We start from the raw sequence: 144,179 nt of genomic DNA on the forward strand, positions 1-144,179 counted from the left end.
CACTTTAATCTTCACATGATTTGTCCATATATTATCCCCATTTTGCTGACAGGTAAATGGAGCTAAGATAATGGTTGTCTTAATATATGTTCCAATATTATACATCAGAAATCATACCATTAGTTGTATTCGCTGTGCTACTTTTGATGCTGTTTTATTTTCCCATAATCATACTTTTGCCAAACTTTTCCATTTCCATCTTTTCAATGTTTTTAAAGCTTTATTCCTTTTTTTAAAAAAAACATATTAAAATGCTTATACATTATCTTATTTCTCATCTTGATTATTGTGATGGTCTTTTCATCTTCCTTTACCCTATCCTTTATCCTCTTGATTCTGTTATGAGTGCTGCTACACATCTTATTTTCTGTTTGTGTTGCTTTGACCTTGTTACCCCTTTGGTTTGTGAACTTCACAGGCTTCCACTTATTTCCCATATTACATTTACATTTTTCCTTCTCATCTTTAAGTGACTTCATTCACCTGCGCTTCCTAATGATCTCAGGGATAAATTCTTTCCCATCCTCTTTGGTAATCTTTCTTGATTATCAAACAGCTTTGTGGCTTATTTTCTTAGCCTGTCTCTGATGGATTTTTTTTATTGCTAACCTCTTTTACTGAGCTTGTAAACTCCCCTATCCATTCCATTCCCTCTCCTATCTCTCCCTTACAGCCAAACAAATTTTACGGCAGCCATGGGTCCATTTTAGAAGCGACCTCAGGCCATTTAAAAATATTGTAAGGGCCTGATCCTGATTCGGCCTGCAGTGTAGCAGGACCAGGCAATCTTGTTTTCTGCTGTCTGTGTGCCTTTTAAAGTGCCAGAACACCCCCCACACAGCTGTTTCAGCACTTGAAAAGGCATGGGGGGAAGAGAGATGATCACCTGGTCCAGCTGCACAGCTCTCACGGCATTTTTCAATGGCCAAATTCTTTTCTAAAATGGCATTACGGCCAAGGGTCAGAGCTGTGGCAGCCATAACATCTGGTTTGTCCTTTAGAGTGTAAGCCTTCAAGTAGCACCCAAATTTGCCAAGCACAATAGTTAAGAACAACAATAGTGGTAATACTTCAATGGAAATATAATCAAGAAGAGAGGGCAAAGCAGTAAAACAAGCCTCAGGGCTCCAAGAGCAGCAAAGTCTTGGCTCCAAGAGCAGCAACCACCCATAATACTATCATCATTCCCACCATAGAAGATTAGGAGCAAGGTGGTACAACATATTTATTATATTTGCATTCCTCCCTGGATAAAACAGCTAAAGACACTTTCTGAGAAGTGGATGCTGCGTTAACTGCTGTCAAGTAGATCGGTCAATTGCATGAGAGATGCGGCAACTTTTCTCTTTACAGTGTCAAGGAAAAATTAAATTTCATTTCCCATTTTTTTTAAAAATGTGAAACGGTTGATGAATAGCCAATGGCTGTTAAATCTAGGGAAAGGAAAGATATTTGCATTCCACTTTCCTTCCATAGAACTTCAAGCGGCTCTATAAGGATTCCAGGTGGTCTCCTTCTGGGTAGTGTCCACATCCAGACTTGCTTAGTGCTAGCAAGCATGTTGCATCATGTACCTGAAGCCACAATTCTTAGTTCTCATGCCCCATCTCTCACAAAGGACCTCACAGAGGTTGTCTTGCCCAAGAGCCCAGAAAAACAAGCAAAAACTAGCACCCATAACAACTTTCATCCATGTTTCTTAAGCAGCGCTTCCCACGATTAGCCACCAATGAATGACACAAAATCACCTTTGTGCCGTTTGTACAACAACCACCCTAGGAATATTATTGCAAGTCAACTGTAATACAAAAGACAAATACCAAAGAACAGCAAATCCCAAATGGTCACTGGGGAACTTTACATACAGTCCCATTATATACTGACAAAAATATAGCCAGTTTAATGAGAGTAATCACTCTGTCAAATCTACCTAGAGCCAAATGAATGTGTGTGTTGCTAGCAATCTTTAATATGTTCTCCAGACAGCCCAACAGGGGTCTGATGGAGGACCTGGTAACAGGATAATACATTCTGCAATAGGAATGCACAAAGAAACACTAATTACTAAGCAGTATGTCCTCTGGAAAGAAAGAAAAAAACCCTCCTAATCATATGTCCCAGGTGAGGAACGATTGGGCTAAAATGACTGTTATTCTAGTTATTTAAACTACTATCCACTTCCTGTATTTAATGTATAAAACATCAATAAAGGTGGGGAGGAAGGAAGGAACATACAGGATGAAAAATATTTTTACTAGGATTCCTTGTGTTTCATGAACCGGTAAGTCTTAATTTTGTCACACAGCTCCTTTGTGAAATTGACCATATTTAAATATCACAATGTTGACAATATATTTGTGTGTTAAAACATGAAATATAACGAAGAGTTCATCTCTGAATCATCTAAAGAAACAAAAATGCATTTGGTCAATTTTTGACATCGCTACTGGAAGCAGAACCCTTATTTTTCCTGACTGTTCTTGCAATCTGTTTTGATTGCCGAATGTATTGCAAACAGAGCAAAATAAGGTGAAGAAAGAAATGTGCGTTCAAGTGCCCTTACATCCATGAGAAAAACTCAAGTCACTTTAATTTTATCTTTTCATTCAGCAAGGAAGCTACAGATCTATTACCCACCACAATCTATGACAAATGAACCCCAGGCCTTGTAAGCATGATAGTATAGAGATGCATATTGAACATCATTTTCTTACACAACCACAAAACTTATCCTAAAATATGGTTGTTAAAACGAACCTGTAATTTTAAGGCAATTCTGAGGTTCTTCTTAGGAAAAATTTTCTATTAAGTAGTAGACGTATGGGCCCATGTTGGGATACTTCTTTGACAATGCTGTTATGTTACCAGGCTCTGCTTTCTAATTGTATTAAAAAGTGTGGATTAAACAGCCACCTCTTGCCCTCACACATAAACCTCCCTTAAGACTAGAGTTACCAGGTCTGGCTTTAGAAATTCATGGAGATTAAAGGGAGTTTAAGATTAAGGGGACATTGAAGAATGCTGATAGGAAGAAAGTAGACTCCTTTGATATGTGGTGTTGGAGGAGAGTGTTACGGATACCGTGGACTGCCAAAAATAAAATCAATGGGTTATAGATCAAATCAAGCCTGAACTGACCCTAGAAGCTAAAATGACTAAACTGAGGCTATCGTATTCTGGTCTCATTATGAAAAGACAAGAGTCACTGGAAAAGTCAATCATGCTAGGAAAAGTTGAGGGCAGCAGGAAAAGAAGAAGACCCAACAAGAGATAGATTGACTCAATAAAAGAAGCCACAGCCCTAAATTTGCAAGATCTGAGCATGGCTGTCAAAGATAGGACATTTTAGAGGACATTGATTCATAGGGTCACCATGAGTCGGAATCGACTTGACAGCACTTAACACATACACAAGGGGAGCTTAGCAATGGTTGCCAACTCCAGCTTTGGAAATTCCTAGAGATTTAGGTGCAATGCTTGGGGAGGACAAGGTTTCGTGTGAAGAGGGGAGCTCTCCAAGGATGTGATGCCATAGAGCCTATACTAAAGCAATTACTGGTCATTAATCAAGTTACCATGTACATTCTGCCACATCCTGACATGACCTCATACCCATCATAACCTTTGTCCGGGCTATCTGAGAAGCAATTAGAATCTTTGTCCCTGGCAAGTCTTTTCTTTGTAGGGTTGCCAGCTTCGGGTTGGGAAATACCTGGACATTTTGGTGGCCGAGGCTGAGGAGGGCGGGGTTTGGAGAGGGGAGGGACTTCAATGCCATAGAGGCCCATTGCCAAAGCGGCCATTTTCTCCAGGTGAACTGATCTCTATCGACTGGAGATCAGTTGTAATAGCGGGAGATCTCCAGCCACCCCTTATTTGGCAACCCTATTTATCAGTTACCTCATGCAGCCCCGGGGCTCACTCTTACTATCCCACCCCTCCTCCCTTTTAATTTCCTGGTTCTTGTGTGAATCGGCCATGTGTTTTTGCTGTGTGTGCTTGAAACTATTTTGACAATAAAAACTCCATTTCATTCAAAAGCCGCTTCTTTACTAAGCATTTTCCAAAAGGGACTTATCATCGTAGATGCTGGCAAAAGATCCTGGTTACCCGACCTCTTGCAAGTTTCCATTGCTAATTCCCCCAACCAAAGCGCTCTAATTTGGGCAACAGGGCTGCCAGGTAGTGTCATGAAGCTGCTTGGCCTGTCAGGTTCTCAAGTTCAGTCGGTCCTGTATCAACTTAACAAGTTCCTAGGAGGCAAAGGGCTGGGGTTTTTTGTTTGTTTTTGTAAAGATAAGAGGGGGAGGAGGTCTTTGGTGAATAATAATACTGGCTGTGAAGAAACAAGAGAAACAGCGCGAGAGAGAACATGGAATAGGGAAAGGAAAGATCAATCCATCTAGCAATCAGAAGGCCTCAGTGTTTGGACTGTAGAATGTTATTTCCTGTAGTCTTCAACATAAAATTCTGATGTAAGTTCAGCTAGATTTGAGTCCAGTAGCACCTTAGAGACCAACAAGATTTTTGGGGTATAAACTTTCAAGAGCTCTTTTTGTTGGTATCTGATGAGGGAAGCTTTGACTCTTTAAATCTTATACCCCAAAAATCTTGTTGGTCTCTAAGGTGCTACTAAACTCGAAGCCAGCTGTCCTACTGCAGGCCAACATAACTACCCTCTGGAACTATCTAATGCAAATAATGGATTAAGACAGTGATGGCGAACCTTTTAGAGACCAAGTGCCCAAACTGCAACCAAAAACCCACTTATTTATCGCCGAGTGCCAATGCGGCAATTTAACCTGAATACCACCCCCAGAGGGGGCCCAGAGGGAGAGGCTAGGGTTGCCAAGTTCCTCTTCACCATGAGTGGGAGGTTTTTGGGGTGGCACCTGAGGAGGGCGGGGTTTGGGGAAGGACTTCAGTGCCATAGAGTCCAATTGCCAAAGTGGCAATTTTTTCCAGGGGAACTGATCTCTATTGGTTGGAGATCACTTGTAATAGCAGGAGATCTCCAGCTAGTACCTGGAGATTGGCAACCAGTTCCTTAGTGTTTTCTCTCTACATATCAAGACAAATGGAAAGGTGTTTGAAGGATGGCTTGTGGGCACTTCAAAGATGGAATAGGACTGCACACCCCTCCGCCCGCACAGACCCAGAGGGCGCTGGAGAAGCCGCTGGAGGGAAAGAAGGAAGGAAGGAAAGAAGGGAAGGGAGAAGGAAAGGGAAGGGAGGGAGAGAAAGAAAGAAAAAGAGAGAGAAAGGGAGAAGGAAATGGAGCAAGGGAGAGAAAGAAAAGTAGGGAAAGAAAAGGAGACAAAAAGAAAGAGGCCATTTATGCATGGGAGGTTTTGCCTTGGATTTGCCACTCAGTGGGGCGTGGCAGCGGCGGCAGGCTTGTGAGAGGCGAGCAGGGTAGGGCAGAGGACGCCTCCTTCGCACCCACCGGCCAGCCACGCCCCTCCACCCGCACAGAGGGCGCCGGAGAAGCTGCCGGCCATGCCGAGTGTGGGCGCTCGGCTTCTGTTCCCCGCTCTCCCACCCACCTGGCCGGCCACGCATGCACCAGTGGCAGCAATGGCGGCAGCTTCTGTGGGAGAGTCCGGGGGCCACCGCCAATGATGTCGGAGGTTCCCCACCCCTGGGCTACAGCCTCCCACATCCGGGGCAGGGCAGAGCCGGAAAGGCCAGCGGCTTGGAGGAACCACGCGTGCCGGCAGAGAGGGCTACGAGTGCCGGAAGTGGCACCCGTGCCATAGGTTCGCCAACACGGGATTAAGAGAATTATGGTTTGTCTTCATAGACAGGATACTAATAACTGCATTATTACTGTGTCCTGGTGGCCCTGCCTTAGAAAAAGAAATGGCCCCGTCTCCATTTCATCTTTAGCTATGGGAGTAGGTGTTACCAAGGACTCCCAACTTACCTAGATGTGTGCTGTCTGCCCTAATTCCATCTGGGATACATTTGCCTTGGCAGTAGGGTTTTCAAACTCCAGGTACTAGCTGGAGATCTCCTGCTATTACAACTGATCCCCAGCCAATAGAGATCAGTTCAACTGGAGAAAATGGCCGCTTTGGCAATTGGACCGTATGGCATTGAAGTCCCTCCCCTCCCCAAACCCCACCCTCCTCAGCCTCCGCCCCAAAAACCTCCCACTGGTGGCAAAAAGGGACCTGGCAACCCTACTTGGCAGCCATGTTAGTAGATAGCAAAGCCTTGCTTTGGTGAAGGAGAGGTCAACACTCTCCTCAGGATATGCTAATGAGTGGCCAAAACCTTGGGCAGGAGACTGATTCATGGATGGGACAACTGCAGGCCTACCCATTGCCCCAGGTATTTGCAAAGCCAGCCCTTGGTCTATCAAAGTAATCTCATCAGCAAATGCAAGTCTTCCTGAGAACAAAATACAATCACTACCAAGCCACCAGGTGAGCTGATTCCCTTTTGCTGACCTTCCCTGAATGCCTCCTAGCTTATCAGCCTGCACCAGGAATGGGGGAAGCCTCCACCCTGCCAGCCCTTTTGACCACGCTGCCTGAATGCAATCTGCTTTTGTCACCTTTCTGGGAAGCCTCTCCCCGCCCATAACTCAGTCAGAGCCAAGAAATCCATAGATTCTCGACCTGGACTCACCCTGAATTCCTGGACCTCATGTCTTTGAAAATCCTTTCCACAGCCTCCTAACATTACTGCTGCTCTGCCAGCCAAAACTGTGCAGTCTAATTCTCTTTACTTGCACAGAGGCTGCCAACTCCATGTTTCTTTCTCTGAGACACTGGGAGATTTACTTGCCACAAGGAGCACCCCAGAATATTTCTGCCTTTTGCCATGTGAGGGGCCATGGCTCAGTGGTAGAGCATCTGCTTGGCATGCAAAAGGTCCCAGGTTTGATCCCCAGTTAAAGGGACTAGGCAAGAAGGTGATGTGAAAGACCTCTACCTGAGACCCTGGAGAGCTGCTGCCAATCTGAGTAGACAATACTGACTTTGATTGACCAAGGGTCTGATTCAGTATAAGGCAGCTTCATGTGTTTGTGTGTGTTGTGCAGGGGAACAGAGTAGGGTTGCCGAGGCCCCCCTCACCACCAGCGGGAGCTTCATTGTGGTGGGGCTGGGAGGAGCTGATCAGCACAATAATGTCACTTCTGGGGAAAACCCGGAACTGACTTGCTGGCCAGCTGAGGGGTGGCAGGCAGCCCCCTTAATTGGCGGGCCATTGCCCGCCATTACCTGGTATCTGGTAGCCCTAGAGCAAAGGCCTGTGGCTTGCATGCTAGAAATTAAGGTGGTATCCTGGGATTTGCAGCTTTGAGAGGGGCGATGAAAGAGACAGGAATATTTATCTATTTAGCCATTTTTTCTTGGTGTGTCTGCATATTGGAGGGTAGATAAGGTTGGTTCCTCAAATATGGAAAGTGAAGTGATTCTGCTGTCCTCGACCCTCCTTCAACTAAACAACTGCTCCCATATTTTCAGGTCAGGATATCTGAGAAGCCAGTAAGTACTGTGGATTCTGAAATACACTAGGAGATTTGTAGAGTATCCAGTATGTGAGTGGTGTCATTGTTTCAGTGTTGGTCTAAGATTAGGGAGACCAGAGTTCAAATCCGCACTTTGCCACTAAGCACACTACTATGTGACCTTTGGTCAGTCACACACTCAGCCTAAGTTGTTATGAAAAAGGGGGGATGTATTTCCTTTCATGCACAAACAAAATATTTACTTAACTTGTCTTAGTGAGGGAGTTCATGACATCTTTCCTCTCTTAAAGAGTCTTCTTTCTTTGACTGAGATTCAGACTATTATGAGTGGGGAAAGTATACTTTTAAACCGCATGAGTAATTGTTGATGGCACATGGTTTTTGGAAATATAAATAATTTCATATTGAAATAATTTAATATAGAGTACTAATTATGGGTCTGGACAAGGTTCAGCCTCTCCACCCACCAAGAAATTGAGAAGTCTGAGCCCCTGTCCCTAACATATTATTTCCTTATCTCCACCTAGGGTTGCCAACCTCCAGGTACTAACAGATTAAACAAATACAGGCATCACTATGCTTGTACCTAATAGGTTTGGAAATCAGCACAGTCAAGGTTCAAAATTACAAAATTATTATTAGTGATTAGGACAAATTACAACAAGTGCTATACAACACAAGTACTATCCTTCTAATATAATACATATATATAAGATTCACTTAATGTCAACCATACAGGTGTACAAATATTCTTTGTGTTATAGATGCAAATATACAATTTCTCTTTATGGTATGGTTGAAAAGTCCAATTTAAGTAGGATATCCAATGAATGGTATAATCCAAAAAGAATGAGCTGGGGGACGGCCGTTTCAAGATGTTTTCTTCAGCCCCATGTTCAATCACATCCCATTATAAAATCCACGGTCTGGTAATTTGTCATTAATCATTGATCTAGTACTGCTTCAAGTCAGATTCATAGTTCCTCAAGGGAACTATCAGATCACACTAATTCCTTACCTGAAGCCAAGCACTACCTCCCAGTGCACACAATAGGACAAAACCCAGGCTTGTCAATGAAGAAAATGACAATCCACGGTCAGAGAGGGAGGCCAAGTGAGTTTTCCCAATTGTTCCTTGTTCCTTGTTCTTTCCAGGATAGCTGTCTCTTCGTTGAGCTGTACGAGACCATGCGCACTCCTGCCAAACAAAACACTAATGCATTTAGAATATGTGTGAATTACGTTTTTATCCCCCAAAGTACTCCGCGTTGAAAAACCATAAAGCCACTGTAGACGCGAGTTTTAAAAACCGCCTTCTAAACAATTGAAACAAGAATTCAAAACAAACAGCAAACGCAGAAAACCAGACCAGTTGCCAAACTAGCCTGTTTGTTAGCAGTCTTTGCCTGTGTAAATAAAGACATTCTGAGCTGGTAGCAGAAGAAACACAGAGCGAAGAGATAAACACTTTTCTGTGAGAGGGAAGCACAGTGACGGGAACACTGGCAAAGATGCTTACGTACCCTTTCTGCCACACGATTCCTTGCTATTTCAGAAAATGAGTGTGTTTGTTTTTCTTTAAAAGTGTGTGTGTGTGGGGGGGTGTCTCACCAAAAAAATCCTATGTAAGCAAGAACAAACTGTGGCATCCCTTTTATTAGGGCCGACCAAATTGACACAAAACATTGTGGAAGCTTTCGAGCTCACCAGAGTTCTTCGTCAGGCTGAAGGTTACAAGTTTTTTCAAAAGAGAAGGGTAGTAGGCAGATTTCTCAGGCCATGATCCTCTTAGAATCATAGAATCGTAGAGTTGGAAGGGACCACCAGGGTCATCTAGTCGAACCCCCTGCACAATGCAGGAAATTCACAACTACCTCCCAGACACACACCCCTAGTGACCAGAAGATGGCCAAGATGCCCTCCCTCTCATGAACTGCCTACAGTCATAGAATCAGCATTGCTATCAGGTGGCCATCTAGCCTCTGCTTAAAAACCTCCAGAGAAGGAGCACTTACCACCCTCTTGCTGGCACCCTCTATGAAATGCAGGCAGGCAATTCAGCTTCACTGAATTGCTGAGGTGGAGTTACAGCGTGGTCTCTGGGAAGCTGCTCTCGGTCAATGCTCCTTCTGTTCTCTTGGTCATCACGTGAACACATGAAGCTGCCTTATACTGAATCAGACCATCAAGGTCCATCCAAGTTAGTATTGTCCACTCAGACTGGCAGCGGCTCTCCGGGGTCTCAGGGTTTTTCACATCACCTACTTGCCTGGTCCCTTTAACTGGAGATGCCAGGGACTGAAGCGGGGACCTTCTGCATGCCAAGCAGAGGCTCTACCACTGAGCCACGGCCCCTCCCCGAATTTGCCTCTTCGGCTGCTTCTTTGCAGCCATTGCGGCTGCAGTGCTATGGGGGAAAAGCCACTTCCATTATTCCCTCCAATTGAGTGTTCGTACACAGCGGCTTAAGAGTTTCAATAATGCCCCGAAGGTGCAACGGGGTGGTGGGGGGACAACAATTGGGGACAGCTCTTATTTACTCTAACAGCTATTTATCTCAGCAGGAGAATCACACCATTGAACATTAGCACTGTATTTTTTTCAAGCCTGACTCTCTTCCCTTCTTTTTACCCTCCACTTCATTTTATGCATGCAGAAAGTCTCCATATGGTGAGGCAGATGAGAGTCCCTGCAAGCAATCCCATAAATACCAAATTAAATATTTTCAAAAAAACAATAAACACATTATTTGTCTGGTTCTTAATGCTTCGAGAGTCTCCCAATGTTTCTCGATTCACTCAGCTGTTTCTCAGCATATGTTGAGATTTGTTCTAGCTTTCCCTCTCCCCACTGTGCTTTATTAACATAAAAGCTTTTCTGTCTCCCCACCCCCACCCCCTTTCTCTCCCTCTCTAGATGACAAGGTGCAAACAACAGTTGCATTTAACACGGCTCTGAGTGTTTATAAGACAGGGGAAAGAACTTTAGAGGGAAGGCAATATGATGTGCAACATCAGAAGTGAAGAGACCAGACTAGGGATGCCTACCTCCAGGTACTAGCTGGAGATCTCCTGCTATTACAACTGTTATACAGCAGATAGGGATCAGTTCCCCTGGAGAAAATAGGTGCTTTGGCAGTTGGACTCTATGGCATTGAAGTCCCTCCCCTGCCCTCCTCAGGCTCTGCCCCAAAAACCTCCTGCCAGTGGCAAAAAGGGACCTGGCAACCCTACAAGCTGCTCATTGGGTGGCTGGAGTTTACAGAGGCAGGAGGGAGCTAAGAGCTCCAAAAGGGCACGATTGGGGGAAAGGAAAGGCCATTTAAGCATGGCTGTTTCCTCGCAGTCACACTGCCAAACACTTTTGCTTTGCTTTGATTATGCATGCCTTTTCCGACCATCAGAGGTCTCCTTGCTCTCCCCACACGTTTCCATGCATTTTGCCTGCGTTTTCTGGTTTCGTGTTTCGCCAGCATCCAGAAAACCCAAGCAAAATGCCCAGAAGTGAACGCAGAGAGCAAGGCAATCTCTGACTGTTGTAGGGTTACCAGCAGGGTCATGAAGAGAAAACAAGGAGACTTCTAAAGGTTTGAGAAAATGTGCCTAATGAAAACAAAGCCCCAAAGTAGTTTGGGGGGGGGGTGATGGTGACGTAAACAACCCATGCATAAAAGGCCAACGTTGAGGGGCCCTGAGTTAAATGGGTCAGGTAGTAAGTGATGAGAAAGATCTCGACCTGGAACAACTGAGAGCCAGTGCCAGCCAAAGCACGAAATACTAACCTCAACTGACCAATGGTCTGACTCACTTGTTCATTTATTTTCTCATGGGTATGAAGTCCATTAGCCCTAATCTGACATAGTGGCTTTCCAATTTTTCATCTTAATGGATATTATCCAAGCACTAACCAGGGAAACTCTGTGCCAGCAACAGGAGCTTGGAACATTACAGAGGGCAGAATACAACTAAGAGGGAGTGGACTTGTAGAAGTATGGGGAGGCCAGTATAAACACACAGACCCCTTTGCTAAGTGAGGGAGCGGAGGTTTGGAAGAATTATTGGTGCATAATTGTAACTGAGTGGCCAATGAGGAACCTGGGAGGCTTACTTGGCATAGCTCACAGGGGACCCTGGTCTGAGGCTACATCAGAAGTGACCCATGCAATGCGGCCAGTGGCAGTGCTGGGGAGTGGGCAGTGAGGCTGGAGGCACCCTAGGGTTGCCAGGTCCCTCTTCTCAGCTGGTGGAAGGTTTTTTGGGCAGAGCCAGAGAAGGGCGGAGTTTGGGGAGGGGAGGGACTTCAATGCCATACAGTCTAATTGCCAAAGCAGGCATTTTCTCCAGAGGAACTGATCTCTGTTGGCTGGAGATCAGTTGTAATAACAGGAGATCTCCTGCTAATACTTGGAGGTTGGCAACCCTAAGGTACCCATTGCAGTGTAATGGGAATGAAGGGACACTTGTGCCAGTCTAGGTGTCTCAGCAAAAGTCAGTTGTTCAAGTTAGGGAATACCCCTGAGGTTAGCTTGACCAGTCCAGGTAGTTGAAATATAGATAAAATGCCTTCACAAAATGGCAAGAGTGTCATTGTTTAAAAACTAATCTCATACATCTCAGTTTCTTACACTGCCCTTTAAAAACTCTTCCAGCTGCTCTGATTGGCTTTCCCAAATTTCAGCTAACTTTCACATAGTATTTCTGGGCTATTGAAGTATGCTTGGTTGGGTTGTCCGCCATGCCAAAGGTCACCATCTCAAATTACCAGTGTAGTCCTATCTGTTAGTCCACCTATATAACCATGTCCTTATCAGTGCTGCTACAAGTATTTATTCTCCCAAAATGCCCCTGCAAAGTAACTCCTTTCCTTTCCTTTATTTCAAGCTCATCTGACCAAAGATCTTGAGCCCCTGCAAAGCAGAGGAGTACCCATAATAACCCATAATTTACAGCTCAGGAAATGAAGCAACTGGAAGTCACAAATGAGATCTGCAGCGCAGACAGATAATGGAACCAAATCTCTTGAGGCACTGTCAGATTCCTTTACTACAAAACTATTCATCGTTTTGCCCTTTGAATACAATCTGAAAATTGTGAAATTATAGTTTTTACCTTGCTTTCCTCCTAGGAAGATACAGTCATCATTAAGGGCAAGTAAAGTCCAACCATAGTTGTTAAGTGCCCACTAAATCTAACACATTAGAAACCTTGAAAAGTTCAATTCAAATGTATGTTCAAAGACAGATCTCTATCTCAGAACCTAACAAGCGAAACACTGAATCAGTCTGGCCTTTTATGCAGGGCATTATGCATGCATTTTGCCCGTGTTTTCTCCAGAAAACACGGGCAAAATGCACAAAAATGCGCAGGGAGAGTGAGGTGACCTCTGACGGTCAAAAAAGGCATGCATAATCAAAGCAAAGCCCCCTAGCAGTCGGGGGTGACTGCTAGGGAAACAGCTTTGCATAAAAGGCCCAAATATTTAGCCCAGTTTTATTCACATCTGTGTTATGCAAGTAGGGTTGCCAGGTCCCTCTTCACCACCAGCGGGAGATTTTTGGGGCGGAGCCTGAGGAGGGCGGGGTTTGGGGAGGGGAGGGACTTCAATGCCATAGAGTTCAATTGCCAAAGCAGCCATTTTTCTCCAGGTGATCTGATCTCTATCGGCTGGAGATCAGTTGTATTAGCAGGAGATCTCCTGCTACTACCTGGCAGTTGGCAACCCTATATGCAAGGTAATTTTAGGTCATCCTTCTCTTTTCTGTCACACAAGAATACTCACACAGGCGAGTCATTAGAATTTGTAGGCTCCAAAAAGAAGAGGGGAAAGTCACATAGTACCTTTTAGTAGGACCAACCATGATAACAATACAGTATGCAAGCTTTTAGTTTGTAATATTGACTGAGTGCGCACTCTCTCTCTCTTTCAATTGCTTTGCATGCAATGCTCAAGCAGGGGGTGGGGAATACTGCACATCCCATCTAACGCCTTAAATGGGAACTCACGCATATCCTGATAGAGAGTAATACTGACACCTCTGGGGCCTCAAGTCTCAACTGTTTCTTCACTTCAAATTTCTTCATCCCATCACTTAGACAGCCTTGGGCCATTTTGACACAGGTTATTTGCCCTGGGTTTAGGGTTGCCAGCCTCCAGGTACTAAGGAAACAAGAAGCCTATGCTGAAATAGTATAGACTAATGAAAAAAGCAGCACGAGGCTCATATATACAAGTGAAAAAGCAAGACTAACTATTGGAGTAATGATTCTATTTTTTCAAGTAATTTGCAAACGCAACTCCATAGGGAAACAAAAGTCTGTGCTGTTATCTTTATGAGTGCTGCACTCATGTTATAAATTTAGCCGGGTGAGGCTACAGTCAGAGAAACTACATATTGAAGAGGCTTTTTAGCCTACTGAAAGCCCTGTGTGGTCCATCTCTAGCTTTTTTCATTGTGGAGCTATCAGGGGAAAGAAATATCTCTGCAACGAAAGGAGCTGGAGATTTTTTTTTAAATGAAAGCTACAACAATCTGCACAGATTGCAAAGAAACCATTTCCAACGATCTGCACAGATTGTTACAACATTTATCATGCTATTCAATTGCCAATTGCTTAAAAAAAACTGGAAAAGTCCTGTTGGCGGGGAAGGGGATGGCCATTGTGTGGAGACTGGGACAGTGAATCTGTGGGGAAACCTGCCATGTGGAAGACCCTTTGCTGTTGCAATATATCCACAGTCGCATCGGCAACAGGGAAACTACAGAATCCTGTCCCCATGGGGAAAATAACTGGGTGTTATCTTACCTGTGATTGTGTATTATGTGTGCCAAAAATTCTGCTGGTTGCTAATAATCTGTTTTGTTGTTGTTGTTGTTTGTTTGTTTAATTTAAAGGTTTTAAAGAAAAACAGTTTAGTTCTATGGAAAACGGCCTTGCTGGATTTTCTTCCCTCGTAGCATTTTTTTATTATCACTTGAAGTATATCTATCAACCGTGTGGGCTTAGTCCTCAGCTTCTGCCATCCCCTCCCCCCCCCGCCCCCTCTTTACTTTCTCATCCCATAAATGATCTGCCAAGAGAAATGATCAGAAAGTGATTGTTTGAAACATTGTGTCTGAACACTAGGAAAAACGTTTCACTTCACAGATGACAGAATGGTTGATGTGGAATAAAACAATGTTGTTATTTTGCAGGGCTTCGGCAATATCCCCATCATTGTCATTACTATTCTGGGAGATGGAAACCCAATAACTATCGGAGATGATCTGTCTCTGCCACTGATGCCCCCACTTCAACAATGCTGTAAAAGTTGCTTTATTTTACTCATGATACTTGAACTGGAGGGGGTGGGGAGAGAATTGATATGGAACAAAAATCATCTTCGCATACGATTGGTCATAAAGTGAGGTTCTCAACAAGGACCACTTCTCATATTTCTTTTCCGGGGCGGGGGGGAACACACCACTTTTCTTAACCAATGGCATCAAAGGCAACAATTTTTGACATGTGTCAATTGCTCCTAAGCAGCACACAGTGCCTATGCACATAATAACAATAAGGATTTATTCCCCGTGGGAAATCATAAAGGTTTGTCAGTTCTGCAGCAACTCTCAGCATGCAAGAGAATTCCAGATTCCAAAGTTTGATTTGGGGGCACCTAAAGAACAATTTACATACTTCTTCTAAACAAGAGACATTCTCATTTGCCTTATTCAGAACCACAGGCGCTTTCACACATGCCCAATAATGCACTTTCAATCCACTTTCAATGCACCTTAATGATTGTTTGCATGTGGATTTTGCCATTTCACACAGTAAAATCCAGCTTCAAAATGCATTGAAAGTGGACTGAAAGTGCATTTTTCAGCATGTGTGAAAGTGCCCATCAATACACAAGAATCCAGCATCAGTTGTACTGTTCCCAGTAGCAATTAGGGTTGCCAGGTCCCTCTTTGCCACTGCCGGAAGGTTTTTGGGGTGGAGCCTGAGGAGGGTAGGGTTTGGAGAGGGGAGGGACTTCAATGCCATAGAGTCCAATTGCCAAAGCGGCCATTTTCTCCAGGTGAACTGATCTCCGTCGGCTGGAGATCAGTTGGAATAGCAGGAGGTCTCTAGCTAGTACCTGGAGTTTGGCAACCCTAATAGCAAATTCAGACAGAACGAAAGCATTCAATTACTTCTCCTTAGGGGGGAAAAAACCATGCACAATCTTAAGGAGGACAAAAGAAATTCAAGGTAATAACATTTCATCCCCTCTTGGGGTGACAGTCATCACCTTAACAAGTCACATTATTTGGCCTTTTCGCTAGGTTAACTCATTATTTATTATGTGCCCACAAAACTAACTTCACAGCTTTCCAGACCTGCATATGAAGAGCATTTATATGGCCATCATTTTCTAGGACCTTTCTATCTTTTACCAATGGCAATTGCCAGAAATAAAAGCCATGTGCAAAATGAACCCTCAATTCCTACTCCGTGAAAATCTTTTTCTAGCTGGATGAAAAAACATCTCCCAGCAAAACAGCGGCTTCTGAGGGAATTGAGTCTGTTAAAGAAAAATAAAACCATGAGCACTGTCAGAGTGGTAAGAAGTTCTTCAGGATAATTTGATTATTAAATGTCACTTGAACACTCACAGACTTCCAATGTTACAAATGTGTTTTCTTCGCAGAAGTGACTCATGTGAGATTTTGAATATTAAAGCCCAAGTTCTCAGTTTTAGTGATGAGTATTCTACCTAAGGAGGTTAAATTCTTTTCAGAAATGTATAACATAGAACAGGAGAGCTGTGTAAACTCTGAGATTAAAAAGTCTGCAACATGTAAATCTGAGTGCATCTGCTTATTTGTATACCTGATGGAATAAAAAAAAATGTGTAGAGCACTGAAGCTAGACACTTTCATGCTTTAAGGGCTAGTAACTTGCCTTGATTAATAAAAATAAAATCAGAGATTGTACCCAAACCCCTAAATAAGGACACAAGAGACAAGTACGCAGTGAACTAGTTTATTTAATTATTAATGGCTGATCAGCAACAGAAAAAAACTTGCCTACAACAGTGTGAGATGCTGCAAACAAGCAGCCTACCATGGCTACCAAGTCAATTCAAGTCATGTTTACTGTATAAGGCCATAAGCCATTACAATCTAAAACAGTACAGCAACTGGTTAAAATATACAAAACCAGAATCATTAAAAGAATACAAAAAATTAAAGTTTAAAATATGCCCATTCGGCTCTAACCAGCTTTACCACCTTTCATGGTTTGCTTCACCCTAATTTTCTTGGCCACCAGGCCATACAGTGCCATTCTTTTGGAAATATATGGGTCCTTATCTGATAGAAAATAGATTAATCTGTCAACATCAGAAGATAATTGTGACGCTGAAAAAATGTTGGCCAGAAACGTGTTCCAGGGCTCAGTGTATAGAGGACAGGACAGGACATAATGGGGGAGATCTTCCACTGTACCATGGCTACCAGCATTTTAGGAATATCCACTCTGGTTCCAAACTTAGCCAGCGTTCCTTCTGGCCTCGTGTATCATGAGCTGCACATAAAACAGTGCCAAGAGGTGTCAAACCTCACCTCCTCCCCCCCCCCATTCCACTCCAGCAATTAAGGGCTTGGTTGAAGCTGCTCGACAACACAGAGTTTTTCCCCACCCCAACACACCCAGCTACTCAAGGCAATGATGGGTAGAGCCAGCATGGTGTAGTGGTTAAGAGCGATGGTTTGGAGCAGTGGACTCTGATCTGGAGAACCGGGTTTGATTCCCCACTCCCCGACATGAGCGGCGGAGGCTAATCTGGTGAACTGGGTTGGTTTCCCCACTCCTACACATGAAGCCAGCTGGGTGACCTTGGCCAGTCACAGTTCTCTGCCAACTCTCTCATCCCCACCTACCTCACAGGGTATCTGTTGTGGGGAGGGGAAGAGAAGGTGATTGTAAGCTGGTTTAATTCTCCCTTAAGTGGCAGAGAAAGTCGGCATATAAAAACCAACTCTTCTTCTTAGTAAGAGCCCTATTCTTAGATGGCTCAATGCGCTCAGCAATTAGCCTTACCTGCTCTAGCAACTCAACGCTGTTCCTGCCTAGCCAGTCAAATGACCAGCCATTGTAGACACACAAACACGCCCACCCCAGGATAATCCAAAGCAAGAACAAAAGGGACCCATGTATGCCAATTGGATGGGCCCCCCAAACATTCCTACATCGGCTCAAATGGTAGCCTGCTAATCACACCTTATCTTTAGGGAGGGAGGGCGGTCCAACTGGGAGCAAAAGCGTGCATCTAAGAGCAGATCCTAGCTCCTATTATGGCCACCAAACCTGTCACTTATTGCCTCTCATAGAATGCATCAAGGCTTCCGATCCAATCCCAGATTTATTCAAATCTGCACTGCAGCCTAATCAGCTGGAAACTACATTCTCTATATCCTGGATTCCAAGCCCTGTACAATTTTCTGCACGTGTGGTATGGTCATTGAATTACCGAATAAACAAAGCCCAGCTTGTAATATGGTTTGGGAGACACGCTGCTGAAGCACGTTTCCCATCAGCCCCTTGAACGTTTCAGTACAATAAAACAGGCATGTCGTTAGATTTTGAACGTATATATATATACGTATATTGAAAAAGCCATTTGAGAAGAAATTGGAGGGGAGGATCATGGAGATAAAAATAAGAATGACCCCCATATCAGCTGGATTGACTAACATATCCATGGTAAAATTAGCAAGAACTGATGCACTGTTGATCTAAGGAGGGTTGCACTGTTGATCTAAGCAACCAAGAACAGGGCTACTTTAGCAGTTGAGCTTCAGAAAGGGTAGTAAATGAAGAATTCCAGTAATTTAATCTGAAAGATCTAAATCATGAACGGCCAGCTCTCCACAGCCCTAATGGAGAGAAATGCCAACAATCTAGCTGGGTTTCAATGATAAAAGGCTATTTTCAGATAGGGCTGTCAAAAAAAAAAAATTCGGTACAGTTCGGATTCGGCCGAATTTGACCCTTGTGGGGTCGGTACGGTCCGAAGTCCGAACTCCCCCGCTTCGGATCCCCGGTAATTCGGGGGGATCCGGAGTTCGGGGGAAAATTCGGCCGAAGCGCGCCTTCAGGGATTCCCTGAAGGTGCGCGGGGGCCCTTTAAACTGATCTGAGCCTCCCAGCTGGGAGGCGCAGATGAGTTTAAAGGACAGCCCGCCTCCCTTCAGCGGGCTGCCGTGAAGGGGGGCGGGCTGTCCTTTAAACTCATCTGTGCCTCCCGGCCGGGAGGCACAGATGAGTTTAAAGGACAGCCCGCCTCCCTTCAGCGGGCTGCCGTGAAGGGGGGCGGGCTGTCCTTTAAACTCATCTGTGCCTCCCGGCCGGGAGGCACAGATGAGTTTAAAGGACAGCCCGCCTCCCTTCAGCGGGCTGCCGTGAAGGGGGGCGGGCTGTCCTTTAAACTCATCTGTGCCTCCCGGCCGGGAGGCACAGATGAGTTTAAAGGACAGCCCGCCTCCCTTCAGTGGGCTGCCGTGAAGGGGGGGGGTTGTCCTTTAAACTCATCTGTGCCTCCCGGCCGGGAGGCACAGATGAGTTTAAAGGACAGCCCGCCTCCCTTCAGTGGGCTGCCGTGAAGGGGGGGGGTTGTCCTTTAAACTCATCTGTGCCTCCCGGCCGGGAGGCACAGATGAGTTTAAAGGACAGCCCGCCTCCCTTCAGTGGGCTCCCGTGAAGGGGGGGGCTGTCATTTAAACTCATCTGTGCCTCCCGGCCGGGAGGCACAGATGAGTTTAAAGGATAGCCCGCCTCCCTTCAGTGGGCTGCCGTGAAGGGGGGGGGGTTGTCCTTTAAACTCATCTGTGTCTCCTGGCCGGGAGGCACAGATGAGTTTAAAGGACAGCCCGCCTCCCTTCAGTGGGCTCCCGTGAAGGGGGGGGGGGCTGTCCTTTAAACTCATCTGTGCCTCCCGGCCGGGAGGCACAGATGAGTTTAAAGGATAGCCCGCCTCCCTTCAGCGGGCTGCCGTGAAGGGGGGCGGGCTGTCATTTAAACTCATCTGTGCCTCCCGGCTGGGAGGCGCAGATCAGTTTAAAGGGCAGCCCGCGCCTTTCAGCGGGCTGCCCTGAAGGGGGGGCCAAATTGGCCGAATTTATTCGTGAACTCCCGAACTCGCTGAATTCGGCCCCCCCGGTTGCCCGCCAGATTTGAGTTCGGATCCGTCCGAACTGAAAATCACCGAATCAGTGGAAATTCGGTTGATTTTCAGTTCGGACCGAACCGAATTGACAGCCCTATTTTCAGACACAAAACTCTACAAGAAACAACCCACAATTAGAGAAAGATAGCTCCCCAGACGCCGTTTTCAAGTAGAATTGGAGGTCACTTAAGGCCAGAAATAGAACTGGCATTACTTGGAAAATTTAAGGAGCCAGTCAGCAAATCTTCATCTTACCAACATTCAGCTGTATGTGGGTTTCGAAACATTTGTGATTTAATGCTTGCCAGGTAAGAAAAGACCCAGCAATCTTGGATTTCAACAACAACAAAGCCTATATTGGCATAAGATAAAATGTACAAAAGCAAATACATAGAATAATCTTGGATTTCAAAGACAGCCATAACTGTATTGTTGGCATAAAAATAAAAGCCAAAGTCACAATGATGAAAAATTGTTTGTAGAGCCAGTTTGACAATTTAGAAAATGACAGTCATATAGGGATTCCTATGGCAATTCAAAGGACTATAAAGATTAAGAAATTCAGAAGATTATACAGACATATTTCTTATAATGCTTGGGGGTGGGGGAGGTTTATCACAGGGTCCAGAGTACTTCTTTCTTGAAAACTGGCTTTCACATTTTCAAATTTTAGGCAACACTTTCTCTGTCTATTTGCTATGGAAGCTGAGCATGTTGCATAGCATGTTCCTAGGGTGAGACAGTAGCCAAACCGATTTGGCCCTGTGTGAATAAAGAGTGCACCTGAGAAAACTCCTAACAATCTTCACTATCTGTCCATTTCTTGGGAAAGATCACTAGTATGTGTTTCAGAGAACTGCATCCTAAGGATGTGCGTTCAAATATATCTAGACTCTGGGTGTGCGTGCGTGTGTGTATACTCACACACACAAAATACCTTATAAGTATTTATCAGGTATAATTGGGTATCTGGAGTGCTATTCAGTATTATTATTCCCAACAGGAAAGTGGGGGTCAGGCGAGCAACAAACCTCAGGTCAAACTCTCATGCATAAATGACCAAAGACCCAGTAAAACACATCCGCCTACTTTCTAAGCTACTCCTAAGTGTAATTCAAAAGAAATTTGTCTTTCCCCAGAATTCTAACAGCTCCTCACAACTTGCCCTGATAACTATGCCACTGATAAGTGAGAGAAACTTGACTGGCACTGTTCACTTTGCGTTTTTTCACGGATATCTTCCCTGTTTGCTTAGGCTTCCTGCATTTTGCAGCAGATTCTCCTGTGATGGTGTACATCTGTTGCCACAGCATGCCAGCATCCCTCTCAAGATTCATAAGACCAGAGTCCCTAACATATCCCCAGCCTTCTGCTCATCAGACTGCTCTGATTAGAATCATCCCAGAAGGAATCAGATGATAACGGTTGTGGTCTGTTCCTGCTGAAACATACACCAGACAGCAGGAAGTAAGATGATGATCAGTGGTGTGGTTTAGCGCGCCTGCTGGTACACAATGGGAAGCCAAACAAATAGACACCTTGGCAAATGCCATCGAGGCAGCAGGAGGCATTCCTAAGGAGAAGTCATTTCCTTTCTAACAATTAGAAGCAACACCTACCTGCACAAGCCATCCTATTTTCTTTTGCCCCTAAAAAGGTAAAGGTAACGTTGACTCTGAGAAGGTCTACTTTGCTTTACAGGGAAATCATTGGATTGGCTTTGTAGCCTTCCGTTCTTGTTATAGCTGGCAATGTGGAACAGGTTTAAAGCAGATCTGTTTGTTTGTTTGTTTTTCATTACAACTGAACAAAACCTGTCTTACCTTGAATGCAAAGACTGCCCAGCAGAGTATCTCCCACTATCCATTGCAGTTTTACCATGTTAACAGAGCATGAGATCCAGACTAATCTGGCAGTTTCCAATTCCCCCTTCCTGCTGCACACCCCATTGTGTTGTTCTTCACTGTCCCCTATCCCCCTTGAACAGCATTCCATGAACATCATAAATAAATACAGCTCTGAACCCGGCTTCGGCTGGGATAGAGAGCCTGGATGGAGAGCAAGATAGAAGTCCAATAAATAAATAAATCAGTGGGCTGAAGTGGGAGGGCAATGCAGGTGGGCTTACCAGATCTCCTGCTGTCCCTTCTGCCACTCAACAAGGCAGCAAGAGGAAAATGGGCAGGGAAAATGGCCATTGCTTCCAGGACAAACCCAGAAGTGACATCACTGCATCATCAGTCTAACACTCTAAGATTCACTCAAAACTCTACGGTAAAACTATAGAGTTGGGGGGGGGGGGTCCCAGAGTGTCATGCCAACATGGTAATGTCACTCACAGGTTTGTGCTCACAAGTGACACTGTACAACTGGAGCAACATCAGGTCCCTGCCCCCTCACTCTCCTGCTGGCTGGCAACTCTAGAGGTGGGAAAGTGCCATTCTGCCATTGGAAAATTTAGCCTGGATCCAGCCAATGTGATCCTAAACATGCCTATTCAGAAGCAGGTTGCACTAAACTCAGGCTATGCATCACATGGGAACCCTACCTTTCCTCCAGAAAAGGTTTTCCTTTCTCCATCTCGTTCTCATGACAGGTTTTCCTTGCTCCACCTTGTTCTCATGACAACTTCTGAAGTAGGCTGTAAGAAAGAGTGCATGGTGTCACAGTCTGTCCTTTTGTGGAGACACGGCAGTTCAGGGGCAAGAGCTTCCAATTAGTGGCTGTTCCCACTTACCTTAAACAAGCCAGTCTTTTTTCCGCCAGAAAAAGGGGAGAATTCCCACACGAATGAACCAACAGAAAATATAAAATATGTTTATTGGATTTAGAAGGTTTTGATAATAGATTTGGGTGGCATGGTTACTTATGGTATGATAAACTTAAAAATCATACGGCTTTTCAACATCATATTGTGAAATCCTCTTTAATAAAAACTTGGTTAAGATATAAACATCTCTTAGAAATCAGAACGCCTTTATGGATCTCTACACAAGAAATGTTAACATTACGACCATTGAGACCATCTCAATTTGTAACTTACCAGGATCTTCTGTTATGGGAAGATAATAAATGTGCCCTAAAAGATCAGGAAGATTTAAAAGAACATTTGACCTGGTTCCAATATCATCAGATAAAATCTGTATATAAACACGATATGAAAATAGGTTTCACCAAAGACAAATCAATTCTACAACGAACGTTATTGGAGAATAATGACCATCTAATCTCAAAGATGTACAAGATGTTGTCGATATTATATACAGAACAAGATCAAGTTAAACCTACGATGATAACTTGGGCACAGACATTGGGTTACAATATTCCTTTGAATAGATGGGAAAGACTTTGGTCAAGAGACATGAAATATATACTTTCAATCGTTAAGAGAGAATATTTACAAGATGATCTATAGGTGGTATTTAACACCAAAAAAGTTGGCTAAAATGTATAAAACAATGACACCAAACTGCTGGAAATGTCAAGATGAAGTTGGTTCCTTTCATCATGTTTGGTGGCTATGTGAAAAAGCTAAGAACTTTTGGGATATGATCTACAATGAACTAAGACTGATCTTACAAAAAAAATCCCTAAAACTCCGGAAATGATGTTGTTAAGTATTATACCGGAATCAATTTTGACTCAGAGATCCTTTTTAATATATGCCACCATCGCCGCAAGATTGGTATATGCAGCAAAATGGAAATTGACAGAGGTGCCGGATAAGACTGACTGGATAAATAAAATGTTGCAACTAGCAGAAATGGCTAAACTTACAGCATTAGTAAATCAGAAGCAAAATATGGAATTTGTGGGAGAATGGGAGGCTTGGACAACAAATTGTATAAATTAATTTGGGAAGTATCAAAGGTTATGTTTTGAGCTAATTCAAGTGATTAAAGTACGGTAGAAATAATGATAAACTTAGTTTTTAAGACCATGAGATATGTAATTAAATATATAAATGACATACCGTATAATGAATTAGAATTGAATGCAAAGGGGAGAATAGAGATACTAAAGAGATAGAGGAGGGAGAGGGGAAGTCAATAAGTAAGAACTATAATGATTAGAGAAAAATGGTTTATGTTGTATGATTCTGTTGATGGCAGGATTGACGTTAATGTGATCTAATTAGAAAACAATAAAAAAAAATTAAAAAAAGACAAGAAAATATAAGTGGACTTGAAGCCACACATCCTTTATGTAAATTTATTAAAGATGAAAGCAGGTGAGAAAGCAAAGCAGTCTCTCATGGCATCATTATTAGCCTCTACCCTTCACACCCCTTATTATTAGGCCGTCTGCCCTTCACATCCTTGTCTGCCCTGTTCGTCCCTTTTGCAAGCAAAACTCAGTGAGTGTTCTCAAATCCCAATGATGTTTAGACTTGCAGCCCGGCAGGATTCGTATAAACAGTTCCAATTGGGCAAGGTTAGCCAGGTTGACTGGCAAGGGAACATCCTGACCTGAAGCGCAGTACCGATATCCGGCTTCAAGAATGCAAGCAGAGTTCACCTGCAGAGTAACCCTGTCACAGTTCACAATGGAAGTGTCTTCAGACCTGGAACAGGAATGCCTAGGATAGCGTGGCTGCCACCCTGGGCCAAGGACATCCAGCGCGTCTCCACGAATGCGCATCATTAACTAAATCCTGCTCACACACGTCAGCTTTCGCTGGCAGTCACTTTACTCTGTGACGGGTACCAAAGGAATCAAGGCACTGCCACAGAGTGAGATATTATTTAATCTGAGTCGTCCCACATTGGTTGTCAGAGCTGAACAGGAACCAATTTTGATACTTTCTGTCTTCGGTACAAGGAGACAGTTGCTGTCAGGGAAAGAATGTCCTCATTACATGACATTGTTCATCCTCGGACACCTCCCTGTAATAGCTCTGGTCTGTTCCCGCTTCTCTTCAGTATCAGGAATACAGTCAATCACTGGCTGAAGCTGGTTTAATGAGAGGCACTCCGCTCGTCTGTCCTGCTCAGGTGTCTGCCTGCCATACTGTGGAGGAGATGTGGCAGTTTTCAGTTCATCGCCCAAACAGAGAATCCCTTCTTTTCTTTTAACTGCCAACTGAAATTTTGTTAATGCAACCTGCTGTGCAAAAGCAATACCTATCTAGGTTTAATATCAACGTAGTCGTATTCGTCTCTGAGTTAAAAATGTTTATTAATATGCACATTTTCTTCTTCCCAGGCAAATAAGGGGGAAAGGCAGGCTTGATATACAATAAGAAAACAGGGAAGCAGCCAGAATGGAATAAAATCTAATATATGAAGCGGCCTTATTTTGAGTCGGCCCGCTGGCCCAATGCTATGTGCTCTAACAGCATCTCTCTACACAGCCTCAGGTAGAGATCTTTGCCGTCCCAGATGCTGGAAGCCTTTTGAATGGGAGGTGCCTGCAATTGAATTTTTTGCACAGTCTTCCCGTGACCTATGGTCCCTCCTCCCCAACCACTAATGGACAGCCAGCGTGGTGTAGTGGTTAAGAGCGGTGGTTTGGAGCGGTGGACTCTGATCTGGAAAACCGGGTTTGATTCCCCACTCCTCCACATGAGCGGCAGAGGCTAATCTGGTGAACTGGGTTGGTTTCCCTGCTCCTCCACATGAAGCCTTGGGCTGGGTGGCCTTGGGCTAGTCACAGCTCTCTCAGCCCCACCTACCTCACAGAGTGTCTGTCGTGGGGAAGGGAAGGTGATTGTAAGCCGGTTTGATTCTTACTTAAGTGGTAGAGAAAGTCAGCATATAAAAACCAACTCTTCTTCTAATGCAGTGGTTCCCAACCTTTTTTTGACCAGGGACCACTAGGACTTTTTTGTTCGGTGCAGGGACCCCAAGGTTCAAAATAAAAATTCCGAGAATTTGAAAATAAACTTTAATCATAACTGTTAGTTAAACATTAAACTTAGAATAATATTTGAATATATATTTTTATAACAGAGAACTTTTAATTGAAAATATTAATTTATTATGGGTTTATAACTTTGTTTCGTGGACCTTAATTTAGTTCTTGCAGACCCCTGGGGGTCCACGGCCCCCCGGTTGGGAACCAGTGTTCTAATAGCTCACTTACACTGAACATGTATTATGAACCATGTATTAGGAACACTGCCTGGAGCTCATCAGAGGAAGGGCCAGATAAAAATGTGACTAGACAGACAGACAGACACACACACAGAGAGAGAGAGAGAGAGAGAGAGATATGACATTGTCATTTGTATTTCCCATTCATGATTCTGCTATGCCACTCCATGTTTCCTACATATTCACGTAAAACTGGGAATCAAATGTACATATCATAAATGTCTAGAATGGGTAACAGACCAAGCTACTTTGAAATAAGTGGAACTGTTTTCATTCAAGCTTACTTCTGCAAAAGGGTGCATAAGACCGGAGCCTTAGGTTTAGTTGGTTCCATTGCATCAAAGTTAAACAATATTTAATCTTCGTGTTTATTAGTGATGATATCATTGGTCCCCATGGAATGTGAAACTTTCTTGCCGCAGTCAATAGCCATAAAACCCAAAAATACCACTCCCACACTGACAATGTTTATAGGCATTGTTCAAGTTAGTAACATTGCTCTGTCTATCCAAGATACAAAAGTAATTTTTAAATGGTAATTAAGCCTTTGAAAAGTATCCAATTAGTGTGGGGAAAAGCACTCTGAATACGCAGTTCACTGTCTAAATTGAATTGATAGAACAATATTAAAGACTTTAATTTCTTAAGCTTTGCTGCCTGAATGAACACCATTGCCTTTTCTGTTTATACTGTCGGCACAAGCATTTACCAATATCAGAAGCTGAGCATATGGGCCACCTCGACTGGAGGATAATAATGTGGTTAATGGCACTGTCTGCCCAAAGTCATGGCATCCAACAGTAGCATACAACTGAGATTTGGAAGGACCATTGGCGCTAGCCTTTGGAAGGCTGTTCAGAGTACTGCCAGCTCTTCTGTTACACAGCTACACATACAGAAGAAGCTGCCTTATAGTGAGTCAAACAATCAGAACTTGAATGGTCCAGGGTACAAGGCATATATCTTCATGGCACCTGCTACTGTTTTGTTTTTTACCCTTCAGCTCTACATCTGAAAGACACATCCATGGCCTCACATAGCGATCTAAACTTCCAAACAGGGCACTGGGAGATGCTGATAAACGAGAGGGAGGTACCGATGACCTGAAATGACGATTGACTTGCAAAAGAGGAGAGGATGCATTCTGCAATGAAGCTCGCTGGATAATTGCCCAGTCGCATTGACTCAGTCGGACCTACCTCATAGGGTTGTTGTGAGGATAAAATGGGGAAGGGAGAACCATGCAGGCTGACCAAAGCTCCTTAAAGAAAGGATGGGATAAAAATGTACCAGACAGACAGAAATATACCTTTGTTCCAGTCCAGCAGAGATCTTGTTAGGCTTAATGCATCTCAGGACTTGGTATCATTTATACACACACACACACACACACACACACACACACACACACACACATATATATATATATATAATCCCTAAACAGGCCCAAATAATTGTGGTAACTGATCCTGGATCAAGAATTTATAATATAACTTTAAATATACCTATTACTGGTATTACTTGTGTTTCACCTGTAACAAAGGGCTGTACTTCAGCTGATGTGCCATACGTCTTCCTATATTTATCAATGTCATATCACTGTAGGCTATGCTGATTAGCAGATGACAGGACTTCAAGAGCACAGTAGATATTATGGCTGGGAAGAAGATTTCAGCATGTTGGACAGACTGCCTAAAGGCAGGTAAGCCCGGCTGACTGCAAGACCTTCTTGCCTGAGATTTTATTGTATGGTACCTAACAGAGACAAGTCTGGAAAGAAACAGCTGGGAGAGCAGACATTAGCTGCTTGAAATGTTGTGTGTTGAGCTGTGTAGATGCTAATCCAAAGTCATTTATAAACTTGTCTCTCCCCTCGCTCGCTTAAATATTTTACCACGCAACAATTGTTATTAATGTGATCGTATCTGACAACTCAGTCATTATCCGCACTGAACAACTGATTAGGTAGCTAATGTCTGGAGGCAAAAGGATGGTCCATTAAAGTTGTGATGGAAAACATTAACACAACTTGCGATCCACACTTTGGAGTCTATTATTGTCACTGCTGCATCTGTTAAGAGGGGAGTGGCCGGGGTGAACATTAATGTAAGCATAATCGCTTTCTGATGGATGGCATTCTTAATATGCTACCATCTGTCGGTAAGGTACCTGACCAAAATATAGGCCTCAAAATAAAGGTTGGACTGGCTCTTTAACTTACTGAGAAAGTCCCCAGTGGGCTACAGAATGGCTGCTGGGGGCCAGAAACAAGCAGAGCCAAACCACAGCAGCTCCACTGTTGCTGCAGGAATTGTTTGGCTCAGATCGTTCAACAGTAACAATGATCAATGTCAACTGACCAGTTGTCTGCGTTGACGCCAGAAGCAATAGGTAGGTCAGCTGACACTGCTGGACGGGTCTAAGCTGAGCGGTATGCTCACGTTGGCTTGTTCCTGGACCATTCAAACTTCTCAGCCCTGCCAAGGCGTAGCAAATAAAGTCGTTAAAGAATCCAAATGAAAGCATACAATTCTACTCCGGCGGCACTCGCCACAATCCCAAAACCTGGGCACCAGCACATTAAAGAAAGGGGACCACATGAGCTGGCAGCAAGATGATGAGGAACTTTAAAAATAGAGACATTTCCCATTTGGTCTCCTACCCTGCCAAGAACAAACAGCGCTCACAGTCCTCCTTTACTGGCAAGGCACACATATCCTCTCCCCCTTTTCCTACTTTTTTCCCACTTACCAACCACTTACCAACTTATTTATCTGCGCCCCCCCCCATCTCAGCTTTATTCACTTCGTTTACATCCCACCTCTCTCCCCAGTGGGGACCCAAAGCAACTTACATCATTCTCCTCTCCTGTATTTTATCATCAAAACGACTCTGTGAGGTAAATTCGTCTGACAGAGAGAGAGAAGAGTAATGGGAACAAGGTCACCCAGAAGCTTCCTTGGCAGAGTAGGGATTTGAATCTGGGTCTCCCAGATCTTGATCAGACACTCTAACCACGACACAACTCTGACTCTCATTACTATCATTTATTATCATTGTCAACATTAAGATGTCACCTGTCCTTAGTTCCCCACCCTTTCTCAACCCCAAAAGTGCAGAAGACCCTGTGGCTTATACACCCTCCTCTATCAAATTCTGAGCTGTTGACTTCCTTGACTGATGCTATATGTAAAGGAACTCTGGTAGCCAGGAGGCTAAGGAAGCTCCTTTGGGGGAGAGAATAGGAATCCTGCTCAGTCTGTCAACATGTATATTCCCTTTGAGCTTTTGGCCCTTTAGTCTCCATAGCCCTTCTCTATTGGTTTCTGTTTAACTTCTTCTTCCAGTCTGCACTCATACGTGTGTAACAGCACAATATTGCCCTTTGCTTCCAGGACTCGTTTTATTCCTTGCCTGCCTCTGCCAAATATTCTGCATCTGTTAGGACTCCTCACTTCTTCTGTGATTTGCATCTCCTATGCCTCCCAAAATGCTACCCATTGGGACTGACCTCTGGGAATCACCTCTTAGCTGGCATTTGGATTACAAGGGTATCCAGTTCCTATTGCGAGTCCTCCTAGCTTCCTAGATCTGACTGCTAGCTCTTTGTTGACTCTCTCACCTTCACGTCAACAAATCTGCCACAGCAAACACTTTAAACAACTTGCTAACATTGGGGGGGGGGGGGGAAACACTCAGAACACCACTGGTTGTTGTTTTTTAAAAAAAATTAATGACCCCTTGTGTTTTTTTTAAAACGTCAATCAAATGATAGGGTGTCCCCCCTGAATGGATCGATGCAGTCACTTCAAGCTACAGAACAATGTTTCATTTAAAGCCCATAGTGCTTGAGTTTGGTTTCCCAAGCCCTTGGAGGGGATTCTCTTGACCCTGCTCCACAACATGCATTGGAAAGCCAGTGTGGTGTAGTGGTTAAGAGTGGTGGTTTGGAGTGGTGGACTCGAATCTGGAGAACCGGGTTTGATTCCCCACTTCTACACATGAGCGGCAGATGCTAATCTGGTGAACCGGGTTGGTTTCTCCACTCCTACACATGAAGCCAGCTGGGTGACTTTGGGCTAGTCCCAGCTCTCTTAGAGCTCTCTCAGCCCCACCTACCTCACAGGGTGTCTGTTGTGGAGAGGGAAAGGGAAGGTGATTGTAAGCCAGTTTGATTCTTCCTTAAATGGTGGGGAATGTTGGCATATTAAAACCACGGCTCACCGTCCCTTCCCACATGTTCGAAAGAGAGATGCAGGAATAGTAGCTTCCTACATGTTCAAAAGAGAGATGCAGGAATAGTAGCTCAGACATATAGCACATGATTTGCACGCTGAAACCTGGGCTAGTACTCCTGAAGTTTAGGTTTGCTGGTTTGCTTTTTTGCAGAATGTTCTTTTGACAGTGTTCTTTTGACAACCCTCATACTCGGGGTGGGGGGCAGGCATACTTAAGAGAAGAGAAATAAAACTATGCTTCAGAAAGCAAACGAAACACATAAAATATTGATCAAACTATCTGCAGGAGAGTGTGCAAGTTTGCAGGTGAACAGATGAGAACTGATGCAAGCAAAATCTGGTCCAATAAAAGAGTGTTATTTCCTTCCCATAAGTAGCATAATGCCACTCTACATCACACATCCATCATTCAAATATCCCAGGTTTACACTCGTTCAGGCATTACTCAAAGACTGACATCTTCACAAGCCAGTCAATTCCACAGATTTCATTTTCCTCATATATGATCTGCTTCCTACCTCTATATTTCAAGGCAAAACTATTGAGCAATGACTTTCTCCCATGATAGAACTAATATTTATGCAAGCCAGGCACAGTCTACTTTTCGCCTTTAAAAAAAGACCATGCTGCAATCTGAATACTTATTGAAAGGATTGCTCCAAAGGAGTATTGGAAGTGCAACGCAACAAATTTCCAAATGAAACGAATTACCAAAATCCTTATGTTTGTTTGGCTTCAGGTAGACTTTGGAAAAGAAACTGCTTTGGTCATCCTGGTAGATAATCTACACTAGGAGATAGACTGGAGGGACATTCTTAGAGGTGTTCCTTATACCAGTAGTCTGCAACCTATGGCTCTAGAGCCAAATGTGGCTCTTTTAAAAAGAGGTCCAGTTGACCAGGGCAACCAGGTAGAAGAAGACCAGGGAGTTCTTCTGTTCTATAAATGAAAGAGTCTCCCTTGAGTTGTGACTTGCTTGGACCTTTGTCAACCCCACAACACGGAGACTTGCATTTTCCTCCTTTTAGAATTCTTTGCTGTTCAGTCAATTAGACTCCTGCACTGGAATCTTAGTTTGATACTAGGACTGGTAGCTACAGATATCTCTCCCCCCCCCTTCTCCACTTCCTAGTATTCCCTCTAAGTAGGGTTGCCAGGTCCCTCTTTGCCACTGGCGGGAGGTTTTTGGGGCAGAGCCTGAGGAGGGGTGGGGTTTGGGGAGGGGAGGGACTTCAATGCCATAGAGTCCGATGGCCAAAGTGGCCATTTTCTCCAGGTTAATTGATCTCTATCAGCTGAAGATCAGTTGTAATAGCAGGAGATCTCCAGCTAGTTCCTGGAGGTTGGCAGCCCTACCTCTAAGTGGGATAACTTGCTCAGATTCTTGGTGCTTGGAATAACTATTTTATTTGCTAATTCCCCTGCCTTGCTGCTTTGCGTGATTCCCCTTTCATTAACTTTATTATTATTCTATTTGAGCTCTCTGTAGAATTTTTTTTTTACACCTTCCAGACTTGTGGTAATGATTCTTCACCACAAGACCCTTATTGCTGACACATGGGTCATTGTTGTAATTTGTGTTTTTCGGGGCATTGGTTCTTGCGGGGGGGTCACAAAGCTCCAGGGACACTGTACTTCATCCAGTGCTAAGATCAAACAGCCGACCACATGGAGACATAGTTTGTCTACACTGGATCCTGAGGTCAACTTCTGTGAACAAGTGCTCCACCCAAGGGCAGAACCATGATCATACATACCCTGTGTCCAGGTCACACATATATATTTGATCATGCGCAACATTAATTTTGTGTAGGTGCATGCTCAGAATTTTTTTTTATATTCCAAGCAGGTGAAGAACTCCTTGGGGAAACGATACTCAGCTGTATAGACTGGAGAATGACAAACTGGACAAGTCCAGTTCCAAACCAGTTCTTCACAAGTTTTGGTGATTTTACTAGCTGCCAAATATAATAGCTTTTCCCAAACTATGACCTGCACCATACAGTAATTGGCATTACACTGTCTCTGTGGTTCTTCATTTCCAGGAAGGACCTGCCTGGTTAGACCTCATCTTCTGGAAAGATGTTAGCCCCCTTTTCTTTCAGCACACATTCAGAAGGTGAATCAGACTAATGGCCCAGCCTTTAGACATAATTAGACGAGGAATAGAGAATAAAATTGCTGCTATCATACTGCCCTTGTACAAATCTATAATGAGACCACACTTGGAATACTGTGGACAGTTCTGGTCACCACACCTAAAAAAGGATATTTCAGAGCTTGAGAAAGTGCAGAAAAGAGCAACCAAAATGATCAGGGAACTAGAGTAACTGCCCGATGAGGAGTGGTTAAAGCGCTTAGAGCTATTTACCTTGGAAAGAATGCAGTTAAGGGGAGACATGATAGAGGTCTATAAGATTATGCATGGTTTGGAGAGAGTGGACAGGGAGAAGCTTGTCTCCCTCTCTCATAATACTAGAACACGGGGTCATCTGCTGAAGCTGGAGGGTGAGAGATTCAAAACAGATAAAAGGAAGCATTTCTTCACACAACACATAGTTAAATTGTGGAAATCCCTGCCCCGGGATGTGGTGATGGCCGCCAACTTGGAAAGCTTTAAGAGGGGAGTGGGCATGTTCATGGAGGAGAGGGCTATTCATGGCTTCTAGTAAAAATGGATACTAGACATGATGCATGCCTTTTATCTCCATGATTAGAGGAGCATGCTTATTATATTAGGTGCTTTGAAATACAGGCAGGACAATGCTGCTGCAGTTGTCTTGTTTGTGGGCTTCCTAGAGGCACCTGGTTGGCCACTGAGTTAACAGACTGCTGGACATGATGGACCTTGGTCTGATCCAGCATGGCCTTTCTTCTGTTCTTATGTTTGTTTGTTTGTTTTTGTTGCTGCCTCCTATAGCTGTGCTGTGCATATGATTGCAGCAGCCAGATGGGATGGTCTTATAGGTTCAGCAACACAGAACACTAAAAAAATGCTTCCTCCCTGAAACAATCTTAAAGGAATATGCTACAACTATACCAGGCTTCCTCTGCCCATATCTCTCCTTCGTCTGGCATCAGCAGTTTCTCTCTTTGCCAAGCTTATTTTCTCCGTGACCCCCCACCACCAAATGTCCAAAAACACCTTTTGTGCACTTCCTTTCATTTACAGCTTTTGGGTTAGGAAGTACCTCTCTAATTAATTAAACGGACATCATCTATCATGCTTAATTTCTCAACTTAATGTCATTAATTAGCTGCTTTCACAGAAGTTGTCTCAGCAGGATGGGGATATACAAAGTAACCAGCCTTTCAGAACCGTTCAAAATCCAACTCTATCATGCTCTGCAAGCGGATTGCAAAGTGCAATTTCGACCTTTTGTTCCTGATCTATCATGTGATTTCCCTGCTGTACAAAAAGACAGAAGACGTCTAGGAAAGGTGATTATTAATGTGCCAAAAATCTGGACACTAATACTACCTTTACAAACAGACTGCCTCAAGGGTCTTGCACTAATTACAAACACTCACTCTTTTTAGATCTGATTGGACTATTAATGTTTCCATAGGTCACTCTGCAGGCCAGAAAGAATCTGAGTTAGCTCTGCAGAGTGCACACATAGAAATGGAAAATCAAAGAAAGGCAGAAGCTCGAGTGAATGTGAAAGTCAAGGTTTTAAATGCCTTTTAAGAAAAAAAACAGCAGGCTGTGTCGTTCAACCAGAGTGGTGTGTGCCCCACCCTTCAACGGACACGTAGGTTTGCCAGGTCCCTCTTCACCACCAGCAGGAGGTTTTTGGGGCAGAGCCTGAAGAGGGCAGGGTTTGGGGAGGGGAGGGGCTTCAATGCCATGGAATCCAGTTGCCAAAGCAGCCATTTTCTCCAGGTGAACTGATCCCTATTGGCTAGAGATCAGGTGTAATCGCAGGACATCTCCAGCTAGTACCTGGAGGTCCTGATGGTATTTCTCCTTTAAGACAATGCATTGGTAGTCTGAGCAGCTGGGCTGCATTTAGGAAGGAGTGGTGATTTTTGTGTTTATAATCTCTAATTTAGCTCTCTTGAGCATAAGCCTTGGAAAACTAACTTACCTCTCTTGAGCATAAGCCTTGGGAAACTAACTTACCTCTCTTGAGCATAAGCCTTGGAAAACTCGCTGAAGTATACTGGGCGACTAGAGAAACTGTTTGAGGTATGTTTATATCGATATATATTGTTGTAATTAAAATAATGGTTTAGCTTGGGTTAGATTAAATTATAGTAAATTATATAATTTATAGAAATGTTGAAAGTATTATATAGGACTGTATTTGCGTTATTTTTATATACTTCAGCCTTAGGTGAAACACAATGAATACCATGGATCTGCGTTCCTCCTCCTGATCCGGTTCTGAACACTTTTGATTCAGTTGTGGTCCCCACCGGACATTTGGCATTACCCTTTTAAGGGAATTTCAAGAAACAGAAGCCGGGTGCTCAACTTTGAGTCTACGGACAATACAAGTAACTATAAGCTGGATAGCTTGATGGACTTATCTGGTGGTGACTATTCTTTGTATATATTGTACATAGTACACATTTTTTGTTCAGCACCGTTGTTTGTTTGCATAGTCCTTGTCTGTAGCTTGTTATTTGTTTTGAATACACTTGATATTGTTTGATATAAATTGAGCCTATTGTTGTATATTGTATTGAAGTACCTGGAAGTCGGCAACCCTACTGACATGCCAAACCCAATCAGCCTTCTAAATGCAGTTATTCCGTATCAGTAGGGCTACCAGGTCCCTTTTTACAACCAACGGGAGGTTTTTGGGGCGGAGCCTGAGGAGGGCAGGGTTTGAGGAAGGGAGGGACTTCAATGCCACAGAGTCCAATGGCCAAAGGGGCCATTTTCTCCAGGTGAACTGATCTCTATCAGCTGGAGATCAGTTGTAATAGCAGGAGATCTCCAGCTATTACCTGGTAGTGGGCAACCCTACATATCAGACATTGGGGGAAATGGGATTTTTAAAAAAGTAATCATCCCCAAAAGTCCCACCTCTTCCCCAGGACTCTGAACCAATTCTTGAGATTTTGGCTTCATGCAAATCCAAGGGATTGTCAACTAATCTGAGCCCATGGAACTGCATGGCCTGGGAGACGGTGAGCCAGCCACAGTTTAAGAAGGGTGAAGGAAAACTTTTTTTTTCCAGACAGGGCATTGGGCACCGGATAAGAGCATCAACTTAGCCAGGCTTTTACTGGGGGAGGGGGGGAGAGGAAGAGGAGGAGAGGAAGCAGAAGGTTTTTATATGTCACCTTTCTCTACCTTTAAGGAGACTCAAACCAGCTTACACTTGCCTTGCCTTCCTCTCCCCACAACAGACACTTTGTGAGGAAGGTGGGGCTGAGAGAGTTCAGAGAGAACTGTAACGAACCCAAGGTCACCCGGCAGGTGTCATGTGGAGAAGTGGGGAATCAAACCCGGTTCTCCAGATTAGAGGCCACCACTCTTAACCACTGCACCACCCTGGCTCATAGTTAGGGTTTGGGGTCAGCTTAGGGAAGAAAGCTTGTTTCAGTGAGACAAATAAGCATCCTGTTAAGGGCCCTACATTTCTAGCTTACACATACAGGTTCTGTGAACAGGAGCTCTATGTGATAAAAGAGCAGCCTTGAACCTATTGAGGTAACCTGTCAGGAGGAAGCAGAATCAAATCTTCCCTCAAGGTTTAATAATTGAGGCTCAGTTACAAAGTGGTTACTCTCATTGGAGAAAACTTGTAGCCTTTGGGGCAAAGGTGAGAAGCAGTTCACTTTAAATACGGAAACGTTTCCATGTAAGAAATACTGAAACGCTCCCACCCTGTTAAATACTTTATTTATCTTTGTTGTTCTTCTCCGTCTGTGTCTTGTCTGTCCAGTCAAATATCTATGGAAAAGAGATTTCTACTTTACTCATAATTAGTCTTGATCTAGCAGGTTCTCAAATAAGATACCTCCAGGGAGCACGTAGCTGACACACTGTGTGTGTGTGTAAAGTGCCATCAAGTCGCAGCCGACTTATGGTGACCCCTTTTGGGGGGTTTTCATGGCAGAGGTGGTTTGCCAGTGCCTTCCTCTGCACAGCAACCCTGGTCTTCCTTGGCGGTCTCCCATCCAAATACTAACCAGGGCTGACCCTACTTAGCTTCTGAGACCTGACGAAATCAGGCTAGCCTGGGCCATCCAGGTCAGGGCAGCTTACACACTACCAACCCTTTAATCAAAGCTTGTGTCCCCCTTTTGATTTGATTGCGGGCAGTTAGGATTTAAAGAATCTTTAGGAAATTCAGAGTGGGGGACTGGACATTCTTCAGTCCAAAATGCGGTTGCCTCAGGGCGAAAATGCATGGGAGGTTTCGCCTTGGATTCGCCGCTCTCTAGATGCACCTTTTCCCCATCTGAATTCTCAAAACTCTGCATGGGGGCTTATTTTTGAATTTTGAGAATTTGGCTGGGGAAAATGTACATTTAGAGAGCGGCAAATCCAAGGCAAAACCTCCCATGCGTTTTTGCGCTCAGAGTTCCCCGCCCCACAGCAGTCACATTTCTACTCCAACCTTCCACTGACAGACTGATCCCAATTGGCCTTCTGAATGTAGTTACTTCATAGAAGACATTGGGGAAATAGGATTAAAAAGTAACTTTTATTCACTACCAGGGATAGGAAAAATAAGGAAGATCAGTAATTAGCCTTAAAACTATCTTATAGATAACACAAAGTTTTGGCTTGGTACATTAAGTCATAATGTTTCAGATGTTAACCCTTGGTGCACAGAACAGTTAACAGCCAAGTTTTTATTCCTGAGGTAAAGGTTGGCTTTCCCTCATTTTCAGGTTTCTCTCGGTGTGAATGTAAGCTCCTTTCAGAACTCTGCTAGCCTGCTTTATCACAAAAGACAAACTCCAAGACATCCAAAGTCTCCTGGAAAAAGGATTATCAGCCTGTTAAATTGTTGTTGACTGATCTCTTGAGTGTAATAAATGTTGGTTGGTTAGTTGGATTATTAGCCTATCCCTCTGCAAGCACAAACATTCTCTCCAAATATTCACTGGTTTAGCCTGCTTACAGACAAAGCAGACTCTGAGATCTAAATAGTCTCCTAAGACACATCCTCTCCCAACTAACACTCTGGAGAGACAAACCATATCTGATCTAAGCTGACTGTAGCCCCGTGAACACATCTACATCCTGTTTGTGTGGGTGTTCATCTCTTAGCATCTCTTAGTCAGAAACAGCCTCAATGCATTCAGTTTTAGTCAGATAAACCCAGGGACCAGTACCTAGGTAAATCTGGGGTTTGAATCATGTGTTGAGCTTCACTCATGATCCCTAAAAAGGTGGATCACTGTGTGAAGTAATCTAGTGTTATAGCCTTTTCTTTCTCATTCCCCTCTCCTATGTGGCTTCCCCTTACCTTCCCCACAATGAGACCAGTAACTCCCCTGCCTGCTTGCAGCTTTACCGTTTCTGTGCAGGCACAGAAGAAGCTTGTGTTGAGGGGGGGGGGGTTAAAACCCCCAATGTACTGTTTTAATGTTTTCCAGTTTTTCTGCAAATCTCTGTGGTCCCCCAAAATTGCAGAAATATCTGTTTTATGTCAGTGTGGCCCCAGTCCACAGATTTAAGTATCGGCAGATTAGGCCACATGCAACTATTAGATAGAAAATTTATGGCAAATGCTTTGACCCAACTATTAGATAGAAGATGTATGTCAGATGCTTTAAAAACTCAGAAAGTGCGACATAAATGCTAAAACCACCCCAAGAGAAAACCTCTTTAAACATTTGCAAGAGGGGTACATGGCAGCTATAGACTTGCCATAGTTATCCATGATCTTGTTACAGTAGGGCTCTGAAAAGATAACACAAATTTCCTAAATAAACAAATAACATCCAAACTAGATTAATGTAATATAATGAGGCAGCCCACTGTCTGAAAACTTCAGTTGGTTCAGACTATGGCAGCTAAGATAACCAGCTGGCACATTCTGATCTGAGCATGCGTCTGGAGCTAAAAGATCTGAATTGGCTGCCAGTGTATTTTCAGCCACAAGTGGAGATACTGGGTTTGAGCCCTAAACAGAGAAAACAGTTTGGAGAAGAGGAACCCCTTTCCCTATATGAACCTGCCCAGCTGGTAGAGGTCCTTCTACAGGTGCCCTAGCTTCAAACAACAGGCTGGTACTGACCACCGAGGGAGCCTTTTCAGTGGTGACCCAGTTATGGAGTGCCTTCTTCAGAAAGAGTCACAGGACACCTATATTATTTATGCACCCCGGTGTAAGACTTCTTTTATTTTTTCAAGGGATTATGTTTCTGATGCTTTATGAGATTTTATCTGATTTCGGTTGCTGTGGAGCTTGTTGTATTTCTTGTTTGTCTTTATTTAGTTGTGTGTTTGCTTTAGTCTAATTTTAATGTTTGGAAATTATGAAAGACACTTATAAATTCATACATAAATGCATACATAAATACATAAGATATAAGAGAGAAACATAAGGGCTAGAATTTGAAATGAGGAGGTTAAGGTAAAGCTTAGCTGCACTGATTTATTTACTTGATTTATACCCTGCCTTTCTCCCTAATGGGGACCAAAAAGGTGATCTCCTCTCCTCCATTTTATCCTCACAACAACCCTCTGAGGTTGGTTAGGCTGAAGATGAATGACAGGCCCAAGCTCACCCATCAAGCTTCTATGGCAGATTTTGGGATTTGAACCTGGGTCTCCCAGATCCTAATCTAAAACTTCCTTTATTTTTCCAAACCATGTAGTATCATGTTTCTGTTGCTTTATGAGATTTTATCTGATTTTTTACTAAGCCAAATGTGCCATCCAGTACATGGAACCAGGAGCTGCTGTTTTTCTTCGCATGGGGTAACTGGAGGAAAGGACACCTGGACCTTTTACAACTGTACAAAAAGAGATTTTTCACCATTTTGAGCTTTCGTCATTCCCACATGAAAAACTACACAGCCCAAATTCTCATTTATGTATAACTATGAAAGATAAAGAAACCCTGTGCTCATTTCAGCCTGGGTGTTCTGTTTTTGCACACACAGAATGTAAGAGATCCATATTGTATTTGACAATGGCAAAATATCTTTGCTCCCCAGAGAAATAGATTTTTGTCCCCTTTGCATGTAGGTCTTTTCTGAATCCATAAGCTATTTTCTCTATAGCCACACGAGCATTATGGATTATTATGTCAGGACTTCCTTGCTGACAGGCTGGGAATTTGGGTTGCAATTAATATATTTTTTGTAAAGAGCTTGTAAAATGCTGATCTCACATATTAGCCAAAGAAATTAAAGCGATCAGAGAGCTGAAATGGGCATCCTCTTTTGCTGGGAGCGAAACGTGGCAGAGTATATCTTTCAAACACAAGGGACAGAAATTAACACAGAAGCACTCCACAAATCAACTAGGCATGAATTCCAAAGAGAACTGGATTAACAGAATATAATAAAACTGTCCAGAGAGAAGATCAAAGCATAACTGCAACAATTGGGGGAGGGGGGAAGCATTGCATGCAAGTTTCCAAAGTCTATATTTGAAGTTAAGCTGAAACTAAAGCATGGGTTGCTACTGAACCTAGCAGTTTGGAAGGGTTTCATTTGTTTAGGATAGCACTATAAAACATTTTGTTAACACAATAGTGCATATTTTGAATCATTCAGGGTAAAGCGGAAGTCAATAGCAGCATGACCTAACATGAGTCTTGTTGATTAAAGTGGATGACAGCTCAGCTAAACAGACAGCTCAGTTATTTAACTATATCGCTAACATTATGTCCCTGTATGAGCTGCTGTACAAAATAAAACCCCAAAAATTTTTTGTACAAAAAAATTGTACAATAAAATTTATTGAGCAGCCCACCCCAGCCTAGTCCCAGGTCACATTATGATCTTACTTTATTTCAAATAATCGCATGACCCAACAGTCTTGGTTAATTACAATCTTGTTTACTATGCTCACATGATTCTGTTCCTCTGCCCTAAGAATCACTTCATTTGTTACTACAGCAGTACACAACCACATTGGTAGGGTTGTACTAGCTGGACATCTCCTGCTATTACAACTGATCTCCAGCCAATAAAGTTCAGTTTCCCTGGAGAAAATGGCCAATCTGGCAATTGGACTCTATGGCATTAAAGTCCATCCCCTCCCCACACCTCGCCCTCCTCAGGATCCGCCCCAAAAACCTCCTGCCGGTGGCAAAGAGGGACCTGGCAACCCTACACATTGGGGCTCTAATGTATAGCACTGGGAATGTTATTGTGCAGTGCTCACAGTTAGGCTTAAACCAAACTGGTAACAAAAGATGCTTCCTAAAATAGTGTTGATGATTTTTGAAAGCTGGTGACCAGGAATGGAGCAGGAAGTGCAAATGGCTCTGGAGCAAGTTACTTTGTTAGCAGCCACAGAAACTAGCATAGGGCTGCAAGGCCTCCTGCTCTGGTAGAAGGTCTCTCACTGGCAGACTGCTTTGTCCATTGCCAGTGGTAGCAGGAGAAAAACAAACATAAATGTTGGCTGTGTTACTATATCACTTCCAGGAAAAACCCGAAAGTGGTAGGGCAGCTGCCAGGGCCCAGAGCTTCTGGCAGGGCCCGCTGTCACAGACCTCACCCACACCTGTTTACCTCTCCTGCCACATATCCATGTGCCTTTCCCTGCCCATTTGCTTGCAGGTACTCCACCTTCCATGCTCTCAGCATCGATGGGGGAGTGCATGCAGGTGATGCACAGTAGCAGCTCTCCTTGATGGCCACAGCATCTGCACACATCAGCCAATGCTGTTGGAGGAAGGGCATGAATGTGGTCCAAGTGGCTGTAACTGCAGTTGGTTGTCAGACATGCAAGTTACAAGTAGGTACAGTGATTTAAACTTTTGTGCATATAACCTTTGAGAGGACTAATTGTACAGTTGGTTGTCTCCCTTTAAGGTAAATAAAATAGTGATATCCCATTGCTTGGGCAGCTTTAGAAAGGGATTAAACAAATTCATGGAGGAAAGGTTAGTCAACAAACGGCTATTAGCCACGATGGCTAATGAGAACCTCCATGTTCAGAGGCAGTATACACTGACTGCTTATCACAACAGGTTAAGGCTGTGGCATATGTATCTCCACTTGTAGGACTTCTGAGGCATCTAGCTGGCTTTGGGGGAAAAAGATACTGAACAAGATGGACCACTGGTCTAATCCTACAGGGCTCTCCTTATTTTCTTATACAGGGGGAGATCCTAGGGTTGCCAGCTCCATGTTGGGAAATACCTGGAGATTTTTGGGCCTGAGGAGGGTGGGGTTTGGGGAAGGGAGGGACTTCAATGCCATTGAGTCCAATGGCCTAAGCGGCCATTTTCTCCAGGTGAACTGATCTCTATCAGCTGGAGATCAGTTGTAATAGCAGGAGATCTCCAGCTAATACCTGGAGTTCGGCAACCCTAGGAGATCCTTATATCAACTGCGTGGAGCTCATTCTTCTCAACAACCACTCCACTGCCATTACAACTGAAGTAGCACTTAGCTGTATTGTGTAGTGCTTTTCCCACTTTATTTAATTCTGGTATGAGACAAAGCATATTCCTACAAGCATCCAGCAACAGTTTATGTATAACAGCACATTTCTTGACATATTTAATGACCACAACAAGATGTTCTTCAGAAGATAAGAAAGCTTATAGCACAGCAGAAATCAAGAACTCCATGTAAGCAGAAGCAGGTTGGCTGGTAATTATATACATTGCACACCATTCATCACTCACAATGCCTTTGCTTTTGAATTATTCCTAAATGAAGCTTCTGGGGGAGGCACACTCTGAAATGTTTTAACAAAATGCACAGGGTATGCATAATGGAACTGAACCTCACAACAGACTCTGCTGTCATTAACTGTAATTTGGATGAGTGGCTTTTTAATATTTAGTTTAAGAGAAGAATGGTTTTATAGCTGAAGGTGTTAGAAAATAATCGTTTTGGCATCCCGTTGAATAGGCAATCTTCTTTAATAAACAATCAACACTGACGTTAACTTATAGAGGTGTAAAATCCACTTATGAAGCTATTCAATCCTACACAGGAATTCTACCAACAGCTGTAGAAACAGCTTTGCTACTCTCCCTCTCTTAAACAAAAAATTAATTGAGGTGAATTGAAGGCAGGGCAGAGAAGAACTGCCTTGTGGCGTTCAAGAATAATTTATTATATTGCTATACTATACATGTTCAGTTTGTACTTTTGTGCGTGTTTCCAAACAGTAACTGACCAATGACATATTTCCATCGGAAACTGCCATATCTTGAGTAATGTGTTCTTACAACGCATTAAAGTATAAAATAAAATTAAAATGTAAAGAATGCCAAGAATCTAATATCGCCAAAGCTTGACCCTCCAAAAGGTTTTTGGTTCCTTTAAAAGCTATAGATATGCAGCAAGACTTGTCAAGGAACACAAGGAACAGCCATGCCAAATGTTTATCTGGCCCAAATCAGAGAGAATTGTCCCTTGACGTGTTTCCACCAGGAACAGCCCAGGTAAGAAGCACTGCAAATTTGTCCTCCATGCTCTTTCAACTCCCAAATTCCCTGTGTCTGATTTCATTTCTCACTTATGCAAACCAAACTAAAGGTAACCCAGGGTCGCTACTTAGAAGCAGGCAACGGAACTCCACCCATTTGTAGATATGGCCAGTGGAATCTTTTCACAGCACAGAGATAAACAATATCACCTCGTAAATAACATCCCGTTAAAAGGGGCAGGGCATTTTTGCTCCAAGCAGTTGGCGACCCTATTGCTTCTGTTCACACAACAAAATAGCTGGCATATCTGGGGGACTGCAAGTAGGGCATGCTTGTCCTAGACATGATTAGTGGTCTCCCAGTACATATGAGTGTAATGTCTGAAGAGGCCTTCTAAAATCTGCTTTTACACCTTAACAAGAGCAAGCACCAAAGTTGCTGCTTTTCGGTGCCAGAGAACTCAACACAGTTAGAGGTAGAATGTCTTCGCGCCCCTCCCCCTCAATGCTTCCATTGTGTTTCCAGGCATTTGGTGCAGTGGTTAGAGAAAGATGCCCATTAAAACACCACTGCTGTTGCCAACTGCTCCTGGATTCTGCTTTGAATGGCAGAGGGTTGAATGAATCTGACAGCTGTTTGACCTGATAAATAGATGGTAGGAGAGATTAAAAATCTCCAACCATTGATGTGAAAACGCAAACTAAAAGTTAGCTCATTACTTGCCTTATATTTGTGTCCTGTTTCAGTTCAGAGGATCAATTCTATTTCACCTACAATGGAATTATAAAGACTTCTTAAGCATATTAAGTATCTTCAGGCCATTTTGAAGTTCTCATTATTTCTTATGTGTCACCCTCAGTTGCCTTGAAAGTGCTGGTTTCTTTGCTTCTGTTTTGCTTACTTCTGAAAGATTGCCAGCTTCAGAAGTAAACTAATTAGCATGCAGAAATAGGCTACAATGATTGTATATGGCAATTATACCCTATTACCCTGCTAAACTCAAAGGTAAAACCAATTAAATTAAAGGTGACTGTTAATTCCTCTTTATTGCTGTATCCTGTGCACATTTTGCATCATTTTAATTAATGGTAACAAACTTTCCAAAGGATGAAAGGGAGTTAACAAAAATGCATTTACAACATTCAATATACAATCCAGAGTTTGATATGCTAATTGTGTACAGCTGTTTGCAAACCTTTCAGACTTATAATTAATTACTTATATTTAAAAGTGAGTGAGTGAGAGAGAATGTGTGTGTGTTTAAGGCTGGCTGTAGGAAAGGAAAAGCTTCACAGCCTCATTAAAGCTAAGTATTCCAAAGTCGCTGGCACAGCCACTTGATTCATGGCAATTTCCAAATTACATTTGGTAATATCAAGGCCTGATGAGAACAAGAGATAGCAGTAATCCAGCATTACAGATAGAGGCACTGTCAGATGCAAGCCAAGAAACAAAGCTAGAATTGTCAAGATAGAGGAGGCAAAGCTAAATATTGAGCAGGCTTGGAAAAGGGAGACAAAGCTAGAAGCAAGAAAGAGCTGCCTTATTCTGAGGCAGACTATTCGAGGTGCTAAGCAGCCTGACAAAAAATATCCTCCTGTTCCTCTAATGGTGCTTTTATGGGATGTCGTTTACCAGGTGTTTCATTTACTCGCATGCCATGAAAATCTTCAACTGCCCATTTCCATACATTAAGCCTCTGTTGACAGGACAGAACTTTTTTTCTCAATGTCTGCTGGCAACTCTTCAGACAACTGATTTATCAAGGTCACTGTAGTCAGATTTGACTGGGGTTGGGTGTCCTGGGTACCAGGTGGTTCACATCACTTACTACCTGTTCCTTGTAACCGAAGATACTGTGGATATCCTCTTTTTGAAATATTGCATGTGAACCTGCTTATACTAAGTTTGTCAAGGTTGGTATTGTCTACTCTGTCAGCAGATCTCTAGAGTGTGATATACAGGTCTTCCACATCGTCTACTACTTTTTATGGGTGATACCACGGATCTTTTGCAGGCAAAGCAGATACTCTAACACTAAGTCACAGCTTATATTTGAAGGGGAAGGGGCCAAACGAATCAAGATATAGCTGCAAGGGCCCCAATTGTCATTAGCATAATCATCCGTCTTTTGAAATGATCTAACATTGCTTGATTGGCATGTGGTGGTACAATGACAATGGTACAATGGTGGTACAATTACTTTTAATGAAAAGTGACAGTTGTCTGCAATGGGGATGGGCAGACTTCAGACTTGTGTGATTTACTTTTTTCTGGAGCAACATGATCCACCAACCAGAGCCTGTTAAAAATGGTTTCTCTGGGTAGCAGGAGGCAGTCACAAAATGTAATCCTCTAGAAGGGAGAAGCCAGTCACAAAATGGCAGCCCAGTCAACTCCAATTACTAGCTGCATATGGAAAGCTCTCTCACCACTTAAGTATTATTGTAGTATAGGGTGAAATTTACTAAAATCTTTATTGTAAACATATTGAAACCACGTTCACGGGTAAGTATTTTAGCAGCAAACAAGAAGAATGAAAGGCATTTTCCTCAAAAAAACATGAGGCAGAGGAGAACCCCAGATCTCTATGAGTTCCTTTCCCCACCATTACCCACAGATGTGTGCAGATGAGTAGGAGGTAGCAAATGCTCAGTGGAGGACAGTGGCTTCTCAGGATGAGGTGCTGTAAAGTAGCACACCTGATCTCTACCAAAAAAATGTACCCCATCCTTCTGTACCCTGCCCTTGTTCCAAGCAACAGAATATCCACCTACTTTCATATAATGCAGCTAGTCCTTTAAAAGTCTCTAATGCATTCATTAGGAGCCCCATGGTGCAGAATGGTAAGCTGCAGTACTGCAGTCAAAAGCTCTGCTCATGACTTGAGTTCGATCCCGGCGGAAGTCGGTTTCAGTTGCCAGCTCAAGGTTGACTCAGCTTGCCATCCTTCCGAGGTCGGTAAAATGAGTACCAGGCTTGTTGGGGGTAAAGTGTAGATGACTGGGGAAGGCAGTGGCAAATCACCCTGTAAACATAGTCGGCCTAGTAACCGATTGGATGTGACATCACCCCATGGGTCAGGAATGACCCGGTGCTTGCACAGAAGACTATTTTTACCTTTTAAATGCATCCATTAACAACATGTTATTGAGCCATATTGAGCCATTATAAGGTCTAGGAGGATTACAGAAAGATTAAGGTGTTTTATCCCAAAGTGTTGGTCTTTAGCCACTAGAGATGGGGAAAAATCTGACATAGCGTACTCACAATCTACTGCTTCTCAGAAGAAGGAATAAGCAAGCTTCGCATAATACTGCGGGAAGGATAATTACTCTTCTCCTTCTTTTCTACACTAAAAAGATTCCCTAAATAAGTTATTGTTGCATCTTCAATATTTCTTTATTAACTTGGATCCAAACCACTTACACCACAAGAGTGCTATTTTTTAAAAAAAGGCCAAGGTTAACATCAGATCATGAAACACTTTGGAAGAGGGACTCTTATCGGAGAGAGAATGAATGCTTAATTTCTAATGAAAGGAGTCATTTATTCTCCCAGAAGGGCTAATGAACAGAGCAATGCTGGCAGCAAACCGGGAGCCAGATTTGCAGTTGGGCAAGGGCAGTGCCAAAGACAAAGACTGAGTGGCGCCAATTCGGAGCCACGTCCCTTTTCTAAGCAGCCAAAACGAAATGTTAAGATGAGCTTCCAATTTGTGCTGCAGTACACATGGGCAAATTTTCAGTGTAAACAAGAAATGTAATAACCTCACCATGGGGAGAGGGACGTGTTATGATGAGGTCAACCTGAGAATTGGAAAACAGCAATGCCACCTTGGCAAGGAGGTTTCTCAAGAGCTCACAGAGGAATGATTGCCCAGTAGAAATGCACATCCAAAAGTCTAGCACAGTTTTGCAGAGCCAGCTTAGTGAACAGAACATAAGATCATAAGAAAGGCCCTGCTGGATCAGACCAAGGTCCATCAAGTCCAGCAGTCTGTTCACACAGTAGCCAAACAGGTGCCTCTAGGAAGCCCACAAACAAGATGACTGCAGCAGCATCCTGCCTGTGTTCCAAAGCACATAATATAATAGGCATGCTCCTCTGATCCTGGAAAGAATAGGTATGCATCATGACTAGTATCCATTTTGACTAGTAGCCATGAATAGCCCTTTCCTCCATGAACATTTCCATTCCCCTCTTAAAGCCTTCCAAGTTGACAGCCATCACATCCTGGGGCTGGGAGTTCTACCATTTAACTGTGTGTTGAGTGTAGAAATACTTCCTTTTATCTGTGTTGAATCTCTTACCCTCCAGCTTCAGCAGATGATCCCGTGTTCTAGTATTATGAGGGAGAAAAGCTTCTCCTTGTCCACTCTCTCCATACCATGCATAAATACCTCTACCATGTCTCCCCTTGTGCCTCTCCCTTTCTCAGATTACTCAGAGGCATGGGGGCTGAGGGCAACAGGAAGATGAAATAGAGTTTGTGGCATACCCAAAATATTGTCCACATGTTTGCGCATATACAGAGCCAGTGCCTACTGATGCCCAGCCATTTCAGTGCAGGTCAACTTACAGTGCATTCCTGAGCCACACCGGCGGCCAGGACAAAAGGCCTTTGGAGGTCGGCAAAGTCCTGCACCAGTGCAAGGGACACAGCGTCAGCGTCCGGGCGGCGTACACCGGCATTTGTGGCCCCAGCGCCAGCATGCAGGCCAGGACACCAGTCGCTGGCTGCCAGCTGCTGCCATGGCAGCTCCGGGCCCAGACACCGACAGAATCTTCCACCAGCATCCGGACGCTGGCAAAGGCCACGGTGGGGTCCCAGCAGGCATTCCCGAGGCGTCCTGGCATACAAGGAGGCATTCCCAGGGCATCACGGCGCCAGCCTGAGGGAGGGGCCGCCGTTAGGCGGACTCCTAGGCTGTAACAGCTTGGGAACACCTCCTTTTTCTAGCCGAGATATGCCACCTTTTAGGTGCAGCAGCACTGTCCTGCCTGTGTTCCAAAGTACCTAATATAATAGGCATGCTCCTCTGATCCTGGAGAGAATAGGTATGCATCACCTTTTAGGTGGCGTATCTCCTTTTAGGAGGCGTATCTCCCGTGCAACCCTATGAGTGTTGCACTGATTTTTGGCACCACAAGGAGGTTTTGGTGGGGCCGAAACCTCCTTTGGAGGCTGCACCGTTGCGTTGCCTACAAACAGCGGTGCAGGCATTCCATTCAGAAATGCACGGTTACATTACCTTTTCAGTGGAAAAGTCCTCCCTGCATACAAGTGGATCAGAAAAGCAAAGTTAACTAAGATATTATTCAGACTTCCCATCAATATCTGAGGTCAGAATGTTGCAGAAATAAAGAAGCAGATTTTCTAAATTCCCATTTTTAACTAGCGCAAATGAACTAAAGGATATGTGTTTCAAACATGTAAGTGCCACTATTTCAGAGATCAATTCAAGGTCTCCAAAAAAATTAAAGAGAAAATAATAAAACCACTAAAATTAACAACCATATAAAACCAGCCAGGAGAACCAAAAAGCATAAAAGCACATAAGATACAGAGAGATACATCACATGATGGCCATGCATTTATGGTAATGTGCAGTTTGCACGTTATGAGGCATGTTTGCACCGGCATTGTTCTCATTCCATTTCTCTTTTCAGTTCATTTTTTTCCATCACATTTTAATCTGAAATAATCTTTTAGCATTCCGATTTAGATTAACATCTCCCTTCTGAAATTATAAATACAGGTTTTTTTAAAATGTAAAACATTTCCATGATTTGCATGTTACAATGGTGCAAATTTTACCAAATTAAAAAAAAGACATTCTAGCTGTGAAGAAAGAACAGGTGATATGGCAGCCAGGAAAGAAAGAAAAAAACCATGAGAATGCCTCTGCATTAATTGTGCAAATCATTTGTATCTCTCTACACAGTGGAGTGCAAAATATGATGGGTTATAAGAATATTGTGTAAGAGACGTCCCTTCCTTAAATGCAAGCAGCAGATTGTATAAAACCTGCTGGTATCAACATATTTTCAGTATGTCAACATATTTTGAAAAAGCTCTCTTGAAAAAAAGTACTCTCGCTGAAGACCGCAATGCAAGTCAGTAGGAACCACCATCAAGTTTAGTATGGTGCTGTTACTGAAATGTAGGATTTGAATGGATTTGGACATGAAAGTGCTAGGTTCCAGTTGCTGCTCAGTCATGAAGCCTGCATGAGAAGCCAAGCTGGTCCAAGAAAACCAACAGAAGGCTGTTCTTTTATTTCTGTCCCAGTAACAGGTGAACCCTCCCAATGTTTTGTGGATTTCCACAGAGTAACTTCCCAATGTTACCTCAGAAAAGGGGGAAACGCTTGCAAATCAGCAACAAACGCATTGGGAATAGCTTTGCCCTGAATAACTGCTAATTCTCATCTCTTCATTCTAAATTGTATTATTTTGCATCATTTTAACTAAGGTTGCTTTGAGTATTGTTGCTTCATTTCATTTCATTGTGCTTGATCCCTAAATATCATCTTAATGGGCATGGGAATACTATAAACATAAAATTGTTAATGAAAGTGTGTAACTAAAAAGATTTTCAAAAAGAAAAACCAAATGCAAAGTACTCTTTCCCATGAAAAGAAGCAGCGACAGAAAGCCAATCTGACTCAGATAACATTTGGAGAATGGGGAAAACAGCTTGGTAATATACTCATGAATGGTTTAATATACCCATTGCCTGCTAATATACTCCATGAGTGTACAGACAGTTCAATCAACATTTGAATAGCTGGAATGATGCAGCTATGCAGAAAAATAATTTGTATGACAAAGTGCCCTCCAAGAATTTGTCTAATTTTGATTATGCTCTGCCTCCAAGATGTTTACGGTTCTCCCATCATCTGTCTTACGCTCACAGCATCCTTGTGAAGTAGGGCTGTTGAAAAAAAATAAATTCGGTAAAATTCAGATTCAGCAAAATTTAGACTATTTTGATTTGGGAAATGCTGAAGTCCAAACTCCCCCGATTCGGATCCGTGGAATTCGGCACGAGATTCAGAGTTTGCGAATAAATTTGGCCGTTAAAAGCCGTTAAAAACACATTTGCAGCTTTTCGCTGCTTCGGGGGGGGGCATGTTTGGAGGTAGAGGTCCTAAACTTTCAGTGTAGCTTGAAGGGACCCTTCTTGCAAGAACCCCCAAGTTTTGTGAAGATTGGGTCAGGGGGTCCCGAGATATAGGGCCTGGAAGGGGTCCCCCCTCTTCCCATTGGAATGAATAGAAATAGAATAGACCGTTTGGACCCAGAGTTTGCAAAACCATGCAAAGCAACACGTGACATGACTTGGGAGTTTGCAAACCATGGAAAGGGACAGAGGCATGCTAGCTATGCATAAGGAGCAGGTGAGGGTGGAATTTCCCCTTTTGCATCGGACTCGGGAGTCGGGACCGGGCAAATCACAATTTAAGTCACAATTTGAAAACCAGTTTTCTCTTTTGTATGTTTCTATTCTTTGACTTTCCAAGGTGGGGTTACCTATTCGGCATTCCCCGGGAAAAATTGGGAAGCGGGATTTAGAAACGTTAGCTGGCGAGCTCAACTCCGGGCGAGGGTGGCAATGGGCAAAAAACCAAAAGCAGAATGCTCACTCCCACAGAGGCGAGCGGGCACCTCCCCCTCTCACACCAGCACAGCTCCACTCAACACGGCCCAAACAGAAATGAACCAAGGAGGAGGAGGCGCGCGGGTGCCGAGTGGAGGAAGGCTCACGCCGCACCGCCGCACTCAACTCCGGGTGAGGGTGGCAACGGCCAAAAAACCAAAAGCAGAACGCACACTCCCGCAGAGGCGAGCGGGCACCCACACACACCAGCACGGCTCAGCTCAACCCGGCCCAAACAGAAATGAACCAAGGAGGAGGAGGCACGCAGGTGCCGAGCGGAGGGAGGCTCATGCCACACCACAGCACTCAACTCCGGGCGAGGGTGGCAATGGGCAAAAAACCAAAAGCAGAACACACACTCTCGCAGGGGCAAACGGGCACCCCCCTGGCAGAATAGGCAAAAGCCCCCCTTTGGCTTCCCCCACATCCACAGAATCTGCCCCACACACACGCACACACAGAATCTGCTTTTCCCCCCCCACACACACACAGAAGTAGAGGTATGGAGAAAAAACCCCAAAATCAAACTGTGTGGATGTCTTCCAGCAGGACAGGAGCATGGAGAAGTAAATCCAATCCTATTCCGGTAAGCAGCAGCAGCTCGGCCCAGTCAGGAATCAGATCTCTCAGCAGCACCACCACCACCAAAATGGAAGGGAATGAAAACAGTCGGGACGGGAGTCTTCTCCCAGCCATTTCAAAGGGGAGAATCCCTGCTCTGATTGGCTAGGAGAAGATCCAGCTTGGGCCACCATTGGCCACGGGAGAATGCTGCTACTAACTGACGGTTACGCTGCTGCTTCGGGGCCGCCGAATTTGCCCGAATTTATTCGGCATCCGCCTGAACTCACTGAATTCGGCTCCTCGTTTTCCCACCTTTTTTGAATTTGGCTCTATCCAAACTGGAAATTGCCGAATCGGGGAAAATTCGGCTGTTTTTTGGTTCAGAATGAACCGAATTGACAGCCCTATTGTGAAGTACGTGAGGATGTGTGCAAATATAAATCCTGGTCTCCACAGTACTAGAGCTGGATCCAGACTAAAGTGGCAATTTTCTTCAGATTTCTGCGGATTCCCCCTTCCTGCTGCAGATCCCCCTCATGTCATTCCTCAGGATTCCCTAACCTCCATGAGCGGCATTTCATGGAGATCGGTGGGCTGCAGCGGGAGAGGAAGGAAAGTTTGATTTTGCTATTAGAAAATTTAGTCTGGATTCAAATCCTAGCCCCAAATTCTAACCACTACACTATGCTGACTGTCAAGAATTAAAAGATACATCACGATGGGTAGCCATGTTCGTCTGTCAATAGCAGAAGAAAAGACCAAGAGTCCAGTAGCACCTTAAAGACTAACAACATTTCTGGCAGGATGTGAGCTTTAAAAGGACACATTTCATGTACAGTGGTCAATCTAGGCAGCAAGAAGCTGATATTACGTTGACATGAGGCCAAGTGTGTGTCCACCCATCCTAAGAAGGAGAAACACAACAAAGACTGTTCCCTGAAGTACCCATTACAGTTGACATGCAAAACAGTCTCTAGTTTATTACTGTATTAATGTAGACGTACCTCTTTGCTGCTCCTACTGGATTGGTCAGCAGCCTTTGATACAGTAGATCACACCACCTTATTGAGGCAAAAGTAGGCATGTGCTTTGGACTGGTTTAAATTGTTCTTCCTAAGGCTATCCCCATGCTCTTCAAACTTTATGTAAAGCCTTGGGATACATCTTTTGTAGTTTTGAGATTGGCTAGCATCAATTTGCTGATGACACCAGCTCTATAGCCAAATCTCTTGGTGAAGTTGTAGATGTCCTGAGCCACCACCTACCTGTAGTGGTTGAATGGCTAAGAGTGAACAGACTGTAACCGAATCCTGACAAAACAGAGGTAATGCTGCTTGGGAAGGTGGAGGTTTTGGTCACTGTGCTTCCCACCTCTAGTGGGGTTCTGCTGATCCTTGCTGACTTGATTAAGAGCCTCCAGGTTATACTGGATCCACCAAAGAAACAAGTGTGGGGGGGGGGAGGTAGTTGTGAATTCCCTACATTGTACAGGGGGTTGGACTAGATGACCCTGGTGGTACCTTCCAATATGATTCTATGATTCTAAGTTAATGCAGCTAAAATTGCTTTCTTCTAACTAGGGGTGTACATTCAGATTTGCCAAACTGAAAAAAAGCCCAAAAAAAACTGTCTGGCATTTTTCGGCTTTTTTTCAGCCAAAAAAATGGCTCCTTTAAACAGAAGCTGCAAAAAACTGAATCCAGAAAAGCCAAAGGAAAATCAGCTTTTTTTGGAGTTTTGGGGTTCCCCATAGCCGCCAATGGGCTCTAGGGAAGCTGTTTTTTAAGATAGACACCAAATTTTTAGCATAGCTGCTGGTGATTCTCCTTACTTGAATCCCCAAGTTTGGCATAGATTGGGTCAGGGGTCCAATTTTATGCCCTCCCCTTTGTGGAATGGCCTGCCTGAGGAAGTCAGGAAGGCCCCCACTCTACTGTCCTTAGGCAAACTATGTAAAATAGAATTGGCATTTCCATAAAGGCAATAGGAATATATTACAATGGAATGGCTCAGGCAGGGTCTTTTTATGAAGAATTAGACTGTGGATTAGGCCACTGTGTATAGTATGCATTATCTGTTTGCTGGAATTACTATCCTGCTCCCACTGCATTTGTCTGCTACCTACATAATACCATTTTCGGCATCGTTTCACATATCAGGTCTAATACTTTTGCTTTGTTTCAAATGTCTGAAATCCTAGTCTGATTACATTGCTTATTAGATGTCACATCCTATTGACTGCACTGATTTGCACAGTATAACCCCCTTGAACTTTAGTAGGAAAGGCAGACCATGAAACAAACAAACAAAGCTGTACGTGTGTCAGTGTGAGTGTGAGTGTCACTTTCTAGTTTGGCACAAATTCATGCTAGAGTAAGCCTGAGCATAGGGAATACCTCTGGGGCTTCTGGTTTAAATTCCAAAACCGGCTCAGGGATATCCTACTAAACCCAAACAGCCACAGTGGGCCCTCTGACAAAGTGACACAGCTGTTTCACAAGCCTTGAAAGGAATACTGAGAATGTGGTCAGAAATAATGGTTATTAAGAGGAATAATACAACAAGTTGAGATTGAGTCAATTCAAGCAGTCATAATATCAAGCATACTGCAAAATATCCAACAACAGAAATCCCATATGAAGACTCAGTCTTCCAAGCATCCACATGCACACTATTCAAAGTACTCCACTCAAGAATCCAGAATTCCCCCACCAGCCATTCAGATTTTTTCATCTTCTAGCAACGCCTGACATCTGATCACTTCTGTGAAAGTGCCACCATAGATTTCAGAGTCCATGAGGAATGTGGGGCAAACTCAACACTTTAAGAGGTGCTTTGATTAAGTTGGGTTCTCCCCTTCACTGGCAGTCTTTAAGCAGAGGCTGGAGAAGCACTTGTCAGGGATGCTCTAGGCTGATCCTGCATTAAGCAGGGGGTTGGACTAGATGGCCTGTATGGCCCCTTCCAACTCTATGATTCTCCCATTCTCTTCATTCCACTTAGAACTGCCTGTCCTCACAGTCAACCACGTGTTAAGGGGGGAAATTATTCATGGGCTTTAGTATATCCCAGCCCATACCACTCCACTTCATTGCATAGGTCAATACATTTCCACTTAGCCTGTAAGCTGTAAGTACATTTTGTGATATCGTTTTGTAATGAAAATGGCTGTAGACCATTTAATTCAATACACTGCTTATTATGTTAAATATGTTGGGGTTTTAATTGATTTTTGTTCCGATTCTCATTAAAATGTAATTTGGGGTCCTTTAATTCTAATTTCAATCAATTACCACTTTTGATTCATCCTTGGGCTTTCAATAGGTCAATTACTTTAAAGTAAAGATTTTGTTCCTCACTACTTTACATTAATTCCCACTAAAATTAACCCTGCTTCATTGACTGTATCTGGTAGATATAGTTTTCAAGACTTCAGTGGTTTTTCTCCTCATCTGGGATTTCTCAGGCCTATAAGAAAGGCAAGCACTATTGGTTGGGGTTGAGTTGTAATTCCCTTCATGGCCCTGATCCAGCTACATGAGTGTCAAGCTGCTGAAAGAGCTGTCTGTACATAGAAGAGATAAACTAAAACAACAGAAACAAACTGCTGTTTGGCAGAGTGAGAAGGGACTAAATGTGTCCTCCTACTTTCCCTCAGAAACAGCAGATCAGTGCTTCTACACATTTGACCAGGGCTATGTATACATGACCCTGACCTGGATGGCCCAAAACAGGGAGGTTTTGGGGGTGGAGCCTGAGGAGGGCGGGGTTTGGAGAGAAGAGGGACTTCAATGCCATAGAGTCCAATTGCCAAAGCGGCCATTTTTTCCAGGTGAACTGATCTCTATCGGCTGGAGATCAGTTGTAATAGCAGGAGATCTCCAGCTAGCACCTGGAGGTTGGCAACCCAAGTTCAGCTGGTATACATATACTTGCCACTCCCAAGTTAGAATGAATGCATGGAGTGGGTGGCAAAGCCAGAAGGCACAATGACATTTCCCCCCCTCATGAAATTCCCCACAGATTGTATGAATTTTTTAAATTCACAAATTTTTTAAAGCACAAAGGTTTGACTGTATCCTATATTCTTTTCTTTTTCAAATTTAGCTGATAGGTATATAAAAGGGAATCATACGCTGGATGAAAAAAAGGAAATTAGCCAAATAGTATCTTAACACAATAAATATTTTCTCTCTGTATTCTAAATCCTTTCAACGAACAAATACAAATGCCAATAATTTTCACCAAGAAGACAACAAAGACATGTTTGGCTTATCCCCTGCGGTTTATCCTGACCAATGGAGAAACTCTACATCTCTCTACATTCCAGACTTCAATTTTATCGTTGCGGTTCAGGATTTAAAGCTTTACATTGATCTTTCAAATGATCTGTGTGTAAGATTCCCATCTGGAACTTCACTTGAAATCAATAGCTTTGCTAGATGTGCATTTCTCGTCCTGCTCCCAATTGTTATACTTTTTAAAAGCTGACATTCCTGAGATCATGCGAAACAGAAGTGAGTGCCACGTTTAGTTTTTAAAGATAGAATATCTGCTTCCAGAAGATCTTGACTCATAATCGGAAAAGCAAATAAAAGAAGCCAAAGGCAATATCATCCAATTAATACCATGAGCGCGAGGCAATGCGCCGGGCACATTATGCACAAACTGCTGAAATCTTCCCCCATCTCCCCCTCTGTGGGTATATTATTTATTTTATTTATTTAGAGTACTTTTGTCCCTTTTTTTTCCTGGACAAAGACTTCCTCAAATCAGCTTACAATTTTCTCTTACAATTACAGTACGCTACCAATTGCACATTAAATGTCTTACAGAGGAGGTTGGCACGGTTGGAACAGCTGGGACTTTTATTTATTTGTTTGTTTGTTTTAAAATACCAAATTGGGTGACGTCATGAATATAAATCAGCTTTACCTGGAAATTCAATCTACAGTGGTCTATCCATTGTTGACCAAAACATACATATTTCGCCTGTGCTGCTGCATCAGATACTAGGATCAGTCTTCCTAGATGCAAGGAAAATGATCAACAGAGAGAAAACGGATCACCTTTTTCAGACTGATCATCTGTGCATGGTAATAGTGCTGATCTACAAAGAACTGTGTGGTAGGAAGGGACTCAGCTCTATTTCTGAAACACAAATAACGATCTGTTGAACAATGCAGATAAGTCTTAACATTCAGTGGAGAATATTGGGATGTTTGGGACAAATATACGGTAGCACAAGTTTTACTGGCAAGATGAGAAGAAGAGGTCAAGCAAAGGTTATGGTGTATAAACTGTAGCCCTTCCCTCTCCCCTCCCCCCCTCCCCAACCATTACAGCCAATTCTAATGCCAAAGGGCTTATGGAAAACCCACAGTCAGGACTATTTTCATCACAAGAGTCATTTTGAAAGACAGGATCTTTAAACGTGGGATTATAAATTATGGATCCAGTAGACTTGTACATTTCTTTCATTATGAATTACAATAATTATAAAAATGGGGTGTTTTGTAATTACTGTAATTAAAATGAAACGAATTCCCCATTAAACAGTCTATAATTTTTTTAAAAATTAAAAGCCCTGTGGTAGTAAGCTGCAGTACTGCAATCAAAGCTTTGCTCACAACCTGAGTTCGATCCTGACGGAAGTCGGGTTCAAGGTGAGTTCAAGGCACAGCCAAGTTTTGGACTGAGATGTCCTGCTTGCCAAGTCATGACTAAGGGCCAAAAGGGCAGCATCAAGTTCATGCAGGAACACCTAAAGCGTGGTGTCTCCACCAGCAAAACCCTGTTCACATGTTCCATGTGTTGTGACTAGCCCAAGGTCACACAGCTGGCTTCATATGTAGGAGTGGCGAAACCAACCCGGTTCACCAGATTAGCATCCACCGCTCATGTGGAGGAGTGGGGAATCAAACCCGGTTCTCCAGATTAGAACCACCGCTTTTAACCATTCCAGATTAGAACCACCGCTCTTAACCACTGCTCCAAACCACCGCTCTTAACCACTACACCACGCTGGCTCTCCAGGAGAGGCCAGCATTTATAGAAAAAGGAACAGTGGTTGGCCTCAACAATAAGCTGGTGGAATAGCTCTGTCTTGCAGGCCCTGCAGATCTCTCCAAGGTCCTGCAGGGCACTGGTCTCATTGGAGGGATCATTCCACCAGGCAGGAGCAAGGGCAGAAAAAGCCCTGGCCCTAGTCGAGGCCAGCCGGACACTCTTCGGGCCGGCGATCACCGGAAGGCTGGTATTTGACGTTCGTAAAGTTCTCTGGGGAACATACCAGGAGAGGCAGCCCCACAGATTCAAAAGTCCCAGACCGTGTAAAGCATTAATGGCCATAACCAGCACCTTGAATCTGATCCGATACTCCAGCTGGAGCCAGTGCAGCTGGTAGAGCACTGGCGTAATATGTGCCCCCCGATGAGGTCCCCTTAAGAAGCCTCGCCGCGGCATTCTGTACCAGCTGGAGCTTCCAGGTCAGCCTCATGCCTTCACTGTAACGTGTAAACTGGGCTTGACCAGGGGAAACTGCAGGACCTTGGAGAGCTCCGAAGCGGACCACTACTAGAGTCAGGCTTAGGGCCAAACTAGACGTGCTGTTTTTTAAAGAGCTGGGTCAGGATTTCCCAGACCCAGTTCTGTTCCCCTGTAGCCACACAGTAGCGGGGTAAATCTGTTAAAATAATTAAGGAGAGCCTGTTTGGATCTACAATGCTGCTTGGGGAGAAAAGTCTTCTGTCTCCCCCCTCCCTATCCCCGCCAAGCTGCTTTCCCATCCCAAAACGGCACTGGTTTTTTTGCTGCTCCATGTGGAGTACTCTGTGCACGTGGAGCAGCAAAAAGCAGAAATAAGCTCCCCCCACACAAGTGCTATTTTGGCACAGGATAATGGCTGGGGAGGAAGGCAGAAGCCTTTTATATCCCCACAGCAGTGTGTTACCCCTACCCAGATATGAACTTATGGGATATCCGCATGCCCACTTGTTGCCATGGGGGATTGCAAAGCCAGGCACCCGCCCAGATCTATCAATGTAATATTATCAGCAAGGGCAAGTCTTCCTGAGTACAAAATCTAAATATTATCAAGCAACCAGGTGGCCTTTTTGCTTTTACTGACTTTGCCTGAACGTCTCCTTCCAATCTGACTCAGATTCTCCTCCTGGACTCACTCTGAATTCCTGGATTTTACAATTACTTCTTTGATATTCTATTGTGCTGGCCACTATAACTATCACTGTTCTGCCAGCCAAAAAGTGTGTAGTCTCACCCTTCTGCTGGCTCAGAGGCTGCCCATTCCACTCTTCTAGAACCAGCAAACCTCCCTACTATTTCCTCTGTACCTTTGGAAGCTCTTTCTAAAGGCTGAAATCTCTGGATCATCTAAACAGACAACGTACTCTCCCCAGCTCAGCAGACTGAGAATAGGTAAACTCCTCTGTTCACTCCTTTTTTTCTTTAAAGCTCTCCTTTCCCCTTCTTTAAATCCCTCCCTTCTCTCTCTCTCTCTCTCTCTCTCTCTCACTTCTCCTTGTGGCCATTCTCTGGCACAGAATTCTCCCTCAGCCACAGGCTTGGCTCTCTTTTACCTTCTTTTTCTCTTCTCTCAAATTGCACATTTTAAATTGCTTGGGGGTGGTAAATCTGGTTGTTTCGTTGTTAGTGGTAGCCTGTTGGGGCACTTTCCTTTCCTTTCCCTAGATTTAACAGCCACTGGCGATTCATCAACCACTTGACACTTTAAAAAGGGGAGATTAAATTTAATTTTTCCTTGACACTATAAAGAGAAAAGTTGCCACATCTCTCACGCAATTGACTGATCTATTTGACAGCAGATAGCACAGTATCTGCTTCTCAGAAAGCGTATTTAGCTGTTATGTCCAGGGAGTGATATATTTATTTGGTGCAATATTATTGAGGGGCACTTTGAGCTTGCTCGCTCACTATCCAAGTAAAGATCCCTAAGTCACAGGTTCTAGTCCCCCTTAATTGGTGAGTGTGTCAGTTTTCCAAGCTAGCCGGGCTGTGGAAGTGGAAAGAGGTTTCCCGCTGACACTGAGCTTAATTTCTCCAAACTGGTTCTGGGTGACTGTCCCAAACCCAAGTTAGAGAGTCTACACGTGTCAATAAATGTGAAAGGGGGCACCTGTGATAACAAGTGTGCTCTCCTTTATTATTTGACAGACATTCTCTGCAGCTGCTGTGTGGCTGTGGGGAAACAGAATTGGGTGTGGTGGACCCAGACTCAACTCTTCAAAAACAGCACATCTGGTTTGGCCCTCAGCTCTTAAATATAGAACCAGGCTTAGATGCATCCAGCCTCTCAAAGGGCCCATGCTCACATTTGGACTGCAAAACTCCTATGGTGCTCTGTAATCTCCTGATAAGTCCACCAGTGTGTCTAGGAAAGAGGATGTGCTGGCCCACTAGGCTGGGGATGCTGCAGCAGCAGCGCAGTGCTATGAAGAGGCCTGCAGCGGACGGGGCAGCAGGCTGGGGTCTCTGAAGCCGAGGCTTCTACAGCTGGCAGCTGTACTAATTGGGAATGGGTGTAGTAGACACAGTCCAGTAACAGTCCAAAGTTCAGTCAGGGTGAAAGGCAATCCGTCAGAGCAAGAGGGAGTCCAAGGTCCAAGGTCAAGCAGGGAGTCCAGAAGCATTCAAGGTAGAGGAGCAGTCTGAGTCAGCACACCTTCAGCCAGAGTGGAGCGTAGCAGGTTCGCAATGCGTTGCTTCCACAGCTTCTGCTGACTCAGCCCTCCTAAATACTTGCAGCTGTCTGGGGGAGGCAGCTTCTGTAAAGGCTCAATCACTATCTCCATTGCTGTCCCGGTTCCTTCTTTGTTGCTCCAGCCTGGCCAAACGCAGGCGTTGTTCTGCCAGGACCCGGCCCATTTTCCTCCGACTAGTCCCAGGAGACATCTGTTCCTCACTGTCTCCCGGCTCCCTTGGCAGCTTCCTCAATGTTCCTGGGTCGGCCGGCGTGTGGTCTTCCTCAGGCTGCTCTTTAGCCGGTGGCTTTAAGGTTTGTCTTGGCAATACATCACCATCAGCTGTTTTCTCTGTCAGTGTGGGTGGGAAAGGAGGACTCTGCCCCTGGATCTGGTCTTCGTCAGATTCTGATTCTGTTGTCAGGCAGCCTCTGACAGAGGACTTGGTGATAATGAATTTAGGAGGCTGTTGGGAGATCAGGTTTTCTGGAGACTCTGGCTGTGTACATGGAGTGGGGCTGGAGATCCAGTGTGGTATAGTGGTTAGGAGCAGTGAACTCTAAACTGGAGAACTGGGTTTGATTCCCCACTCCTCCACATGAGCGGCAGACTCTGATCTGGTAAACCAGGTTTGTTTCCCCACTCCTACACATGAAGCCAGCTGGGTGACTTTGGGCTAGTCTCTTAGAGCTCTTTCAGCCTCGCCTACCTCACAAGGTGTCTGTTGTGTGTTGTGGGGAGAGGAAGGGAAGGCAATTGTAAGCCAACTGATTCTTCTTAAAAGGCAGAGAAAAATGGCATATAAACACCAACTACTACTACTACTACTACTGTCTCTGGGGTTCAGGTCCAGAGGCGCAGCTTCCCCACACACATGCATACATTCCTATTCTCCTCTGGACAGCATTGAGGACTTGTCCAGGCTATATGGGATTATATCAAGGCCTGAACAAGACAATTCCTTATCGGAGTCAGTATCCTAGACACGACTCTGGTCCACAGCTCAGCCATTTTTCTACACTACAACTGTAATTCTTTCTCGACCAACATCATCTTGAATTTGCTTGCGGAAAACAAGAAAACATCCCTTTTGCCTCCAACAGGCATTTGATGGGGACTAAATGTTAGATAATAGACATGATAAAGTGTACATTTAACCATGGATTGGAACCTCCTCAGAGCCACCTGCTCTGTATCCATCTCCATACAATGGGAGAGGATGGCGATGATGCCTCTAATTAATCTTCCTTGACCCAATAACTGAAAGCGAGGGCACTGCCTGAGACTGCCTTAGACAGATGATTGGATGAATTGGCATTTCACTAAACCTGGCAAAGGGCAAGCCAGCAGAAGAGGAAAACTTGATTTAGAAAACAGGGATGAAATGAGCACATTATATCAGGGCATTTGCCTATATGGCACACAGCTGCTAGAATTGCTGTCTGCCTTCTGTAACTTGAGTTGCCCGGTAGAAGAGTTCTTTTGTATTCCAAAGAACCGCAATTATCATTTGTGTCTATTTTCTAGCTCCTATTCCCTTTTGCTTAATTAGAACTACAGGCGCATACATTGAATCGCCAAGTCCGGAACGAGGCCAGCAAACAGGGTAGATGCTTCCCGTGACATTTATTCCTGGAAAAACAAAATCTATCAATCCAGTGCAGGGAGTTAGAATACAAAGCCACCGCTAGGTAATTCCAGCAGTTTATAGGGGCTGCACATGCAGGTGTTAGAACTGTACCACTCTCGGTTTATATTGGCAAGCTAGGAAGTTGACAGCACCGCCCATCACAGTATCTGCTGCCATTATTGTCTCACACGGCAGTTGAAATAAATCCCAAATGGCCAGATTCCTGAAGCTGTTGTGAGTTATGACTTGCAATGAACATGAAATGGTTCTCCCAGGAGTCACCAGATGCTGCTATAGAGATCTTGACGTTTGACGGATGTGTGTCATCTCAGCAAAGCAGTCAGATAACAATGTATTACAAAGGGGAGGGAGGGGGGGAAATATACCACATCTGAAAATCAGAATCCATTTTACAAATGCTTCAGATGGCACCCAGGTGACTCATTAGTGAGACACTAAGCAAATAATACACACAACTGCAATCCAGAAATAGCTTCACCTGAGCAAAAGTATCGAGCTTTCCAGACGGATTAGGCCCTCTCATACTATATTTCTCTTTACTGCTATGGTATCCAAAGCAAGAAAAATCAATGCAGATATGCCAGTCAATCATTTTAAAAGGGCTGAAATAAAACATATAAAACGCATGAGCATTGTCAAGTTCACTTGAAAAAAATTCTAATGTGAGAATGTGTGTCGTGATTTCAAATTCCTTTGACAGAACTTAAGCACTGAAAATTGATGTGCTGGATTGTTTGCCTCGTGAAACTGTGGGGGGAACTGGAGAATTAATGTTCGCCTTTCTCAGAGTTGTGTGGAAACTCATCAAACACAGAGAAAAGAACCTCCACGCTCTCCCAAGTACACTTCTGCATATCAGATGTTGGTAACTAACAGGGAAAGGTTGTTATCTTCATCCACTGTTTATAAGCATCCTAGAGGCACTTAACTGACCGCTGATGGAAACAGAATGCCGGACTAGATTGAGCCAAATGATGTCTTCAAGATCACAAACTGTGTACAACACAGGAGGCATCTGAATTCCAAACACACTCTCACTTTGACCCCACATTTGGTGCTATGTCATACTCTGAATCACTCCCCTCTTCCTCTCTGCCCTCCCAAGCTTTTCAGGTTTGTAAAGAAAAGAGGAAAAATTCTGGCAATCTCAGTTAGCAATGAGTTGCATCTATTGGGTTGGATCCAGCTGGCATTTCCACTGATGAAAACTGGGGAGGGGGTTCATCCTTGAACACCAAAAAGGCCATGCTGGGGGATCATAGGACCTGAATGGACAAAAGCCACATGGAACAGGGGCCGCAGTAAGAAGAATTGGATGAGACTGACTGGAAAAGATGGGTATGTCAACCCATTCCTTCTTCATGCAATACATAACTGACTCGTGGAATTCAGCGCCGCAATATGTAGTGACAGTCACTATTGAGTTGTTTTTTATAAAAAGCATCAGGCAAATTTGTGCTCTATCAACAGCCTTTATCTCTGCTTGCTGAATGGTACTTCCACATTCTGAGGCATTACAGTTTTGAACAGCAGAGACAAGGATAAGCAGGGAAGTCCTATTCAAGCTCAGCATGTGGAATATATTTATTTATCTAAAATATTTATATGCCTGTCTTTCTCCAGACAGCTCAGGACCCAGAGGCACCTGTCTGGCCACAGTAGGGGAAATTCCTATGCAAAATACATTTCCCTCCCCATCATTTTCCCCTTCATTTAACACCCCCCCCATGTATTTCCCTTCACATCATTCATTTCCTTCTTAACTCATACCCAGTAATTTCCCCTTCAGTTAATTCCCAGTTCATTTCCCATGAGAATCCCTCTGTCACTTCCGCAAATTCATTGTCTCCAGATAATCACTCCGCTATTAATTTTTCCTTCTGCTTCTCCCAAACTGCCCCCAAACAAAAAAAGAAAAATCCCGAATTTGCCAGAGTGGCATAGTGGCTGAGTGACTAAGATTCCCAAGACTGATTTACCAAGAAGCTTTAGGCAACTCACACTCAGAAATTTAGCCTCTCAATCTGTAATATTGGAATAACAACACTGATCTACCTTACAGGATTGTTGGATTATAAGATATATGACACACGTCAGACAGTGAACACATGAACATATGAAGCTGCCTTATACTGAATCAGATCCTTGGTCCATCAGAGTCAGTATTGTCTACTCAGACTGGCAGCGGCTCTCCAGGGTCTCAGGCAGAGGCCTTTCACATCACCTACTTCCCTTTAACTGGAAATGCTGGGGATTGAACCTGGGACCATCTGCACGCCAAGCAGACGCTCTACCACTGAGCCACAGCCCCTCCTCTTCAAAAAAAAATTCAAAAGAACTGTATATTCTCATCACCATCATCTTTTTCATTCATCAGCCAGAGTAGCCCTTTCTCTACACCAACTCTGCTGAATCTGATACACTTTCCACTTCTTAAAGAGGTAGAACAAAAGGGCTAAAGCTTAAAAAATGGACAGCTAATCATTCAACAGCCAGAAACCCACTCAGTTATCCCAACCTCCCTTACTGACTCATCCCTCCACCATGTCACCAAGATAACATAGCTGGCCCTGACACACCCAAATGTTAGCTGCAAGGCCCCATGGGGGGCAAATCCTGCAAAACATTTTTTGTACCTAAGCATGCGAGTGCCCACTCCAGCCTTAAAAAAATCTTTAAAGAAAAGTCGTTCCATGCATGTTTGGGGGGGAAAACAATTCCAGTTTATTTATGACACATAATTTTAAACTTGTGATCCCTTTCCCAAAGCAGCAATTTCAACACATAGTAAAAGGGAGACTTCTTTCTTTGTTTAAAATATTTATAACCCACCTTTCTCCTAAGACTGCCGGCAGCTCACACAGTTGATAAGTCACAATTTAGATCAGCAACACAGCAGAGCTGAAACAACAGACAAAATGAGAACATAAGAACATAAGAAAAACTCTGCTGGGTCAGACCAATGCCCATCGAGTCCAGTAGTCCTTTCACACAGTGGCCTCTAGGAAGCCCACAAACAAGATGACTGCAACAGCATCCTGCCTGTGTTCCCTGGCACCTAATATAATAGGCATGCTCCTCTGATACTGGAGATAATAGGTATGCATCATGTCTAGTATTCATTTTGACTAGTAGCCTTAACTATTTTAATAGCAAATCTATTTTGTATTTGTTTTTATCCTGTACTATTTAACTATGCAACTTTGCTTTATTTGATGTTGACTAGTAGCCACGGATAGCCCTCTCTTCCATGAACAAGGCAAACTTTCCCAACAATACCTTTCCCAACAAAACCTTCTCAACATTTACTTCACCCTCCAAAAAGCTCTCCAAAATACAATGCTCTTGTATACTTTCCAAAAGGCAGGGAGCAAAGGTGACCTCGCTCATTCCAACAAGCCATTTCAAAGTGCTGGCCCCATGGCAGAGAATGGCCTCGTTCTCACTGTCACTGAACAAACTTACCTAAGGAAGGGCACCAATGAAAACAGGTCACCTGAAGAGCACAACTGGCACATTAAAGCTTATGTTTCAGTTACTCCATCAGCCTTCAAGGTGCCACTACACTCCTTTTTGTTGGTTTATTTTTCTTCAACAGAATAACACAGAGTTACCAACCTCCATGTGGGGCACTGAGTTCTCCCACAATTACAACTTATCTCCAGACTACAGAGATCACTTTCCCTGGAGGAAATGGCAGCTTCATACTTCATGGCATCACAGATCTCCCTACCCCATACTCTGTCCTCACCAGGTAACACCCCAAAAAACCTTCAGAAATTTCCCAACCCTAAATTAATACAGCTACTCAACAGCACTAGGTTGTGCATATCAATAAATCTGAACTGAAAATAACTGAAAATAATTTGCATGGACATCATGCTATGCACCTGATATGAAGACATCCCCTAGACTTTGAGGTGCCAGCCTGGCAATCAGCCAGTCCTCGGCAATGCTGAACTTCTGAACCTGTAAGGGATGGACAGCTCGGCTCACAAATGCCTGGAGGATGGGGATGACCCCTTTTCAGGCCCATAAAATTGGATCCCCTATCCCAAAGTTCACCAAACTTTGGTGACTATCTGAGGAGAGTCCCTTGCAGCCATGCTGCAAATTTGGGGGCTCTACCTCCAAAAATGCCCCCAAGGAGCATTGAAAAAATCCCCATAGACTATAACAGGCCTGAATTTTTCAGTAAACTCGGTAATAAGCCGAATGATGATATTTACCAGCATGGGTATTCAGCTTATTCTTGGTTTACCGGGGGGAGGGGGGGAGGGGTCCCAATAAACCCAAACGCAAAATTTACCGGGGTTTTTTTGTTTGTTTGTTTGTTTTTTTGCACAACCCTAAACAGCACACACTGTTTTTTAAACGTCAGGATGTGATGTCACCCCATGGGTCAGGAATAACCCGGTGCTTGCACAGGGGACCTTTACCTTTTTTAAACTGCACACACTGCTTGAAAGCACCACCAGCCACACTGGAGAACATATATATGGGCCACTGGATAGAGCTATTCACTTCAGAACACAAATCTCTTTACCGTATTCATACTCAAAACATTTCTGCTATAATTCTGCCCTTGTACAGTTCTTTAAACAATAATATGTGCATCACGAATAGGCATAGGTACAGCTGAATGAAGCGGTAGCATCTGGTCCAAAATGAGGCTACTCCATCACTTCATTTGTAAATTAAGCAGAGTGTTATTTTTGTCTAAGATTTCTTGAAGCACGTTTGCAGAGTAACATTTGGGAAGCACTCCTTAGACATACACCAATTGCTGAACTAGTTATTCATCAATACCTTTCCCTTTGCTTCCTTAAAGAGCCCAATGCCAATATTCATCAAAAAACATATTTAATGTTATAAGTAAAATAAATAAAAAATTTTGTGGCTAGTATGCCAGATAAAAAAAACCAACTGGCCATGCAAAGTATATGTTTTCAACCAAGGCCAACAAAAATTTGAAATCACCCCATTTTACATTTCCACAGATCAAGGGAGCCCATTGAGGCGATGTACCTTTATTGCTACTGTGCAGTATTTTGCGACCTGGGTGGTAATTGGTGAGTTATCTCCCAGCAAAAACCTTTTGGTCCATTCACCCTCATCACCAGCACCCATTTCCCTAATGAAAGGGTCAATAATATCGGATTGGGCTGATTTATACAGGGGACATCTAAAAAATAAATGCTCAATGGTTTCGAGCTCCCCTGCATTACAGGGGCAAAGTCAGCATGGTGTAGTGGTTAAGAGCAGTGGTTTGGAGCAGTGGACTCAGATCTGGAGAACTGGGTTTGATTCCCCACTCCTCCACATGAGCGGCGAAGGCTAATCTGGTGAATTGGATTTGTTTACCCTCTGCTACACACGAACCTTGGGCTAGTCACAGTTCTGATAGAGCTCTCTCAGCCCCACCTATCTCACAGGGTGTCAGTTGTGGGGAGGGGGAGGGAAGGTGATTGTGAGCCAGTTTGAGTCTGCCTTAAGTGGTAGAGAAAGTCGGCATATAAAAAACAACTCTTCTTCTTCTCCACCCTGGGGATCTTCTTAAATCTTCCTTCTAATATGGCAGATGGTAGGGCTGCACATCTGGCCAGTGTATAGGCCCTCCTATGTGTGTTCCTTTCCAGGGAGTATAAACATGCAGCTGGTGCTAGAATATACCTAGAATGTTGAGGAGCTATAAATGCAAGGGATCTGAAGAGGTTCATTTGGCGTTCGATTATTTAATGTTATTTTTTTTAATGAATCAATAGCTGAAGAAAAATCATGTTTTTTCTCATTGCTTGGCTATTTCCCGAGATTTTAATCTTCCCGAGATTAAAAGAACTAGGTGAGCTAAAGCCATTGCTAACATTTTAGGTACTATAGGCATGGCAGAGTTATTTTATTTGGCATTCTTTAGCACCTGATAGGTCAAGGTGATACTGCATGATATTTCATTACCTGCAGTTCCAGCACATTGATATGAAATGTGCCATCAGGGCGCACTAGACGACTGAGCTGTCACACAGCAGAAACAGATGCAACCTTGCACAATTGTTTTATTATTGACAAAGAAATTGCTCATTTGTCAAAAAATCATGTCAAGTAACAATTAAGCCCAGCTGCTTTGGTGATGGATGAAATTATATTTTAGCTATGCCAGAATGCCTTTGCAGGATGGTTCCAAGAAACACTGTGGGATGCAATGGAGAGTGTTGAACCCAGACCAAGGAAATTTGGATTTAAATACCAACTCCATGATGAACTTCACTGGGTACCTGGAGCCAGTCGTTTTCTCTCCATTAACCTTGTTAAACAGATAAAATGGGATATCTCCCATGTACACGACCCTGACTTTTTAAATTAAAAGGTAATAAATTATGTATGCACTTAGGATGGTAATATATCCCCTTTAAAACATGTAACAAAGCGCAATTTAAAGATACAATAAGATCCAAATAGCACAAAGCTTTCATAAAACCACCAAATCAGGGACCATGACACATCATACACCGACCAATTAACCTGAAGTCAATGGGTTTAGGAAGGTGTAACACTGTTTAGGACTTCATTGTCTATCTTGCTCAAAGGGCTTTTCAGGTAGCCGGCTCAAGGTTGACTCAGCCTTCCATCCTTCCGAGGTCGGTAAAATGAGTACCCAGCTTGCTGGGGGTAAAGGGAAGATGACTGGGGAAGGCACTGGCAAACCACCCCGCAAACAAAGTCTGCCTTGGAAACGTAGGGATGTGACGTCACCCCATGGGTCAGGAATGACCCAGTGCTTGCACAGGGGACCTTTACCTTTTTAATGTTAGCGAGATTGTCTGAATTTTAGAGACTGTTGACATTCTCCACTTTTATTCAAGAAAGACTGAATTTTCAAATATTCACAACATTTGCCTAGATAACTTTTCTCATCTTCTATCTTTGCTTTGAAGAGGTTCCAAAAATGGGTCTGAATGACTTCATCATCTACCCCCGCCCCTTTCACTTTTCCTCGCTTCCTTGTCCTTTTTAATATATGAGGAAGAGAACGATAGGGAGAGAAGGAAGGAAGTATAAGTTGATTCATATCATGCAGGGGAGAAGGAAGGACCAGATCAAAGGAAAGGTACAGGGACCTACCAATTCCGACGTCCCTGGCATCGCGCTTCACTTCCAGAGCAAACCGGAAGTGATGTCAATGCATTGGAGCAACAGAAGTGACATCAATGCATTGGGGCAATGCTGGAATTGGTAGCCCTTGGGGTGTCATCTCTACCTGGCTGTCACATTCTTAAGGTATAAGTGCTTCGATCATGTGAGCACAGGGTTATGTGAGACTGGTCCAAGAGTTTTATGTTGTTGCCAGAAAGAAGGCTCAGAGGCAAGGGACCAGAGGAGACTTTGGGGCCTAGAGAGCCCAAAGGAAGCTTAATGAAGTGGGAGAAGCTAAATTTGAAATAATCAAAGCCTCTGAAATAGCGAGTCTCAGTAACATATGGTTCAAAACCTAATGAGGAACAATTTTTCCATGAAACAAGACTTGATCCTGCTTGTTTCAGATTTTTTTTCCAATAGTTAACTTTTGGAAATGTGAATATTCTAATGAATTAATTCATTGCACTAATCCAGGACAAGGTATCAAGATTTGATTTGTCCATTGGATCAAAGTGTCACTAGTTCTACTGTATATTTTACTGTCAGGATATAAGCTGTACCACACATAAATATTAGGGCAGAAATGCCTCTACAGTAGCGACATTGGATCAGGGACATCTATTTTATCTCCCCATTTGATTTCTAAGCACTGTAGATCAGGTGTTGCTATTTTTATTAGGATTTCCAATTCTTAACAGTAGATTAATCAACTCAAGTTTTAACCTGTGATCTAGCTGTAACTGGTGAGCCTACATGTGTACTGAAACAAGAACGCCTTTTCAGAAGTTACCTTTCTCGGGCTAGTAGCTCACGAATCACTATAGATAATGTGCTTCTATTTTTATTAGGATTTCCAATTTTTAACAGTAGATTAATCAACTCAAGTTTTAGCCTGTGATCCAGCTGTAACTGGTGGGCCTACATGTATACTGAAACAATAAAGCCTTTTCAGAAGTAACATTTCTTGTGTTAGTAGCTCACGAATCAGGAGAGTGTGGTATGTGCAATCGCCACTTTGTGTGAAATGGGCAACATGCATCTCTCCCAAACACAGTACATTCTACTTGGAACGCAGATTTTGTGTAAACCAAAGTTACAAAATACATACATTTCTTATTTCATATAAAATGGCAATAGCACATTCTGAGAAAACTGCAAATAGTGGAATCTCTTGTTATGTAAGAAAGGAGCACCAGAAATGTAACACCTGAAAAGAGTATTAGTCAACCTTTAATCAGCTGAATTTTATTCTTACTTGGGCAAATATGGGGGGAGTGAGACAGTCATTTTTATGTAGCCTTTTCTTAGCTGGTTGCTCTCTTTTCTTGTTATTCCTCCTTCTTTCTTTTAAATTGGCATTTTCAATAGTGTCTGTAGGCAAGCAAAGTTCAAAAAACGGCTTTTACCCATTGCTTACAAGGCAGGGAGATTTGTGGTAATTCATGTCTCCTGTGATAATGAGTTATAAAACCTCCACGACGTTGCTAAGGAAGCCCCGGCTATTGCTCTCTCGGGCTTCGCCCTTGAGGCTGACAACTTCATAATTCCTGAGGAACACAGCTGTCAGGGGAGGTTGTAGACACAAAGACAGACACTCTCTGGGGTAACTTGTACCAATTCCACGAAGGTCTTTGAAGATTAACACTGAGACCTTGGAGTTGACCTGGCAGTCTCTGAGGAGGCTGTGCAAGGAAACGGAGTGGCCAGGAAACACATTTTCAGCAGCCAGTGTTGCTAAGGAGGCAGCTAAATGACATTTGCTCTTACTGGGATTTCTGTAATGCTACAGTGTGCTCCCCAGGTACAGATTGGGTAAAATACAAAGAAATCCTCTGCTGGTACTTTAAACATGCTTTTAATAACAATATAAATTCTGCGTTCAACCCAGATTATATCAGCATTATCCCAAAATTGGAATGCATTCAGATTATACTCAGGCATTTGGGTATTTTTGTTTGTTTTGTTTGTTATTTTGATGCTTGCTCAAAACTGGTTTTCAAATGGTTACTTAAAGAATGCATTTGCCTGGTCCCAGGTCTAATGCAAAAGGGGAAATTCCCCCCACTCCTAGCTGCCTCTGTCCCTTTCCATGGTTTGCAAACTCCCAGGTGTCAGGTGTTGCTTTGCATGGTTGTAAAGGTGTTGCTTTGCAGTTGTGGGTGTTGCTTTGCAGTTGTGTTGCTTTGCAAACTTCTTAGCACCTGCCCTGCCCTTGCTCTCAGCTGTTTGTCGGGGCTGGGAGCTTTGTGCAGGGGCGGCAAGCTCTGCTCAGAGATGCACATTAAGGGTGGGGGGACCCCTTTCGGGGCCCATATCTCAGCCCCCCCGACCCAATCTCTACAAAACTTGGGGGGTCTTGCAAGAAGGGTCCTTTGAAACTCCGCTGAAAGTTTGGGACCTCTACCCCCAATAATGCCCCCCCTGGAGCCGCGGAAAGGCACACTGCTTAATGATCTCCAACAAACACACATGCAACTATGATTTGGGGTATATATCACTTAGACTATAGATCACATAAAGTTGTGTAACCTCAATCAAACAAGCATGCACAACCATCTTCAGAGATTATGTGCAAGAAATACACACAAAACTCCCTGTCAGAGAACCCAGAGTATGAAATGAGTTCCACATCAGAGCTGAATTTTCCTGAATGTTGACTAAACTGGAAGTGCAACAAAATCCAGTTCAGTCCCAGCTCCTCTTTTCTTTTCTTTTCTTTTCTCTTCTTTTCTTGTGAAGGACCTCTACTATGTACTGGCTGCTGCTACATGACAGGTTGAGGGTTTTTTTTTTTTTTTTTAAGGAAACATGTGGGATGATTTTTATGTGATAAATTGCAGTGAGGTGATAAACGGCATTTATCATGAACCTGCCTCTGTCCATCAATCAATCTCACTCGGAAGATAGCTTACCATTCCATGAGTTGCTTCAGACAGTTGCCATTAAAAAGGGAAAGGGCATCTTGAAAAATGTGATCTTGCCGCTTCCAAAAAGCAGCATTCGTCCAAAATTGCAATGTGCTCCCAACACAACTAATATTTAACCCCAAGACAGCTTGAAACTGAAGCCTGCGACACACCAGCGGAAAGGGAGCTCTTTGCAATCATCCATAACAGCTATACTCTTCTTCTGAACGCCTGTGCTGTTTCTTTTGGCTTTTACTGCAGCCTGCTTGAGGAGGGAGAGACAACAGAGGGCAAAAGGAGGAGATGCCCGGGGCTGCTTCTCAGGGAAGCATCAAACAGAAAAGTGAGAGGGAAGTGCTCCTGGTAACAAAGAAAGACCGTGGCCAATTTCCCAACATCTCATTAGGTACAAAGAATAGCCCCATCACAGCAATGTTGGACTTTTCTCTCTTATTACTGGACCACCTGTACACACTGCTGTGTCCTTAGATTGCTGCTCTTTGGCTTGGCATTGAAGCAGCTCTCGCTGAGTCTTCGCTGTTGTTTTCCACAGGCCAGATGGAGGGGTGGAGGCGTAGGGCAGACGCATTCCTGACTGTTCCCGGGATGCCAGCACAATGCTTGGATGCACCCGCCCCCACCACAAAACCCCAAATGCAGACCGTTGAGGCCGGTCAGCAAGATATTAGTAAATGAAGTGCGGTGACGGATCTAGCCCTCGGTTAGAATACCAGTCTTTACGCTTTGGCAGTATAGAAGGAGGTTTTAAGGTTACGAGCATAATATGGAAGAGGAGGAGATATTTGATACATTCTCTTAAATTCTGCACCTAAAAAATAAATCACTGTCTTACATTCTTAATTGAAATTATTTATTTGTTTGTTTTTCAGATTTATACCCCGCCCTCATTCTCAGCCAAGGCTGGGCTCAGGGCAGGTAACAACCCTTTAATACATAAAGCCATAACAGTAATTAAAACCAATTTTTAAAACATCATGTTAAAACCATATCAAGATGGCCTTAAAACAAATCAGACACTCCATGCAACCAGGTTTTGGCAGGTCAACCCCCATGGATACCAAAATGGGGAGAGGGATGGGGAGGCCAGTAACAATTGTAATACTGGTGACGATTACAATACTTGTGTTGTTCAGTTATTGAGCATTTTAATAGAAAGGCAGCGTATCAATATACTAAATAAACAAAGATAATTATTGGACCAGTAATCGATTCCCAGTGCATAAAACAGCCACATGTGTATTAGTTTTGCTAATAGTTTAAAGACCTGTTCAACTGTTATGATTTTGGCACTCCAACCTCACACAATGGGAAAGCACACTGCCCATGATCCTCTCGGATAAATGCCACTGCCATTTTGTGTGACAATAGCAAAAAGCACATTTTTCCAGCTTCAGTATGCATGAACACATGCCCTCAAAAATCTGAGTTTCCAATTGCATGTACCACAGATGAAAAAAATACATGTCGCCCTATTCAAACAATCACACGCGTAAAGAGGATCGCAAATAGCACAATGATTGGATCTCCAAAATTGTAATGACTGAACAGAGCTTTCATAAACATGTCTCTGAACTGTCTATACAGTGGGGAAAGAGGAAGCACAAGTGAGTTGAGTTTCAACTTCCCACACATGTTCAGAAGGTCAGAAGACAGCCACACATCTCCCCCAGCTATCCCCATGGAAAGAATTATGTGCTCCAGATGTTAGAGAGGGAGAAGAAATGCACAGGCTTAGCTTCAGATGTTCCAAAAACATATATTTTAAAAATGAAACTCTGCTCAGAGTCAAGAATTTAGAAGCAACGTTTGGAAGCAAGATGAACTAAGAACATAAGTACATAAGAACATAAGAAAAGCCCTGCTGGATCAGACCAAGGCCCATCAAGTCCAGCAGTCTGTTCACACGGTGGCCAACCAGGTGACATGTATAGATTATTCTAGAAACCAGAAAGATACCAGGGCGTCTCGGCATTCATTTGAATTAGTTATTATAATTATTTTGTTAGTGGGTTAATTATTGTAATTATTCGATTCACGATTCATGGGGATTTCCTGTTTCAAAAAGTTTGCATTTTACAACCAATGATGACCACAAGTAGCACTTTAACCAGAGAGTTGAGAAATACATCTTTATAATTGTTTTGATGTAGAAGCTAAAAAGGTATGTCGAGTTCAACTTCAACACTGCCATATTTCCATATTATTAACTGGCCAGCTATTTTGTTCCCAGGTACTCCAGCTGTTAGTGAAAGATGTGGGGGCAGACCTTAATTTATCCTTTGCAGATGACTGTGTGCATTCTGAGGTGCATTATTTTTCCTCAGCCTGAGAATGTGCAGACATTTTTCAGGGCATAATTGAGAAAACAACTACTTGTGCAGTTAGGTATATACTCATGTGAGAAGTATAACTCTAGAGCAGTGGTTCCCAACCTTTTTTTGACCAGGGACCACTAGGACTTTTTTGTTCGGTGCAGGGACCCCAAGGTTCAAAATAAAAATTCCAGGAATTTGAAAATAAACTTTAATCATAACTGTTAGTTAAACATTAAACTTAGAATTATATTTGAATATATATATTTTATAATAATTGAAAATATTAATTTATTATGGGTTGATAACTTTGTTTCGCGGACCTTAATTTAGTTCTCGTGGACCCCTGGGGGTCCATGGACCCCTGGTTGGGAACCAGTGCTCTAGAGTCAATACTTGGTAGCATGCCCTGCTTAAAAGTGTAGTGCCAGGAATCCCAGGACATGAATCAGAAGACTCAAGGACTTATGCCAAGACTTATCCTGACAAACTACCGTAAACCATGTGTGTGTTCAGGCATCAGTGTTCAATTTTAGTGTCAAAGGAAATAACAACATCAGCCTCTGTGATTGGCCTGGCAATATGAAGCCTGTGAAGGGTTGCCAACCTCCAGGTGGAAGACAAATCAGATACGTTGTTGGCATTGCTCACAGCTATTCCTATACTGAACCTCCAGGTGGTGGCTGGAGATCTTCTGGGATTACAGCTGATCTCCAGGCGACAAGGATCTGTTCACCAGGAGAAAATGGCTGCTTTGGAAGATGGACTCTATGGCATTAAACCCCGTTGAAGTCCCTCCCCAAACCCCACCCTCCTCAGGCTCCACCCCCAAAATCTCCAGGTATTTTCCAACCTGGAGCTGGCAACCCTAAACCTGTGGATTGGCCAGGCCTACTATGAATACAAGGAGACTAGCCATCTGCCTTGTCTGCAGAAGATTTTCTGCCTACCCTCTCCTTGCTGCTCTTCATGATTCAGTTCTTCAGCTCCAAACACTGACTGCTAGAGGTGTGCAAAAGAAGAAGCCAGATTGGGAATGAGGTGATATTTTATTTTTAAAACTCAAGAAAGATTTTGTAATATCAAAAGTAGTAGTAGTAGAAGAAGAAGAGTTGGTTTTTATATGCCAATTTTCTCTACCTTTTAAGGAGAATCAAACCAGTTTACATTCTCCTTCCCTTCCTTTCCCCACAAAAGACACCCTGTGAGGTAGGTGAGGCTGAGAGAGTTCTGAGAGAACTGTGACTAGCCTAAGGTCACCCAGCTGGCTTCATGTGTAGGAGTGGGGAAAGCAACCCGGTTCACCAGATTAGAGTCTGCCATGCATGTGGAGGAGTGGGGAATCAAACCCAGTTCTCCGGATTCGAGTCCACCGCTGTTAAACACTACACCACACTGGCTCTCTAGGGATAGTTGCATAAATAAAAACAACCTAATAGCCATTCCCGTTGTTTTCAATAAGAAACACATTTTTGCAAGAAAGCTCTCCACATACACAAACATAAATTGAATGGAAATCTTTGGGATTGCACCCCTCACCAAAAGAAACTTCCCTCTCAAATTTCTGGAGATCAGAGAAAGTGTCCAAGTTCTTCTGCAAACAACTCTTCTAGTACTACATTGCTCACATGAGCAGACCTTGGTGTAAGCAGTTATTTACCAAAGTAAGCCTTAAAAATGTCATCCTTAATGCCAAAGAAACATCTGGTATTGCCCTTCGAATTCATCGAACCTAATGTCTAATCTGAGGGGAAAGTGCTTGTTTGAAGCAAGGTCTGCAGCGTCCTCAGCAAACTCAACAAAAGTGTAGAGAGTTACGAGACAGTTAAAGACTGAAATCCCTTTCATTTTTATTTCCAACGGCTGCACGGAGTTTCCATACACTTTAGAAGAAGACGACGGCACACCTCCCACAACCAAATATTCATGAAAGAACCCTGTATGCTCCCTGAAATTCTGTAAAAACTCATACTTCTATGGTTTCTCCCATTTGTCATAAGAAAACTGTCCCACATCATTCCGTGCTTTTGATTTTGGTGCTCATAAAATGTGGATATGGAACGGGAGGCAAATTCAGAACAGACAGGCATATTTCTCACTGCACTCACTCAAGGATGCTGCCTTGTTAATCTCTAAAGATCAGCACAGCAATTTTATCATGTTTTCTTTTCTTTCTTTCTTTCCCCCCCTCAAAATCCTCACAGATTTAAAGTTGGGTTTATATTTAATTGAAGTAACCTTTTGTACAATCGCGCTTTAATGAAGTGCAATGGAGTTAAACTCCATGGGGGCTATTAATCTGAAACACTCCATTAAAACAAACTACAAGGGGAGTTTTTAATAAACAGTGTGAACTAATGCCCATGTGGAAAGGTAATTGAGAGGGAACTGGTGTCTGGGCCAGATTGTTATTAAATCCTTATCACAGGTAAAGCTGAAACCCCAAATGGCATGCTGCCATGTGATTTATGATGCCCTTCTCTTCCCAGCCTTACTGAAAAGCCTAAGTTTAATAATAATAATAATAATAAAAAAATCCTGCAACTAAGCCATAAAATAGCCCAGCAATTACTTAGAATAATTTATACAGTGTAATGCACTGACCTTGCTCTGAGCATAAAATCTACAAAATAACTTCTGTAATAAAATTGAACTACTAAAAGGACTAAAGGTTTTAACCACTTTTATGGCACGGAGCCCGAGAGAACTATAAATACACATTACACTCTAATAGAAGGGATTAAGAAAATTCATAATTTTTTAATCCTAAAAAAAATCCTTTTTAAAGAAATCTAGCGGAGCCTGGAAAGGCACCAGGCTAGAACACACAATGTCATGTTTTTTTAAAAAAAAATACCTTGCAGAAAATGTTTTGCCAGTAATGCCTCGTACTTTGCACCTGAATACAATCAAACATTAAGGTGTTAATCTTCTGTGACATCATTAAAAGGGGGTGACCAGAAAATTGTATTTAGAACCAGTCTAGACATTAAGGCCTTACATTTTCTCTGCACACCAGATTCACTTTGATTCCTTGCAAAGGATTTTTTTTTTTAGTTTCATATGTGACTAGGGTTGCCAACCTCCAGGTACTAGCTGGCGATCTCCTGCTATTACAACTGATCTCCAGCTGATAGAGATCAGTTCACCTGGAAACAATGGCCGCTCTGGCAATTGGACTTTATGGCACTGAAGTCCCTACCCTCCCCAAACTCCATCCTCCTCAGGCTCCGCTCCAAAAACCTCCCGCCGGTAGCAAAGAGGAACCTGGCAACCCTATAGGCGACCCAAATATTGTCACATACAACACAAAAAGTACATCTGATGCAGAAGTCTTCCATATAAATAAGACCTGGGCTTTGAGCTTATACTCTATACACTAAATGAGAAATATATAATTAAGGAGAGGATTTCTGCTGTTGGGGTATGCCTGGAAGATCTATGCATGGTCATAGAGGACTCACAGTGCAATCAGCTAAGTCAGTAGTCACAAGAGCACATAAACCCAATTCACAAGTTATTGTGCATGCAAGTACAATCCATCTACACGTTTTTTTCTTTACATGTACATCAAGTAATTCTCATGTTACATTCAATGAATGTGCAGATGATCATGTGATACAAACCCCTGGTTTCAATTGCAAAGCGAAGGTGCGTTGGCTCTCACAAACAGATGCCCGCATGTACATGCAGCATGTACATGTGTTCGCTATCATGTGAACAAGGCTATAAAGTTGTCTGTTAGTCTATCAAGGTATCTGGTCTACTCTTACAGGCAGCAGCTATCGATTATTTCAGGTAGAGATTTTCACATCTCTTACTTCCTCGTTTGAAATGTGGTGTTGGAGGAGAGTTTTACAGATACTATGGATTGCCAAAAAGACAAATCAGTGGGTTCTAGATCAAATCAAACCCAAACTCTCTCTGCAAGCTAAAATGACTAAACTGAGGCTATCATACTTTGGTCATACTATGAGAAGACGAGTCACTGGGGAGAAAAGGGGTGTGCCCTCGGGGTGGGGGGGCTGCCCTCGCCGCTCGTCCCGCGAGGTCCCACCAGCCCCACAGTCTTCCTGGCGATCGGGGGCGGTGCAGGGGGGTGACGTCAGGCCGGATGCCTGACCCCCATGCGTCTCCCCATGCCTTTAAAAAGCAGCACACAGCCGGTCACCGTTGCCCAGCTGCGGGGCTTGTGTTAGGTGCTCCAATCCAAGGTGGCGCTGGCCTCCCACAGAGATTCCCGTCCTGGTGGGGCCATCTAAGTGCTACTCCGGTGGTTGTCCCAATAGGCGGTTGGGCTGTTTATCGATACTTTTGATATATCGGATGACAGGGTGGTGATCTGATACTTGGATCCGCCCCCATGGTTTTCCACCAATACTCCATTTCTGTTGTGATCAATAAAGCTGTGGCCATTTTATTACCCAGAAAGTACTGTGTGTGTGTGTTTATTTTGCTGCTTCTCACTCCGCCCCCCTTTTTCTCCAGGGAGCCGTTTGCCCATGAGGCTACAAGTACATATCCTGAAAGCCTGTCGCCAAACATATACCTTGTTTAAAATACATCAACCTCTATTTTAAGATATCACATATAGCTATTTTAAGGTATCACATATAGAACCTACTGAGGTTCTCTTTTGCATATATTGATCTTTTCCCCGCTCACAGACATCCAGTTTTCCAGTCTGTGGATGTGTGGAGTACAGAAAACTAAACAAGCTACAATTCATTCATTTCTGGCTCTTGCATTGTGCTTTGCTAACAATAAGGAGCACTGTTCAGGGCTGCCCTTCAGAAGCTGACTGCTACGTGACTCTTCAACAAAGTACTTGAGAAAGAGCGAGAGAGACCACCCAAGATCATACAATGCAATCCAGGCCCTCCACTTTTTATGGCCAAGGGTATGCAAGAATGGTGATGATAAACAGTGATACGTATCTGAATGCTTTCGCTCTGCCATCACATAAGCAATCGAGAACTTGTTCGTAACAGTGCGCAATGGAAGCAGCCATGTAGTGCAAGAGGACATGCAACACTGAAATGTGCAACCTCTGGAGACGGAGATGAATACTCTCTCCAGGATCAGATGAGCATGCCTATTATATTAGGTGCTTTGGAACACAGGCAGGATGGTGCTGCTGCACTCATCTTGTTAGTGGCTTCCTAGAGGCACCTGGTTGGCCACTGTGTGAACAGACTGCTGGACTTGATGGACCTTGGTCTGATCCAGCATGGCCTTTCTTATGTTCTTATGTACCTTCAATGCATCTTTCCTGCATCTTCTTCACATGCCAAAACACTTCAGCAGAGGCCCCATAACCCTAACAAACAGAAACAAGCAACTAAGTAAAGGTAAAGGTCCCCTGTGCAAGCTCCGAGTCATTCCTGACCCATGGGGTGACATCACATCCCGACGTTTACTAGGCAGACTTTGTTTATGGGGTGGTTGGCCTTCCCCAGATCTTCCCTTTACCCCCAGCAAGCTGGGTACTCATTTTACCGACTTCAGAAGGTTGGAAGGCTGAGTCAACCTTGAGCCAGCTACCTGAAACTGACTCCAATCAGGATTGAACTCAGGTCGTAAGCAGAGCTTAGACTGCAGTACTGAAGCTTACCACTCTGTGCCATGGGGCTCATTCAACTAGAGTACCTTTATTAAACTTTCTTGAGGAAGCTGGGCTAGAGTATGCTTGCAGTACAAAAGGATGAATCCCAAGCTGCAAATTCCGAGTTCATATCTCAATTACAAACCTCCTCGGTGGCCTTAGGCAAGCTACTATCTCTCCACTTCAGCCTCCCAACATCACATACATAAGCATCGAATGCTGTCTCTCCATTTCCAGCAAAAAGCTCCGCAATCATTCAACTGATCTGCTTCAGTACAATGTTATTTCAAAAGCCATGCCATGGATGAAGAGGTTTAATCTGCCAGCGCTGCCCGAGGCATTCAGATTCCCATAGCATCTGACATGCTCAGCCTAGATTGCCAAGACCCACTGTGACACAAGAGTAGCTAAGTCAATGGAAGCTAGAAGGGCCATGAAATCCCGTCGCCTCCCCACACGCCCTACTGTGATATCAGAAAAGGACAGCCAATTGTATTTAGAAAAGGAAGAGATTATATTTAAAAGAGAGCAGTGGAGGGACGAGATCAGAGGATAAGAACAGAAGCCTGAGTGACTGTGGCTCAGTGGTAGAGCATCTGCTTGACATGCAGAAGGTCCCAGGTTCAATCCCCGGCATCTCCAGTTAAAGGAACAAGGCAAGTAGCTGATGTGAAAGACCTCTACTTGAGACTTGGGAGAGCCGCTGCTGGTCTGAGTAGACAATACTGACTTTGATGGACCAAGGGTCTAATTCAGTATAAGGCAGCTTCATGTGTTCACGTATTCAATTCTAGGCAGAGTTACTTCAGTTCAGGGCCCACTGGTTGCACCCTAAGCAGACTTATGTGCCCCAGATACAACAGAGCCCCCCGATTTTGAGGTGCCTGCCTCAGCAAAGCTGGACTTCTGAACCTGAAAACCGATGGACAGCTCAGCTTGCAAATGCCTGGAGGATGGGGGTGACCCCTTTGAGGGCCCAAAAAATTGAGGGGGCATCCTAAAGTTCACCAAACTTTGGTGAGCATCTAAGGAGAGTCCCTTGCAGCTACGCTGCAAATTTGGGGACTCTACCTCAAAAAATGCCCCCCAGGAACTTCAGAAAAAATCCACATAGACTATAATGGCCCCGAATTTTTCGGTAAACCCAGAAATAAACCAAATACCGAAATTTACCAGTATGGGTATTCGGCTTATTTTGGATTTACTGGGGGGGGGGGGGAATCAGACCCAATAAATCTGAACCCGAAATTTACCTTTTTTTTTTTTTTTTGCACAACCCTAGGACTGACCATTGGTTTGTCCACCAGAGTTGTTGTTCTGTTCTTACAGATATCATGCTTAAAGTTCATCATGTACTTCCTAACTATTAATGTTCAACAAGAACTGTTCATCAAATATCTAGCTGATCCCACCACTTGCCGGCCTATTTATCTACTGCAAAGTCTTTATGTAACTTTGCCTCAATATAAAGAATAACTGTGATTTTTTAAATTGAGCAGTGAATACCAGTTTTCTGTCATAACTTGGTATTGGAAAGGACCGTTATATTATAAGAAACCACGTTTTAAAAAAGAGTGATTATATGCCTTCTTATATACTTTCCTAGAAAAATAGAGAATGAACTATAAGTTTTACCTGATTTCAGAGTAATATATGCTCTTTGTGAAGTCACTCAGACTCCAGTTTTGAAATTGCATTTATCATATATTGGGTAACATATTTGTTATATCCCAGAAACACCTAGATTCAACTCGTATGATAATGATAAAAGGTTTTGAAAACACCACAAATGTTTCCTCCTAGAGTATCTAAAAGGACAAATATCTGACTGTGAAAACAGGAAGCCCTAAAGCTAAGACATATGACTATGGCAGGTGGGAACATGGAAGCTGGGAGATTATGGGAAATGAGATTTTTGTACTTCCAAAGAGCTCAGAGAGATTCACAGAAGGTACACAGATGGCCTCCCACCCAGTAAGTGCTCTGGGCCAGACTTGCATAGCTTCTGCAGTGAAGTGGCCTCATGTGCCTTCAGACCATTCCTGGATTAGAGAAAACCGTTTCCAAGTTCTCTGTCAAAGCTATGAGTCCTGCTAAAATGGATGATGGCACCAGATGATTGTCACACAGCAAGTGAACATCCCAACAGACTATAGATTTTGGAAAGGTTTGTATTACATTTTGAAATTGACTTTATATCTCAAGCAGAACTGGGGGAGTCATATGGTACCTACAGCTAGGGTTGCCCAACTTCCAAGTGTGGCCTGGAGATCTCCCAGAATTACAACTGTTCTCCTGACTGGCACAGAGTGGAAAGCTGCAGTACTGCAGTCCAAGCTCTGCTCACGACCTGAGTTCGATCCCAACAGAAGTTGGTTTCAGGTAGCCGGCTCAAGGTTGACTCAGCCTTCCATCCTTCCGAGGTCGGTAAAATTCGTACCCAGCTTGCTGGGGGTAAAGGGAAGATGACTGGGGAAGGCATTGGCAAACCACCCCGCAAACAAAGTCATGGGATGTGATGTCACCCCATGGGTCAGGAATGACCCAGTGCTTGCACAGGGGACCTTTACCTTACCTTTACTCCAGACTATGGAGATCAGTTCCCCTGGAGAGAATAACAGTTTTGGGGGTGGACACTATGGCTTTATACTTTGCTGAGAACCCTCCCCTCTCCAAACCCTGCCCTCTCCAGGCTCCACCCACAAAGCTCCAGGAATTTCCCAGCGTTGGCACCCCTACCCATAACCACACCCAGAAAGTAATTTGGGAATTCCTGAAGTATAAGATGGAATCCTTGCATGCATTCTAAAGCAGGGTGGTTCCCTGTGTACATATACTAGAACGGTCCTATCCCAATAAGTGAAATTATTCCAGTACATGACCACCAAATCCAGAGATATTTCTATCAGTGTGCATTATGTGCATTACAAGGAGCACCATCAAGCACTGGGTATATTCATGAATGGGTAGGATGCATGGTCTTCACCTTCCTATTTCTCTACTTTCCCTTTTCACCTTTCAACAACAAAGCTTTACTGAAATGGCCCCCTTTGGTCCACTTTTGCTATTCCCACTTTAATACCTTTGTGCTGCTGGTCCTTACACATGCAAAGTCCTCCGAACTTATTCTCTATTGACTGCCTCATTCTCTGCTTAAAATTTCATTTCAAAGGAATACTTGTTTAATCATAAAAAAAAATCACCTTTTCAGTATTTCCTCTACCAGACAACTTTAATACATGGTCATCAGCTTCTCTAAATCTTATGTTCTATTTCTTGTACTTCCATTCCATTGTAGGCCAGATTGGGCCTTTTGTGCCACAACCTAATTAGCTCTAACTAGCAATGTTCTAACTAGTACCTGTAACTTCCTCCTGCAATGTCAGCTACTGTCCACCTTGAGATCATCAGATTGGTATGCTGAAGAACCACTATGGCCTAAGAGACCCAAGGACAAGGTTGCCAGCTCTCAGAGTATGACCTAGATCTTCAGTGCTTTAGCCTCTTTCTCAGGAAGACAGAGCAAGGACAGGTTATTGTCTGCTAGGGTTGCCAACCTCCAGGTACTAGCTGGAGATTTCCAACTATTACAACTGATCTCCAGCCAATAGAGATCAGTTCACCTGAAGAAAATGGCCGCTTTGACAACTGGACTCTGTGGCATTGAAGTCCCTCCCCTCCCCCAACCCTGCCCTCCTCATGTTCCATCCCAAAAATCTCCTGGTATTTCACAACCCAGAGCTGGAATCCTATTTTCTGCCTAATTTGACAGATTTTGCTAATAGCTCCACTCACCTGCTCACAAAGCTCTACCCTGAAACACCGGCACAGTGAGACTCTGCACCCTGACACACCAGATGTTGTTCCTGGGCTACACCTATATGATCTGGGAATATTTACACCTGAATTCCCAGGCTCTGGCCTCTGCTATCAGGGTAAGTGGAACCCTACTGAAAGAATCCCAGGTTTTTAACTAAGGGATTGAGCTTTTAAAATTGTTTTTACAATCTGCTTCGAGTCTGAGGATCGTTATGAGGATCGTTTAGGCTATCAAAGGTTTTATGATCCCAGCTTTTTATGGCCTTTTGTACTCCTGGCTTTTACTGCCTTATTTTTAATGGTAGATAATTTTAATGATTTTATGTTTTATGCTTTTCTCTTTTGTGTTGCCTTGAGAAGGCCTTTGAAGAGGCAGCATATGAATGTTTTATCAGCAACTATGAGGTAGGGTTGCCAGGTCCGTCCGGCAACCGGCAAAAGCTCCAACGGGGGGAGAGCTGGGGGCAGCGATGAGCGTCCCTGGCATGATGATGTCACTTCTGTGGGGATGAGGAAGCACCGGATCGCACTGGCGATGTTCTAGGGTGCAAGAGTATCCCCGGTGCCATCCGGTGCTTCCGTGTCACTACAAAAGTGACGTCATCACGCTGGGGATGCTCATCACTGCCCCCTCGTCTACTGGGCCCGCTTCTGCCCGCTGACCACTTGAGAGTCAGTGGGCAGCCCAGTGAATTAGTGGGCAATTGCCCACCATCGCCTACTAGGAGGTCTACTGTCACAAGTGATCCACAAGTGGTCTACTGCCATGCATCCTGCTCACCCACATACTGTTTTTAGCTCTGGGACAGGAATTAGAAGGACCACATAGCACCAAAAGGTCCAGATTTTTTCTTCCATTTGCCAACCCCTGGTATAAAGCCACAACTTCCAGTTCACCCTCCCATGAGAAACATAACAGTGGTCAATTTATTTATATTTATTATTTCAACTTACCATCCCTCTCTCCCCGGCCCACGGACCAACTATCCTAACTGCCGCCTTCAAAATAACGTTAAGGGTATGTAAGCATGCAGGGTTTTATCAGTGTGTTTTTTATTGTGTTTAGATTTCGTATCTTAGCTGCGGTGGGAAAGTGCAGCATTTCAGATTTACAAAACAACGTCAATTTGCATGAGAAAAATAAACCGGGGCTTTTGCCCCTTTATGTATAAAAAAGTTGCAGCAAGCACTGACCATCGGAATGGAACAGATGCACAAGGCTTTTGGACTTAAATTTTGAAAGTGCATTTGTCCTTTCCCCCCATCCCTTCATTTAAGATTCACATATATGATTACCTACGTTTTCCATTTAAACCTAACTGCCAAGCCGCTCCCAAGACAAATGAATGGGGAAAAAATGGTCTTTTTCTGATGGGAACTTGGCCTCTCTGAAATTAAGACAAAGTATGAAAATAACATATTTCATTTCTTGGCAACCTAGAAAATTATTACTTTCATCCGTTTGCAGAACTCAATGATGATTTTATCTCAGGCAGATGACCTAGCTGAACTCCGGCTGGCTTAGGAGATTCATTATCCACCAAGCTACTTGCAGAAAATGAGTGATGGACAAGCCCTCCAATTCTGCATTGTCATATGAAGGAGGGAGATGGAGGTGGATAAATCTTGACAAAGGATTTCATTGACCTAACAATATATTTTCTACGGCACAGCGCCAGAAAGGCGTAATGCCCGTGAACGTGCAGCAGCCAGAGGTGCAGTTTCCCCGCACAATGCACAACCAAGGCAATATAAAAAGAAAGATATGTCTTTACTGCCCTCTTCAGGCTCTGCTTACAACTATGCAACTGCAGACAATTCGTAATCTTCGTTGCTCTTTATAAAAGAAACATTACCCTTATGAGAAAACATGGGTGGCAAGCTAATACATTCAAAGCAGGAACTGCACGGTAAAGTTTTCCATAGGGTGTACCACTTCAGGATGAAGTGAACTTGTTTAAATGCTTCCCTGCACATTAAAAAAAAAAAGAGCATGTCAAGGGAGAGGGTTAACCATCTGCCAGACATATCTCTGGGTAAAGCCGTTTTTGATGGGGCAAGCTTGGGCTAGAGATCTTGCGCAAGCAGATATGCAAGAAAAAGACCATGGTAGCTGCTTGTGTTAAGCCAAACATATTATATCCCCACTTGAGTTTTTGCTTGTGCGAGAACTTGTGCAGCCAATTTCTGGGAACTGTAATATATATGTGGGAGACAGCACTAAGGCCTTTTATGCACGGCTGTTCCCCTCACGGTCACCCCTCTGACGACTTCGGGTCTTTGTGTTGATTATGCATGCCATTTCCGGCCATCTGAGGTCGCCTCTCTTTCCCCGGCATTTCCCCGGGTTTTGCCCGCGTTTTCAAATTCATGATAAAACAGGTCCCTAAAAACCCGGGCGAAGCATACAAAGTCATTAGAGGAGTGACGGTGAGAGAAACAGCCATGCATAAAAGGCCTAAGTGTTGCACAAGATCTTGAACAAGCATAACTGTGCTAAGTCTGGTTATGTTTCTGCTTGCACATTGCCAAGCCATTGTTTATTGTGGCAAACCACTTAAGAGTGTATAACTCCAATTTTATACCATTTACACTGTTTTCAACTTTCTTTCTACATCCAGCTGAACCAGGACCATGGACAGACAGGGCCATTGGGTGCACTGCCCCATCTAGAGCAATGGTTCGCTTCTCCTAATAATTTTGCAAACAACACATTTTTAAATTGATGATTACTCATAGCACCAACACCCATGTTTGAATTGTATTTAGACCAGGAAAAGTGACCAGGGCCCTTGAACATTTGAAAAATGGTTCATCTTCTAATAGTTCTAAATCAAATGTTTTGCATGTGTGTATATTCACACTGCTTTCTTGAGAATGAAGGTGATCCAGCTTTCCTATTCACCAAGAGAAAAAAGATCTTTTTTTTTTTTGTTAAATAATGCTGGGTGTGTGGCTTGTCTCTCTAGTATTCCAGCCTTGACAATATTGCCTGCCTGACTTCCAAACCCAAACATGTGCATGTTAATGGTGTGCTATAAATTGGATCACCAATACTTTGCATGTTCTCGTATTCCTGCCAAGTTTTGTATTTAGACCAGGAAAAGTGACCAGGGCCCTTGAACATTTGAAAAATGGTTCATCTTCTAATAGTTCTAAATCAAATGCTTTGCATGTGTGTATATTAATACTGCTTTCTTGAGAATGAAGGTGATCCAGCTCTCCTATTCACCAAGAGAAAAAAGATCTTTTTTTTTTTTTGTTAAATAATGCTGGGTGTGTGGCTTGTCTCTCTAGATGCACACATGCTTCCCCCGCCCCTTGTTCCTCATGCAGAAAGGTAGGATTTAGTGCACTACCACTTGAGGGAGGCATCAGTTACCAGTAGGGTTGCCAACCTCCAGGTATTAGCTGGAGATCTCCTGTATTACAACTGCTCTCAAGCCGATGAGTTCACCAGGATAAAATGGCTGCATTGGCCATTGGACTCTATGGAAGTCCCTCCCCTCCCCAAACCCTGCCCATCTGGGTGGGCTGCGGAGCAAAATGCTCGCCTAGAGCCTTCATGATGGCATCGAAGGAAGTGGCACCCAGCTTCGCAGGAGCCAGGAGGTTCTGGGCCAGCTCGGATGTCCGGGGGCCACAAATGCTGAGGAATGCGGCGCGCTTCACCCCGGTGTCCGTGATTGCACTGGCGATCAGGTAGAAGTCGATGCGTTCAGTATAGCTCTCCCACTCGCAGGGGCGGGAAGAGTCGAACGCCTCCACGGATCCATCGTGTGGTGTGTTTCATCTCCCGTGTGTCGGAATGGATCAGCCAAGGCGAGCCAGCCTGCCTTCCAGGCACTGTGAGGTCGCAGAAATGCAAAGGAGATTTCAGCGAGAGTGATTCAGCAGAGGTAGCCGGACTGCCTACCAGCCTTCGTCGTCACTGTTATGTCCGCGTGGGGAAGACACACGAGGTCGGAGACGGAGTTCAAACAACAACCGCGTTTATTGTGAACAGGAACAGAACTGGAGAACATAGTGTAAACGGCCCTGCTTATATGCTCCCTTGGCCGCCTGCGGCCACTCCCCCCCGATCCGTGATAGGGGTTACCAATGGCGCATGCCGGCTTAGGGCCAATGGTGCGTGCCGGGTTGGACCAATGGCACATGCAGGACTTAGGATCCTTCGTCCAGGACTCAAGCTCCTAAGTTCCCCCTTCATATCGCCTAACTATATACATACACAACAGTGCATATTGAAACCTATTCTGTACCAAACATTACTTACTCCAATTAAACCCGGAACACACCCCGCCTTCCATTTTAGGAGTCTACAAACTACAGACTAGGGACTTCTCTACCATACCTTGAAATATCTTTTTCTCGCCCACCCTCTTTTTGTCTGTTTCTGTGTACTGAACATCCAGCCTGATGAAGAGTTCTGGGAAACTCAGAAGCTTGCTCATGGTTTTGTCATATGTCTGTTGAGCCTAATAAAGAGATATTACATGACTGGGATTATCTGTGGATCAACAGGGCTACCCTGTTGAAATTCTACCCGTATGAAATTCGTAATCAGAGAAGGAAGGGAAACTGAGAACCAGGAAGCCTGTTTAAATCACAACAAAGCAGGAATTGCAGACCGGCAGCCTTTTCCTGCTTCCTTTTACTGAGGGTGCTGGGAAGCTGGAGACAATAAGCAGAAAAGTTGTTCAGGTGAGCCTGCGTTCCAAGACAGGGTGAGGCTAAAAAAGAGCCTTGAGAATTTTAAAGGAACATGCACTGAAATCAACATGCAAAGATGCTTCAAATCTGGCATCGTTCTCAGGTATGAACACATGAAACTGCCTTATATTGAATCAGACCCTTGGTCCATCAAAGTCAGTATTGTCTACTCAGACCGGCAGTGGCTCTCCAGGGTCTCAGGCAGAGGTCTTTCATATCACCTACTTGCCTAGTCCCTTTAACTGGAGATGCCGGGGATTGAACCTGAGTCCTTCTGCATGCCAAGCAGAGGCTCTACCACTGATAGTGAGTATAAAAAAGTGAGAACCAGGCTTACTTGGTAGCTGTTAGATCGAATGGGCCCAAGTTCAGAAAGCCCACCAGGCAACTTACTGCAAAATGCCATTTTCCACTCATTTTACATTCCAGTTCTTCAGCCCATTTTATATCTGCACACCACTACTTACACAAGGGCATATAAATTAACATTTCAGGAACACATTAGTACCCGTCAGTTTCAAAAGATCTAGTAATCTATGGTGTCCCCTTCTTCTAATAATACTCTATTTTATTCAAAAAGCCAGCTGAGTGTATTCTACAAGATTTATTCTTCCATATAAAAGTCTTGACTCCAACCGCATAGAACTCAACTACGTCCCCTGGCATCAGACTTAAATGTTAATGTATATTTTATTGTAATATACTGGCATGAGATTTTAATTTCTGTGCAGCGTTTCCTTCTAGTTGTCCCTTGCTCCTTTCTTTTCATTCTTTACTTTCTGTCTCCATCACTCTGCTTTAATACAGAAATAGATATATAATAGCATTTATATAGCAGCAGTTCTTGAGTGTTCAGAGCACTTCACTTACATTATCTCAGCAGAGGCAGAAAGCAGCCATTTTCAGTAGAGAAGTGGCAGGAGCAGGGGGTACTGAAACCTTTCCCCACCTGGTGCTTTCACAAACCCACTTCCTTGCACCAGCTCCTTTCTGTTTCTGAGGTATTCTAGATGTGTCTGAAAATCCAGGGCAGGAAGTAAACGAGTGTGAGGAGTTGGAGTTAGGGTTGCCAGGTCCCTCTCCACTATTGGCAGGAGATTTTGGGGGCAGAGCCTGAGGTGAGCGGGGTTTGGGAGGGGAGGGACTTAAATGCCATAGAGTTCAGTTGCCAAAGCCACCATTTTCTCCACGGGAACTGATCTCTATCAGCTGGAGATCAGTTGTAATAGCAGGAGATCATCTGCTATTACCTGGACGTTTTAGCAAAAACAACCTATTATAGTGTAAATCAAGTTGCAAAATCTAAGTTGCAAGTTCTGTTGTTACTATCCTCCTGGACGAACCAAAGGAGGAAAAAAACTCAGTTCCCAACCTCCAGGGCTGGCCTGGAGAAAACATTCTCAGTTGCCACCCTCCAGGCAACCCTAGTTGGAGTGGAAAGTGAGAGTTGGGGAAAAGATTAAGTTTTGGGACATTTGGTTAATATCGCAGAGTTTGCCCAGTCCTAGAAGCATGATATTGAATGCAGTAAACACATCTCCCAAGAAGTATGTTGCAAAAAGTAAAACTTACATTTATTCAAGAAGATTCAGTTCACGTTCAGGCTGCAGTCAAAAGGAAGGAAGAGAAGCTTGATCTAAAGAGTACTTCCCTTATCTATCACAAATGGCCAGCTGATCCAGCATCATGTGTATGGCAGTAGGAGGCAATGTTTCAACAGGAGAGACCTGTAGATATGTGTGACTCCATGAAAAGCCATGTGGAGGGTGAGAAGAACAAAGAAGCACTGAGAGAGGGGAGGGGTGAGAGGGCAGCTCCCAGGTTAAGACAAAGAGAGGGAGATAACACCTATACACACTTATTCAAGGAGATAACACTAAGGGCACTTTCACACAGCCCAAATAATGCACTTTCAATCCACTTTCACTGCACCTTAACGATCATTTGCAAGTGGATTTTGCCAGTTCACACAGTAAAATCCACCTTCAAAGTGCATTGAAAGTGGATTGAAAGTGCATTATTTGGGTTGTGTGATTAGGGCATTATACACACTTAAAGTGATGTAGCGCCCCCCCCCCAATGTCCAGGCATGCTGAATTGCTCATTCCAATATTAAGCGCTCCCTCCCCATGGTGCCTTTTCATTGAAAATGGCACTGGAGTGGATCAGTGATGGCCATGACCATGCCAACAGGTCCTACTCCCTAATGGTGAGGAATGAGACTACAAAGAGTAAGAAATGGGCTGCCTCCTCATAGACACTAGGGAGTAGCATCTACTCGTATAGCCACATGGGGTCTGATTTAGTTGTTTCCTCCACATCCACTGGGAGGATTTTGAAGCAGCCATATGACTTCCAGGTGGGACTAAGATGGGACCTGGTTAGGGTTGCCAGGTGGCGGGCAAACCCCCCCGGCAATTTGCCCCTTTGCCCGCCAACCAGCTGACTGTTGGCGGGCAAACGTGCATGCGCGTACATGCCGCTGCAAGTCACTTCCGGTTTACAACCAGAAGTCCCACCTCGCGAGAGGCCTTATGCCACTTGCCGCGCGATCCCGAGATGTGCCTTAAAAGTCTCCCGCTGGAGGAGTGGTAGGACCTGGCAACCCTAGACCTGGTACCAGCCAAGCCCCAGCAACTTACAACCTACAATGCAAGCTTAGCTGCAGTGTAAAAGGCAGAGCAGATTTGGAGCCTGCAAAGCTCAATAGCACCATGGAGCTGCAGCATTTACGAATCAAAACAGCTACTGTACATAAAGCATGGCTGCCTTAAATTGCATTTCACCTGCCCTCTAATTTTAATTGACAAGAGTATTCACCTTGCTAAAATGCAGGATCAAATTCTGTTTGGATGTTTGGGTCACTGAACAACCTCACGGGGCTTTTAATTAAAAGTTATTTTTAAAGCATTTTAAAAGGTAGAAGTTACTATTGTGGAAATAAATATGTAAAGAGTGACTTGCTTAGATGAACAGATTCTTTTATACTTGGGTCATGGGCTAATGAGAGTTATGCAAGGCTACTCTGGCAGAGCCAAGTACCTGTTTGGGAAGAGGGGGTAGATTCAGGCAGTAATGCTAATAACACTCTCCTGAGAGTAAATCCCAATGAATAAAACAAAATGTCTATGTATCCATGCCTAGAATTGCACTGTTCTTCCACTTTGGATTACCCTATGAATTATTAGCTGTCTAGGTGCTGGACTCCCAGCTTGGGACCAGTATTCCCAGTCTGAATCTGCACAGATGGATGCTAGAGTTTGTTAATTCTCCTACCCTATAATATTCCCTTCGATGCACTTTATTTCATGCATCACTCTGTCCAGATTCTCAGTGTTTCTTTCAGGCTTGTTTCTTTCGCATTTGAGCTTGTACTTTCAGTTTGTACAACCTTCAGTTGGCGGCTGATCTCCAGGCAACTCCAAAGGTAACTGGCAGGTGGCTGCAGATGAAGGAAAGCAGCACCAGTGAGTCCTATAGGGGGAAAGTACAGCAGTAATGTAATGGATCAGCTCAGGAGATGACTTCAGTGAAGAATAATGTGTTCCAGTTTTTCAATCCCAGCCCCACTGCATTATGTTGTTTTATTAGGCATCTTTGCTGTTAGCCTCAAATGTTGTTGTCATATTGTAATCCATTTGCTGACTGACTGATTCCTACTGGGAATCTTTGCTGTTAGATACAGCATTTGTTATCATTTAAATGGTATCACATTTTGTAATCAGTGTATTTATTGACTAAACCGTTCTATCGCACTACAAAGGTTTACTCATTTCTTTATTTATGCTCGCAGGCCAATAGGTCATAAGCAAATACTGGGGGGAACATGGTACATTCTATCATACTTATATTCCACCTGGAGTCCCAGTGAGAAAGGTGCTATACTTTTAAATAAATAAAAAACATATCAAAGCTTGCCATTGTAGTGAGATTTCCTTTGCTATACTGAGACACTGAAATTCAATCCTAAACACAGTCCAAATCTATTCAAATCAACGGATTTAAACAGATGTTAGCTAGGTTTAGATTACAGCTAAGGTCAGTTTGCCGAACAGTTGAGTTCACATAGTTCTGTTCACACACAAAATCCATAAGTGACAAAATTGTCTGCTTTATTAATATTTTATCGACCCCGAAATGACAGAATTGTCTGCTTTTATGAATATTTCTCCCATTTCTGATTAAGTTTTTTTTTTTAAATACAGCAAGTGGAAATAAATACAAATAGCACTTTGTTTCCTTCTGCCAGGCAGCAAGAGTGTTTGATTTCTTTCCATATTTTCCCTAATGAATGATCTGAAATGTGTCAAAGTGGGCTCCTTTCCTCCTGCGACCCTTCAAGCTGTCCCAATTTCTGGATTTCAATGGACCCCCCTAATTACTTTGGCTTTGAACTTTGTTTATTGTTTTAGCCCTTTCTTCTCCTCTCCCTCTCCCCCCCACCCGGCTTGAATCATTAGTTTAACAGACTCCCTCCAGATGAAAGCGTGGCTTTTTGATCGAACGAAGAATGCATTGATTGGGCTGATCTGTATACAAGGCTCATACAGAAAGACAAAGACTGGAGCAGATCACTCTAGCCTGAACATTAAAGGAGGTGAACAAGAACAAGGCAAGGTCATTTGGGCCCAGTGATAGAGAACGGAAGGGCCGGTTCTTAGATTTACAGCTTCCTCTCCTTAACAGCTATGCCAGCAACTCTAGAGTGTTGACTATAAAGGAAGGGTTTGGGTAGGGGTTTCTGTGCAACTGAATTATACTAATTGGAATATATCAACCAGACCTAAAAAGCCAGCAGCAGCCCCTCCTTCTTCTGGTAGGGTTGCCAACCTCCAGGTGGTGGCTGGAGATCTTCCACTATTACAACTGATCTCCAGGAGACAGGGATCAGTTCCCCTGGAGAAAATGGCTGCTTTGGCCATTGGACTCTATGGCATTATACCCCATTGAAGTCCCTCCCTCCCTCCCTCCCATCCCCAAACCCTGCCTTCCTCAGGCTCCATCCCCAAATCTCCACGTATTTCCCAGCTAGGAGCTGGCAACCCTATCCTCTGAGAGCCAGCATGATGTAGTGCTTAGGAGTGGTGGACTCTAATCTGGAGAGCCAGGTTTGATTCCTCACTCCTCCACATAAGCGGCAGGCTCTAATCTGGTGAATCGTGTTGGTTTCCCCACTCCTACCAGCTGGGTGACCTTGGGCTAGTCACAGCTCTCTCCGAACTCTCTCAGCCCCACCTACCTCACAAGGTGTCTGTTGTGGGGAGAGGAAGGGAAGCCAATCGTAAACCAGTTTAGGACTCCTTAAAGGTAGAGAAAATCAGGGTATAAAAACCAACTGTTCTTCTTTTTTTAAAGGTCAGCCTCAAGAAGAGGTGGTCCCTCCGCAGTTTCCTGGCTCTCCTGGGATGAAGGGCCTTCCCCCAAGGGTTGGAAAGCTGATTGATTGAAAGATGCAATCTCATACTTCCCTATTTTAACCCCCTCCTTCTCTGCTTTAATCCATATGTTCTCTTCTCTGGCAGGCGAGATCTCATAATCCTTGTCAATCAGCTGGGCGATGGCTATGCTGTTGGCTCTCAGCTCACTAAAACAATAGGATAATAGCTGTTGTGTTGTGTGCACAAGCACACACACACACACACACACACATACTGTTGTGAAGGGCACCCTCTATAGGCCAGTCTTTTTTCTTTTCCAACGCTAATAATAGTGTAGGTGAGGGAGCTATTCTTATTAGTGAATAGGGTTGCCAACCTCCAGGTACTAGCTAGAGATCTCCTGCTATTACAACTGATCTCCAGCCGACAGAGATCAGTTCATCTGGAGAAAATGGCTGCCTTGGCAATTGGACTCTATGGCACTGAAGTCCCTCCCCTCCCCAAACCCCACCCTCCTCAGGCTCCACCCAACAAACCTCCTGCCGGAAGCAAAAAGGGACCTGGCAACCCTATTAGTGAAACAATAAGGGGATGAAAGGATTAGACGCCTTTCGAGTCCTCTTCTCTCCCAACCTGCACTATGGCCTCAGTGCAAACTCGGCCTGCTCAGCAGCTCATTAATTCTTCCACAGTGTAAAATGCCTCTCTTCAAAGCTGCAATTGGCTCTTTTGGGAAAGTGCACAGGGTTGGGTGCCCAAATCCCCATATGTTCTACAACAGCCAATTGTTGCTCTGGAAAGGTGTTTTCAATCATGGAGTAGGCATGGAGGGAAAGGGTTAAACACTCCGTCCTTCCAGGGACCCTCCTGCGATCTTTAACACAGCAAACTAGGGATGCAAATGAGAATTTTTAGAAACATGCAGAAATCCCGGTACTCAGGGCTGGTTCCAAAGTTCATTTTCCATGAATGGAAAGCACTTCCATCCATGGACTGGACCTTTTCTGCCTCCCACTGCAGCGCACTGAAACACTGCTATCGAGGGGCATTTGGGGAGCTTAGTGGGCTGCAGTAGGAGGAGGGCGCCATAACAGTTTTGTTCTGCTGATGGAAATGCCTTCTGTTAATGGAAAACAGAGTCTGGATCTAATCTATGGTCTTTCCAGTCAAGTCTGGTTTAGCCCTCGTGTCCATTGTGGCCATAGTACAGTTAACAGCTCTAGACCCATGCTCCATGAAGGTGTCTGTTTCCAAAGCCACATAAGGAAACGGCCATCACCACATGTTAGGTATAGATTAATGAATGCAATTGTGAGAACATGCTTCCTTTTCTCAGGCCTGGACCTTCTCCCAATTAATTTTATTGAGTGATCACAAACTCTAGCTATTATAAGAATGGGAGCAAAAGAATTTCCAGTCTCCATCCCACTCTGCACCTCGGGAGGTTGGAATGATGGCTTCATATGCAGCAGGGAGGAGAAGAGTGAGAGCATGGGCTGTGCGAGTCCCACCTCCAGAGCTGTCCCATCTATAGATTGTCATATCATTCCATTTGATATGCATAAGCCTCCCTGCACACAGCTGAAATCCTGTATTGAATCTGGTCTAGAGTCTACGTGCACCTAATCTGGCAATTCAGCTACATGTGGATTCACAGTGATACTGGACCATGCCATGAAAATAGGAAGGTAACATGTGTTTCCTCATCTCCTCCCATTCCCCACATGCGTAGAGCCAGCATGCAGTCTAAACTGGCCCCTAGAAGGTACTACTCAGGAAAGAGAGCAAGTTTGTACTCCTGAGGGAGGCAGAGGGCTATTGGAAAACACAATAAATTTGGAAAAAGCCCCAAGGAAGCATAATGTCAATAAAAGAATGCTGGCTGTCTAGTTGCAGCACATGAGAACCATAGCAGAATTTGTATACTTTTCAGCTGTAAACACCATTGAAAGAATGCACTTTAATGCTGGCAATGTTTGCTTGATCAGTATGCATCTTTGAGGATAAAGAAAGCATTCCCCTCTCTCCCAAATTTCTCCCAAGAGATCTCTTATCTTTCCCTTTTCTAAACCCCAACAGTTTTCAGTAGCACTTTTAAAACACAGGGAAATTGGTTCAACGAGTCTACAGAGGCTCTGCGGATTATAGAAATTCCTTTTGAGCAGGTGGGTGCAGAACAACACTTACAAATTCCTCCCCGATAACATGTTGCATCCTACAACTGCAAACGCTCGTTTGTTTTCCTCAAAACAATAAATTGGCAGTTCTGAAGCAAAAAAAACCCTTCCCCGTTGGCTTTCTTTTCTTTTGCGGTAGTTGCGTTGTCTTGTTCTCATTAAAGTTCTTTTGCACAACATCCACAGCTGCCCTTCGTCGAAGGACTTTATAAATAATACAGACGATCAGCTAATGGAAGGATTTGATAGCTGTCTTATGTCATGACCTTTCTCTCCACTCTTGATCTATCACACGCGAAGCGAAAGGTCATTGTATGATACAGCCGTTATATATTCTCATTCTTTCTCCCCTTCCACCATCACCACTCCCCGGGTACTTAAATTCATAGGCAGATAGAGAGTGTCATAAATGGGCTCATCGCTGGGCTTTCCCATTTTTATCCATTTCTTTGCTCATAACAGCAAAAGAACCAAATGTCAGTGCATCCCTCCAGTTCATCTGGTTCCCATCCTATTTGTATATTCCCACTGACAGGTATAAAAAGGCCATCAAAAACGGTCCCCCATAGACTTGCCCTTTCTCATTTGGTGTTCCTTGCTTAAGAATCACATTTGGCAGCAAGAAAGGGAACGGGACAGATGGCTCGACGGTCTGAAGGACAATGTCTAGAAGAGAAAGGGAGGCTGTACACACGGGCGTCCATTGAATGGTCACCTCTCCCATGGAAACGACACCTTTCAGTCTTTAAGAGCCTTGCAAACACTTTAAAACCTTGCAAACACTAGCTAACAATTGTCTTGTTGAATCATAGAGTCCTGGAGTAGGAAGAAGCACTCTACATCATCCAGTCCAAACCTCTGCTCAGTGAGAGGTGATATGATAACCATCTTCAAGTACTTGAAGGGCTGTCATATAGAGGATGGGGCCACTGCCAAGTTGTTTTCTGTTGCCCCAGAAGGTCGGACCAGAACCACTGGGTTGAAATTAAATCAAAAGAGTTCCCATCTAAACATTAGGAAGAACTTTCTAACAGTTACGGCGGTTCCTCAGTGGAACAGGCTTCCTCGGGAGGTGGGGAGGTGGTGAGCTCTCCTTTTCTGGAGGTTTTTAAGCAGAGGCTGGATGGCCATCTGTCAGCAATGCTGATTCAATGACCTTAGGCAGATCATGAGAGGGAGGGCATCTTGGCCATCTTCTGGGCATGGAGTATGGGTTACTGGGGGTGTGGAGGGGGAGGTAGTTGTGAATTTCCTGCATTGTGCAGGGGGTTGGACTAGATGACCGTGGTGGTCCCTTCCAACTCTATGATTCTATGTGGGAATGCTTGGGCATCCCCAACAGATGTCTGTACATCCTCAAGACCACTAGCAAGAAGAACTTCCTGCCACCAGGTATTTTATTCCATTTATTGCACTGCTGTCACCTTAGGAAGTTTCGCCTAGTGGTCAACCAAAATCTGTGTGTGTGTGTGTAAAGCGCCTTCAAGTTGCAGCCGACTTATGGGGACCCCTTTTGGGGTTTTCCTGGCAAGAGACTAACAGAGGTGGTTTGTCAGTGCCTTCCTCTGCACAGCAACCCTGGTATTCCTTGGTGGAATCCCATCAAAATACTAACCAGGGCCGACCCTGCTTAGCTTCTGAGATCTGACGAGATCAGGCTAGCCTTGGCCATCCAGGTCAGGGCCAATCAAAATCTACCCTCCCGTAACATCTTGCCTTTGAAATCTGACGAGCAGTTGATTTTAATTGAACATTAGGTAAAACTTCCTAACAGAGACAGCAGTTTGGCAGTGGGACCAATTGCCAAGGGAGAGAGCTCTCCTAATCAGAGCAAAGGTATACCTAAATGTGCATTGTTTCCAACAGAGGCTGAGCAGTTCCCTTTAGATCACTGGTTCCCAACCAGGGGTCCATGGACCCCCAGGGGTCCACGAGAACTAAATTAAGGTCCGCGAAACAAAGTTATAAACCCATAATAAATTAATATTTTCAATTAATAGTTCTCTATTATAAAATATATATATTCAAATATAATTCTAAGTTTAATGTTTAACTAACAGTTATGATTAAAGTTTATTTTCAAATTCCCAGAATTTTTATTTTGAACCTTGGGGCCCCTGCACCGAACAAAAAAGTCCTAGTGGTCCCTGGTCAAAAAAAGGTTGGGAACCACTGCTTTAGATGCTCAAAACCAAGGCCAACTGCTATTTTTTATGACCAAGGCCTACTGAATAACCAACACTAGACTAGACAAAGCAGGACTTCCAGGATGTGACTGACATGTCCCTTGACTGCTATGCAAAGCACAACGCAGGTGCCCTAGCACCACACAAAACACAGGAATACTCCAACCACACATTTTAATAGGGTCTTTGCATTTTTTTTAAATACGAAAGGGTAGCAGTTATTCAATTGGTTATGGTACTGTAGGATGTGCCTAATTTTGAAGCATAGCCAATGGTCTCTATTTGGCTTATAGAGCAATAGCTTTCTTGCTTTGGAAGTGGATCTAACAGCTTAGCTAGCATATACTATAAATTCTGATAGTATGAAGCTTATAATAATTGGAACCTGGATCGATGCAGCCATGGACATTCACCTGAAACTGATAGAGCATAATGTCTCCCAGTGCAACAGGTGACCCAAGAGGTTCCTGGTTCAATTCTCATCTTCGCTGCAAACCCCCTAAACAGTTTAAGGTAAGTCCAATGCCTGTTTACCACCCAAGTGACCCAGGAAGCTGCTTGTGTTGCACAATACGCAGAAAGGTGGCAATATGAATGACTGGCATGGCTTGTGCCACTCATTTCCAGGGCAGGCTGCACAGGTGTTGCCTCTGGAGCCCATCAAGAACTCTTTGCACAGGAAGAGGATCCCCTAAATCCTTGTTGATACTACCTCTGGGGTCCAGGACCATTGCCCGCCATCCAGAAACTGTCCAGGTAAAATAAGCGTATGTCCACTGCACAGTACACGTGTATTCCCATTCAAACATGACTCTCCTACTTGGCCAGCCAGTGGCATTAGAGGGGGAGGGCCGTGGCTCAATGGTAGATTGTTTGCTTGGCATGAAGAAGGTCCCAGGTTCAATTCCTGGCATCTCCAATTAAAGGGACTAGGCAAGTAGGTGATATGAAAGACCTCTGCTTGAGACCCTGGAGAGCTGCTGCCAGTCTGAGTAGACAATACTGACTTTAATGGACCAAGGGTCTGATTCAGTATAAGACAGCTTCATGTGTTCATGTATGCTGCTGAGTGGCCAGAGACAACATTTATCTTTGGCCTAGTCCTCTCATATAAATGGCAGCATATATCATTCAGTACAGCCCACAGAGGCTACCGATGTAAAGTTTGGACAAATGACAAAACTTGATTTAGTCTTTTAGACAGAGTTGCCAGCTCCAGGTTGGGAAATACCTGGAGATTTTCGGGTGGAGCCTGAGTAGGGCAGGGTTTGGTAAAGGGAGGGATTTCAATGGGGTATAATCCCTTAGGGTCCACCCTTCACAGCAGCCATTTTCTCCAGGTGAACTGATCTCCGTCACCTGGAGATTAATTGTAATAGCGGGAGATCTCCAGCCACCACCTGGAGGTTGGCAAGCCTACTTTTAGAGGTTTGTGGCAGGAAGGCAGCAAAATCCTACCCAAGGCAACTTTCATCAGATGCTGGTTTGGGGTTGGTTTTATTCATTTTTGCTGACATGCTTGGTTATTTAAATCAGATTTTGTTATATTATTACAGAGCATCTACAAAATAGGAATGCTTGATGAATGCCCCCCCCCAAAAAAAAATTACTCCAACTTGCAAAAGGATGGGATAAAGAACAAGCATGAGAAAGAAAAGGATGGTGGATAGTGGGAACCGCCATGGGGTTGCAATGCACACAGGGAGCATTATGCAAGCATCAGTTTTGGGTGGAGCTCACTGGGCACGCAGGAAGTTCCATACGCACATCAGGACAGAGGATTAAGGCACTCATCTTCTTTTACAATCCTATAGGGGGGAAAGCCCTTACCAAATGATGTTCAACAAACCAGAAAAACGCCAGCCTCCAGACAAACACGACATGTCAGCTATGATCTCTTTGACAACGGCTACAAGCTAGAAACCTTGGCTAATTAAAGATTCAATGGGAACATGGATGTCCCATTAGCCAAGCCTTCACAGAATGACAGAGCGTATGTACCCCAGCGAGCGGACTGCTTTTCTTGAACAGGCAGACATCAGTGAACAAGTATACTTCAGGGGGTATTCCCATTTTTAAAAAAATATCTTGACAGTATTCCAGCAGCGTTTTATCAGCCCTGTTCACTTAATTACGCCTTGTCTAAATTATTGCTTAATTTTTCATAGCGCCAGACTATTCATAGAACTAATTCAGGCAGGGATAAAGGCACAATGCTTTACAGCTTCTTGGAGACATGAAATGGGTGTGGCCGACGCTCCCCCTGGACCTTAGATAAGATCCCAGTGGGTATTAAGAGCAAGTGAGGGTTATTAATTTTGCATTAGCCTTTCTGATGTTCCACGGGTGTCTTATAATAAGGCATTCATACCAATGCCAAGAGTAAATGAATGATCACTGGAAGGGAAAGCTTCCCTTCGGAACAATTGCATCCGCTGGCATAGATGCTCTCTCTATAGCTCCAGATCACCCTCTCCCCCACCCCAAGGAAAAGTTATTTCATAAGGAAAGGGCTGTTATACTGTTGTAGCCAATATTAATGAAATGAACATTCGGATTACAAAGTCTGAAGAAAGTCTGGGGTAAGAGCAACACCGTTTATTTAAAAAATGGCAAATATGGCTTTACATACTTTATCTTTGCCAAAAAAAATGACTTATCACTGCTTGGAAGTGGCTGGAGGATTTCATATTTTAAACATTTATTTCAACAGGAATGTCCAGAAGGTTATTTATTTACTTACTTAAACTTGTATCCCACTTTCCCCAGCAAAGAAGCTGGGCTCAGGGAGGCTCACACAAGTACAAATAGTACAATAAAACACAGTAAAATCAATAAAACCAGGATTAAAACCTGCCCCATAAATCAACCTTATCATATATCAGATGGCACACTTAATTTGTAGGGTTGCCAGGTCCCTCTTCGCCACTGGTGGGAGGTTTTGGGGGCAGAACCTGGGTAGGTTGGGGTTTGGGGAGGGACTTCAATGCCATATAGTCCAATTGCCAAAGCAGCCATTTTCTCCAGGTGAACTGATCTCTATTGGCTGGAGATTAGTTGTAATAGCAGGAGATCTCCAGCTAGTACCTGCAGGATAGCAACCCTATTAATTTGCTATATATCCGCCCCAGTAGGGCCTGCCATATACTAACCCCCATAAGAATATAATTTCAAGAAAGGGTGGTAGGGCAGGTTAGGGAGGCCAGAATGTGATGGAAATAGGGTTGCCAGGTCCCTTTTCGCCACCGGTGGGAGGTTTTTGGGGAGCCTGAGGAGGGGAGGGACTTCAATGCCACTGAGTCCAATTGCCAAAGTGGCCATTTTTTCCAGGTGAACTGATCTCTATGAGCAGGAGTTCAGTTGTAATAGCAGGAGATCTCCAGCTAGTACCTGGAAGTTGGCAGCCCTAGATGGAAAAGGAACTGTAGCTGGCCTCAACCGTAGGCCTGGTAGAATAGCTCTGACTTGTTTCAGAAGACAAAGGTGCTATTTTAGTATTTACCGTCGCCAGGTAAATATTGTTTCCCTACTTGAATGTTGCCCTTCTGACTTGTTACCAGAATTGGAAAACCCAAAGCCAGAAACAATATGTCTGCTAAGCCTATTCTTTCCCATTAATGCAGAAGTCTTAGCACACACATGCAAACTAAAGCAGTGCTGTAGAGGGTGCGCAGATGCACAAACACTTGCCATGAATGTGCTATGTGAATGGATGTGCACACTGGGTAGCGGTCTGTCCCTCATCATATGATGTGTGAAATGACCGGTGCCCTTTCACAAGGTGCCGTCAACCTACTCCGCATATGTGTTGGACACCACAGTGTAGCCACGCCAACCAGCCAAGCACAGAGCCTAAGCCTCACCACTCCAGTATAGGGTTGCCAGCTAGGGTTGCCAACCTCCAGGTACTAGCTGGAGATCTCCTCTATCCAGCCGATAGAGATCAGTTCTCCTGGAGAAAATGGACACTTTGGTAATTGGACTCTATGGCACTGAAGTTCCTCCCCTCCCCAAACCCCACCCTCCTCAGGCTCTTCCCCAAAAACCTCCCATCAGTGGCAAAGAGGGACCTGGCAACCCTACTGCCACCTCTGGGCTGGGAAATACCTGGAGATTTTGGGGCGGAGCCTGAGGAGGGCAGGGTTTGGGGAGGGACTTCAATGCCATTGGGTCCAATTGCCAAAATAGCCTTTTTTTCCAGGGGAACTGACCTGTGTTGCCTGGAGATCAGTTGTAATAGTGGGAGATCTCCAGCCACCACCTGGAGGCTAGCAACCCTACTCCAGTAGTTGCCTATGGACTCCACCCAGGCCACTTCTCAACCAGCACCACACCTATGAGGCGCTGCTACCTGCAGCAGCAAGCAGTCTAGAAGCAAGATTTTTGGGTACACGTTTTGGATAAACAATTGAACTCATGAAGCTCCCTCTCACCGAATCAGACCATTGGTCAATCAAGGTCAGTATTGCCTCCTCAGACTAGCAGTGGCTCTGTAGGGTCTTAGGCAGAGGTCTGACTTCTACACTTAATCCTTTTAACTGGAGATGCCAGAGATCTGAACCTGAGACTTTCTGCATGCCAACCAGATGCTCTGCCACTGAGACATGGCCTCATCCAAATTGAGCATTCCCTTCAGAAAGGAGAGGCACAGCACACGGCTAGGGTCATTTTGTGCTTAGGTACTTTTTCCTTTTCAAAAAATGGAGGGGGTGGAGAAAACCCAAAGGGAAGTCTCCATGTTCATCTACTCTTAATGGAGGTTGAGGGGGGACATGATTGCTCACTTTAAGTATTTAAGTATTTGAAAGGCTGTCGCTTAGAGGAGGGCAGGGAGCTGTTCCTGTTGGCAGCAGAGGATAATATTGGGTTTAAACTGCAGGCAGAGAGGTACCGGCTGCATATTAGGAAAACGTTTTTTACAATAAGAGCTGTTTGACAGTGGATTTGGCTACCTAGGGAGGTGGTGAGCTCCCCCTCACTGGCGGTCAGCAGAGGCTGGACAAGCACTTGTCAGGGATGCTCTAGGCTGCTCCTGCACTAAGCAGGGGGTTGGACTAGATGGCCTGTATGGCCCCTTCCAGCTCTATGATTCAATGATTAGGAGAACTGCTAACTGCTTTACATACTTTAAATGATCACAGAAATTCCTGTCTCAGCAAATAGACACAGATGCTGTGTGTAGAGAGGAGAAAGGATATGCCCTTGAATATTCCTTAATTACAGCCTCATTCACTCTCTCTCTGTCACACACACACACACACCAAAACTGCAATAATTACCTATAAATAAATATTGCTCAAGGCCAGGGTTTATCACTAAAATGTAATAACAGTTACTGCTAATGCACCTACTGATGCCTTGATGAGGACAAGTTAATTTATCATATGCTGCAGAAAGTCCGCGGCAATATTAAACCCCCAAGATAATATCCCACGTGCTGTCCAGAGTAAGGTTTTGAGGGAGTGTGGTATGCAAAACTCTAAGGAAAGTGTGCATCGGCTCTGCCCGCAGAAAATTCACACCGGCTAATACCGCCCCATTTCGCCAGCTTTTGTTAATTAACAGCTGCGTTGGACTACTGATGAGATTCCCAAGGTCATTTTCGCTCCGGATAAATTAGCTGGATGTCCATTACTACCAATGACTCAACCATAAGCAGTTGGTCAGACCAGCTCCAGACAGTTTGAGCAAATATTCAGGTCCGGTTCCTTGCTGGAAACTCCCTCCTTCCCCCCCCCCAAAAAAAGGAGCGTGGTGTAGTGGTAAAGAGCAATGGCTTGGAGCGGTGAAGTCTGATCTGGAGAACCGGGTTTGATTCCCCACTCTTCCACATGAAGCCGGCTGGGTGACCTTGGGCAAGTCACGTTCTCTCAGCCCCAACCACCTCACAGGGTGTGTGTTGTGGGGAGAGGAGGGGAAGGAGATTGTAAGCCAGTTTGAGCCTCCCTTAAATGATAAAGAAAGTCTATATGCCCTTAAAGGGATTGATTGATTGATTGATTGATTGATTGATTGATTGATTGATTGATTGATTGAGAAAGTCAGCATATAAAAACCCAACTCTTCTTCTAATTCTAATTCTACCTTTATCCCTTTGGCACAGGTGGAGGGGAGGAAAGGTCATGCCCAATAGGATTGAATATCAACGAAAACAGATATATACCATTAGAAATGCCATGAAAATAAAGGAAGATTTTTTTTTTTAAGGAAGTAAAACTCAAAGGGAAAAAAACTGTGCTCCTCTCAGACCAATGGGTCCACCCTTTGGAGCTGCCCGTGCAAATGTTCCCTCCTTGGCTGCATTTATCCCTTTAGCATAAAAGAACAATAGGTTTGCATCTAACTGTATGAGAGGTCTTTCAATGAGAGCAAAAGAGTTACTATTCAGAAAGTTAGGATAACAGCAACAAAATGGGGATAGAAGTGGTTCATTCAGGATTGGGGAAGGTGAACCAAGGAAGAAACCAGCAGCCTTTTTTCTGTACAGGACGTTGGTGGCTGACTTACATGCATCATTAAGAGTGAAGTACCAGAACCAATCAGGTTTGAATGTTTGAAAAATGATACCTAGAAATGTTAGAATTTAATATCTCCAGTCAAGCACAGAGCGATGGCTATTTATGCGACAAGGGGATGCTTTCAAGGGGAACTCAAAGACAGTTCCATAAAGAATGAAACCAACTGAACTGATCTCAAATTAAACTTCTGTGTGTGGAGCAGCAAGACAACTGCAAACAGGAAGAGACTTGGGGACGTAACTGATGGGGATGCTGGGAGTTCCAGGTATAGAGCCCGAAATGGTTTTTCTTTTTAAATAGCTTTGTAGAGGGACCGTGGTACAGGAGAAGGCCAAGGGAAGGTGGTGTTAAGCCTTATCCCTACCACACCATTTCCTGTTCTGAAAAGAAGTTGTATACACAATAAATATTCCCACCAGCAATCCGATCTGGCATTCAGTAGGAGTCAGGAGCATTCAGTGAGTATGTGGCTGAACCTGCTTTAAAAACAATCATGGGCTGCTTCACACATGTAGGGCATCACACTTCTCCATACTTGATAACTTGCAGGTGAAAGTGTGAACTGACTCCATTTGAAAGGGTTGAGTCTGAGGGGGTATCAGGGAGATGATCTTCCTCTCACAAACCACACCTCTAGAATTTCATTGCATTTTGACTCCCATAGTTTATCGTTGTTCTCTCTCTGCGTCTACGGGCATATTATCTGCTGTAACAGACTTAAATGGTACCCCCCTGATGGAATCTGTTCAATTCACACAATTGTTTAACAATAACAGCTAAACAGTGGAGAACTACATCTATATCACTTGCTAGGGGTACTCATCAGACTGAAGGTGCTTCCAAATATCTGATGAATCAGTATATCTGACCTTCTTTGCAAGCCACAGAGTAACTGTACTGATCCTCTTATGAGTCCACATGGTCTACCAGGATCAGCCATATTAAACCATCATGGCCCCTCTTTTGTGAGACATCTTTTTCTCCCCTCCCAGTTCAGCATTAACAGACTGCTCCTTGATTGCAACCAAAATGTGTGCACTTGAAATTCAACATATTTAAGGTATTTGCTTGTTTGTTGGGATCAAGAGTACTCACTAAGATCAGCCAACACAATCTGTGACCCGCCAAACATGACCCATCAAAGACAGCTGTGTTCATGACAACCAAATAGAGGTGTGCATTTGGCTTAAGCCGGACCGAAAAAACGAAAAATACCTTTATGGCATTGGGGGGGGGGGGGGCGTTTACTGGTAAAACAAATGGTGGCAATGAAAGGGAGCCCCCCCAAAAAAGATCCTGAATAATGCCCAAAAAAATGGCATTATTTTGGGTTGCTTTGGCCTCACTGCCATTTTCCCCTCCCCCCTCTCCTCCTACCTTCCCCCTTACTAAGATGAGTGAGATCCATGCTGCTTGTCGGCTCCCACCTCCTTGCCCCGCTCTTAGATACACACTGCATGCAGGCTCTGACCTCCAGGTGCATCAGGGTACATTTGAACGCCCCAGCAGCGCAGAACTGAACTCTGGGCTCCTTCAGTTCTGTGCCATGTATTTTTCGGGTTCGTGTTTAATAAACCCCCAAATTTTTGAATTTTGTGAAGAGCCAAATCCGTTATATTCGGCTTTTTGGGTTTTTCAAAAATTTCTGGTTTATTAAACCTGAAAAATACTGGGAGGGGAAAGGTGCACTGCCCTGAGAAAGTCTTGAAGTCAAGCCACTGAAAATAGGGCTTATTTTTTACTACACATGCAGCTGCCTTAAGCTGAATCAGACCATTGTTCTATCAAGGCCAGTATTGTCTACTGTGACTGGCAGCAACTCTCCAGGATCCTTCATATCACCTACAACCTGATCCTTTTAACTGTAGATGCTGGGGACTGAACCTGGGCCTTTTGCATGCAAAGCAGATGTTCTGAGCTATGGCTTCTCCCCATTGCCAGTGGAAGCTTCTCTTTTGGCCTTTTGACAACAAGTGACAGCATTATCTACTCCAGAAGACTTTTAGCACAGGGCAATCTGTATTGCTGCTATTTTCGACTTCATCATTATTGATTTGTTGCTGCTATCATTTGCTGACTTTATTGCTGGCGGGTTTTTTCTGCTTTTTACTGCTGACGGATTGACATTTATTGATATAATAGCTTAGTGCATTTTGCTGCTAGTAATCTATGGGGGCATTCTCGTTTTGTCTGATATTTATTGATAAAGACTGCAAGCCTCCTTGGCTGTCTTTGACAGAGATACGGGCTGGAAATAATGTAAAAAGATAAGTAACACTCATTCGTAACGATGCACAGGCAAGCCGCAACCCCAGATTTATTAAACCCTTGGTGGGTCAACCCCCATAACCCTGTGATGGACTGTTTGTCCAAATAAGTCACAAACTTTGCAGGCCTTAACTGGGAGCAACCATGTCCTTCCAAAGGACTACAGCACAGCATGAAACAGCCAACGTGGCCTTTGCAACGTCACCCTACAGTTTTTGTAACATTATATTTAAGTGCTTCTCTGCTTGTATATTACAACACAAATCCCTCAAATACTATTGGATTACACAAATCATTTTACTGTGGCAAATGATTTAAATACTGCTGCACAGACTCGGTTGCTTAAGTGCACACAGCGCAGGCTTTGTTTGAACTGGAACGAGCGCCGAAGGCACCTGCACGGGGGATTTTTTTTAGAGCAGCCATCATAAATTTGACTAGATGTGACAGACCTTATAAAAATTAAGTAATGTCACACCTTATAAGCGTTTCATTCACTGCGAGCAAAGGCTCGCAACCCAATCTTTTAACTTTTTCCATCTGTCGATGCCGTGCCACACGAAAGCTCGCGTGCATATTACTAATTTTCCAGCATGTGGTAACTATTTCACTGGCTTTTAAAAAAAAATTACCAAGAGCAGCGACTACCGTCAAGCATCAGGTGCACACGGGTCCAATAGGCTTAGCATGGGGTCACATTTGCTGGCAGTAAATCATGACGGGATTCCTGTGGCAGCACTATTTCAGGTTTGCCCCAGAATGAAAACCCTTATTGTCAGAACCACACACGCTTCTTTGGCTCTATAAATAGAAAACGTCAACGTTGGGTTTGACTAATGTGACTCCATCAAGTGCTTGTCAATCAGAACACAGCTGTGGAAATACAGTACAGCATCAGAGGCTTGGCACACAACCAGAAATCTCCAGATGATAAGAAGTCAATAAAACATAAGCCAATTTACATGGTTATTCAAGTGTAACTATGCTGTGTGGGTCTTTAAAAAAAAAAAAGACCCACACATCACAGTTCCACGTGAATAAGAGAGGGCAAGGGAAAATAGGAGAAGCAAGAGAGGCTTAGAATAACCCCTTGAACCTCTGCAACACTGCACTCTACTCCTCAAATTACTGTTAAAAGACATGATATGAGCAACAAAGCAAACCCACACCGCTCAAGTACAGGAGGAGGAGGAGGAAGAAGAAGAAGAGTTGGTTTTTATATGCCGACTTTCTCTACCACTTAAGGGAGAACCAAACTGGCTTACAATCACCTTCCCTTCCCCTACCCACAACAGACACCCTGTGAGGTAGGTGGGGATGAGAGAGTGTGACTAGCCCAAGGTCACCCAGCTGGCTTCATGTGTAGGAGTGAGGAAATGAACCCGGTTCACCAGATTAACCTCCGCCGCTCATGTGGAGGACCGTGGAATCAAGCCCGGTTCTAGAGATCAGAGTCCACTGCCCCAAACCACCGCTTAACCACTACACCACGCTGGCTCTCTGAACAGAACAATGTGGGTCACGTGGGAACTTCCATCATGGCACTGCCAACCCACCTGTCCCTGTGAGATGCGGCACTGATGTGGGATTTTCCGATGCAGTTTGCATCTCCCACCTCATCCTATTGTTTCCAAAGCAACCTGGAACTGAGCCACAGAACACCAATCACACTGTCCCAGTAACAGATAAATTATCACCACATTGGGTTAAATCCAAACTAAACTTTCCATCAGCAGAACAGAGCATTTCTGCCTGCCCCCTCCCATGGCAGCCCATCGATCTTGACAAAATGATGTTCCCGGGAGATAAGGGACCCTGAAGAGCAACATGGGGGGGGGGGAGTCGGCCGCAGGAAGGGGGAATCAGTGGCAATTGGAAATTTGGTCCCAATCAAACCCATTGTCATCAAGTATATATTCAGCAGGAAGCTGTAGTTAAAGTTATGCCCTCTGATGAGTGTACCTCAATGGAATATGTGTTTGCAAACTCACGTCACGTGCATGCTTTGCACTATGAGGTGCATCTCTGAAAATGCATTGAGTGAAATGGTCATTGAAAAAAATGGTATCTGGAGCTTCTCCCTCATTGAGTTCATGTTTTACATTAGGCTACAGATAACCATAATTGTGAAAGACTGCCTCCGTAACACTGGATTCTCACATTCATTTTTCACACGGGGGCATCACCATAATGAGACCTTTACACGGCATTGTTACATGTTATGCTCATCTCTTTCAATCATGTGTTAATTTCAGTTAACTTTGGTTAAATACCAGTGAAGGAAAAAAAACCTCTTTAAAGTCTTTGTTAGGTTAAATACCAATGCATACCCAGTAACAAAGGCCTATTGCATCAGTTCTTTTACCAAATGAAGGCCTGCTGAGACAAATGCATTCCAAGAGATACAGTAAATAAGCCACATTACTTCCAAATGAATGAGATATCGGACATAATAAAACATCGTGCAGCTTCCGAGCCGCCGTTATTCTGTATTTATTGAGGAAATAAGAAGCGGTACGTTATTTGTCATACCAAATAACTCTACAGAGTAATCAATAACATTTATAACGGTCCACAAAATTTATGATGGCTCAGATAGTATGTTCGGCCTAAAAATGAGAGATATAGTCCTGCCAAACAAGCCTGTGATGTCTTCCTAGGACTGTTTCGTAGAGTACTGTAGTGGCACGGAAACCACTTCTGGGTTGTCCCCGTACCAGTGAATTGCATACAAAACCCATGTGGAATGGGTGGATGATGAGGGTGATCCACCAGGCCAGCAATGCCTTTCTTGGAGACCAGATAACAGTAGCATGGAGGAGGAGGAGGAGGAGGAAGAGGAGAAGGAGAAGGAGAAGAAGAGTTGGTTTTTATATGCCGACTTTCTCTACCACTTAAGGAAGGATTAGACTAGCTTACAATCACCTTCCCTTCCCCTCCCCACAACAGACACCCTGTGAGGTAGGAGAGGCTGAGTGTGACTAGCCCAAGGTCACCTAGATGGCTTCATGTGGAGGAGTGGGGAAACAAATCCAGTTCACCAGATTAGTCTCCGCTGCTCATGTGGAGGAGTGGGGAATCAGACCCGGTTCTCCGGATCAGAGTCCACCGCTCCAAAGCACCGCTCTTAACCACTGCACCACGCTGGCTTATTGTGTTCCAGAGGCAATCTGTGGCAATGAAAACATATTTCAGTGCCAGAGCCTGATGAACACTGGTTCAAAGAATGCCCGGCTGTTGGTGCAAAATCTGTTGTCGTGATGGATGTCTCCCTCTCAATATCATACAATTCAGAAGGGGCAAGGGTTGGGGGAGAGGGTATTATTATTCATTTCTACTGCAAACAAAAAAAAAAGTTTGGCTTTATCCCGGTCAGCAGGATCTGATATGTATACTGCCGCCTGAACTCAGAAAGGATAAGGAAAGAGAAGCAGCAGCCCTATTCAATCAAGAATGACAAGCTAGGTAAATTATGTAGGAGAACGTGAGACCACAAAAACAAGGAATGAATAATGTTTTGTGTGTGAAAGAGACACAGAGGAAGAAGGGGGGAGAGAGAGAAGGATCATTACAGATAAAGTAACTCTGAATACACTCCCAGCTATGTTTCCACACACGGAAAGCCAAACGAATGTAAACTAATTAGTTCTCTCCGCCCCGGAATAAAGCCTTCTCCAGTTCTCCAAGGTCTGTGCCAGACCAATTAAGTTGGACACAGAAGGGGAGAGTCCGACAAAAATTAACAGCATATCCTCAGCCCCAGAGCTATTCTCAGACCTCTTAGTCACTCTTCCCTCTCAAGGTTAGGTTAGGCCCTACGTTTTGCTAGAGGAAGAGAATCATAAAAGTCCCCAATGTATCCGAGGAATTCTCACACACGCTGCCTTTTTCTGCACACTGTAAATCCGTTTTCCTTGCACCGCCTGTTTCCCCTCTCTTTTTCATCCTTGAAGAAAAGCCTCCTAGGTGTTTTAGTGCCTTCTTCAAACATCACGGGGCCAGACAGCATCCTTTTTTTCCCTCTCTCTGTCCTCCTTTAGCTTTGAAGCTCAACATCTCTTAGACCCAAACATTACAAGCTGTGACTAATTACATCTTGGCGTGAGTCGAGTCAAGCCTGGAGGATGTTGTCTAAGACCACCGAAAAAACGAGCCAACTCGAAGCAGTTTTTGAAATAACAATTAGGTGATATAGCTGTAATCACAGCCACAATCAGCAGCTTTCTTTCTTTGGCTTGATAACGCCTCGGTGCACAGGAGCTCATTAACAATCTCCATTAACACGATCTCATTATGAGACACTTTCTAAAAAGATAGCGCATGATGAGCAGACAGTGGGTCGGAATAAGAAGCTGGCCTTGTGCTAAGAGATCATCAGCCTACAACTGTAGGACTCACTGTCCTTGGGGAAGGAAATCTCGTCAGCTAAATTCCCTACCTTCTCTCTCTAGGGTTGCCAACCTCCAGGTACTCCGCAAAGAGTAGAGAGGCACATTCCTCTGAAGCTGGGTATGTAAAATATGTACCGGTAACTATGATTATATGCTTGTAACAACAATATTATAAACAAAGCTTAAATAATACATAAAGAATTATTTAACTATAGTAAATTCACAACGGGGATGTTATCATGGAAAATGTTTGTATATTTTATAGAATAAGCACCAGTGCAATGCCAGTGCACCTCTCCCTGCCTCCCAATTCCTCCCATGGAGTTACCAGTAGGGCTGTTGATTCGGTTCCATCCGACATGGATAAACAGCCGAATTTTCCCCGATTCAGCGGTTTGCAGTTCAGGTAGAGCCGAAGTGAAAAAAGGCAGGAAAACAACGAGCCGAGTTCGGGAAGACGCCAAATAAATTCAGGCACATTCGGCACCCGCCGAATCAGCAGCATCAGCAGCATTCTCCCGCAGGCAATGGTGGCCAAGCTGGGTCTTCTTCTGGCCAATCAGAGCAAGCATTTTCCCTTTTGAATTGGCCAGGAGAAGAGTATAAAAACTCCCGTCCGACTCCCGTGACCCCGTCCCGAGTCTGTATTCATTTCCTTCCATTTTGGTGGTGCTGCTTCTGAGAGATCCTGCTTACTGGAATAGGATTAGATTGGATTCACTTCTTGTCCCTGCTTTTGCCTGTTCTGCCGAGGGGGGTGCCCGCTCGCCTCTGCATTCTACCTTTTTCTGCCCGTTGCCACCCTCACCAGGAGTTGAGGCGGTGCGGCGGTGTGGCGTGAGTGTCCCTCCGCTCAGCACCCATGGCTCCTCCTACTTGGATCATTTGTTTAGTTGGGGTTGAGCCGAGCTGTACTGGTTTGAGGGGGGCGGCTTTAGCTGTCAACCCTAGGATATATGCTTCAGACCAAGAATAATTGCCTGCTCTCATGAGTGTAAGATACCTGCTTAAGGTGGTCTTGCACCATAACCCTTTCTGCTGTGCTTTGGCTCCAGAGAAAACTAGGACTTGCAATCCCCTTAGGACTGGTCCCATCCTTCTTGACTTGACTACCACCAATGAGAGACACATGTCCTTACTGCATTCTAGAGCAAGTCTAGAGACTGCAGTATATTAAAGTATGTTTAGCCTGAAGAAGAGAAAACTGAGAGGGGATATGTTAACCATCTTCAAGTACTTGAAGGGCTGTCACATAGAGGAGGGTGCCGAGTTGTTTTCTGTTGCCCCAGAAGGTTGGACCAGAAACAACGGGTTGAAATTAAATCAAAAGAGTTTCCGTCTAGACATTAGGAAGAATTTTCTAACAGAGCGGTTCCTCAGTGGAACAGGCTTCCTTGGGAGATGGTAAGCTGTCCTTCCCTGGAGGTTTTTAAGCAGAGGTTAGATGGCCATCTGTCAGCAATGCTGATTCTATAACCTTAAGCAGATGATGAGAGGGAACGCATCTTAGTCATCTTCTGGGCATGTAGTGGGGGTCATTGGGGATGTGGGGGGAGGGTAGTTGTAAATTTCCTGCATTGTGCATGGGGTTGGACTAGATGACCCTGGTGGTCCCTTCCAACTCTTGATTCTATGAAAGTTGTTTAAGCCATATTAAAGTTTCCTAAGCCATTCTGGTGGTGTTTATCAGAGGACCCAGAAATATTACATAGTATAGGAATTCCATTTTATTAGATCTGGGATCAGGACTAAATATGACCCAACGCTTATCCATCCAGCCTTCAAAATAATATAATAAAGAAGAGCATTCCTCTGGCCATGTGCTAATTGCCATTGAGGCAAAAGTAATATAATGGCAATCCCATTCCCAAACATCTTTGATTAGGGAGATTGTATGTCATTTGGAGAGAGCTGGGATTTAAGTATATGTATGTGTGTATTAAGGGGAGGAGTCTACAAAAATACTTGCAGAACACAAAGCAGACACTGCACGTTGCTTGTTTTCTAATGCAAACCCTGTTCATTAAGATTCAAAGAATCAAATCTCCACAGGAGGTTACTACCAAACTCTTTCTGCCACCAAGTTGATAACATTTCCCAGGCCTTCAAAGTCTTGCCTAGCACCTTATGGAAGACAAAGAGCGCTACAGAAGAGAATGCGCAAGTCTCCATGTTCACCCTCCATACTCCTTTTTGTCTGGACATTTATAAAGCCTTTCCTGTAGACGTAACAAATTGTACTGCGTCTCCTAAAGAATAGCTACCTAATAAATAAGTCTACTGTTATCCATCTTTCATTATATAGAGGCCAAAAGGCCACAAACAGATTTATTTGCCGAGAGCAGAGTCCCTTGAAGAATGTTGGGGAAAGGACCTTAGCAAAGAACTAGTCGCATTTTGTCTATTGAAAAGGGTCATTGCTATTGCCCTTTATGAACAAAAGGGCCCATCTCAAAACCCATTCAGAGATCACATCAGAACATAAATATCAAAATACACAAGCTGGGGCAGAGGAACGCAATGCATCCTTCTTGCAGCCTCTGTTCCATTCCCTAGCTATAGCGGAGACATTCCCACAGAGAGACCAATTGCAAGTCTACTCGACGACTCCATGAAGATGAGTGGCAACCAAGATTTGAGCTAAAGCTTTGTTTTAAAAAGAAAGGAGCAGTACATCTGATGAAGTGAGCTCTGACTCACAAAAGCTTATGCTGGAGTTGGAGGACACTGTTATGGATATCGTGGACTCCCCCCTCCCCCGCAAAAAAAAACCCAAATCAGTGGGTTGTAGATCAAATCAAGCCTGAACTGACCCTAGAAGTTAAAATGACTAAACTGAGGCTGTCGTACTTTGGTCACATTATGAGAAGACAAGAGTCACTGGAAAAGACAATCGTGCCAGGAAAAGTTGAAGGCAACAGGAAAATAGGAAGACCCAATAAGAAATGGATTGACTCTATAAAGGAAGCCATGGCCCTCAATTTACAAAATCGGAGCAAGGCTGTTAAGGATAGGACATTTTGGAGGACATCGATTCATAGGGTCACCATGAGTCAGAAGCAACTTGACAGCACTTAACACAGAGAGACTAAATTGTGTTTGTCTTGTAAGGCACTGGACTCCTGTTTTATTTCACTGCTAAAGACTAAAAATGCTCCCCATCTGGATTTACATTTCCTGTTTTCGTATAGGTGTGCATCTGCCACACACAAAAAACATAAAACTCCTTTTCCCCCTGCTTCGACTCTGATACCAGAAGTCATTCCAGCTTGGACAACAGATTCTGGGGCAGCTCCTCCCACCCACATACCCCTTGTGCTGTTGAAATTAGATCTCCATCCAACCCTGACTAGGGCACATCCATATTTAAATATACAGCTCTACCACTGTCATGTCAAGTTTGATTCTGTCGTTTGTACTAATATCTTTCATCTGAAGATAAAGACTGATCAGCAAGCATAGATAAAACCATGCATGAAAGCAGCTTATTTCCATTTCTTACTTTGGAATGAAAATTCCGTAGACCTGTATTAATGGATTATCTGCCTGGTGAGTCGTGCATGTAATTCAACAAGTACTTATTTTGTTTTAATGGTGGGTTAGTTAGTAGGTGCACAGAAATGACACACTCATGGGCCATTTTTGCATGGCAATTAGCAGTGCGTTCCAGGCTGAATTGCCCCACAGATTTTTTTGAATTTTGCACGCTGAACCGTCATTCCGGAAGTGACTGTGAAGCCGGCGCAGACCTGTTTTGCATTACAAAAGAGCCCCCTTAACGTGACCTTTTATGTTTGCTCCAGCCACTTCTTGGAAGAATAACCAGAGGGAACTAGGCAAAACAATAGCGCGCGTTAGCTATGCACGTGCTGATGGCTATGCAAACGAACGAAGGAGCAGGTGAGTGGGGGTGGGTGGAATTTCTCCTTTTGCGTTGGGACCGTGAATAGGCATTTTTAAACTCGCATTTTTAAAAAGAGCTTTGAACAAGCTTCAAAATTGACCATGCATAAATGGCCCTGCTTTATTACCTGATTCTATCCAATAGTTAAATGTCATTGCAAACTGGTGCATCCTGGCTTTCATCATTCGCTGCTTGGGGATATACCGGAAAGAGGGCCTTTGCTCGAATCTCTTTATAAATGTATGTGATGTGACCTAAGACATTAATCTCCCTAATGTTGGTCTTTTTAAAGAACCAAATCCCAGTGACAAGCATTGCCAGGATTCTTAGCTGAGAACAAGTCCCTGTCCAAAGAGTTTACAATTTACATTAAAAAGACAGTATGGGAGAGAAGCAGGGATTAAGAAAGGAACAGTGAGGATGGAACAAGGCAGAATTCAGTTACAGGAGAGCAGCAGGGGACAAAAATAGGCCACTAAATGGTCTGCAGAAGAAAAAAAGAAGCCTTTGGGAGGAGGCAGATGCCAAAAGAAAAATAAAATATGCACATTAAAATACAATGCTGCCTCATATGTAAGAGTTGGGCCACTTACAGACTCTTCTCAAATGTCTTGGGCAGAGGTCTTTCCCAGTACTGCTACCTGGGATCTTTTAATCAGCTAAAGATTGCAAATAGGACCTTCTTCATGAAAAGCAAGGGGTTCTTTTCCAGCTGTATAACTGAACTGAATAGATACTATTAACTGCTGTAAAATGCTGGGTTTCACATTTAGACTCACCAGAAACTACAAGGCTGTGCCCTAACCTTATTCACAAATACGTTCTGGGCTCTACCTCCAGATTCCAGCTAGAATTCTTTATTTCAAGAATTGATGATACTAGATATAATCATCACCATCGGCTTCATCTTTAGCAGGGGTCCCCAATCTTTTTGACCCTGAGAGGGGATGGTGTGTGCCACCCCAAAATGGTTGCCGAAGAAAGCGGAGCCAAACCAAAAATGGCTGCCACCAGAGGTGGAGCCAAGTGCAAAACCCCCTGCCTCACTCTGCAAAAAGAATCACAGGTGGGGAATAAAAAGAACAGCGGTAAAGCCTGAAGGGGAAGGGAAAGGGAGGTTGGGAGGGAGGACAAGATTGTGAGTTATAAAGAAAATGAAGGAAAAACTAAGGGGAATAGAACTATACACCGACTAAGGAAAGCCTGGCTGCATAACAGTCCTTTTGACCCTCCAGCGGCTGTGGCTGCTATTGCAGCCATGGGAAACCCTTTTATTTGAATGACAGCAGCCAATAAAAAGGCCTTCCTGCTCTCTGAAAAGAGTGGCAGGTGCAAAGGAAAATACTGATGGGTACCAACCCCTTGGGGAGTGCCACACTGGGGAACAGCCACAGCTAGCATGTCAAAGAGCCACATGTGGTTCCTAAGCCACTGAGGAGTATTACGGTACTCCAGTATCTATGGGCAAAAACGCATGGTCACTTTATCCTCCTTTAATCCCTGTTTCAGCCAGGATTCAGCCAGGATCGAACACATGCGTTTCACTTAATGTGCGTTCGATCCTGGCTAAAACAGGGATTAAATGAGGATAAAGCAACCATGCGTTTTCGCCCTAAGCTGTTACTGAACAAAGGTGTGGCTAAAAATGGGGCCAAATTAAGATGAACTGAAGAAGAGAAGAAGAAGAGTTGGTTTTTATACCCTGCTTTTCTCTACCAAAAAGTCTCAAAGCAGCTTACAATCACCTTCCCTCCCCCCACTCAACAGGCACCTTGGGAGGTAGGTGAGGCTGAGAGAGTTCTGAGAGAACTGTGACTAGCCCCAGGTCATCCATCAGGCTGCATGTGGAGTTCTAGTTCTCCAAATTAGAGTCGGCTGCTCATGCGGAGCAACAGGGAACCGAACCCGATTCTCCGGATTAGAGTCCACAGCTCCTAACCACTACACCACGCTGGTTCTTACCAGAGTTAAGTTCAATTGGTAGTGATATCAGTAGTACAAGCCCAGTTAAAATTGCTACGGCTTTCACTGGTTGGCAAAAATGCCTTGAACAGGAGGACATTATGAAGAAACCACACCCGTGTCAAAAGAGCAAGAGATGGGCCTGCTGATCTTTCCTCTCACCCCACCAGTCTTACCCCTACTGAAAGCAGAGCTGAGTCTGTGCACAGCAGAAGTCTATAGGTTGGCTACTTGAGGAATAGGTTTACACTCAGGCTTATTACTTTAGAAAAGAAAGAGAAGTTCTTTATTGTAGGTGAACTCCACACTGGATAGGAAAGACAGAGTAAAGGCCTCTAACTAACTAACTAAGCTAAGATGGAGAGAGATTGAAGAGCACATGACCAGGCCTCATGGTGGACAAAAGGGAGAGAGAAGGGAGGAAGTGGAAGGAAGAGGAGACCCCCAAGAGTAGCATTCTGGGTAACAAAGGGACAGCAGTGGGAGTGGTTAAAAGGAAAAAGGTCCTATCTACCCCTATACTAACTAACTCTCTACTGCCCTCCCCGGTAGATCCAAGGCCTGTGCTAGCATGAAGCGACATTGCACAGTCCATTCCTTCCGACACCTGCAATGTGTTCCCCCATGCTCCTTTTCCTCAAGCCAAGCTCCAGTATCAGAAGTGTGCCTGGCAGACACAAAAGCACCCAAAGGGAACTACAGAGGGAAAGAGGTTGGGCGACAGGCAGGCTCCACGCTTCCCATCCAGTCGCCCTTGGATGCTGTAAATCGGTCACATTAAATGTGACTGAAGCAGCCCCGCATTTGAAACCACAAGTCTGCCACTGTCTAGAGTTGCCAACCTCCAGGTACTAGCTGGAGATCTCCTGCTATTCCAACTGATCTCCAGCCAACGGAGATCAGTTCCCCTGGAGAAAAGGGCTGCTTTGGCGATTGGACTCTATGGCATGGAAGTCTCTCCCCTCCCCAAACCACACGGTTATGGACGGATCACAGATCAGTCGAACAAAGGCAGCTAGTAGCAAGCGGTTTATTCAGGATACATGACTGCAGTTCACGGAGAGAAAGCACAGGGCGCTGTCTCTGAAGTCTGTGATGCAGCACAGCCCAATTTAGAGTCCCGACGCAGCAGGTTCCCTCTCTCCCTCTTTGGCCAATGACAGCCCACGCGAAGAGGTTTCATTTTACCTATCGCGACGCTGCCCTGTTTTTCCGCCTGGATACAGGATGGCTCCATTTCACTTACATGTAAACTTCACAACTTAAAATGGCGTTGTCTCGTTAAACTTATCTAACATAACATGGTGGCGTTTTTACAGCCAATACACATAACTTCCTAGGTAATTTCAAAATGTCATTTCTTCCATATCAACACCCTCCTCAGGATCCGCCCCAAAAACCTCCCGCCGGTGGCAAAGAGGGACCTGGCAACCCTACCGCTGTCTCATGCAGCTTGGGTCTTAACAACCACCTTGTTTTGTAGTGTGCTGTTTTTTAGGTTCATGGGATGCAGAAAATAAGGCATCCGTTAGGTGTGCTGGGCATGAGTGATAAACAAGTCTGATTCTGCTCTGGTGATGCCCATTTCGCAAAATATCCAAGTAAAAAATGTTCTTTCCAATTGCATCTCACTGTGTAATATTGAGAAAATACATAGCATGAAATAGGCTCTGGGCATGACTTCTCAGCCATGTGAAAATACCTCAAACGCCAAGTTTGCCTGAGAGCAATTTGTCTGGCAAACCTCGGCTCTACAAAGATATTAGCAATGGCGACAAGGGCCAGGATGTCCGGCCAGCTGTGACTTACTGCTTAATAACTAGAATAACTGGGCGGTGTGCAGGTAACATTTACAGGCACAATGATTGAAAAGGCATTGGGGGTGGGTGGGAGGGAAGAGATGGCAGACCGCCAAGCAGAAATGCACAATCATCAGACAAAGAGAGATGAACAGATCAGGACAGGTTGCTTTGATTTGTGCTAGTATAAAATCCGCTGGTATTCTTATTATGTCAAGCAAACAAGCAAGCGAGAGCAAGCAAGCAAGCAAAGGAAGGGAAGGGAAGGGAAGGGAAGGAAAGGAAAGGAAAGGAAAGGAAAGGAAAGGAAAGGAAAGGAAAGGAAGCAAAAATTCAGAAAATAAGGGCTGGGCATGAGTGATAAACAAGTCTGATTCTGCTCTGGGAAGGGAAGGGAATAATAATAATAATAATACAAATAATAATAATAATTCCAGGCATTACAACTGTAACCTTCTGACTAGTAAAGGTCAAGAGTTCATTTTGGACAGGTGTGTCACAGCTCTGTACCTTTAGCATTAATTACACCTCTGGGCTTGGCATCTTCTCTCTGTGGCCATGCAAGGACTAAACCCTCTCGCTTCTTTGGAAACAAAAATCAAACAGCATCTTTTGTTAAAAGCAGGTTCCATCCAGCCTCCCCTAGCAGCCATTCTGCAATTGGTCCCACCTCATAGAATCATAGAGTTGGAAGGGGCCTTACAGGCCATCTAGTCCAACCCCCTGCTCAGTGCAGGATCAGCCTAGAGCATCCTTGGCAAGTGTTTGTCCAGCCTCTGCTTAAAGAATGCCAGTGAGGGGGAGCTCACCACATCTCTAGGTAGCTGATTCCACTGCTTACTATAAAAAAACTTTATCCTAATATCCAGCTGGTACCTCTCCGCCGGCAATTTAAACCCATCATTGCGAGTCCTGTCCTCCGCTGCCGACAGGAACAGCTCCCCGCCCTCCTCTAAGTGACAGCCCTTCAAATACTTAAAGAGAGCGATCATGTCCCCCCTCAACCTCCTCTTCGCCAGACTAAACATTCCCAACTCCCTCAGCTACCTCCCATGGTAGCTATTTTGTGCTGGCGCTCGGTCCGCTATGTCATAGGCTCAACTGGTTGGGGAGCCTTTGCTGCAAGATACTAGAAAAATAAGGTAGAACTGTCAGGTGACGGATGGAAGTAAGCTTGGTGTTCCCATGTCTCAAGGAAGGGATCATCAGCGTTGTCTTGCACAAGGAAGGACACAAAGTTCTTTTCTCCCATGCGTTTTTATTCCCTCCTCAGTACTGTAAATTCTTAGCTACCCAATGAAAAAAACAACCTGATTTAACTTTTGGGAAAAGGTAACAAATAAGAGACCTAAAGTCATTCATCATGTAAAAATCAATTGGTGGGGGAGGCTCTAATTACTGCCAGAAAGGAAAAGTCCTTTATTTGGCAACACTTTTATTTTTGCAAAGCTTCGTTAATATTTTCCCTCAACAATTCTTTACCGTTTTCCCTTCCTAACATTCCTGTGCGCTGCAGAGCTGCCACACCAATTCACTTTGGGGAGAAAATAAAGATACATTCGCCACATTAAAATGCACGTTGTTCAGTGGGTAGATGCATCCCTAATATACTTCTGAAACTCTCTTATCCACAGAGCTGACTGAAATGGGTTTCATTATCTTCACTCAAAAGAAACTTCTATCTCAAAAGAGCCACCCGCAAGTCATCCTCCGCTAGAGAGAAGCTAAATTGAGGCTCCTTTAGAAACTCTACAGTTTCACGACATTAAAAAGGGGGGAAATTCTCTTTCTAGGTCAGGGTCAAAGCTGTTAGGAGGGGTTCTGCAGACTTATTGTGACTGCCTGCATCACACTAGGTATGCAGATAAATGGGCAACCGCAGGTCCCACTGCTCCTGGCTTTCAAGTTGAAAGATGCTGATTCGGAGAGGAAGGAAGCCAATGTCACTAGTGAGGCGGGGCTCTGTATTCAAAAGAAAACTAAACAGAACGGAGTGTGCTGAGATAAGAGGAAACAGAAAACCATCCAGAACTAGAGATTCAAAGGGGGCTTCCTTGTACTGAGTACTTGTCAAGATTCATGGCTGCTCATTAACCTTTAGAGTATCATAAACCCAGGGAGAAGATAATGTGATTTTGTTTCAGCTCTTGAGTAGGGGTGTGCAGATCAATTTACCAAAGTTTTAAAAAAACCCAAAAAAACCTTTTCAGGATTTTTTTGGGGGGAGTGGTATTTTACCGGTATGAAAAAAGACGGCAAAGGGAGCCAAGTAAGCAGATCCCAAATAATGCTGATTTTTTTCTGATATTATTCAGGTCGCTTTGGCCCGGCCACCATTCCCCCCCCCCCTCTTACTTATCTGCCTCTGAATGAATTTAGGAGCCCAGAGTATAGGGGCGGTGTGGAATTCCTTTAGATCCATGCTGTGGGCTTTCTCCAGGGCTGGAGAAGGCCTGCAACACGGATCTAAAGGAATTTCATGCTGCCCCAATTCTTGGGAGCCCAGAGAATTGGGGCGGTGTGGAATTCCTTTAGATCCGTGCCGCAGGTCTTCTCCGGGGGCCGGAGAAGGCCTGCAGCACGGATCTGAGAGAAATCCACTCTGCCCTAATTCTCTGGGCTCCAGAGAATCGGGGTGGCATGGAATTCCTTTTTTGTTGTTGTTTTTTAGGTTTTGTTGTTTCTTTTCAGTATTTTTAGGGTTCAGGTTTATTAACCCGAATATTTTCCAAAAAAACTGGATTTTTTGGATTTTTTGAAAATTTTCAGGCTTGATAAACCTGAAAAGTACTGATATTGAGGGGTTTTTATCTACCTAAAGGAATCTGTACTCCACGGCCCATACAGACTTGATATTAAAGGTGATTTTCACAGGTACCACAATGAACATGATAATGAACATCACGAAACCCATTAGGAGAAAGAGCCAGACAACAGGCAGCTGTACAGTTTTCCTTTTATTCCAGTTCTCAGCATGTCAAAAAGTAAATCCCATTCATTTCAATGAGAACTACATCGAAGTAAGTATGCCTAGAACTACAGCCTAAAAGAAGAAAGACATTAAAGGCATGTGAGATTTCTGTTACATGTTTATAAACAGAATAGGGTGTGAGAACTGGGAATGTCCAGTACTGATTAGTCCACTACATTTGACTCCTACAACCTCCATCCTAGGGGTACAAATCTATTTCTTCCAAATATTTTTTTTTCCTAAAAGGAAGCTTGTATGGCTTCTCTATAGCATGCACTCTCAATGCCTCTGCCCCCATTGTGTATATCTCTTCCCATTGATGAGATGAAGGGGCTCCCTTAATGAACATTTTTACAAGCATTGGCAGAGTGAGGTTTTTCTTCATAAAGAACCGCTGGGGGGGGGGGTGTCTCCAGTTAAAGAGAATAAAACATTTATTTAGGAAGCAACATAACTGGACAGAAGGAGAGAATTTTAGAGCCAATTCCTGAGGTGGAGGGCAGAGAGAGCTTAGGAGGAGGTGTGACCTCCATGATAAGAGGTACGCTGATGGCAGGGGCGGTTCCTTCGACGCCTGGGCGCCGCAGAGGTTCAAGCCGCTCCCCCCAGCAGCGCAGTCTCTCCGGGACATAAATCCCAGAAGAGACATGCAGCGCTAGCATGGGGACGCATTCCTGGGGCATTCCCAGGGGCGGAGCTGACATTAGTCTGCTTCCAAAGCTCCTTCAGGCTGGTAACACCCCCTCCAGCAACAGCGTTGCTCTGACAGTTTTTTCCTGGCACAGCCTCACATTTTTCTATGGGGGGGAAATGCCCCATTCTCTGGAGAAAAGATTTTAAAAGGCTTTTTTAAGCCTTTTGGCGGCCAGGGAACTGCTTTGGAGGTGCTGCGGCAGTGCCTCGGCCACGCCATCCCCAGCCACAAAAAGGCTCACAAAAAGATGAGCTGCCCAGCTTCGACCTACATGGCTGACAGGAACAAGAGAGGTAGTGGAGAAGCAGGAAGCAGCCTTGAGTGTTGCACCCTCCACACACACACACACACAAAATAGCATTTGCTAATTTAGAAAAAAGGGTACCACCAATATTCCCATCTTCATAGCAGCACTCTACATAATCGCCCCATATGATCTGATGGCTTTTGTACACTTGACGCCGTATATTCCCACAAAAAGAAAAATGGAAACAGAATGTGAAGTTCAGCCTTCCAATGCTTGTTGTAACGTGCAAAATGGTCTATTAAGAGCCATTAGCTATGACAACTAAATGGAATGCACAGGTGCTACAGGGAAATACTATCACTCAAGGCTGGCCAGTGGTGGAAACCAGACAGGCCTTTCGCCTGATCCAGCAAAGCAAATCTTGTGATTCTTTCATTTGCAGAACCGATCCCAAATGTTTCCAGAAGTAAGGAAGGCTTGGCTCAACAGAACCCTCCCCTTGAGAAGTTACATGGCAGAAAGACTGCTGGTGTAAGCAAACTGGCATTCTTCAACTTGGGAGCATACCATCGCATATGCTACGGGACTGCAGAAATCCCTGGCAGAAAATAAACTGGTAGCATTCAAATAACTGCATACTTAGAATTCCAGCTTGCCTTCATTTTCAAAGACCTGATGACACTCTAAAAAAAAAAAAAAAAAAAGTTCCAAGAATATAAACATCCTAACATCAGCTCCAGGAAAATTGGTACTTAGGGAGGGGAATTCTCATTATGAAGAGGGTAATCTCTGACAAATAGAAAATCAACAAAAGAATGTGCTCTGCCTGTTCAACAAAGGAATTAGAGCTGCTCAGCAACAGTTTTGTTTTAGGAAGCCAACTAACTCCAAGCCAACTCTTATTAAGGCCTAATGTCTACTTATTCTTCCCACTGGGCCAAGACTTTAAGCACAGAAAAGTGGATTAATCTGCATGATTGTGCAACTCCAGTTCCGGATGCACAATATAAAAACAAATTTGGAAGACTTAATAAAGCAGACCAATTCCTCTGCCATTGCTAAGGCAGACAAAAACTGGGAGGTTAGGTTGAAAAGCTCTTGGTCAATTACCAGAGAGCTCTTTGGCTACATTTGGCTGATTACATCACAAGTTTTTCTTCTGGATTTCTCTTGCTCTGTGTGTGTGTGTGTGTGTGTGTGTGTGTGTTAAGTGTTGTCAAGTTGCTTCCAACTTATGGTGACCCTATGAATTTATATGACCCCCAAAACGTCCTGTCTTTAACAGCCTTGCTCAGGTCTTGCAAACTGAGGGCAGTGGCTTCATTGATTGAGTCAATCCATCTCACACTGGGTCTTCCTCTTTTCCTGCTGCCTTCAACTTTTCCTAGCATTGTCTTTTCCAGTGACTCTTGTCTTCTCATAATGTGACCAAAGTACAATTGTATCAGATTTGTCATGTTAGAGTCTAGGCTTTGATCTAGAACTGACCCAGAGGGGAAACTGGATCTTATCTCCTGGGATTGACTAGGCAAACAGTATTTGCCTGGCGAACTAGTGGGGGGATCAGGATCTTGTAATACTATCTTGGAATGTAAGGGGCTGGTTTAACAGAACAGCTGATCCAGATGTGAGTAGATTCCTCACTAGTTATGATATTATTATGGCCCAGGAAACATGGCTACAGTCCCCTCCTTACTTATTCGGATACAGATCCTTTGACTTACTGCCCAGGCTGCTGTACATGGTAGGGCTATGGGGATTGGTTATTTTGGTTTCTACTCAATTAGCGGTTAGATGTGATCTGGTATCATGTTATAGAAGCTGTGCTATGGCTGTGCTGATTTCCCTTCATCGGAGGAACTATCTATTGGTTAATGTATACCTCCCCCCGGGTGGGGGGGAGTTCAGATTGAGGACTGTTGGAAGGGACTAGAGAGGTATATAGAGAATTTAATGACTCTGTATCCGGCTGCCTCTCTTGTAATGGGTGGGGACTTTAATGCTAGAATGGGTCATGATGACCAATCTCTATATACTAGCTACCACCTTTATAAACCAAACTCTGAGACCCAGTACTCTATGCCCAGAAGAATATTTAAAGATGTTAAAGATCTAGAACCCATTTATTTGTCTTTTTGGCAGTCCATGGTATCTGTAAAATTCTCCTCCAGCACCACGTTTCAAATGATTCAACTTACTTCCTGTCAGCTTTCTTCATTGTCCAACTTTCACACTCATACATAGTAATGGGGAATGTTACAGTATGAATTATATTGAACTTGGTCACCAGCAACACATCTTTACATTTAAGGATCTTTTCTAGTTCTTTCGTGGCTGCCCTTCTCTTGCTATACATTAGCAAAAAGTTCACCTGGTAAAAATTAAAACTAAACAATGGGAACTGGATGAATGTCTACCTCAGAATTCCTTTATTTGTAAAGGTTCATCCTTTCATGTTTAATTTTCTGGCTAAAATTAACTGTCAAGCAAAGAATATAAAAGAAAAGTACTGAGCTGCAGCAGCTATGGCTATCTTATTTTCAGGGCAGTTCGGCATCATTTTTTCATGAAAGTACTTTAAGCCTATTTTCTTTTCATTTTGCTTTGCTTTACTGCTTTTAATCACTACCCAGTAATTTACTAAACAAACATTATCTATTTCCCTCAAGTTTGTTTGTTTGTTTGTTTGTTCTGGAGAATTTAAAGCTTGCGGCTCTAAAAGAGTTTGCAGTTAATGCATACAGCCCCTTCTATCTGCTTTGGAATCCTGACTCATAAATCAAGTTATGACATTATCTGCATCTAGAAGGTGCATCACTATTTATAGTTCACCTTGTTTTGTACCAAATCACATGATCTTCATAAATCATCTTACATTTAAAACACCTCCCCTGTACACATTTTCAGCTATCAGACCCATCATTGCCAGAAACTTTTCTTCCCGTCTTTCGTTTCCACAAAAATTACCCTTTAAATGTTCTCTGTAAATGATCTTCATATGTGATGCCATATTTTATAAGTCAAATTATTCTTGCTACCAGGGCCAAGTTTGTTACAATATTACAAACTACCTCCATAAAAGTCAGTCCCCTCACCTGGACCAACGGACTCACCTAGGGTTGCCAGGTCCCTCTTTGCCATTGGCAGGAGGTTTGGGGGGCAGAGCCCGAGGAGGGCAGGGTCTGGGGAGGGGAGGGACTCCAATGCCATAGAGTCCAATTGCCACAGCAGCCATTTTCTCCAGGTGATCTGATCTCTGTCAGCTGGAGATCCATTGTAATAGCAGGAGATCTCCAGCTACCGTAGTACTTGGAGGCTGGCAACCCTAGACTCACCTCATAAGCCTAGAGGACTGGATACTGAGCAGTAAAGGGAGAACATATGCCCTTCTCCTTTGCTGAGCCAGAGCACCTAGACCAGCGGAAAGAACAGCCCTCACCTTTCCCAGTCTTGTTACCTGGGAATATTCTAACTAGAGGAGCCAGGAATGGAACTTTGGCCTTATGCGTGCAAACCATATCCTTTACCGCTGACCGATAGCCCCTTCCCTAAGAGCATTATATTCCTGCTCAGAGGGTCTCCACGTAACACTAAGGAGCAGAGAAACATCTATCACATGGGAGAGTTGCGTAAGGTCCAGTGTCAGTAAGTGCCTGTTCAAATACTAAAATGGTAGATGTGCATGAACCACATTTACCTCAGCAAATGGTCAGAGGTTGCAATAATCTGTTCTCGTCCTCAGACAAGCAAGGCATATTTAAGGAGCTGAATTTCAGAAATGGTTGATAAAGGTCAACAGATACAAAGAGGTTCTTTGAAAGTTAGGTACACCAGAGCCTGCTGAAACCAATGGGTTAAGCATGCCTAACTCTGCCAAGGATTAGAAAAGAGCAAGAGTCCAGTGGCACCTTAAAGTCTAACAAAATTTCTGGCAGGGTATGAGCTTTCGTGAGCCACAGCTCACTTCTTCAGATCTTCAGGTATGTGAAGAAGTGAGCGGTGGCTCACGAAAGCTCATAGCCTGCCAGAAATTGCGTTAGTCTTTAAGGTGCTACTGGACTCTTGCTCTTTTCTACTGCTAGTGACAAGCACAGCTTCTTGTCGTGATCTACCTGCCTAGGATGTTCCAGATGTTCGTAGCAGCAAAGTAAAACAGTAGTCATGTGGCTAATTAAAGACCAAAACAGCATTGTTCCAGTATACGTTTTCATGACTCAAAGCTCACTCCATCAGGTGCTTCTGATAGAAGTGACTCACAAACGCTTATGCAGGAATTTTGTTAGTTTGTAAACTGGGCTCCTGTGGTTTTTTCCTGCATAAGAACTGTTCGACATCTCTGACTCAAACAGCACGTCTAAGGCAACCTATTTTATGACACAACATGAGATTTCTGTGTAGCCAGCATATGGCATTGTAAATACATTGGAAAATAGTGCACAGAATCTCAGCTGCCTCTGATAGTGTATCTGTAGAAATTTCTTTTTAAAATAGAATCTGTAGCTATCTGATTATGATCATCGGGGAAAAACAAAGAAAACAATCCTCTCTGCCACTTTGAAAGGATGGCTTTGTACTTAGCTGGGTTAATGTTATGATTAGGTCCATAGGCCAACTTTCATTGCCTTCTGGGAAAAGGAGGAAGACCAGGCAGACAGTCAGAAACGCTTCCTAAAAATTGGACATATTCTCTACTCTCAATCAACTACATCACATCTTTAAAACTTTATCCATTCACAAAACAGGGAGACTGTGCATGGACAAGAGCCTATGCAAATTAATTAAGCGATGCCATTTCTGGATACTATTATTTGCATATCACATCTACAACCAGAGGTGGGGTAGTAAGCAGAAGGCACTGGCTCCACGCCGTGCAGCTGTGCCATCCTCAAAAGTAAAGCAAGGCCAAATGAAGGAAGGAGCTTGAAGCAGGCCAAATCCTGTTGGGTCATCGTTGTACCAATGGTGGACTTCCTCCCATAAAGCAATATAGAGGGGCTATTAAAAAGCCTGTCCCAGGTTGCTGGGAACTATCCTGACTTAGGAAGCTTGGAAAAGACACCACCAAAGGGGGAGAAATGCTATCTTTTTTAATTTGGTAATAAGTGTACCTATCTTTGTTTTCTTCTGCAGGACAAACGGCAAGCACAGACCCCTGCCCAATCCAGTCAATCACCACATGCCATGTGCTTCCCTGACACAAGAACCTTGTTCTTATCTAATGTTACATGCTCTGAAGACCACAGAATTAAGTTGAAATTAGTTTAACTTTAGCAAATGTTAGGCTTGGATTCTTCTGCTTTACAATAACGGAAAACAAGCCTTCGAATTAATGGAGGAAGAAAAAGAAATAAATTAGGACTGTGTTTGCCCATTCCTTGGTGGCATAAATGTGTTCTTTACAATAGATCTATATTTTCTCTCTGATTAACCGGCCTGGACAGCTTAATGGTGTACAATTAACAGTTCTGCATGCACTATTTGGAACCCGCTGGTACAAAGTAATATTTTATAGGTCCCCTTAAAGACATCGTAAATACATTGGAAAACGTTGTATGGAACCCCAATTTCCTCTGTAGAAATGTTGTAAAGCCCTTCTGATTGTGGAGGATGTACAACCATTAGATTCTTTGCAAAAGCAATGAAAATGCGGAGTCAGGGCAACATGGGAAGCGTCAGAATTTCTGACTTTTAAAAAAATGTTACAGCCTTTTTAAGCTGACAGCTTCCACCCTCAGCCAGAAATATATTGCGATAAATCCAACCAACTTTTTTGCTGAAGAAAAATGAGAAGGGACCCCTTTGACTGCCAAAAACAGCTATGCTCTGGATCATGCACGAAAAGCCATGTAGATTGTCATAAAGAGGAGAATTGGGTGCCACTCAGTTTAAAACGTCGGTGAGATCCAGCCGGTTACATGCAAATAAGAACCTGTTCATGCAAATGAGGACCACTTCAGCTTGACAGCTGTGAATTTGAGTCAGCCCGTCTAGGTTAGGGGTGTCAAACATAAGGCCCGTGGGCCAGATCCGGCCCCTTGAGAACTCTTATCTGGCCTGTGAGGCAGCCATCACCACCCCACTCTTCATCTGGGCTGGCAAGGCATGGCCTGGTCCGACCAAGTGGCATTTATGTCATATCTGGCCCTTGTAACAAGTGAGTTCGACACCCTTGGTCTAGGTTGTCCTTCTGCTATGCACTGATGCCTTGTGAGTGCTGATGCTTTGCACCTGAGCAGATTGTCTTTTCTGGACACCGCTGCAAGTGCTTACATCATTTACAGGAGCATCTAAAAGGTGAATCATGTGTAGTCTTGCATGTGTCAATGGGTTTTACATAGGGTTGCCACCTACAGGTACTAGCTGGAGATTTCCTGCTATTACAACTGATCTCCAGCCAATAGAGATCAGCTCACCTGGAGAAAAAGGCCGCTTTGGCAATTGGACTCTATGGCATTGAAGTCCCTCCCCTCCCCAAACCTCTCCTCAGACTCTGCTCCAAAAACCTCCCGCCGGTGGCGAAGAGGCACCTGGCAACCCTAGTTGTCCAGCATGTACCAATAAGGAAGGAAGACAGGAGTTGAGATAAACAAAAAATAATAATCAAAAGGGGATCCTTGGATTGTTAAAGTCAGAACTGCTGATCAAATACATCTGGAAATAGTTAACTGAAGCAGAGATATAAATTATGATACCTGTAGTACACTTGGTCACTGTATATAAATCTTATGTCTAATGAGGGTCAGATTTATGGTAGTTTTCACAGTTCCCTACAATTTTAATTATGGCATTATAACCAATATCAAGGCAGTACATTGTATTCCATGAAAACCTATGAACACTACGGGGGAAATGCTAGAATCAGATATAAAATTTCACTTCTCTATAATCTCAGCATGGATTCATAACAAACCATTTCTGTCTACATGGGATCATGACACACACAGAGAGAAAAAAAAATCCCTGGGGCTGCAGATCCATGTGGAATGGGATGAGACAGGCCCAGTACACATTAGAAATCATAGACCAACCTAATTTTAGCAGTGTACAGCATGCGGACCAGAGGCGAATGTATCGCTACCACATGATGACATTAAAAAGAGTCTTCTTGCTACAAGGAAAAATGACTCTGTGCATTCGCCATTTTTTAAGACAGTGTCCCTAAAATTCACATTGGCAAAAAAAATACTTCAAATGATGTTGGCATCTATGCAAGTTTTTAAAAAAATTAGAAGGGAGACTAGAAACCTTCCCATGGGATCAACAGGAGAGGGTTTTCGACCTCTGTGCCCATATTTTAACATCAAAAGCCTTTCTTATATGCCAAGACAGGCTAATTACAAATAGTTTCGGACCCTTCCCCTAACATTAAAGATGGTATAGAAGAAACCATTGTGTGTGTGAACAGGTGCATTTCTTGTTGAGGAAACTCAAAAACGTCAAACATCCTTCTGCATTAAAACTTAGTACTCCAATGGATGGAACGGATAATACCCATCTAATCCAGAGTCATCTATTTACCACATACCAGTTGATGAACACATGACCAAAGACAAAGCTGCCTTTTACCAAATCAGGTCATTGATCTATCAAGGCCAGTATTCTCTGCTGTGACTGGCAGCAGCTCTCCAGGGTCTTAAAGGTAAACGGCCCCTGTGCAAGCACTGGGTCATTCCTGACCCATGGGGTGATGTCACATCCCAACGTTTACTAGGCCAATATTCTCTGCTGTGATTGGCAGCAGCTCTCCAGGGTCTTAAAGGTAAAGGTCCCCTGTGCAAGCACCGGGTCATAACTGACCCATGGGGTGACGTCACATCCCAATGTTTACTGGGCAGTCTTTGTTTACGGGGTGGTTGCCAGTGCCTTCCCCAGTCACCTTCCCTTTACCCCCAGCAAGCTGGGTACTCATTTTACCGACCACGGAAGGATGGAAGCCTGAGTCAACCTTGAGCTGGCTACCTGAAACTGACTTCCGTCGAGATCGAACTCAGGTCGTGAGCAGAGCTTGGACTGCAGTACTGCAGCTTACCACTCTGGGCCATGGGGCTCCTACCTCCAGGGTCTTAGGTGGAGGTTATTCACATCACCTAATACCAGACTGTAACAGATCCTTGTCGCTGAAGATGTTGGGGACAAGACCTGCACACAAAGCAGATGCTCTACTGCTGAGCCATGACCCCTGTCCAAAACAGAGCTTGGCCTTCTGGCCATCATTGCCCTCCCATCTGCCACAAGGGGGCTTTTCTCCAATGAGCTATGGGGGGGCGCCAATGAAGTGGAAGAAAAGAAATACGTAAAGGAAATTAGATGCAATACTGAGAGTTCAGGTTGAGAGTCATCAATATATGAAGCAAGGTGTTTCTGATGGGGGGAAAAGTGCAGGTAAGACATTGTAGCCTGCCTAATTTTGAGTATATTTTTATACTGTAGCCATCTAGATGATTTTATAAATGCTTTTTTAGAATCTGCACACTAACAGTGCACACTAAGAGAGAGGAATGCCTGCGCCGGGCTTTGGAGGCAACGCAGCCCCACCGAAACCTCCACCCAGCATCAAAAATCCGTGTTGCATGGGAGATACACCCCTTAAAAGGTGGCATATCTCGCCAAAAATAAAAAGGGGCGTTCCCAGGCTGAAAGGGCTTTGGAGGCTTCCCCCAGCCCTGTGCCGGAACACCCGGGAATGCCTCCTGGGATGCCAGCATGCCCCGGGAACGCCTTCCAGGACACTGGCACAGCCTTTGACGGCGTTTGGACACTGGCAGAAGGCCCCGTCGGCATCCTGGGCCAGCGCTGCCACGGCAGTGCCCTGTGACCGGTGTCTGCACCTTCTTGCCGGCGTTTGGGCCACTAACGCCGGCATTAGTTGTCCAGACACCAGTGCGGGGGGCTCGGACGCTGGCGCGGCGCCTTCCTGACCTCCTAAGGGCTTTCACCCTTATATCTCAGGAATGTGCTGTAAGAGCCCTGTCGTGCATCCCTCTGTCTATTCCTACCTCAAAAGCAGAAGATCAAGGAAGAATTAATGGACAAAAATCTCTCATTCATTTAAAAATATTTGGCTGTACCTATGTGGCCACAGGTGTCATTCAGCAGTCTGGTGCCAAACGTGACAGATCACAAGACAGAAAAGAAAGTCTATTTCTCACCAAGGAAAACGGATAACTTTGTGTATTAAATGCTATTATGGTGATGTGTTATTTAAAAACTGGAATGTATTAAGAAGTTATGCTTATTTTACCAATCAATTTTATTATTATGATACTAGGTCTGTCGACAGAAATGTAATCAAGAGAGTCAACAACGCATAAAATAAAATACATACATAGAGTGAAAATTAATAGCCTCGTTAATCTAACTTCCATAAGACATGAAAAGTTAATAAAAAGATTTAACCAAGTACTTTCCTATTAAACAGGCTGAAGCACAGGATTTAGCTACTTTACAAGTGGTTTCGTGGGAATGATTTGACAGGAAAAGGGACATGTGGAATGTGTTGAGTCTGCCTGGAAAATTGGATAAGATCGGGGTGACATATAATGCACGACTGTTCTTATCAACAGTTCAATAGCACATGTTTAGCTGTTTCACCTGCATTCAACTATGCTTATTTTATTGGTAGAATATACTGATGGTTTTACTGATACTAGTAGAATATACTGATGATTTTACTTATGAGAGCCAGCATGGTGTAGTGGTTAAGAGCGGTGGTTAGGAGCTTTGAACTCTGATCTCGAGACCCGGGTGTGATTCCCCACTCCTCCACATGAGCAGCGGACACTAATCTGGTGAACCGGGTTGTTTTCCCCAGTCCTGCACATGAAACCAGCTATGTGACCTTGAGCTAGTCACAGTTCTCTTAGAGCTCTCTCAGCCCCACCTACCTCACAAGGTGACTATTGTGGGGAGGGGAAGGGAAGGTGATTGTAACCCGGTTTGATTCTTCCTTAAGTGAGTCAGAAAGTCGACTCGACTTATAAAAACCTACTCTTCTTCTTTATTATTTTACTAGCGGTACCCAGCCACGCGTTGCTGTGGCCCAGTCTGGTGAAATGGAAAAGAAAGAAAAGAGAAAGCGCACGTTTCTAATATGTTTAATTTCACAATGCTTGTGGATATACAATATTTTTTACTGTTCCATTGTCTGTGCAGATATAGAGATTGTGTGGTTTGCCGACTCTAGATCGCGCAACATATAATTGTCCATGTGAGAAGCACTCCGTGTCTAGATCTAAACTGCACAATTCGAAAGATTGCCCCTGAGCTTTGTTGATGGTGATTGCAAACGCCAATCGATTTGGGAATTGCAATTTCTTAAATTGAAATGGCATATCCATTGGAATCATAGGAATGTGAGGAATGAGGACATCTTCACCTTTGAAAGGCCCTGTCAAGATTGTTGCTTCTACGACGTAGCTCATGAATTTTTTTACTGCAAGCCGCGTGCCGTTGCAAAGCTTTGGCTGGTTGATATCTCGCAACATGATAATTGGCACGCCGATTTTCAATTGCAGTACGTGCGTTGGCTTCCCTGGCAGATCGAGTGAATTCAAAAATTCTGTTGGATAATTAACCGCTTCATCTGCTTCCACAACAGTGTCGACGGACTTGTATGTGACTGCCTCGCTTTGAATGTGAGACTGAATAATATTGTTAAGTTCGTAGACGTCTTTGTTCTTGGCCACAAGAATAGCTCGTTCACTCAGCCAGTCGTGATTCTTCTAATTGGTTTGAATATTGGGAAATACTTTTTCAACCAATTCTTGTTTTGACGTCACTAAATTGCTGAAGTTATGAGGCAATGAAATTCATCCTGAGGTCAGATCAACTGGTAACTTTTCGTTCCCAATTTCCAGCAATTGATGTGAGAATATCTCAGCTGATCGAGCGTTTTGCAGCTGGACACGCATATTTGTAGTTAATTTTAACGTCTTTACGTGTCACCACAAAGTAGAGTATTTCAGGCAATCATTTATGTCGTCCACTGGTGTCGATTGAGGAATTACAGGTAATGTTTGCCTGAAATCTCCTGCAAGCAATATTAATGCGTTCCCAAATTGTCTGATGTTTCCACGCAAATCTTGCAATGATCGATCAAGAGCCTCTAGCAATTTCTTGTGTGCCATTGTGCATTCATCCCAAACAATAAGTTTGCATTTCTGCAATACTTTTCCCATGCCGGATGCTTTGGAAATGTTGCACGTGGGAGTTTCAATGAATTGCATGTTCAATGGCAATGTCAAAGCGGAATGAGTAGTTCTTCCACCTGGTAGCAATGTCACAGCTATTCCGGACGACGCAAGAGCTAAGGCTATGTCATTTTGGGATCGCATTGCTGCCAGAATCAGTCTAATTAGGAACGTTTTACCAGTTCCTCCTGGTGCATCTAAGAAGATAGCGTGTGTTGCTTTTACGTCCAACAGATGGCGCTGTTTTTCAAGAAAAGCATGTTTTAACTGTCACAGGTGTGACATCGATATAATGTAGCTATATAAAAACACGCGCGTATGCGAATGCAACATTGTGTCAAAATTTCAAAGCAATCGGTGAAGAACTTTCAGAGATTTAAGATTTTGAATAAACGAACATTTACATTTTTATTTATATAGTTTGTATTTTGCTATGGCACATGGGCTAATGCACTAGATAAATAAGTGGAAAGTGTCGTGGTGTTTGCTTCCCTTCTTTTTCAGGGAAGTGTTTCAGGAAGCAAAAAGTCATAACCATACAAAGACTAAAAACCATACAACTACACCAGGCCCACCTCCACACCTTGTTGGATATTGTACTACTGTTGCACTGTAGCAATCATTTGTGACTGGACAGGCTTGTCCACACAGGAAAATCCAGTTGTGTAGGGCAGGAACCAACAATGTACAGATACAGTCCTGGATACTCACATACTGCACAAACACTAACCCTAACCTGTCTTGTTCTGGCTTTCCTTATTTGAAAATCCTTCCTTCACATCCAGCCAAACCAGAGGCGTAACACGCTTCCAAACTAGTGTTAAAACTGACATCTGCTCTTTCGACAACAGGCAGTCAAGACAGCAGAAGAGACATTTCTCTCCTATGCCTGGCTACTTACATTTGAATCTGGAACCAGTTTCAGAAGCCCTGCAAGTAGGTAAAATCAACAACTGGCGTACACGTTGTGGTCCCCACCTTATGAATGGCCTACCTGATGAGGTCAGGATGTAGGGTTGCCAGGTCCCTCTTTGCCACCAGCAAGAGGTTTTTGGGGCAGAGCCTAAGGAGGGTGGGCTTTGGGGAGGGACTTCATAGAGTCCAGTTGCCAAAACTGAAATCACCAACAGGCACAGTTCCATGAGAGTCCCAAATTAGTGCAAGAATCCAAAATGAACAGAACCAAAGTCCAAAATTAATGGGAACCAAAACGACACCTCCAGATCAGTGCACGTTTCGCAATAAACTTGCTTCATCAGTTGATTGTTTCTGTCTGTTTTGAAGCATATAGCATTTAGCTAACCGGGTACATAGACTTCTGAAAGAGACATGGAATATGCTAAGAAAGTACATATTTGCATTTAGAAAATTCTACATATTTGAAAAAGTATTATTATTATTATTATTATTAAATCCTTAAATCCAGGCTTACCCTTCACAGACCAGCAGAGCCTCTAGGTGCTTTACTCTCTGAGTGCTGGTGTGGAATAGAAATTTCCTATGGTTTCAATTAGCTAAACCGGAAGTCACCCAGCTGAGACTAATCCAAGTGTAAGACCTCCTTAAAGGAAACATGCTAGGTCGAATTCATTATTGGGACCTGCAGGGGACATTGTTTTAAAAAGATAGACAACCTCATTTCTTGTCTGCATAATAATTTGATAACATCCTCACGATGGTGGGGGCATGGTTTATATTGCCATACGGCAAAAAATAACAAATCATTTTCAGAGTGACGTTTCTGTAGGAAGTGGCTGGTGAGTGGCGTGTCCATATTCCTGGAGCGTATTGGTGCCCTGTGGTCGCAATATGTAATTTTAATTGTCTGGATGTCAAGCCCACGTACATTAAAAAACATGAACACAAAATTGCGTACACGACATTTTGGGAAAGACAATTGGTAAATTGTTGTAATTTGAATTTAAAGTTGGAGCTTGTGGAACTTACTTCCTTGATAGGTAGACTGTAAGCACAAATGGAACATATGCCACATTTATGATCGCTGCTGATATTTACTCTTGCTCTGCTAGTAGTCGGGTCAGTTTTCACCAAATGATTGTGAAATGAACAAGTTTTTCTGAATCCAAAAAGGGGTAGTTCAGAGCACCCCGATACATTGTATAAGACATGCCAGTGCTGGCGAATGATTTTTTTGATTTCACAAGTTAGATGATTGTACTCCAAGGAAGCGTTTATTCTAGGAGGATTATCCCCCTGTTTAGATTCTGGGTGTAATAATGAATCACGGTCCTTCATGGACACTTTAGTAAGAGCTGTTTGTTTTATAGAATTATCATAACCTCTGTGAAGTAATTTACTGTTCAGATCTTGTGTTGCTGCAAGGATATCCTGTTTGTAGGTAGCATTACGTTTCAGTCTTAATAACTGACTGAACGGAAGATTTAGCCGAAGATGAAGGGGGTGGTGAGATGCAAAGTGGAGACTGGCTCCAACATCAGTGGGTTTCCGAAAGGGTTTCACCGCTACAGTATTTCCCTGGGTCCTAAAGACTGTCAGATCTAAAAAGGAAATAGCCTGCTGATTAAAGGATCCCGTGAATAGTAAATGTGGGTTAATGGAATTAATCCATTGTAGAAAGGATTCATAAGTTGAAGGCGAGTTCAGAATGAGAAAAAGATCATCTATAAATATGAAAAAGACTTGTACGTGATTCTGAAAATTGTGATGGCACATGAAAAAATCAGTTTCAAAAGAAAGCATGTATAAGCTGGCCACTCCCTGAGTTTGGAGGTAAAATTGATCTCAATACCTAAACTAATTGTTCTCAAACACAATGTCCACTAGGCTCATCAAGGAATGGGTGGGTACAGATTTGTCCCTTTGAGTGTTGAGTTGTTTTTCTATGATAGATCTTACGTCATCCAAGGGTATGTTTGTGTAGAGCGAGGAGACGTCCAATGTAACAAAGACAGCTTCTGAAGAAATGGGCAAATGCTCCACCTTGTTAATAAAATCCCGGGTGTCCTTGATGTATGAACTAGTAGCTTTGCTAAAAGGTTGCAAAAAAGAATCCACAAAACAAGAAATGGGTTTTAAAAGGATGCCCACAGCAGAAATTATGGGTCTGCCAGGAGGATTGTGTAAGGTCTTATGAATTTTAGGGAGTGAATAAAATATGGGCACTCTCGGGAATTTGACCATGAGAAAATCGGCGGTAGGTTTGTTGATGTAATTAAGAGCAAGATCCTCATAGACAACTACTTTGATGATGTTGGCCACCCTACTGGTGGGGTCAGAAGATAAGATTCGATAATACTTAGAACTGCTGAGTTGTCTTTTATTTTCTGCCTCATAAGAGGAAGTGTCCAAAATGACAATGGCCCCGCCTTTATCCGCTGGCCTGCACATAATAGAAGAATTAGAAGAAATATTTTTAATGTGCTAATTTCTTGTGGAGTTAGATGGGTCTTTCGTTTTCCAGTTCCTTCGTTTTTCAAATTTGTCCACGTCCCGTAGAACTAATGAATGGAATGTGTTAATTTGTAAGCCTGGGGTTTTGGCAATGAAGGTGGATTTGGGACGAAACTTATTGACAAAATTGTCCTGTTTATTTTCTTTCCCCTGAAAAAATTCTTTCAGTTTGATATTTCTGAAGAGCTTATATAAATCTATACGTGTCTGAAAGCCAGAGTAATGCGGAGTGGGGACAAACCCCAGACCTAAATTCAGAACATGTTCCTCCTCGGGTATAAGCCTCCGCGAGGAGAGATTGACTATGAGGTTTGTTTTGGTTTTTGTTTCTGCCGTGGCCCCCGTTATGATCTTGGGGCATAAGAAAAATCCCGTCTGGTGGGACGAAGATAATAAGTTGAACCGTAGAAACCTCCACTCGAAATACTAGAGTTGCCTCTCTCAGCGGAAGATCCCTCAGAACCTGAATTTCTGTCTGCGTCAAATCTCCCTTTAAAGGGGCGTTGTTTACCATTCCGAAAATACACTCTATCACGAGCATAATCCTCTGGTCCCAGAGGAATTTGCGATGTTTATACATTTCAATGTCAGCTTCATATTTGGCCAGATCATTCTCCAATTGAGTCAATTGCGACTCATATGCATCCTCTGAGATGGCGGTTTTAACCTCCATTTTAAGTTTCTTTGCCTCTTCTTTGGCTGACTCTGCTTCTTTAAAGGATCTCTCAATGATCAGCATCATGAGATCCACTGAACACTTGTTCAAGATGGCCATCCATTTCTCAATAAATTCTTTGTCCGAGCGATATAGGGTGGGGGATTTTTGCATTCGTAGTCCCCTCGGTATTATATTATTGTCAATATACTCAGAAAGGGTGACTGCATGTGATTCAGATCTTATGTTTTGTTTGAGCGCATTCCATACTTTAGCCAAGTCTACGTTTTGAGTTTTCTTAGTTGCCTGTCCCTTAGGTAACATTTTAAATATTCTATCTTTATCTGAGCTAGTATAGCTAAACATATCAAGTTTTTGAGTCATAGTATAGGTATATTCTAAAGAAATAAAACTTATACTGAACAAACACTGGTTTAAGTAAACAACAACACAAAGATCAATAGCTATATATCTATTTATAATGCGTGAATTCAATGTGCAAAAATGTGCAACAAAACATACATAGTCTTATACATTCAGACAACTAAGTAAATATACCAAAATACACAATAAACACGGTAGTCTTATATATTTAGACAGCCAAGGTTAGTAAATAATGTTCTTTCCTTATTCTTCTTTGCGGGAATGTAACGCCGGGTTGAAATCACCAACAGGCACAGTTCCATGAGAGTCCCAAATTAGTACAAGAATCCAAAATGAACAGAACCAAAGTCAAAAATTAATGGGAACCAAAACGACACCTCCAGATCAGTGCACGTTTCGCAATAAACTTGCTTCATCAGTTGATTGTTTCTGTCTGTTTTTAAGCATATAGCATTTAGCTAACCGGGTACATAGATCTCTGAAAGAGACATGGAATATGCTAAGAAAGTACATATTTGCATTTAGAAAATTCTATATATTTGAAAAATCATTATTATTATTATTAAATCCTTAAATCCAGGCTTACCCTCCACAGACCAGCAGAGCCTAGGTGCTTTACTCTATGAGTGCTGGTGTGGAATAGAAATTTCCTATGGTTTAAATTAGCTAAACCGGCAGTTACCCAGCTGAGACTAATCCAAGTGTAAAACAGAACACTAACCATTGTTCTAATATAGAAAGACCCTAATAATAAATCAATATTTTCCAAACAAAAACATTAACGCTGTAACAAAGAAATTTTAAGAGACTAGTGATCGCAAAAAAATTAGTTGAAGTGTTCAACAGCGCGCCCTGACTGCTGAGTTGGCCTTTAAAATATTTTATTACTAATAATATTTTATTAATAATAACAATATTCAATTAGAATTGAATACTGTTATTATTAATAAAATATTATTATTAATTAAATAATATTATTAATTACTGTTAACCTTCGGTAAATTATTAGTTTTTATTAGAATTGAATACTGTTAATAAAAACTAATAATTTACCGAAGGTTAACAGTCTTTAATATTCTTTAATATTCAACGCTACTTTTATTCAGGATATTTAAAAAAGAATACTAAATTCTAATAACAATAAACAGAACACTAAACAGTGTTCTAATATAGAAAGACCCTAATAATAAATCAATATTTTCCGAACAAAGACATTAACACTGTAATAAAGAAACTTGAAGAGCCTAGTGATAGCAAAAAAAATTAGTTGAAGTGTTCATCAGCACGCCCTGCCTGCTGAGTTGGCTTTTAAAATATTTTATTACTAATAATATTTTATTAATAATAATAGTATTCAATTAGTATTGAATACTGTTAATAAAAACTAATAGTTTGCCGACGATTAAACGGTCTTTAATATTCATTGCTACTTTTATTCAGGATATTCAAAAAAGAATAAATACTAAATTCTAATAACAATAAACAGAACACTAAACAGTGTTCTAACTTAGAAATAACCTAATAATAAATCAATATTGTAACAATGAAGACAAAAATACTGTAAGAAGTGAACTTTTAGGGAGTACTAAGATTAATTAACGGATTAAGAAACAATTAACGGATTAATTAAGATTAAGAAACAATTAACGGAAGACCTCAAAAGCATGCCTTGCTGGCCGACCTCACCTTGGCCCCCTCAGGACTGGCTGGGGCGCACGCGTCCCCTTTGCTTGTTGAGCCACCGTTGGAAACGTCTGCTGAGGTTCCATTGGCCTCTGTTGGTACTTGGCGAGGCGGGGGGTTCTGGAGATACTCTCCTGAACCGCTTGAATATGTTCTGAAAGCACCGGAGGAACTGATTCTGCCTCTGTGGTGCCGCGGAGTGGCGAGAAGCCCTTGAGGGGACAGTCAGCGGGGTCTCCTGGCTGCCTTCAGTCATTGCCAGGACCTGCACGAAAAAGAGAGGCTGCTTACTGAACTCGTTCCGACCGCCATGGCTTCTAACCAAGTAATTCAGGGAACTGTCGTTCCAGGATGAAAATGTGGGATCTCGCATCCCTTGCGTTGCCAACTTCCAGGACGTTTTGGCAATTCAAAATAAAAGCACCAGCTAATTTATACAATTAAGGTAACAACAATGCTATTGCTATTAGAAGAATTTATATTCAGAAGTAGTTCTAATAAACACAACCCAAGTTGAGCAGAACACCACAATAATAATTTACAAATGGTCTGGAAAAGACCCAATGTGAAGACGCAAAAGCGTTACAAAATAAGTAAATGTCAGGCACAGTTGCTCAGTTTTTTAAGAGTCCATAAAGTGCAAATGCAATAATTTAGGCAGCAAAGACCGGACGTAGTGTGATGGAAATCCGGTATAATTCCATTTCATGCAATACTTTTTCAAGCTTCATAAGTCCTTCAGTGCATTATTCCATGAAGGAGTGTACCTTCCTTGTATGCATGGACGGCAAAGTGAGACGTCCCTCCCTTCCCCAAACCTTGTCCTCCTCAAGCTCCGCCCCAAAAACCTCACGCCAGTGGCAAAGAGGGACATGGCAATCCTACCCCTCCCCAAACCCTGCCCTCCCCCAGCGCCATCCTTAATGTGCCCAGGGGTTTCCCAACCCAGACCTGGCAGCCCTAATACATGGGGTGGAGCCTGAGGTGGGCGGGGTTTAGGGAAGCGAGGGCAATCTTTGAGCAATAGAAGTTGGGCACAAGCAAAAGAGGAGGGCTCGCGCTTTGGTGCTCCACTCCAGCGCTTCCCAGAGAGATCTGCTGGACTACTGCCAGAATGTGGACCGGCTCAGTCAGACGTGACTAGGAGGCAGCGACTTTCTTCCCCAAGAATGGGGGGAGCTGGCTGGCCATGTTGGGGGAGGGACAGTTTCCCATGGAGGCGCCAGAGTGCTGCTGGAGGCCTTCGCTATCTCTCAGGTAGCAGCAATCCTACATCACGTAGTCTCCTTCGGGAGACTTCAGCTGGGGTGGTTTGGGGCTCTCATGATCCAATGGCTCGAATACTGAGTAAATCTGGAAGTGAAGGATTGGAAAACAATTAAAAGCTTCAGACCGTACTGGAACGGAGATTGTCAGGTGATGAACAGAGAGAACCAAAAAGTCTTCTGTTCCCTCACTGTCACATCCCCTGGATGTGAGGGGTGGCACTAGGGTTGCCAACTGCATAGGTTTGCCAGGTCCCTCTTCGCCACCGGCGGAAGGCTATTGGGGCAGAGCCTGAGGAGGGCGGGTTTTGGGGAGTGGAGGGACTTCAATGCCATAGAGTCCAATGGGCAAAGCGGCCATTTTCTCCAGGTGAACTGATATCTCTTGGCTGGAGATCAATTGTAATAGCGGGAGATCTCCAGCTAGTACTTGGAGGTTGTCAACCCTACAACCCTGCAACATGGGAAATTCCTGAAGATTGGAGAGGCGGAGCCTGTGGAGGGCAGGGCTTGGGAAGGGGAGGGCCCTCAGCTGGGTACAAAGCCAAAGAGGCCACCCTCCAAAGCAGACATTGCCTCCACAGGAACTAATCTCTGTACTCAGATCAGTTGGCAATTCCAGAAAACCTCCAGATGCATTTGGGAGCTGTCAGTCCTATTTATAGGGTTGACAACCTCCAGGTACTAGCTGTAATAGCAGGTATCTCCTGCTGATAGAGATCGGTTTCCCTGGAGAAGATGACCGCTTTGGCAATTGGATTCTATGGCATTGAAGCGCCTCCCCTCCCCAAACCCCACCCTCCTCAAGCTACGCCCAAAAACCTCCTGCTGGTGACAAAGTTAAGCAAATGCACTTGGAGTAATGTTGGATCGTTCCTCTTCTTTTTAAAAAAGGGATCAGGATGTCAAGCATTAGTGGTACCCCGTTGGAAAGGAGAATTTGTGGTTGTGGCTTGAATCAGATAGACTCCATACATCATATTTTGTTGGAGTGTGCAATGCTAGCGGACCTACGCACTAAATGTTTAATGCCATTAATTCTGGACAGGAATTCTTCCCCTCACTCTCTGTTTAGATTCCTAGTGAATGGGCATGACCCAGAAACTACAGAAATAGTAGCCATGTTTTTGAAGCAAACTTTAAAGATAAAAATTAAACAAAAAATACAATAGCTATTATTTCTGGGTTTTTTAGATACTCGTTTTCTATATATACCTCAGATTCACTGCATTCCGGCCTACCCTGTTTTATCCATGTTTATTGATATAGATTTTAATATTGATATTTTATCATTTGACTAACTCTGGAAAGCTTTGAACGACTTGTTATGCCAATAAAGGTTTTGAATTTGTTACGGAGGAGGCTGTACTTGTTGCTTTTGTTCTGGCCGCAGTAGAATGATGGTTTCAGTTTCTTCTCCCCCCCTCCCGCCGACCCCCGTTTTCCTCCCGGTGCAATATCCCCAGGTGAGATGGGAAGGATTTCCTCCTAGGAGCAGTCTTTTGTCCCTTTGCACGTAGCTTTTTAAAACAAATCCTCAGGCACCCTACTGTGCCTAAAGTGAACTAAAAAAAAAGTTGCAGAGAAATTTGGAGAGCAGTTATGCAAGCTCCCTGAGCAGGGATTCCTCCAGAACAGGGGCTTTGCAGACACAGCAGCCACTTTGTGCAGTGTTTATTATAATTACATGAGTTCTGTGAAGACTGTGGGACTGCAGCTTTCAAACGAAGGTGGCAGCAACGGGAGAGAGTTCCTTGCTTGGTCTTGCAGTCTCCCTCGCTCAACCCGATACAAGTTCTGCCCGGCTTCTCAATTTGTATGTGTTTGTGGACATTTTTATAGGGACAGCAGGGGGTCTGAGCGGAGATGCAGTCCCCAGGCTGCAGGCAGCGGGGTGAAGGTTGCAAAAAATTAAAAAGGGGGGAAGGGGAGCTTGTCGCACATGCATGACATCATGAATTATGCGACGCTCCCCGGGGGAAAGTGCAGACAGGCAGTTGTAAATACAGCGATGAATTTAGCCAAGGTGCTTGGGGGACATCTGACTGTGCAGCCAAGCCACATAGTTCGACCACGCTAATAATTTGCAGTAAATTAATGGTGCAGTAAGCCTCCAGGTTTCCCAGTGGATGTTTGATCGGAAGTAGGGCCCATTTCTTCATGGTCAGTGGCCGTGACCGGCCTACAGAAGGTGCCAGGTTCAAGCTCAGGTTCATGGTGCGATTTGGCTTCAGCTGACCTAAGGCTTAGAGTTACAACTGATCTCCAGCTGATAGAGATCAGTTCACCTAGAGAAAATGGTCGCTTTTGCAATTGGACTCTATGGCATTGAAGTCCGTCCCCTCCCCAAACCCCGCCCTCCTCAGGCTCCACCCCAAAAACCTCCAGGTATTTCCCATCCCAGATCTGGCAACCCTACTAAGGCATCTTCCCTTTTTCTCTGGTTTCTCACTTATTGCTCTCCTGGACTGTCAGGTTCTTGCCTGTCCATTCAGTCCTTCCCGCATACCCCTTGACCCCTACACCGACTCGCATCTCTGGTTATCTGCCCAGCTTTTTTGCTTTGAAGACTCACCACATTCACAACAACTTCCAGGTGTTCATGCTGTTCGGTTGCCCAAGGCAAAATCTCTTCCTCAGTTTCATGAGGGAGAGGTTCATGTCCAGCTTCTGCTACTTCCTCCTTTGAGCGTTCGCAAAGAGCCTCTCCTTCTTGGTCTTGCTGCTGCAGCTGAAAAGCCAAAAAATCCCATACAAGTTTTATTTAAGACCCTTCCGAGAATCAGCACAGTTGGCATCTTCTTCCCAAACACAGAAGAATGCACGTCTCATGTCATTTCTTTCTTAATGTCGTGCCTTTAGACCAGGGGTCCCCATCTTGGGGCCCATGGGCAGCACGCTTTGCATGCCAAATGTTTAACCCTGGCACCACTGGCATCCCAGGTGCTGGGGAACAGCTTTCTCTACCCAAGACCTTGGAGAGACAAGACAAGACGGTGGGAATGTGCACTCTGAGGCCGCATCAGGATTTTCACAAGAAGATTGGTGTCCTCCTGGTGGCTGGTTTGCCCTCTCAGTCGTTCTGTGAACGTGGGGCTCTAAATCATTTCGTTGGAGTGAAAGACGTCCAGATTTTCCTTATGGATTTGAATTCTGTAAGTTGTTCTCAACAATTCTGTCTATTTTTATGGTATAAATCAGAGGTTCCCAAACTGTGCTCCATGGAGCACTTGGGCCATCTATGCAGGGTCAATTTTGATGCTCGCTCAAAGCTCTTTTTGTCAATGCAACCTTTAAAATGCCTATTCACGGTCCCGACGCAAAAGGTGAAATTCCACCACTCCACTCACCTGCTCCTTCATTCCTTCCATTAGTAACCTCCGTTCACATAGCTAATGCGCACCTGTCAATT

This window comes from Euleptes europaea, chromosome 9 (assembly GCF_029931775.1).
Source record: "Euleptes europaea isolate rEulEur1 chromosome 9, rEulEur1.hap1, whole genome shotgun sequence".
Taxonomy (NCBI): Eukaryota; Metazoa; Chordata; class Lepidosauria; order Squamata; family Sphaerodactylidae; genus Euleptes; species Euleptes europaea.